General features: G+C 35.4%; 1 protein-coding gene and 1 pseudogene across 6 annotated transcripts in view; both read left to right on the top strand.

Annotated features, from left to right (window-relative positions):
* Window positions 1-6,692: 6,692 nt before the first annotated feature.
* Window positions 6,693-86,750, top strand: LOC136404185 (uncharacterized; annotated as a pseudogene).
* Window positions 86,751-99,301: 12,551 nt separating this feature from the next.
* Window positions 99,302-144,179, top strand: part of PCDH9 (protocadherin 9) — a 999,455-nt gene continuing 954,577 nt past the window's right edge. For all 6 annotated transcript variants that reach the window (XM_066380792.1, XM_066380795.1, XM_066380793.1 and 3 more), the window contains exons 1-2: window positions 99,302-99,831; window positions 101,050-104,220. In XM_066380792.1, the coding sequence (XP_066236889.1) occupies window positions 101,185-104,220 (3,036 nt within the window). In that variant the 5' untranslated portion in view covers window positions 99,302-99,831; window positions 101,050-101,184. The remainder of the gene's footprint in view (window positions 99,832-101,049; window positions 104,221-144,179) is intronic.

A 144,179-nucleotide genomic window follows, 5' to 3' on the forward strand; every position in this document is an offset into this window, starting at 1 on the left:
TTTAGTCTATGTCTATCGGCCTCTCTCCTTATAAACTCTCATGCATGCACAATAGGTCAAAGGAAAGAGTACACATGTTAACAGGGTTGTAAACTATGTAAGAGCTCAAAGACATACATTCTCTCTCACCTATAAACCTGCCAGCAGGAGGTTTGATAAACGTTTGATAAAGGGCTCTGAGCCCTTTATCCTAGCACCATTTCTCAAATTGACCTCTGGTGCCAGGTTGAATATATTGAACCCTTTCCACTCTGGAAGGTGCAGCAATTCATCCTTACTGGAATTGGCACCTACTTTAGACAGGAGTTTGTCTTCCTTGCTTGCTGCAGTGCTTCTGTTAGCATTAGCATTTTAGGGTTAAGAAATCCTGACTTATTGGCAAGAGATTTTGAACTGCATTGCCTTAAACCAACAGGCCAGCTTTATGGCAGAAGAGGTATGACAATGAGCTCCTAATCAAAGCACCCACTGCTGCTATAATGTATGGCATCACAAAGACATAACTTGCCTAATGGAATGATAGAATTCATATTAAAGTCACCCATAATAAATAGCTCAGATTATTCTATCTTGTGAGTTTGAAGTGTTATTCAACAGAATTTGCATTGAAACAGCAGGTTAGATATGGTGCTGTGTCCTCAGATGCAAGAGTAGTTTGGTATAGGAATCTCAGGTGGAAGCAGGATTTGTCCTTCTAAACATTCTGTCCAAAGACCTATTTGGGAAACAAACAGGCAAAAATAATACAGTAGATTTTGAAGAACAAAATTGTGAGGGTTTATTTCACCAGATATTAAGAATGTATCATTGGTATAGATTGACAAAATAAGTTGCAACTTCACAGCCTGTTAACTGACATTTTTGACTTTAGAAAACAATCAAGAATAAAGTATCAGATAGTGAGCTAGAATAATTGGTTGCTTTTATGGGAAATATAAATTGGAATTCTTTCCTCACATCATGTAACAAAAATGTATTAATCTTTGCTTGTGAAGACAGTCATGGCCTCAGTTTTCCCCCTTCCCCAAGGATTGCCTGCTAATATTAGGCCTCAGTTCCTCAGGCCTGATTTATAGGCTTTATCCTGAATACCAAACACACTCAGTTCCAGTGTGTGTGTGTGTGTGTGTGTGTGTGTGTGTGTGTGTGTACGTTTGAAAAGAATAGGGGAGGCATTGAAAAAGCAACAACAACCTGTCTATTCCAGGTAGATTACAATTTTAAAAAGAATGGCAAAATGTTCAAATTATTAAAATAAATTATAAGATTTGAGCCTTTTTAGATTTTTTAAAACTTTTTTTATTAATTATAATGCAGTGACATTGATAAATCAGGGTACATATGTTCAGAGAAAACATCTCCAGATTATTTTGACATTTGATTATGTTGCATACCCTTCACCCAAAGTCAAATTGTCTTCTGTCACCTTCTATCTGGTTTTCTTTGTGCCCCTCTCCTCCTCCCCCCACGCCCTCTCTCTCCTTCCTTGCCCCCTCAACCCCCCTTGTTACCATCACATTCTTGTCCATGTCTCTGAGTCTCAATTTTATGTCCCACCTATGTATGGATTCATATAGTTCTTAGTTTTTTCTAATTTATTTATTTCACTCCATATAATGTTATCAAGGCCCATCCATGTTATTGTAAATGATCCGATGTCATCATTTCTTATGGCTGAGTAGTATTCCATAGTGTATATGTACCAAAGCTTTTTAATCCACTCATCCACTGACGGACACTTGGGCTGTTTCCAGATCTTCGCTACTGTGAACAATACTGCCATAAATATAGGGGTGCATTTCTCCTTTTGGAACAGTACTATGGTGTTCTTAGGGTATATCCCTAAAAGTGGAATAGCTGGGTCAAAAGGCAGTTTGATTTTTAATCTTTTGAGGAATCTCCATACTGTTTTCCACAGTGGCTCCACCAGCAGTGCAGGAGGGTTCCCTTTTCTCCACATCCTCACCAGCAATTATTCTGTGTTGTTTTGTTGATGAGTGCCATTCTGATTAGTGTGAGGTGATATCTCATTGTGGTTTTAATTTGCATTTCTCTAATGATTAGTGATGTTGAGCATTTTTTCATATGCCTATTGGCCATCAGTATGTCCTCTTTGAAGAAGTGTCTATTCATTTCTTTTGCACATTTTTTAATTGGATTGTTTGTTTTCCTGGTGTTGAGATTTACAAGTTCTTTATAAATTTTGGTTATTAGCCCCTTATCAGATGTATTGTCAAATATGTTCTCCCATTGTGTAGCTTGTCTTTTTATTCTGTTCTCATTGTCTTCAGCTGTGCAAAAGCTTTTCATTTGATATCATAAAGCAGTGATTTTCAACCTTTGTTTCTCAAGCACTCATAAAGTAATTACTAAAGAAAAAGTGGCCCTGACCTCTTCTCCCTTAGTAACTAATTTATTTGTGACATGAGATGAAAATGGTTGTATTTAGTCAGGGGCACTGACCATAGTAATTAGTGTGTGTTTGTGCCATGGGGGAAAAAAAAGGTTGAAAATCACTGTCATAAAGCATTTGTTTTTTTATTCTCTTTTAATTTATTGATTAAAGACAGGAAGGGAGAGAGAGAGAGATAGAGAAAGAGAAATATCTGTTTGCTGTTTTACTTATCGTTGCCATTATTTGTTGATTCTTGTAGGTACGCTGACTGGGGATGGAACCCACCAATGATACTCTAACCAATTGACCTACCCAGCCAGGGCCTCACAGAGTATTTGGGCTTCACTATCTGACATATCTCACTTAGGAAAAATAAATAATTAAAAATATATATAAGGACTCAGAGTAAGAAAGGTATCTTAAAGAAGAAAGAAAGAGTAGAAAATGTACAAAAATTTAATAAATTTGTTCAAAATCAGTTTAAAATTTGCCTAAACTGAGATAACACAAACAAAATGGAGAAAAAAACCCTATATTTTGAAAGAAGTTTATTTACCAAGAATACATAAAAAACAAAAATTTAATATTTCTTGTTAGGTACTCTCCAAAAATAATAAAGCAATAATAATATGACAAATAACCCAATGGGGAAACTGACAATCACAGAAATAATTTTTACAGTAGGAAACCTGAATGAACAATGAACACACACAAAAAAACTATATCGGTAGTAACAACGGAAATAAAAATTAAAACACAATTTGATGCCATTTCTCCATATTATTATACAGGAAATAACTTTAAAATACTCGGTAATGCCTATAACTATCAAAGATGTAAAAAATAAAACTAGTAATGGTCTCAGACTCCTACTGGAAGTGTAAAATAACAGCATTTGGGGATGTAACTTGGCAGGAATCTGGAAAAGCTTGGGGCTCTGTGTCATTTAGAATAATGTTCAGGTAACTGTATAAGTAACTGTAAACCAGATTATAGTGGTTTTAATCAAGCAAGGGATTTGTCTCAGACATTAAAATAAAAATTATCTAGACAGGCATCCCAGAGCTGGAGCAGTGGCTGACAATGCCCTCAAGGAACCAGACCAATTTTGCCACTCTGCTTTCCTTAATGTGTGGCAGCTGCACCTCCAGAATCACCTCAATTCCAGGCAAGAAAAAAATGAGGGATGACTGAGTCGGCACTGGTGGTTTATGCTTATATTGCATTAGCCAGAGCTATCTTATAACTTAGCCATTTCTCACAGCAACAAGTTTGGGATTCAGAAGTTTGCTTTTCAGACTCTAAAGTTGAGAAAGCCAAGTGTAAAAGTGATTGGGTAGTTTGAATTAGCTTATTTACAATACTCATTTCATAGGTGTACTTAAAATTTCTTGTGAAGATAAGTACAGATATCAAGAAATACAGATATATAGAACATATATCCTGGTGGGACTCACTGTGTTGTGTGCTCTGTGAACAACCTGCAGAGGGATCACTAAGGAGTTTTCAAGAAATGCATAATTTCAGATTACCGTATTTTTCACTCCATAAGACACACTTTTTTCCCCAAAAAAGTGGAGGGGAAAATGCCTGTGAGTCTTATGTAATGAATGTTCATTCTTTTTAGCTGCTGCAGGGTGTTGTGCCAGTAAACGTATGTAGAATGAGTGCCAGAGGGAGAATAATCATACCCGTCATGGTAGTGTGTGGAACCCTGGCATCTGCTGAGTGATCTCCTGGTTCCAGTTTCCACAGTTGCATGCAGCACAGGAGGGAAGGCAAGCAATGTTGCGTGGGTGCATTCACCTGGCCATATTGAGGGCAGTCATGAGAGGCATGCTGCAGTGGTGGAGGGCTATGCTGGAACTGCTGGAGCTCTGTGTGAAGTGTTGATGTCACTTGCTTCCCTATCAGTGCTTGACCAGTTTAGAACACATAGCAAAACCACACACACAAAACAAATTTAAAGAAGTGAAGACTCATCTAGCTGTAATTCCTGGGGTCTTACCAGCCAGTTGCACATCTCCATGTTTCCATCAACAAACTGTTTAAAGTCTTTATGCAAGAAGAGTGAAACAAATGGATGGCTGCTGGTAATCATGATCTGACACCAACTGGACCAATGCAGAGACCCACTCTCATGGCAGTCAGTGAAAAATGAAACCATTTCAAAAAATGTGGCATTAGCAATGGCTTAGATGGCATTGAAGATGGTATCATATATGAAAATAGCAAAAAAAGTGATACCAGTGATTGTGAATAGCTGAGCTTCTTAAATTCTGACACCAGCAATGATGAGTTCCTGGGGTTCTCAGAAAACTGGAAGAGTACAGTGGTACCTTGAGATACGAGCAGACCAACATTTTTTTAACATACGAGCTGCGACTCAGTTTGTATTTTTGTCCAAGATTCAAGCAAAATTCCAAGATATAAGTTGTGATTTGGAAAGCTGCAGCTAGTTGGTGCATTGGTGCACGAGTTCAAGATCGGCAGCACAACAGCAGCATCTCATTCTTTCTCACATGTTACCTGCAGAATCAAGTCGAATCTCGTGTACTATACTCATTCTTGCATCATTTTTGCATTTTTACTAACTTTTTGTGTGTGCTATCATGGAGCTGAAGAAAGTGAGTCTAAAGAACAGTGGTGAGAAAAAGAAGAGAATGATGTCAATAGAAGTAAAGCAAGAAATAATAGGAAAACATGAGTGTGGTGTACCAGTGATTAAATTGGCAAGGCTGTACGGCTGCATTACATCTACAATTTGTACCATCCTTAAACAAAAGGATGCCATCAAAAGCACAAATCCATCAAAAGGAACTACAATTCTGTCCCAATTAAGGACAAATATCCATGAAGAAATGGAGAAGGTTCTGCTGGTGTGGGCAAAAGAGAAAGAGTTGGCAGGAGATACAGTGACGGAGACTATAATATGTGAAAAGGCACGTATTATTTAAGGCGACTTGAAGAAGAAAGAACCATCAACCTCAAAAGAGGCAGCAGAAGATATATTTAAGGCAAGTCACGGCTGGTTTGAAAATTTCAAGAAGAGATCTGGCATCCACTCAGTGGTGAGGCATGCTGAAGCTGCGAGTGCTGATGTAAAGGCTTCTGAGGAGTCCATTGCACATTTTGCTGCGCTTATCACAAAGAAACGCTACATCCCCCAACAAGTGTTCAACTGTGACAAAACAGGATTGTTTTGGAAAAAAAAATGCCCCGGAGGAATTCCATCACTGCAGAGGAGAAGAAGCTGCCAGGCCAAAAACCTATGAAGGACCGTCTGAGCCTTGCATTGTGTGCAAATGCTAGCGGTGACAGTAAAGTAAAGCCACTGCTAGTGTATCATTCCAAAAATCCTTGAGCCTTTAAGACTCACAAGATTCTTAAAGAAAAACTGCAGGTTATGTGGCATGCCAATGCTAGGGCATGGGTTATGTGGAAGTTTTTTATTGAATGGGTAAATCTGGTCTTTGGTCCTGCAGTGAAGAAATATCTTCAAGAAAATAAACTCACGATGAAAGCATTACTAATCCCAGAAAATGCTCCAGCCCACCCACCTGGTCTTGAAAATTACATTCTCAATGAGTTCAAATTCATGAAAGTCCTCTACCTCCCACCCAGCACGACTTCAATCTTGCAACCTATGGATCAGCAGGTCATTTCCAACTTTATTATATATTTATTTACAGAGACAGAGAGGGAGTCAGAGAGAGGGATAGGTAGGGACAGACAAGAACGGAGAGAGATGAGAAGCATCAATCATCAGTTTTTTGTTGTGGCACCTTAGTTGTTCATTGATTGCTTTCTCATATGTGCCTTGACTGTGGGGCTACAGCAGACTGAGTGATCCCTTGCTCAAGCCAGTGACCTTGGGTCCAAGCTGATGAGATTTTTGCTCAAACCAGATGTGCCTGCACTCAAACTGGCGACCTCGGGGTCTCAAACCTGAGTCCTCCACATCCCAGTTCGACGTTCTATCCACTGCACCACCGCCTGGTCAGGCATCATTTACAACTTTAAAAAACTTTACACAAAGCACTTATTCCACCACTGCTTTGAGATGACTGAGAATACAAATCTAACCCTTTGAGAGTTTTAGAAAGATTACTACAACATCGTGATATATTTACACATTATTGACTTGGCATGACAAGAGGTTACAAGAAGAACCTTGAACTCAGCATGGAAAAAGTTATGGCCTGATGTTGTTGCAGACAGGAATTTTGAAGGATTCTAACCAGAGACTGAGACCAAGGTAGAAGAGTTGGAGGAGATTGTGTCCCTCAGAAAGTTGATGGGTCTGGAGGTAGATGAGGGTGACATAAACGATCTCATCAAGGAACATGAGATTAAACTCTCAACTGAGGAGTTCAGGGAGTTACAGATGATGCAACATATGGAACTTCTTCAAGAGATTAGTAGTGAGGAGGAGGTAGAGTCAGAGGAAGTGATTTCTACAAGTGAAATTAAAAACATGCTGGCAATGTGGGAGAAGCTTTCAAGTTTCATTGAAAAGAAACACCCAGAAAATGTTTCAACTGGTCTTACTTCAGCACTTTTTAATGACATTTGTTTGTCACATTTCCGTAACATTTTAAAAGGCAGGCAAAAGCAAACCTCTTTGGATAAATTTTTATTCAAAAGTCCTGCAAGTAATAGTGCTGAAAGTGCAGCCAAAAAGACAAAAACAGGTGATGATTAAATAAAAAATACATACTGTTAAGCTTAGGTTAAGATTAAAGTTAAGAAAGTGCATTTTTTTTGCAATTAAGTTTTTGTGGTTTCATTTTAAGTAAAGAAAGTGCAGTTTTAGTTTTGTTGAAAGTAAAGAAAATACAGTTTTAGTTTACATTTAGTGTTAAGAAAGTGCAGTTTTAGTTTACATGTCTACAGTGCTTGCATCCCTTCCTCCCTCCCTCCTCCTCCGCCATTCACCTCTGTTAGCCGCACTTGTCTGTCTCCAAGGTAAGAATACAGTACTAAATAATACTTTATTCTTTTATTTCATATATTTTGTTATGCATTGGTAAAGTATACATATGTGTTTCTTAATTAAAAACATGTATTTTTTATAATTTAGGATGGTTTGGGATGTTTCACAGGGCTGGAACAGATTAAATCTATTTCAGTTATTTTAAATGGAAGAAATTTGATATACAAGTTGACTGACTTACAAGCTCAGTTACAGAACTAATTAAACTCGTGTCTCAAAATATCACTGTATTTGAACATTAAAGTCTCTTCACATTTATTAATAACAGTGCTAATGGTTGTTAATACTGCTGGTGAGTTTACATTGTTGAAATATTATTGTGGACCTGTGGTGGCGCAGTGGATAAAGCGTTGACCTGGAAATGCTGAGGTCACCGGTTCAAAACCCTGGGCTTGCCTGGTCAAGGCACATATGGGAGTTGATGCTTCCAGCTCCTCCTCCCTTCTCTCTCTCTGTCTCTCTCTCCTCTCTCTCCCTCTCTGTCTCTCTCTCCTCTCTAAAAATGAATAAAATAAAATTAAATAAATAAAATAATTATTTTTTAAAAAAGAAATATTATTGTGGTATGTTATTAAATATTTTAACACACCATTTGGTTCAAAATATTTTTTTTCTTATTTTCCTCCTTAAAACCCTAGGTGCATCTTATGGTCAGGTGCATCTTATGGTCAGGTGCATCTTATGGTCAGGTGCATCTTATGTAGCAAGAAATACGGTACATCCCAGATTGACAGCATCAGTAGCTTCATTTCACCAGCGGTACTGGGAGTAACCACAGGCAAATTTACATTTGAGAAGCCTTTCACAGGGAAAAATGGAAATAACTTAAATGCTCATTAGAAACAAACTATTGAATCTATCAGATTGCTGAATATTGAAATAAATATAAAACAAATATTTATTTAGTCAATAGATTATTTATAGGGCAGTTAAATGAATAACTAGAATGACTAGTGTTAATCTGGACAAATACCAAAAACATAATAGTGATTTAAACTGACAATGAAAAATTAAATCTATAGTATAGTATAATTTTTCTATATTTTAAAAATTACTGAGCAAGATTTCATATAGATATGTATATACTTATTTAAAATATTTTTAAATGAATAAAATATGTTCATCAAATTTATGATACTGATTAACTTGGGTAAAGATAGAAGAAAATATTGAAAAAGACTACAAAGCAGTTTCAATGGTATGTGTTTTATTTTATTTTTTAAAATACAAGTAAATATGGCAAAATGTTAAATGCATGTTTGCATTGTTTTCTGCAAAATTATTCTCCAAACATTTTTAAATGTTTAAAATATTTCATAGAATATTTTAAAAGATAAACTGGATGCAGCTTAATTTTTTGAAAGGATGGTAATCATGTAATTCTTTTCATGCTGGCAATTTGTTCTTAACTGATTTAGCCATAGCTGGGTAAAATGAATACATTATTTATGAAGATTAAGTAAGTCGGCATTAGAACAACATTTGTAACTGATTTTTATGATAGTGAATGCGGACTATTTCAATGAATTGGAAGCTCTCTGTTGGTAATAATACCGTTAGAATTATATCAAGAATATATCTAAATACATGCACACGTATTTAACAAGTAAGCTTCAAAACTGCTGACGATGACTGGGAAAAAGATGTGGTGAATCTGAACGTTAGGCCTGTTTCTAAAAGGAATCTGAATACTCTGGGAGCCGATATTCTACTCTCCCGGCCCCCCTGGGCTATCTTCCAATCAACTGCTTTGACTGTGACAGTGATGTCTATTATTTGTTCGCACATTTTCAAAACACGGTATCTGTTTGAAAAGTTTGCATCAGGGTTCTTGTCATTATGTTTACTTGATTTTTAGTACACAGCTTCCTCTGTGGTTTTAGTGTTTATCATTAACACTAGAAATAGCACATTGTTTTACACTGTAGGAAACAATTTTTTACATATATTAATACTCCTAAATAGAAGTAAGCCTTGTTAATAAAAAGATTGCGCACCACTTTCACATTTATTATCCATGCAATAAGTAAACTACCAGGAAGAAAATTAAGTGACATGTGAAGACACATATTAAAGAATAGAAGGAGCAGATTTTGAATCAATTCCTGGCTATTTCTACTGTGTTCTCTTTGAATCTTTCACTATCTTCACAGTATCCTGAAATTAAAACCCAGAGACTTACAGGTCCCTACTAAGATATGAAAGATTTTTAGTTTATTCTGATATTAACCTCAAGAACTATTTGTCTTCTCACATGTCCAGATACCTGATTATTATAAGAAGCTAATCGTAGCTGGCTACTTGGCCTTCTTTACCTACATACACAAATGCCTGAAGCTGGAGTATCCAGAGGGTGATTATAGAGAGAGAGCTGGCAAACTTTTTAACCAAGAAAGAAAAAAACTAAATTGTCATTAGTTGCACATAATATACTTCTATTTCTAGTAATTGCAAAAGGACCACTTAAAAACTAATAAACCTAATGAGTATTCAGTGAAATAGCAAGATACAAGGAAATATACCAAAATAACAGCTTTCCCAAATGCCAGCAATAATCTGTTAGGAATTCACACACACATGCACGCACACATGCATGCACACACAATTTAAAATAGAAAACAAAACTATTATATATTTAAAGATGAACTTCAGAAAGTAGAGAAAGGTATAAGTGAACAAAACAACAGAACAGTAAAGAAGTGTTATTTAAAAGGACTATTAAAGGACTATATTCCTGGAAAGGAAGAGTCAGCAATACAAATATGTCAATTAAGCTAAAATAAACATGTCACTTTATGTAATATCCTTCAAAACTAATAAGAAGTAAATATAAATGTGCTGACATGGAAATATGCTCAATATGTACATTATTAGTTGAGAATAAAAGATGTAGAATAAGATCAATTCCTTTATCAGTCATCTATAGTTGTAGATGCATAGACTATATAGAATGTGCATATTTCTTCCTTATTCTGTGTGTGCAGTTATGCAGGAATGGAATAATCTACATTAAACTCTTAATATTGATCTTTTCTTGGAAACAGGTGGACACAAGGGGTAGTTGGGGACAGAAGAGCTTTTTATATATTATGTACTTCCATGTTGCTTGACATTTTTCTGATGACCATATTATATTTGAAAAAATAAATGAAAAAAAATAAAGAAACAAAATGGTATTATGTCATATTGGAGGATATAAAGGTATCATTTTTGGAAACCTCTGGTTGCTTTACAAATCAGTTTCAAGAAAGGCAATGAGGTATGTTGAATAATAACCCCCCCAAAGATGTTGACCTCTGAATCCCTAGAACCTGTAATCATGTTACCTTACATTGCTAAAAGGCTATACAAGGTGATTAAAGGATTCTGAGATAGAGGGATTATCCTTGGTTATCAAGGTGGGCCCACCATAATCACTGATGTCCGTACAGGAAGGAGGCAGAGGATGATTTAACCACAGAGAGAAGAAGAGATGTAAAGATAGAAACAGATTTTAGTTGAAGCAGCCATGAGTGAAAACATGTCAGCAGCTTCTAAAAACTGGAAGAGTTAAGAAACAGGTTCTCTCCTGAAGGCTCCAGAAAGAATCACTCCTGCTGAAACCTTGATTCTCACTTCTAGCCTCCAGAACTCAAAAAAAATAAATTTGTGTTGTTTTAAGCCACTAAGCACATGGTAATTGGTTACAGCAGCAACAAGGAAATGATGCAGGCAAGAAAAGTACACTGAGGCAAATGTTATTAGAGGTACCCAGGTAGCCCAGATGGCCAAAGACATCTAAGTTCATGAAACTTCAGTGTTAAAGAAGAGGAAAAAGAAAATGAGAATCGCCATGGTATGGGCAGAGCCAGCAATTAAATCACGAGCAGAAAATTTTAATTTAAAACCTAGGATAAAACTGAAAGGTTTTATCAAAAGTTAAAGACCAAGATTATTGCCAGACCAATCAGTCAGTTGATCAACAAACAGATATTGAGTGTGTACTGTACACAATGTTTGAGATAGATCTTAATGAGAAATAACTGTGCTTTCACAGAGTTTGCAATCAGGAAAGACAAACCACTGAGAAATTTCTGACAGATGTGTGATATGATCCCTTACTTTGTAGAAGGGTTACTTTGACATCATTGATGGAGGTTGGATTGAAAAGATAATATTAACCATGAGAAGAAGAGAAGCCTATGCCTCTTGTGAAAGCCACAGAAATAAAACTTATACCAGGAGTGAGAAAAGATCAGTTCAGAACAGCCATTGGAGTTAAAAGGGCAAAGGAATAAACAATGCTCATCCATGTACTTTGGAACCCAAAAGACTCTCAAGGGACCTGGTTTTGTCCTGGGGACAGAAGTCAGGAGATAACACTTTTATTCTCCTAAATAAAAAATTAATTATTTTATTTTATTTATTGATTTCAGAAAGAAAAAAGAAGGAATAGAGAGAGCAAGAGAGACAGAAACATCGATCTGTTCCTATATGAGCCCTGACCTGGGATCAAACCGGCAACCTCTGCACACGGGGACAACGCTCCAACCAACTGAGCCATCCAGCCAGCGCAGAACATTACTCTTTATGCGAAAACAGAAACAATTATTTTGAATATATCAATGTCAAACAAGTATTCTTAGTTTAATATCAGTCTGTGAGTATTTCTATAACAGTGACATTGATCTACCTCTAAACATTATAATAGAGAGAGGAAGAAAAATGCACAGACACAAAGATATACAGATTGGTTTTATAGGACATTAGTAATTCTATTAAGGTTTTGGAAAAACAATCTACTTATTCAATGTCCACATTTGTTTTCATCCTGTAGTATTGGCTTTAAAATGTAAACTTTTGAGATGAGGCTGAGGTGGTCTTGTTAATTTGCTCCACAGCCATTTCCATGTCAGGCACACATTATACACTAATTGGATTCCTGATGCATCTTTAAAAACTAATTTCAAAACACTAAGTAATCAGAGGCTTTGTCTTCAATACAAGACATTGCATCAGCAGAAAGTGTTTATTACTCAGCCACCTGTGTTCTGCACAAAGCAATTTAAGCAGACACAGTCCCTGCCCTGAGGATCTGTCTAAACCCAGTGCCACTGTAACATTCAAAGACAGTCAGACAACTACATTAATGACAAACACAAGCCTCTAACATCATTTTAAAATAAAAGAAACCACTTCATAATGTTATTTGAATCCAAAGATGAGCTCACATTTTTATTTGGGGTAAAGTTATAGCATGGGAACTTGCTAAATACTCTAAAATTTATCAAATTAAACAAGGCATACAAAAATCCTATTTAGATTTAAGAGAGAAAAAATTAAAATGAAAATATGGTTTCTTGATTAGGGTGTATTATAATTGGCATATATTATATAAAGTGGACTTTAGATTGTTTACTTAATCGAAGAACGAAGTTCTTATATGCTTCTTTGCAGATTCCACTAGATTCTGACTACTTGAAGCAGGCCGAAGTGATACCATTATTTTTATATCAGTTTTGCTATTGTGTCTGTTATATACAATAAACCTAAAAAATTGTTGAGGATGCCTAAAAACAAACATCATAAAATAACATGGAAGCTGGTTTTCTGTAAGTACAAAAGTTCCTGTTATGCCTTTTTACTACACCTGATGTTTAATATTTGTGGGAAATTATGAATATTTTAATATCCTTCAATAGAAAGGGTATGCTAGATCACTCTGACTTTTCTTTCTTTTTTTTTTTATAATAATTTTATTTTTTTTTAATTGGGTGACATCAATAAATCAGGATACATATATTCAAAGATAACAAGTCCAGGTTATCTTGTCGTTCAATTATGTTGCATACCCACCACCCAAAGTCAGATTGTCCTCTGTCACCTTCTATCTTGTTTTCTTTGTGCCCCTCCCTACCCCCTTTCCCTCTCCCATTTCCCCCTCCCCCCTGTAACCACCACACTCTTATCAATGTCTCTTAGTTTCACTATTATGTCCCACCTACGTATGGAATAATATAGTTCCTGGTTTTTTCTGATTTACTTATTTCGCTTCGTATCATGTTATCAAGATCCCACCATTTTGCTGTAAATGTTCCGATGTCATCATTTCTTATGGCTGAGTAGTATTCCATAGTGTATATGTGCCACATCTTCTTTATCCAGTCATCTATTGATGGGCTTTTTGGTTGTTTCCATGTCCTGGCCACTGTGAACAATGCTGCAATAAACATGGGGCTGCATGTGTCTTTACATATCAATGTTTCTGAGTTTTTGGGATATATACCCAGTAGAGGGATTGCTGGGTCATAAGGTAGTTCTATTTTCAGTTTTTTGAGGAACCACCATACTTTCTTCCATAATGGTTGTACTACTTTACATTCCCACCAACAGTGGATGAGGGTTCCTTTTTCTCCACAGCCTCTCCAACATTTGCTATTACCTGTCTTGCTAATAACAGCTAATCGAACAGGTGTGAGGTGGTATCTCATTGCCGTTTTGATTTGCATTTCTCTAATAGCTAAAGAAGATGAGCATCTTTTCATATATCTGTTGGCCATTTGTATTTCTTCCTGGGAGAAGTGTCTATTCATATCCTCCTCCCATTTTTTTATTGGATTGTTTGTTTGTTTGTTGTTGAGTTTTATGAGTTCTTTGTATATTTTGGATATTAGGCCCTTATCTGAGCTGTTGTTTGAAAATATCATTTCCCATTTAGTTGGCTTTCTGTTTATTTTGTTATCAGTTTCTCTTGCTGAGCAAAAACTTCTTAGTCTGATGTAGTCCCATTCATTAATTTTTGCCTTCACTTCTCTTGCCTGTGGAGTCAAATTCATAAAATGCTCTTTAAAACCCAGGTCCATGAGTTGAGTACCTATGTCTTCTTCTATGTACTTAATTGTTTCAGGTCTTATGTTTAGATCTTTGATCCATTTTGAGTTAATTTTTGTACAGGAGGAGAAACTGTACACTCTGACTTTTCTTATAACACTTCTCCATAATAACAGATTTTCCTTGTTTACCTTGCACCCTCCTCTATTAAATGTTTCTTCAGTTACAAAATGAGAGATCGCATTAATTTCTATTTGAGTTCATTCTGCCAGCCCATCATATACAGATGTACCACACAACTCCAGGTAGCACCATTGACCAAACAGTAATATAATTGGAAATAACACCCTTGGTGTTGTGCATGGAGTTGGTCTTGAGCGAGTCAGTATAACATATATGATTTTCAGTATATACAATAAATTTTCTCACAAGCTGATGTGTGCAGACCTCATACCCAGTTAAAGCAATCTCTTCACTGTAATATTCAATCTCTCTTCTACTCTGCAAGTGTTTTCTTATAATATAATCATTTTTTCCATTTCCAGTGGGAAGAAACAAATAAACTATGAAACTAGAATATTTATGACATCCTCATACATCTGCTCAAGGAAAAAGACATTATACCCATCAAGCCATGGAACAACTTCATCCAATAAAGTTTTGATACCAGAAGTCTATAAATTAACCACGATTGTTCAAATCAATTTAAAAAGGCTGATAATCTACCTTCACATTTGTGCTGTGATACAATGTGTAGAAAATTATTCTAAGCGTATTTTCTGCCTTTAAAGAGTTTTATGGAAAAATAAGAATTACAAAGGACATAGAGTGAGATCTATTATCAAGTCTTTCACTCTGAAGATAATTAGAGAAATTCTCATGAAACATGTAAGAGAATTTTATGTAATCAATTATATTATCTTAAATTTCTTATATAATTTTCAAAGCTTACTAGAGAAGGATTGGTGGATGCAAGATGGACAGATAGAAAAACATGCTTTAAAGAATAGGAAGAAAACAGAATCAATAAAATAAATCAGAAAAAAAGGCTTACTTTCACACCAATTATAGTAGGTTGAATAATGATCCTCAATGACATCAGGTCATAATCCTTAGAACTTGTAAATGTTCCCTTATTTGGAAAAAGTGTTACACTGAGCAGCTATTTAGACATTAATGAAAAAGAAGGGAGCCAGATATCTAATTAAGCTGGATTAACTAGGAAGGGGCAGTTTTATAGTCACTCTAGGCGAGTAGGCAGAAAAGATCAGTTTTCCAATCTCCCCAAAGAACAATCAGCTCATTTTTCCAGATTAATAGAGAGAGGGATAAACAGTAGGGGAAATTTCTATGCTGGGTGTGTGCACAGCAGAAGCTAAAATGGTACAGAAGGATGTCCTTCTACTATGCACATGCGCAGTAGAAGCCAGGTGACAAGGCATGTGCAGTAACAGCAAAAATGGCAACCATAAAGGAGAGGAGAAAACCCTAGGAAAAGGATTGCAGAAGGGGGAGCACCAGCCCTAGGAAGATCCAAGAAAGAGATTAGATAGTTTGAAAGAAAGCTTACCCCTTCTGAAAGCCAAGGAAATATAATCAACGTTACACTAAGGCCCGAGGTGCTCTCTCTCTTCAGTAGCTAGACAGGCTGATGCACAGCAGAGATTGAAATTTGGGGTACCATTCAGCCTTGGTGGGGGATATGCATGTAGGGAATGAAGCACAGGGAAGTTAGTAACTTGTCCAAGTTCAGCTTTGGGTGCTGGGATGATGGAGATCTGGACCCTGTTGACCCTGTGGGCCCATGTGCGGGCCTGCTGCCTCAGAAGCTGAACTTCATCCACAGTGAAATGGAAATGAGCCACAGGGAATAGATGAGACATCGTCTAAGCCCTTCTGTTGTTTTTACTCCAATAAATCATGCTACTACACCTCAAATCCTCCTATGTGTGTGTGTCCCTGAAATGCATTTCCTGAAACACCGTGGAGGAATCTTATTTCTTCCAGCAACAAAAGTATCTTTGTAGATGGAATTAAATTAGGGATTTTATAAAAGGGAGTTTATCCTGGGTTATTAGGATGTGCTCTAAATGCAATCACATGCATCCTTATAGAAGGGAGGCAGAAAGATAGAAGGATAAGAGAAAAATGAGAGGTGATGACCAAACAGATATTTGAAGGTGCTCTAATGATGAACTGAAAGATGGAGCAAGAGGCCATGGGTCAGGGAGTGCAGCCCTAAAAACAGGAAAAGGCAGCAAGCACTTTCTCCTCTAACCTGCTCAGAGGTAGCAGAACTAGTTTGACACTTAGGTTTTAAACCAGTGAAACACACTTTGGACTTCTGACCTCCAGAATTGTAGGGAATAAATGTGTGCTGTTTTAAGCCATTAGGTTTATAGCAGTTTGTTATAGTAGCCAAAAGTAACTAACACACATACCTTCAGATATAGAACCAAAGTCTTTAAGAATTCTTCTTCAAATGCTTTCTCTCTCTTCCATCCTTAAAAGAATGAAATATTTCCAACCATACAGCTTCATGAAGGCTTGGTAAGTTAATCAAATAATATTTAGCTATGTCTTTCCACTTATTGGATTTACTTTATTTTTATTTGTTGGATCTTGTTTAACTCCAGGCTTACACTTAGGTTCTATTCCTATGTGATGTGTGCATTAAACACTTCTTAAAAAATTTTTTTGATTAATATTTCTATGCTATTCTTGTGATTTCTCCATGTGCTAAGTGAAATAAACCAAAGAAAGACAAATACTGTATGATATTACTTCTTTATGAAATCTGTAAAGCTGAACTAATAGAGCAGAGAATAGAAAGAATGGTGACTATCAGGCATTGAGAGATGGGGGAATAGGGGAATGCTGTTCCAGGAGTATGAACTTCCAGTTATAAAATAAATGAGTTCTGGGATCTAATGTACAGTATGGTATTATAATTAGTAATACTATATTATATACTTGATAGTTACTAAGAGGGTAGATCTTGGCCCTGGACAGTTGGCTTAGTGGATAGAGTATGGTCCTAGCATATGGATGTCCTGGGTTCAATTTCCAGTCACGGCACACAAGACAAGCAACCATCCACTTTTATCCCCTTCCCTCTCCCCCTTTCTTTCTCTCTTCCCCTCCTGCAACTCAGTTGATTCAAGCATTGGCCCTGGGTGCTGAGGATAGCTCAGTTGGTCTGAGTGCATCAGCCACAGGTGCTAAAAGTAGCTCAGTTAATTGAGCATTGGCCTCAGAGAGGGGTTGCCAGGTGGATACCAGTCAGGGCACATGCGGAAGTCTATTTTACTATCTCCCCTCCTTACATTAAAAAAAAAAGAGTAGGCCCTGGCCGGTTGGCTCAGTGGTAGAGCGTCGGCCTGGCGTGCAGGGGACCCGGGTTCGATTCCCGGCCAGGGCATATAGGAGAAGCGCCCATTTGCTTCTCCAGCCCCCCCTCCTTCCTCTCTGTCTCTCTCTTCCCCTCCCGCAACCAAGGCTCCATTGGAGCAAAGATGGCCCAGGCGCTGGGGATGGCTCCTTGGCCTCTGCTCCAGGCGCTAGAGTGGCTCTGGTCGCGGCCAAGCAACGTCCCCTGGTGGGCAGAGCGTAGCCCCATGGTGGGCGTGCCAGGTGGATCCCGGTCGGGCACATGCGGGAGTCTGTCTGACTGTCTCTCCCCGTTTCCAGCTTCAGAAAACTACAAAAAAAAAAAAAAAAAGAGTAGATCTCAAATGTTCTCACCACAAAAAAATGAAATGTGAGATAATGGAGATATTAACTAACCCTACTGTAGTAGTTATTTCACAATATATAAGTGCGTTAAATCATCACATTTTCACTTTATGTTCACACAATATTATATGCCAAATATATCTCAATAAATCTATAAAAAAAGAGATTCTAAACAAGTTTGAGCACAATTTCAGATGGGAAGGAAAAGATGGTCCTTGTCTTATGAAAACAAAGCTGGAGCAAATACTAGAAGTGGTGGTTCTTAACATACAGATGAATTAACTTAAATTTTGTCAAGCATAACAGCAAGTCCAAGGAGTTGCCTGAGCTTTCCTAGATTTCCCTGCTGCTTGACCTTGATCTCCATAACACCCCTCAAAACTTCCAAAAACAAAGTGTCTTATCCTTGTTATGCAAATGCATCTGCAAGATCAGTATCTTCCCTAAAAAAAGATTGGTACTTTGAACAATTTCTGTATAGATTCTCTTGAATTGCCAGTGAAGTCATACTATAATTGCATGACACTGCTAGTTTTTTTTTCTTCTTACAGCCAAAAACTGATATTAAAAGCTTTTATTCTTCTTCTTCACATTCTAAATTAGTTTCTGACATTTGTATGTCACATAATTGAGAAATGTATTAATTATAGATTTGGAGGTTATGATTTGCCAGCAACTTAGCTATATATCTTCTCAGGTGCAAATCTACAAATAGATTATATCTACTCATATATTTTTTGTCAATTTTGTTGCTTATTTGCTTGTGCAAACTAACAGAGATTTGAACTTCAACTTAAAAAATTTAGATCCCTAAACATCCCTTAAAATGTTTTTTAAATGATTGTATAACAACAGCAATGAAAAAAAATCATACACAAAAAACTGCCTGTCACACTCTAGGCAATGTAATCAAGGGTAGTAGAAATTGCCAAATTTTCCAGTATAGAATAAACCTTTTCAAAATTAGGAGTTCGCCCTGGCCAGTTGGCTCAGCAGTAGAGCGTTGGCCTGGCATGCGGGGGACCCGGGTTCGATTCCCTGCCAGGGCACATAGGAGAAGCACCCATTTGCTTCTCCACCCCCCCCCCCCTTCCTCTCTGTCTCTCTCTTCCCCTCCTGCAACCAAGGCTCCATTGGAGCAAAGATGGCCCGGGCGCTGGGGATGGCTCCTTGGCCTCTGTCCCAGGCGCTAGAGTGGCTCTGGTCGCGGCAGAGAGATGCCCCGGAGGGGCAGAGTATCGCCCCCTGGTGGGCAGAGCGTCGCCCTTGGTGGGTGTGCCGGCTGGATCCCGGTCGGGCGCATGCGGGAGTCTGTCTGACTGTCTCTCCCCGTTTCCAGCTTCAGAAAAAAAAAAAAAAATTAGGAGTTCATGGAAAATGCATTTATATATTATAAAAAACTATGATAAAGTTGCCAACAGCTATAAAAAACAAAGTGTTTTGGCAGACTTTAGAGAAGAGCTATTTAATTTTCAATGTTTAATTTAATTATGACAAAAACAAAACAAAAATTTAGCCAAATGGGCAATACAGACAGAATCATGCTATTCTTAGATATTCCTTAAAATTGTATACTGAGATTTAAGGATGCTTATATTATATAATTAGGCTCAAAGTTATCATTACATATTAGAAGGATGTCACAATGTTATAACAACTGTCAATTACCTGAGGTAATTTACAAAAATTATTGTACTTAAGAATTGAATTAGGTATAGGCTCAAATTCTAATTGTGACATATTTCTTTTATTTATGATTGATTTTAGTGAGAAAGGAAGGGGAAGAAAGAGAGAGACATCTATCCATCCTATATGTGCACTAATCAAGGATTGAGAATCAGCAACCTCTGTGCTTCAAGACGACGCTCTAACTAACCGAGCTATCCCACCAGGACTAATTGTGACATTTTAAGAGGGAACATGGTTAGAATTTAATTTTTTTAGATTTTATTAATTCATTTTTAGAGAGAGGGGGGAGAGTGAGGGAGAGTAAGAAGCATCAACTTCCAGGCAAGCCCGGCGTTTCAAACCAATGACCTCAGAATTCCAGATCTACGCTTTATCCACTGCGCCACCAGTGGCGTGGTTAGAAATTGAAAGGATAATGTTACTAAGTTTTAATACATTAAAAACTCTGTTTTTAATAGAGTACATTATCCAAAATTTTGATTTTGTGTTTTTTAACTAGATGGTGTTTGAGTTTCAAGAATATATAACCATAAATTCATGATTAAGTACTCTAACTAGAATTTAGCAATATTCCAGGAAATTAGGGAATTCAACTTGAGGCAGTCAGTATGGTGTAACCTGAAAATTAGTAAGAGTTTATCAAGAGAATAAGGGTCTCATAAAAAAGAGTCAAAAGTTTGACGTTTGTTTTTCATGTTGGAAGTCTTTACGGATTGTTTTAATTTTATTAAATAAAAAATAATAAATTTCCATTAGTGTTATCAATTGATAATTCATATGATTCTGAAACCCACTCACACAGTATTCCTGCAGTATACAGATTTTGATAGTCCTTACACTTTAACTTGTTTAGTACCACAGTTGAAGATACTCTGCTGGAAATTATAGCACATCCACTAAAATATATCCAGGCTGGTGGCTTTCAGAAAGGTACACTGAAGGTGATTTTTCCACTCTTGGCACTGAAAGATTAAACACTGCCTTTAGATGTGTACACACTATTTAGTTATTTATGTACCTGGGAAGAGCACATTTGGGGGGGGGGCAGAGACAGTCAGAGAGAGAGACAGATAGGGACAGTCAGACAGAAAGGGAAAGAGATGAGAAGCATCAATTCTTCCTTGTGGCACCTTAGTTATTCACTGATTGCCTTCTCATATGTGCCCTGATTAGGGGCTAGGGGCTACAGCAGACCAAGTGACCCCTTACTCAAGTCAGAGACCGGGGTTCAAGCTGGTGAGACTTGCCCAAACCAGATGAGCCCACGTTCAAGCTGGTGACCTTGGGGTCTTGAACCTGGGTCCTCTGCATCCCAGTCTGATGCTCTATCCACTGTGCCACCACTTGGCCAGGCTAGGCAGAACACTTAGAAGACTTTGAACTTTATAAGCACATAAAGTATTCAGTTCAGAAAAAAAGAATTCACATATTGTGTTGTGAGCTACATAGGTCCATGTAAGACTACTTCAAATAATCAACTGCTGAAGTTTTATATTAATTATCATTTCTGAAATATAGAATTGTAGAGCATTAAGCAAAACGTAAATAAGAACAGAGGTTTCAGGTAGTATTCCTTCATCATGGAGAACTGCATTGTCCTTTGTTTGCATTGTGTGTGACCTGTGTTGTTTGACTCTAGCAAAAATGTTTCTCTGAAGTGAAGTACATAATATTTAGTTTCCCAGTTCCTTGTGTCAGCAAAAATAAGTACCAAGGCATGAAGCAACTAAGATAAACATCAAGGTTCACTCTATTCCCAATCTGTAAACCCAAAGTTCAACTGAATCAAAGTATATGGATAGCTACACCAGCAGTTATCTGCTGATTAAATGTCCAGTGTTATAGTTCAAGTTGATATTTCTTGCCCATGAGGACCTTGTCAAATCTCCTGGCTGCTCCTCTCTATATCTTTTATATAATAAAAAATAAATAAATTTTTGTTTTCCTAACTAGCTTGAGAAACATCTATAATTTTCAGCAACCTAGCAATTCCATTTTTTATCCACTCTAAAGTTATGGACGCCTTTTGCTTTCCTTGATAAATGATTTCCTTACTGAAGACCACCCTGTATAGCCCTTATCTTTTTTTCCCTCTTTTTCCTTTTCTTGTAAAAATACCCTATTTTTTTCAATCAAAATTGTAAATATCCATATATTTAATATCAGAGTTCTAGGGAATTTGTTACAAAAAGTGTATTTGTTGTTTACTCTCTTTATATGTCCATGCCTGGTCCCCAGAGGCAGCAAATTCCATGTCATATTTATTTTATAATTTTATCCACATTTATATTTTTTAGTCTTAGATATTACTTCCCTCATTTCTTGCTTTTAAAAAAATTAGATATTATCATAAAAGTATATGTATGGGTGTTTGGGGTTTGTCTTTCTTACACTCAAACCCCATAATAACCCTCATCTTATCAATATTGCTATAACAAAAATTTTGGCTATATTTTTTCTGTTATTTCAATTAAAATAACTCTTTAATTATTGACTATTATCTCCAGCTGAGCTACAGGGAGAGAGAAAAAGAAAAGCATGAACTTGTTGTTGCATGTAGTTGTGCATCCATTGATTGCTTCTAATACCTGCCATGACCTAGGATCGAACCAGCAGCCTTGGGCTCAACGTGGCATTTTAGGCTTAAGAAAACAGCCTTCAGATCAAGGAGCTCATGACCCAGGGCTCAAGCTGGCTACTTCAGGCTCAAGCCAGGGACCTCAGCACTCTGAGTTGATGCTCTATCTACTACACCACCACTGGTCAAGCAATAGTGTAGTTATTTTTAACTGAGAAGAATTTTTTTTAAACTTTTCTTATTTCTAAATTCTCCCACAGAAATAATATCTCTTTTAATACAGTAAAATACATTAAAAATTCTATTAGTTTCTTTTCTTTTTTTCTTGGAGAAAGTTTTCTTTGAATCCTCCATTCTCCAGCTCCCATATGAATCATTTTCTGCTATTTTACTGTCATTCTGGGGATTTCATTGTGCTGGTCCTATTTCTCAAATTAACAATTCTCCACAAATGTTTCTCATTCTTTGCCTCTCAGTTCCTATTGAAAATTGAGGCATAAATATTCTCATGCAGTGTGGTATATTAACTGGTGACCATTATCCTATCATGTTTAAGCATGGACGACCGACCTGTGTGGATGTTTCCTCCTGAGTGTCTAAGTTTTCTTACCTCAGAGAGAAATTATTCAGTCCCAAAATGACTGGTCCCAATTTGTAAACTAATTCTATTCTAAGAAGAGGCCAGGAGTTCCCTGTTAGGTATGTAGACTTTCACTGAATCCTGTTCTTCTTGGGAGTCATCTGTTTCAGCATCTCCGGAGAGGAAATTTACAGAATAACTCATCAGTGTTGTCTGATTTTCCAAGACGGGTGAGATAATCTTTCATAAATCCGTATAGGGCAGTTTTCAAATAATCTTCCAGTTTTTAACCACAGCAATACCACTATGTTATAATCCACTTCCATCTCTGAGTCTCTCAATGAGCAAGCTACTTCTTGACTATCTTCCTGAAAGATTAGATGTTAGTTTTTCAGTTCTGAGTTCCATCCACATACCAACTTTAAAATTTTTGTTGACCTATATCTTCTATTATCTTAACTATATTTTTGATATTTATGTATTTATAACTTTAAAAATGTTTGTTATATTGACAGTTTCCAGAGAACATGGAAACAAAGCATGTGTTCTACCCACCTGCTTAACTAACACTTTGCTGCTTTTTCAATCACTTTCTCATTAGTGTAAATTTCCACCTAACTGTTGTCTTCAGTATACTGCAATTCTCTTTATTTCTCCCTTATTATAGATCCACGGGGGTTTTATCTTCTAGGAGGTGGGCAGCATCTCTGTGCAATTTTACTGTTTCTAGTACTAATCACCTGGTTGACTGTAAGGTAGTCTGGGATTAGCTGTGTTTCTATCTGCAGCCACCAAAACAGAAACTTGATTTAAGTGATGCAGCAATCATCACTGTAAGTGCAGTAACTAAAAATTCTTCCTCTCAGTCTGTAATGGCTTAAACTTGAGTCTTTAAATATATAGAATGTATGCAATATTTTTCTATAGAACTTCCATTTTATAAAAACATGCTATATTGTGTCTCTGTTGGCACTTTTTTTTCAAGATGCACAAATTTACAATCCTAGTTTTATGTAAGAGTCTTAGTGCTGCTGCTTTTTAGGTATAAGAAGATACTCATTGTACTATAATAAGCCACACAAATGCATTAGACAAACAAGAGATCAGAATCTTTGCTAGAAAAGTAATGTGTGTGTGTGTGTGTGTGTATGTGTATTAGTTCAGCAAATTATAACACTGAAACTACATGGGGGAAAGTAAACATTTCAAGCTCAGAGTTATAAAAAACTAAATAAATAAAAGAGGAAGACAATATAAGACAAATTGTTTGAGTCAAGGAGAGGACGTTTTTTGCCTTTGAGCCATTAAGGAATTGGAGTTATAGAAGATAGAGTTTGGGAAAGGGGCAGAAGTTGTGGTTATTTTATATTAATTTGAAAATAAAGAATGTAATAAACTCTAGCCATGAATTCTTTGGAAGGGGAAAAATTGAATTGAGGAAAAGTACAAATAAGGCTTTAATTCTATCATTATAGTTTTATGTCTTAAAAAAGAAATCAAAACAAAATATGACAGAATTATAGAATATATTAGATTATATGGTAAGCACATAAGTATTCATGATGTTTTTTCTCTACCTTTACATGGTAGATAAAAGAATATGAACTAGTGCCTTGGAATTGAAAAATCATATCCACATTTTACTTAGAGAACTAAGCCCATTGTTAGAAGTTTATGAATATCAGCTTGATCAAACTTTTCCCAAATCATGTGACTTAGGTCAAGGATTCATGCCAACATCAGTCCAGAGTTGACCTTGTTTGTATCTGAGAACTAAGTTTAAAGAAATAAACCAAGAAAGTAGAAAAGAGTGACAATTATCTTCCATTAGGAAAAAAAGCAGAATAATCAATATACCATGAGATATTAGAGACCTGCCCTGAAATTTAATATTCTTTTTATTCTACCATGCCATGCTAGGTAGGCAGATTCCTAGAATTTGTTGCACTCTCCCACCCCAGACTTTAGCCTTGTTTGTGTATGTATTTATTTTGTATTTTGTTTTCTATGTCCTGTCTTATTCTCTCATCTATTTATTTGCCTGTCTTACTTTCTAATTAAGCCCACAGTTACCTATATCATCTATAGTTATAAACTATAAAGTTGATAATATTATCACTTAATGTTATTTCTGATTTGTCATTGTAAAGCACAGATTTTTCTAAATTTAATTAAAGATTGGAAGAATTTTTATTTATTTTTTTAAACATGGGATCCCTGTTGTCATCTTCCAGTAGAAGTATCTCATGAAATTCACCTTGAAAATGATAGATGAGATGATTCTCTAAGGTGCATTCAAGGGCTAATATTAGATGATTCCATCATTTCCTTGAAATATTGCCCCTTCCTGTGCTGGTGGTGGATGTTCTGCGGCAGCTTATTAAACAGCAGATGCTCAGGTATCCTGCTGTCATCCAGGGAGCAGGTTTATTTTGTAGCAAGTGACACTTCCAGATGGTGAACTGAATGCAGTCTAGCAAGCTGTTGATGAAACAGCTCAGGAAATGGTGTAAGGCATTTGTGGACAGTCCAAATTTCATTGAAAATTAGATATTAACACCATGTTTTACACATTCAAATGGTTTGAAGCTTAATGGGAGCTTCAGCTTTGTCCATTAGGCTTGTAAAAGTCATGCTTCATCATTAAACTTCATACATTTCCTTGATTAGTGTGTTGTCTTGATAGCAGATTTTGTAAAGTGTTGTCAGTTCTGTCTTACAAATGAAAACTGCCATATCTAGTATGCTAATAGTGATTTACTTCTTTTAGCTTATTCATATGCAGCATTTTATCTATTCTGTACAGACAGATGTGTCTGCAACTATTTCACTTTTTATTTTCAAATTAGTGAATTATTGTTTATTGATTTTTTAAACTGATTTTTAATTTTAAAATTATTTCAAGAATTATATCAAGGGCATATTAAATTGTATCATTTAAGTGTAAGTGTTAAGGTATAGGCCTAAAATAATAGATAACATAAAATATAAAATCTCCTAAATTGGAGAAAATTTTGAATACATGAGATGATCACTACATCATACATAAGAGCACATAAAAATTATTTTAGAATCTACTTGAGTTATTTTGAAATAAATACTATGGTATTAGCATAGTTTTCTACTTTGTCACTATTTGCTTCATAGGCATAGTATTCCATAGCTGTCTCATAGTTATCACTTCCCTAAATTATTTATATCAAAATAATATCATTTAAATGCCCATACATTCACAAATGTTATTGTTCTAGTTTTCATAAATCCAGCAGGATTCAAATAAAAATAATTTGAACTAAGAATTTAGCTTAAAAACTTACTTATGTCAATATTATGATTAAAATATTACCATTGCTATAAAAAAGTGGCTTATTTCCGGATAAATAAACCTTGAAAAATTAAGCTCTGCCTATGCAAAAGTGAAAAAAAAAGTTCAAAACTTACTAGAACATATGTATTGGTTAGATCAGGGGTCTCAAACTCGCGGCCTGCCGAACAATTTTGTGCGGCCCACAGACTAATCCACGAAGTTCAAAATATTTTGGATAAAATTAAGTAAGCCTAGGGGCCTACTTGTATTTTTCATTTCTCTAGCATCCTAGCTAGATATTAGCTTAGTTAACAGCAGTTGTGATGCGAACTACAGTTTCTGGTCGTTTTGTGACACTGAGTAAACTGCATGTACGATTGTGCTTGTTGTACTGATTTTTTTTTGTTTGTTTTCAACTGCAGTGAGAAAAGTGTTGCGTAACAGTTGCCTTTTGTAGACCTAGTGCGGCCCACCGAAAGGTTGTGATCTTGCTCTGCGGCCCACATGCTGAGTTGAGTTTGAGACCCCTGGGTTAGATATTACCACACAGATTACTTCAACTATAGTAGCCTAAAGTAACAATTTATTATCTCAGTTTCTGGGAGCAGGATTCTGGCCATGGACTACCTTGATCTTTGGGTTTAGAGCCTTAACAAGATGAAATCAAACCACTGGCAGGGACTTCAACCTCAGTTTGGGCTCATGTGGTAGATTTCAGGGCTTGGTTCCCCTCCACTAATCTGTCTCAAGGCGCGGCATCTGGCTTCTCCTCTAGAGTTAATGATCAAAGAAAAGAGAGAGAGAGAGAGAGTACCCAGTAGAAAAGCCAGCGTTCTTTTATAACCTAATCTTCAAAGTAACATTAAAACACTTCTGCCATATTCTATTCCTCAGAAAAAAGTCTATAAAATCTGCAAGTCTTGCCCAATTTCAAGAATGAATTACACAAGTGCATGAATACCAAAAGGCAACGTTGTGGCGGGCCACCTTAGACAATGACTCCTCAAATACATTTCATATCTTAAGTGATTAAAGTAAATTCTCTTTTGAATGCTTTTAAGTGTTTTTTGTTTGTTTGTTCATTCGTTTGTTTTTCTGACAGAGACAGAGAGAGCGTCAGAGAGAGGGACAGATAGGGACAGACAGACAGGAACAGAGAGAGATGAGAAGCACTAATTTTTGGTTGCGGCACTTTAGTTGCTCATTGATTGCTTTATTCTATGTGCCTTGACTGGGGGGGGGGGGGAGCTACAGCAGACCGAGTAGCCCCTTGCTCAAGCCAGCAATCTTGGGCTCAAGCTGGTGAGCTTTGCTCAAACCAGATAAACCTGTGCTCAAGCTGGCGACCTCGGGGTTTTAAACCTGGGTCCTCTGCATCCCAGTCCGACACTCCATCCACTGTGCCACCGCCTGGTCAGGCTTAAGTGTTTTTAATACATAAAATCAGTGAGACATAATTGAGGCATTTAGGATTTAAGAGCATGAAATTATTACCAAAGAAATTGTAAAAAGAAGTTTTTTGAGGTAATTTTTTATTTTTTATATGCACATATCTAGCTGTAATAGAGAATTGGCTTCACATTCGTCTACACTGGGAAGAGTAGGGTGTTCAATCTGTGAAGAGACTTAACTCCAAAAGGAAACATTTATGCAAACTGGAATTATATATGCAAATATATCTTTATGGTGAGTTATAAAAACTTCATTTGACAAAGTACTTCTGAAAAATTTACTACTTTTAATGCTCTGAAGCAAAACAAACAAAACAAAGTTAATTATTATAGCACTATAAGAAGTTAGAACCTGTTAAAACAGGTGAATTATAATATTTTATTATACAATGTATCTTTCCAAAAATTTAAAGATTAATATCAGCATTAATTTATTACACTATGATATTGTTTGCTGTAGAAGAAAACATTTTTGTTTCTCTTGACAAAAAACAGCAATGAAATAAGAAATTTTCAACCTACCTCTGTGTCAACACTGAGCTGCAAATTTAAAAGATTTTTGTTTTTCTCTCCCTTTGATTATGTTTTCTCTATTAAATTTAAGATTCTAACCAAAACCATCACTTACATTTTATAACATTCAAAGGGGACTAATCTAAAGTTATTCACATGTGAGAGAAATGGCAGATAACTTATTAATTATTATATTTTTAGTTATTAAAATCTATGCTATGAAAGTATTCAAAAGATTAATTTATAAGAACTGTGTAGAAAACATTAGTGGCTTTACAAAGTCATTTTCCAAAATCAATAGTCTTCCACATTACAAATTGACATTTCGCCCTTTTTCAAGTAATTCTAATTACCATTTCATATCTAAACATTGAAAAAGTAACCTATTTCAAATCAATATTTTGCGATAGATACTTTTAATGATAGCTATCTATATTGCACAGCTTTTGTTTGTTAAGCTGACAACAGAAAATTAGCTCTGCTTTTTCTTGCTTATGATTTGCACTTGCACATGAACCAGATGGCAGAGAGAATCAGATAAAAAATAATAATAAACTTAAGCTAAAGAAATTGAGATTGTTTGAAACAATGTATCATTTCAAAGACATAAAAACCCTGATGGTTAAATCTTTTTCCTTTTGCTCCTTGCATGCACTGTTTAACGCATTTATTTCTGTCTACCTTTATTGGAGAATCTGTCCATTAAATTAAACCATGGAAACGCAGGGCTGATGAGTCTTCGTTCAGGGAACTAATAAGCCCACGAAGTCATGAACACTACATCAAATGAGCTGTAGTTTTTCACCTTCCTTACACACCGGGGAGGCATTATACAATTTTTTCTCTGAAGGGGACTTTTTTCCTTGTCCAGAGGAAATATTTTTCTTATACTGTCTCTAAATAATGAACCACTTTAGGATAACTCTGTGTAGAAGGACTTGTGTAGCAGAAGCACATCACAGGATATATGCTGTTGGAAACCCAACCTTATTACTGTACTTTGAGGTACCGAATGATGACACAACTCAATAATTCCTAAAGCTCTGGTTGGCATGCAATGAGGTAAAAGACAAATAAAGGCATTCTAATATAATCTTGCTGTCTCCATGTCAAAGCCTGCATGAAATAGAAACCTTCCTCTGATAAAAAATCCTTATGAGATACTTGCATAAAAATTGATCTTGGAAAGATTATAAGTACGTCCTATTGCATGAATGGTTAGCTTTAATAGCACATTAAGTATAGTTAATAAGAAAGTTATTTTTACAATGTATGAAAAGAACATAAGAGGGTGAACTGGTGAATGTAGAAGAGCAAGAGATAAACATTTAAGAGAACCCCAGCTATTTCAAATTAAATAATAATGAAATAAGTAGAGATATTTGAATATGTATGCTGTAACCTATATATTTGCATAAATCAAATACTAACAATAAAATGCAAGAAATATGTAGAGATTTTTTAAAACATTTTTTATTATTTTCAAATTGTTTAAATATATATTTTTTATAAATTGGCTATTTCAAATAAGAAATAACCCTACAATTTCAGGAGTCTGAGGAAATTTATGTGTGCATTAAAAAAATAAACATTTTTAGATAAGAACCAAAAAACTGGAATTGTTAAAATGACATTTGCTAATAAAACTTGCTTGTTGTGGTACTATTTGAGCTGAAGGCTTCATATAATTATGTGAAATAATTCTAGCATTTTTAAACAAATAAAGCAAGTTTAAATAACAAAGGGGGTGAGATAAGCTATTCATGAATATTTTATTAGCTATTATAGGTGTTTTTTTGTGTGTGAGAATTAAAGGTTAAATTCTGACAAGATTGGCAAAAGAAGGCCAATAAGAAATCAAACCCATACAACTTTAGATTGTATATTTCCAACTTTCAATAATATTTCTTATGATAATTGACTATATTCTTAATAGAAATAATTTTTAATAAAGCATCAATAGAACGATAATATTGAGGAGTACTATTCTAAATTGAGAGAAGAGTGTTGAATTGAATCAATGTAGATTTGGCAGAATTAAAGTTCTGGATTTTTCCAAAAATAGGTTATTTTTTTTTAAATCATATTTCACAATTCTGTAAGTGAAAATAAATTTTGAAATATGATTTTTTACCAGAGTCAAACTGAATTCAATGGGCTTTAGCACCGTAAAAGCTTAGTGTAAAGTTAATAAAAATAAAAACCTCTATTGTTTATATTTTAATGTTTTTCAATAGAATTTATATGATGAAAAATTTTAAAGTGTCATTATACCTACTGGTTTTTAAGTTAACATTAAGCACTATTTGGGTTATATTAAGAGTTGTTCAGTCTCACAGAATAATCCATTCACCTTCTGGACAATTACAAAACACTTTCTAAACCTTGCTCAATATAATCTATAGGTCTTCCAAAAAAATGGCACCAAAATGGGGAAGAAGGAACTACCCGTAGGGCATCCCAGGACTCTCAATAAATAACCACCTTTAGAGAAATAGACTGTATTGGGGAAGTTTAATCACTGGCTGCTAAGGAGTGAGTAATATATTTACTTATTCATTCCTTTTACAAAGAACATTTAGTGTATGTTCTGGAACATATATCATTTGTCAGTGTGCTCCAAACAATAGATAAAACATTGGTGAATTTATAAAATTAAATCAGAATAAAGAACACATCTAGTCAAATGCCAAAGAACACATCTGACTGAATGGTTTTTTCTTTTTATTGAATTTATTGGGGGTGACACTGGCTAACAAAGTTATACAGGTTTCAGGTGTACAACTCTACAATACAATCTGTACACTGTATTGTGTGTTCACCAAATGCTTTAATGGAGTTTTTTTCTATTTCAATAAAAATTATTTTAATTTCTTAAGGTTCACTAATTTAAGAGTTTTGTTTTTATTTGAAAAAGTGATGTAATCATATGGCCATCGTTCTAAAAGACTCACAGATGTTTTCAATAAGTACAATGAAGAAATTGATTGCAAATTTGTATGCATTAAAAGTAAAAAAAATCATTCAGAAAAAAGTTTAGCAGTTATAGGACGTTTCCTTGAATTTCAAAATGTCTACACAAGAATATTATTTTTTTCCTCTGATAATATTTATATATTTTAACCATATCCAGTGGTGGGATTCAGCCAGTTTGCACCGATTCAGCAGAACCCATAATTAATTTTTTGATGAGTTTGGTGAACTGGTTGTTAACATGGCACTTGTAATCAGGGTTCTCTCTAAGGTGGGAGCCTGGGCAGCCGCTCAATGTGGAAATCACAAATTGACATTCCTTACTCTTCTTTAATGTTCATCTGCACAACATCATACTCTAAGCGCCTGTAGTAATATTCATTTCATCCATAGCTAAAAGAATTGCAAGTGAGGATGCTGATCAAGAAGAATATAGAAAATCTTAATAGTTTTATTGTTTTTTGTCAGGTATTATTTAATATTTTCATTAATATTTTAAAAATCGTACTTATAATCTAATTTTGTGTACCTCTTTTATTGTTCTTATTTAAGCATTAAAAGCATGAAATGATAAACTACCTTTCAATATATATTTTTATACTTAAAATGATCATTAGGACATATAACCAGTTGTTAAATTATTTTAATCCCACCACTGAATCTAATGCATTTCATTGAAAATTGTAGAAAAGTATTTTTAAAATTTTTCTTCTATAATGAGAAAAAAATGATTCTTTAAAATATCAATGCTTTGAATAGTAGAAATCTGTAGTTATTTTTGTCCTAATAAAAATTATGACAAAATATGCCTAAAATGCCCTCTTAATATCTAAAAAAAAGTAAACAAAATTTAACTTCTGGTTTATATAATATCAGTTGCATATAAGCTTAGGTATTATGAAAATAAATAAATGGCAAAACTCAAAATATAATGGTTCAGTTGTTTCTCTCTCACCATATGTGGAGATGAATGTCAAGTCAGATGACTTTACTCCAGGGAATCAAATGGGTCCTATGTTCATTTCATATTTTTGCTTAACCATTGTCATAGTGTCATTCCCATCTGCATTGTTAAATGTAAGTCAGCACTTCTCTATACTGCAATCTGTAGGGGAAGAAAAAACAATTCAAATAGATTTCATTTAACAAGCAAGTTGTTTATTCATTTTACCACTTCACTGGAGAAACAATAGTCATAACTAACTGCAAGGCAGGTTGCAAAAATGTCTCAGCAGTGATGGGCCCAGCAAAAGTCTACTGAAAAATAGCCCTGGCCGGTTGGCTCAGTGGTAGAGCGTTGGCTTGGCGTGCAGGAGTCCCGGGTTCGATTCCCAGCCAGGGCACACAGGGGACGTGCCCATCTGCTTCTCCACCCCTCCCCCTCTCCTTCCTCTCTGTCTCTCTCTTCCCCTCCCTCAGCCAAAGCTCCATTGGAGCAAAGTTGGCCCAGGCACTGAGGATGGCTCTATGGCCTCTGCATCAGGCACTAGAATGGCTCTGGTTGCAACAGAGCAGTGCCCCAGATGTGCAGAGCATCGCCCCCTGGTGGGCATGCCAGGTGGATCCCGGTTGGGCACATGCGGGAGTCTGTCTGACTGCCTCCCCGTTTTCAACTTCAGAAAAATACAAAAAAAATAAAAAAGTCTACTGAAATGGAAGAATATATTTGGAGCAACAGCAAATAAATGGGCCCAAATGGCCTTCCTTATCTTCATACGTAGACTTAGTTCACAATTTGTTGCATCCGGCTCAGTATAGAATCTTTCTGAAGCATAGTCTACTTCATCAAGTCTAAATTTGATTCTTTGCAATCTGATAATCTATGCACTAGTAGACAGTTATATGATCACCTTTCACCCCAAATGCAATAGAAAAATGTATCAGTCTCCCATACACAAACGACTGTTGGGGCAGGCATTTTGTCTTGTTCTCTTGGCAATAAAATTCTCTCAAACAAAAGCACTGAAGATTTTCACCTTATTTTATTCCAGTAGGATTTTTGTTAAAATAACTAATGCCCTAAATTTTCCTCTAGACATTCACCTCCTCAAATCTGCCAGTCCTTCTATTTACTGGTTCATGGCTTGACCCATCTACTCTCAAATGATGTAAAGGCAGCTAAATTGAAGATGCCTTGAGACAATACAGTGGGATGATAAGGCAACACATTCAATCTGAGCATTATTGTGGACTGGCTCCCTATGCTGCCTAAAAAGTTTAATGAGAAGGCAATGGAAATAGGTTAAAAGTAACAAGCTCGTCTTCCTCTATTTAGGATATAAAAGCAGTTGGTATTTTAATGCTTTTAGGGCCCGAATTACTTGGTGTGCAGTCAATGATTGCTGATTGCAGGCAGAGATTGCATCTCTTAGTAGTGCTATATTTTCCTCTATATAGGACTGCAAAAATTGTCACTTCTTGCCTGATCTCAGTTCTCTTAACTAGTCACTTTACTAAAACAATTAATAGCAGCCAAACACACCCTTGTTTGAAATTTTCTAATAAGTTCCAGAAAAGCTACAAATTTGGTAACATGTGGTCTATTAAAATAATCACAGGTGATAGATTTCCAAATACTCACCATGTCCTAACATGAGTGTCCATCTTCCAGCCAGAACACTCGTGCCATCCTGCCTCACTTTTTAATAGCCATGGCACTGCCACATGGCTTGGGTTATTTTTTAGTAGCATGCCACTTGAAGGTATTATTTTTTTTTTCGTATTAATGAAAGACAAATGTAATTACAAAGAGAACACAGAACACATTAGTTTAAATAGGAGTTATTTCTCACACATACACAGTTTGGGAGTGGTGAAGTTCAAGTTCTTTCCACTTGTTGTCATTTCTTCCCCTGCAGTATTGATTTCACCTATATATCCGAAAAAAGTCAATTTTACATCATGGGACTATTTCAGCCTATGGTAATAGGGATATCTAATTGAGGATAGTCAACTTCCTTCTGAGCAAGACACTCAAATGTTACACAGATGACATCAACTATCCATATTCCATTAGAGAGAACTTTGTCACTGAGCCACATGTAACTGCAGAGACCCGCCAGACAGGTTACCCTTCCAGGAGGGACTTGATGAGCTGGCTTCTTTAGTGTTGTCAGCAGACTAGTTCAGCTGTCAGTCCTTTCAGGTATTGACTGAGTCGCAGAGTTATTTTGCCTAAGGAAAAGTCTCAGACAGGTCAATCTATATACCAGGGGTAGGGAACCTTTTTGGCTGAGAGAGCCATGAACACCACATATTTTAAAATGTATTCTGTGAAAGCCATACAAAGACCCATGTACATTATGCATTATCCAATAAAAATTTGGTGTTGTCCCGGAGGACAGCTGTGATTGGCTCCAGCCACCCACAACCATGAACATGAGTGGTAGGAAATGAATGGATTGTAATACATGAGAATGTTTTATATTTTTAATGTTATTTTTTTTTATTAAAGATTTGTCTGCGAGCCAGATGCAGCTATCAAAAGAGTCACATCTGGCCCACGAGCCATAGGTTCCCAAACCCTGCTATATGCAATGACAAATCCTTGTGGTGATACAGAGTCTGTATCTCTCATTAAAATTGAGGACAACCCCAAAAGCCTTTACCATTTCAAAGCCTACAACGGGCTCAGCCAAAGTTGAACTGGGGCATGACTTATTTCTTTGACATTATTTACTGCCCTGTCTCCACAGGTATTGTTCCCAAAGATCCTCCTTAACAAACTCTAAACTCCATCTCAGAGTCAGCTTCCTGAGGAACCCAAAAACTAAAAATGATAGTGTATTTAATTTATTTACCATGTATATGTTTATTTCTATAAATTAGCTAACAACACTGTGCGGCAGCCGGGTTAGGCTTGCTTGCTGGTTTACCCTCTGCAAGCACTTTGCCTGATCGGTGCGTGAGCACATGGTTGCGCCACGTGTGTGTGGCCTTTGTAAGGCTATGGGTGCTTGCACTCAGGCAGATTGTGGATGACGGATTGTGAATTGCCTGATTGCCACTGAGAAGAGTCATTTTTGCTATTTGCTAGAGAAGAGGTTTTCCTCTGCCTATTTGCTCCTCCACCATTGTGAGACTTTATGAAAAGGTAATGGCCGAACACTTTCTGGCTCCGCAGTTTCTCTACCATCCACCCGAATCCAATGTGGACCTGCTTAGCCTTGGCCACCGGCATTACAGACATCAAAGCAAATATAAGAAATGTCCTTGTACATGCCTTCCATCAATATAGAAAAAATTGCCCGAATAAGGATTTATCCTCTACTCTTGTCTGTATGACTACAGTATCAAATGCATAATAAGAATGAGAAAAATATGTGGCTTTAATAATTTTAGTGTATAGTCCCATGCTTTCTCGATAATATATTTATTATATTTTATCTAAAAGCTATTACCTGATAGAATTAACTATACTGTTTCTCATCACTTCATTATAAATTCATATCAATTTATTAGGCAATGGTAATACTCCAACCCTCTTCATTTCTATTTGTAAACACTAGATTTTGTTTAAATGGCTCATGACAAAGAAAATACATCATATATCACTACAAACTAAATAAGGAAGCCTTTTATCAGCCAAATAAGCAATGCTTGTAAAAATAAAAAATAAGAAAAACACATGCAGAAGGAACATGAAGTTTGGAGGCTTTCATAAAACCAGGAGGATTTAACTTAATCCTTCCCCTTCTTTAGTTCAAATGAGAAGGGGAGACCTAAAGGGGGCTTGCCAGTGGTCACAAGAGTGAGTTTCCCTCTGAACCAGGGGAGAAATATTCTCAGAGCAGGGGAACAAACATTGGCGATAAATTCCTGACAGTCAGAAGATAAGACAACGTGGAATAGCCTACGCTATTACATTATTTTGAGTCAAATGAGGGCCTAAATTTTAATACATTCTACATTACATAAATTATCATAGTGTGTTTTGACCTTTTCAGCATTCCTTCTATAATTTGATTGGGCAGCTATTATACTTGCTTTCTGTTTACAACATTTAACCTGAAAAGAAGAAAGACATTGAGCCAAACATGCAAAATACTAAAATAACACAGGACTTAATTAGAGGTATAATGTGCTGCAAGTAAGGGGGCCAAAATGCCAGTAAGTCTGAAACTGCCACGTGAATTTCTTGATTGACAGAGGCTGCTAGAGCAGTTAAAGTGATAAGTAAAGATAACTGAAACTAATTACTGGTATTATTTAAAGGTCATTTACATTAAAATATTCTCTAATGTATTAGATGCAATCACGAAAATCTTTTAAAAATAGATTCATAATTGACAAATATGAAATGTACTGAATTTGCAATGGAATAGCCTTATAAATGAGTTTTGGCAGAACAAATACTACCTGTCAGGTATCACTTCTTTAGTGCCTAGAATGCACCGCATGCTGGTTTAGGAACTGAGAGTACTAATAAACATACTGTATATTTCAAACATCTTTTATCTCCTGCTGAAACTGCAGTCAGTGAATGTGCACTGACAAGAATCCATACACTTGAGTGATTTTGCCTAAGAGTGTCAGCAGCCTGAATGAAGAAGTAGTGCACTGGATGGTTGGATTATAAAGGCTTGAACTTTTCCAGTTCAAGTAGTAGAAGGACTAGGGGGCAAAGAGTTGAGATTGTTTCTAAGATGGTAGTTTTAGTCAGTTGTAGAATGATGATGAATGAGATATAGTATGAGAAGAAGGGCAGAAAAGAGAATACATAGTGTTGAAAAATATGAAGTACAGATTATTTTGGAAATAAGTGTAATACAAATGTGAAGCTACAAATACCTACGACAATACCAAATTGTTTTAAATACTTAATGTTTACAGTACACATTAAAATAGAGCAGCATGAGTCTTTCAGCTTTTTTAAAGTCAATATTGTTTGTTTTTCTAGGCTTTTGAAACTTTTATATACATTTTAAAACCTGCTTGTCAATTTCTTCAAATAGGCTTGTTGAGATTTTAATTGAAACTGTGCAGATTTAAGAATCATTTTGGATAATATTCATATCTTGACAGTATTATCTTCTAATCCATGAATATTGGCTATTGTTCCACTTACCTAGATCTCTTTAAATTTTCTCAATGTTTTTTGTTCAGTTGGTTTTGTTTTTTAGTTTCCATTGTAGTGATCTTGAATATTTTTGTTAATTTTTTCTTAATTTTAAGGGTTATGATACTATTGTGTTTTAGTCAATAATTAATATAATTACAACATCAACTCAAGAACAACAATAATAAAGAATATATCTAATAGACAGTAAGTTTGGCATTTGCTATAGAAATATTTTTTTCAAAATGGATTATTTTATTTTAACTCTTCATGAGGATGGATTAACATTAACAAACTGAAAATAAAACAATTTTATTTGTAGACAAATTTTCTACAATAATGTTGATGTAAAAAGCAAAAATTAACAAAACTTATAGCTCCTGATCTGCTATAAGTATATATACACAGTGGATAGAATATCAATCAACCTGGAATGCTGAGGATGCTGGTTTGAAAGGCGGGCTTGCCTAGTCAAGACACATACAAGAGGCAACTACTATGAATTGACGCTTCCTGCTCCTTCTCATTCCCCTTTCTCTCTCTCTCTCCTCCCTTCTCTCTCAAATAAATAAGTAAGTAAGTAAATAAATAAATAAATAAATAAATAAAATCTTAAAAAGAACATACAGCAAAATTGTATTATGAAAAGTAACTGGTCTACTTACTGGTTAGCAGACTAGGTTTCTGACCTACTCTCTTTCACTAGTTAGTTATGTGACCATGGTCAAGTTATACAATCTCTTTTGTCTCTTGATGTCAGTTTTATTCATCTACAAAATAGAAAGGATTCCCTAAGTGGTCCCTAAATTCATCCCAGTACTAAAAGCATTCTATTTTCAAAGATTACTCAAGAATTTCTCAAGCAAATAGTGAATATTTACATTTAGAAGTTCAAAAAAAAAATTATTTGTTCCTTTGGAAAAGTGGTGTGGCAGAATGAAAATATTTATACTTTGGGAAACATGGTTTATAGTTTAAATTGTGTTTCCTCCATAAAAGATATGTTTAAATCTTAGTGCATACTGCCTCAGAATATTATCTAACTTGGAAATATGGTCATTGCACAGGCAATTTGTTTAGTTAAAATGAGGTAGTACTGGACTAGGGTATGCCCCTGATCCATATTACTGTACTCCTATAAGAAGACAGCCATATACCTACAAAGACCCACAGGGAGCATGTCATGTGATGATAGAGGCAAGATTGGAATTCTGTCACTCTAAGTCAAGTGGCACCAAAGAATTGTCAGCAAACCACCAAAATCTAGGAATAGACAAGGAATAATTCCACTACAGATTTCAAAGGGAGCCTGGCCCTTCTGACACACTGGTTTTGAACATCTAGCATTCGGAATTCTGAGAAAAAATAAATTTTGGCCTTATACCATCCAGAACTTTGAGAATGTTAAGCCACCCAGTTTGTGTTACGTTGCTTGGTAGCCCTAGAAAACTAATACTTATGGAATACATATTTTTGCCCAAATTCTGCTGTTTCCAATGTATATGACTATGATACTTAAACTGAATGAACTTTACTTTCACCTCACATAAATTTTGGATAGTAAAAATACTTCATAGTATTCTTTAGTGAGTTAAATTAGAATGCTTATAAAAGTAACACAAATACTCTCTCACCCATAGTAGGAATTCAACAATATCATTCTTTGTAATTTATAACACTGGTGCTCAAATTTAAACTGTTAGAGAAATTTTGTAAACTGTAGATTCCTTAACCTCACTCTAAATTTATGCATTAAAGTTTCTGAGAGTGTTTTATATGAATATATATTTTTAATATTTTAATAAGGTGATCATTATTTACTTCAGCTAGGTTAATAACACTCTAGACATCTCTTTTGGGGAGTCACTTACTTAAATCAGAATGGTTTCATTGTTGATCAAAAAAATTTTCTACATCTTTAATATGAAATGATTGCTTTTAAATTTGAAGTACTCATAAGAACTATACATGGTTTCTTGATTTTTTTTATAATTACCTGTTTAAACTCTTCTATGGAGAGTAATTTATATACATGTTTTGTAAATTAGGATTTTCAACCATAAATTTTAAAATTTGAATATCAAGTAATAATCTTAAAAAATGTGTTTCAAAGTCTTTTACAATCTATCAAGAGATCCAGAGTAGTTTATTTTAAAATGCTATGAAATAGTATGACCTGACCAGGCAGTGGCACAGTTGATAAAGCATCAGCCCAGGATGCTGAGGATCCAGGTTCAAAACCTCAAGGTCATCAGCTTGAGCATGAGCTCACCAGCTTGAGCATGGAATTATAAACATGACACCATGGTCCCTGTCTTGAGCCCAAATGTTCCTGGCTTGAGCCCAAAGGTTGCTGGCTGAAGCCCAAGGTCACTGGCTTTAGAAAGGGGTCACTGGCTCGACTGGAGCCCCACCAGTCAAGACACATATGAGGAAGCAACCAATGAACAACTAAGGTGCCACAACTATGAGTTGATGTTTTTCATCTCTCTCCCTTCCTGCCTGTCTGTCTGTCTCTCTCGATAAAGAAAAATAAAATTTAAAAATGCTATGATATTATTTTGGTAACATGCATTTTACACATTTGAATTTTAAACTTTATTAATATTTTCTCAGAAATATTGTTATTGTTATAATGATATTTATATTCTTAAGGGCATAAACCTCATGTTTATGAGGTTTTGTTTGCAGTGTATTATTTAATTTACATTATCAGGTTACTGAATAGTTCTAGCTGAGGTGAGGTTGGGGCAGTAGGTGTCTGTTCATGGTACATGTTATAAATTACATTTAAAATTTTTGTGGTTTTAGTGAATTATGGTAAAACATATATAAAGCATGAACTCAAAAGCATTTTTGAAAAGATGATGATAAAAACAGTATGTAAATATTACAATTTAGACTTGCCATAAATAACTAGTGAGATAGATGCCAAGACTAATTTAGATTATGATTCTGCATAAGCTGGGGAAAACAAAACTGAGTGTGATCATTTTACATCAATAGACTAATAGGACTTAAAAGTCAGGATTGGAAAGTGGATTATAGCTTGACCTGTGGTGGTGCAGTGGGTAAAGTGTTGGCCTGGAATGCTGAGGTTGCTGGTTTGAAACATGGAGTTTGCCTGGTCAAGGCATATTTGGAAGTTGATGCTTCCTAATCCTTGCCCCTTCTTTCTCTACTCTTTCTCTAAAAATGAATAAATAAAATCTAAAAGAAAAGTGGATTATATTGAACTAGAAATTCACTATCTCAAATCTTCAGCATGTTGTCCTTTATGAAAAACTTTCAAAGCAATTTTCTCTTTGGTAAATCAATAACATTATTTTCTAGAACAAGTGCTCAATTTTAATTTTGTTGTAAACTTGTCGTGATTTAAGATACAAAAATTAGGCCTGACCTGTGGTGGTGCAGTGGATAAAGCGTTGACCTGGAAATGCTGAGGTTGCCAGTTCAAAACCCTGGGCTTGCCTGGTCAAGGCACATATGGGAGTTGATGCTTCCAGCTCCTCCACCGTCTCTCTCCTCTCTCTCTCTCTCTCCCTCTCTCTCTCCTCTCTAAAATGAATAAAATAAAAATAAAAATAAAAAAAGATACAAAAATTATGAATATATCTGTTTTATTCTTTTAAGAAATCATAATCAATTATAATTAGACATTATTTCAGAGAATTATTCCCAGATATTACCGTTGGAGAGAACATAGAAAGGGGGTTAGCAAAATATTTTTAAATTTATTTATGATTTTAATTTGTGTTTATATAGACTCAACTGTCCCACCAAATATATCTCTCCCCACCCCTTATTCTCCTCGGCCCCCCATGCCCCCTACCCCCAATTCCTTTCCCCGTTCTCTCCAGGATTTGCTGTCCTGTTTTCTATAATGCTGTGTTATGTATATATAATTTTATTAATCTCTTTCCCTTCTCTGATCTCATCTTCTCTTCTACTTTCCCTCTGATCACTTTCCCTCTGGTCCTTTTGACCCCGCCTCTGCCTCTGTTCCATTGCTCATTTCACATTGTTCATTGGATTCCTCAAATGAGTGAGGTCATATGATATTTTTATTTCTCTGCCTGGCTTATTTCACTTAGCATGATAGTTTTCAGTTCCAACCATGCTGCCGCAAAAGGTAAGATTTTCTTCTTTCTAACGGCCACATAGTATTTCACTGTGTATATGTACCATACTTTTTAATCCACTCGTCCACTGATGGACATTTGAGCTGTTTCCAGATCTTGGCTATTGTAAACACTGCTGCCATAAACATGGGGGCGCATTTCTTCTTTTGAATCAGTGATTTGGTATTCATAGGATATATTCCTATAAGTGGGATAGCTGGGTCAACAGGTAGTTTCATTTTTAATTTTTTGAGGAATCTCCATACTGTTTTCCACAATGGCTTCACCAGTCTGCATTCCCACCAGCAGTGCAGGAGGGTTCCCTTTTCTCCGCACCCTCTCCAGCACTTATTATGTGTTGTCTTGTTTTGTTTTGTTTTTTGGTTTTGTTTTTTTTAATTTTTCCAAAGTTGGAAACGGGGAGGCAGTCAGACAGACAGACTCCCGCATGCGCCCAACCAGGATACACCAGCATGCCCACCAGGGGGCGATGCTCTGCCCATCTTGGGGAGTCGCTCTGCCACAATCAGAGCCATTCTAGCACCTGAGGCAGAGGCCACAGAGCCATCCTCAGCACCCGGGCAAACTTTGCTCCAATGGAGCCTTGGCTGCGGGAGGGGAAGAGAGAGACAGAGAGGAAGGAGAGGGGGAGGGGTGGAGAAGCAGATGGGCGCCTCTCCTGTGTACCCTGACCGGGAATCGAACCCGGGACTCCTGCATGCCAGGCCAACGCTCTACCACTGAGCAAACTGGCCAGGGCCTAGTGTTGTCTTGTTAATAAGTGACATTCTGACAGGTGTGAGGTGGTATCTCATTGTGGTTTTAATTTGCATTTCTCTAATGATTAGTGATGTTGAACATTTTTTCATATGCCTAAAGGTCATCTGTATGTCCTCTTTGGAGAACTGTCTATTCATTTCTTTTGCCTATTTTTTATTGGATTGTTTGTCTTCCTGGTATTGAGTTTTACAAGTTCTTTATAAATTTTGGTTATTAACCCCTTATCAGACGTATTGGCGAATATGTTCTCCCATTGTGTGGGTTGTCTTTTTATTTTGTTAATGGTGTCTTTTGCTGTGCAAAAGCTTTTTAGTTTGATATAGTTCCATTTGTTCACCCTGTCCTTTATTTCACTTGCCTATAGAGATAAATCAGCAAAAATATTGCTATGTGAAATATTAGAATTTACTGCCTATGTTTTCTTCCAAGATGTTTATAGTTTCACGACTCTTTTATCCATTTTGAGTTTACTTTTGTGAATAGTATAAGTTGGTGATCCAGTTTCATTTTTTAAAAGTACCTGTCCAATTTTCCCAACACCATTTGTTAAAGAGACTGTCTTTACTCCATTGTATGCTCTTACCTCCTTTGTCAAATATCAATTGTCCATATGGGTGTGGGTTTATTCCTGGGTTCTCTGTTCTGTTCCAGAAAAATTTCTTTATTAATAAAATATATATGATGGCAGATATGGCACTTTACATTTAATTAGACAACTGATGTGCAGAATATGAACAGCTCTAAGCATATATGTAGCTATGAGTTATTTTTCTGGTGTGTCTGTGATCAGTTGTGAACATGCTTAAAGCAGCAAAAAATAGGAGTCACATGACATCCACATCCTCAGTTGAGATTATACAAGTCACACTTCTACCTTCTTGTTTCAGCTTTCATCCAGAGATGACTGGAGTTTAGAGACAGTAAGGTGGAGTGGAGTGAAATGCAAGAAGATCCAGCTTTGAGTGGAGGACAGAATTCTGACTTTGGCACCTGTTAAGTGGGGCAGCCTCAGGCAAGTCACTTAATATTTTGGAGCCTCATTCTCTTCTGCACAAAATGAAAATAGAATCTACCAAGATAAATTGTTTTTAAGATTTAAGATTATAATCTATGTGAGTTTTGTGTATCTATTTGTACATATTTCCCCTAAGGCAATGGTTCAGTATTTGTGAATTCAGTTTTTGACAACTTTATAGAAAATAACTACTGTGCATAATCAGAATTGACTATATATTGTGTGTCACTACAAGACTTTATTAAGGGAGGAAAAAATTTACATATATACTCTTTTGTGACCAGTTATGTAGACTGTAAATGTGTCTTAGCAAGTATCTTCCAACTTAATATGGAAGGTTGAACACAAAAGTTTTTATTTGTTGCTCAAACCCACTAACATAATAGTTTAAAAAATAGCATATACACAGAAAGAAAAAGAAGAAAGAGGAGACTAGATATGCAAATAAAATTTTAGAAGACTTAATATCTCTAATGAAATGCAATGATCTAGAGAAAATAAAAGCTGAAGGTACCACCAGAAACAGTACAGGTAAAGAGTTTCCTCCTCCTTCTTTTTAGAAATAGGTCCCCACTCTTTTAGCTGGAGAGATAACTGCCTAGGTCTTACTACACTTCTCAACACTTTTGCAGCTCTATATGTTCATGAGATATAGTGATTGTGTTACCTGTCCCATGGTAATCCTTTGGGGTCTTTGGTTCTTTCCTTCTGGAAAGAAGGGTTTTGGAGGATAGAGGCAGATATTGAAGCAGGCAGCAGTTTATTGGTGAAGGGAGAGTACTCTTGGAAGGAGGACAATGGTAAGTCAAAGAGTAAAATCTACAAGGATTAATAGGTAGGTTTCTTTCCAAAAATGTGTAAGTCCACAGTTACATAAGAAACCTGTCAAAACCAAATTTTTAGTTAAACTTTTACCACCTTACTTCTGACTATACACTGGCAGTCAAGAAAAACAATATCATAACTTAGAATAACAAAACAAACAAGCGAGAGAGAAAGAGAAACTCATAAAATATAAAAACATGCAGAAAAAACATTATGATTCTTATGATGTAATAGTCAAGATGTTGTCTGAAAGTTCTGCTGTTTCTGGGGCTAGAGGATTCTTTCACAAAAGTGTTAGTTTGGGGCTAATTGATAACAAAAGAATTCAATTTCTCCCCAAGGCTACTTGAATGTCCTCATGACTCTGGTGGCTGGTGTCCCCAAGTGGTCCAAGAGAAAGCCGAACACGAAAACTACAATGTCTTTAATGGCCTAGCCTCGAAGGAAGTACAGTAACTTTCTCAGTATTCTAATGGTCATACTGGTCTACTGGTCATACTGGGTTAATGGTTCCACAGGCCAGTGACGCTCTACAACTGAGCCAACAGCCAGGGCCAATGAATTATTATTCATTGGGGGGAGGGTCTACTCAGGTAGAATAAGATATAAGGAGACAAGAATCCTCAAAGTTCATTTTGGAGAATGCTCATTGAGTCATCTATAAGAGATGAAAATAAGTTGGAGAAAAAAAATCATACTCCAATAAAGAAAGTTTCTAAAAATAAAAGTAAATTTTAAAAATTTAAGTGTTCATGTCAAATAGTAAGAACTCAATATAAATTTTTTTCAACTCCAGTTGATAGAAATTTAAAGAATGTTTAAATGTTAGAATTGAAAGACAAAGAATTAGAAATTTTGAGTTAGTGAAAATTGTCTGGAAATCTGCCTGTCAAGAATTTCTCTCATCCCTGTAATACATGCAACCCCTCCTGTCATATGTTGAGCCTATTTCTACTCTCTTTGAAGTTGGGCTGGCTCTGGGGTTTGCTTTGATGAAAATTTGGGATTAGGAAGATCCAGTATTTATCTGATTATTCCTTCCCTTCTTCTATCTTTCAGGGCTTGAAGTTCACTTCATGGATTTACTTTCCTACAGTTATGTTTGTACAGTTCTAGGATGTTATTGACATTTCCAGATAGTTACTAGAAAAGTTAGATGCCCACTCCACCACTACCACCCAGCAGCAAGCAGAGAGGTGCTTTATATAAGCCAGGAAATGGTGAGACATGAGCATATCTATGGGTTCACTAAGGCAAGACTTGGCTACTGCAGATGCTACGCACTCTCTGCAGTAGATGTAGTGGAGATCAGTTATCATTTCAAGGATCTTCATTTTGTAAGCATCCCAATTCAGAAGGCAGATGGGACCTAGCAAATTTGCTGGGAGAGCACATAAATTAGATTTCATGCAGTCCATTTTTGTACCACTCAAATCTGCTCACATTCTCAATAACAATGCGAAAATAACATTGCCATAGTTCTTCACCAAGAATAGAGGTACAAATCCAATCATTTATATCCTGTTGCAGAATTCTAAAATGTACTATAGATGGCTAGCAAACCATACTACAACCCCTATTGCTATAGCTGCTCTTAAGATATAATTGATATTTCTCTTCAGACCAATTCTGTATTACCACCTCTTTCCCAATATTTCACCTTGCTTAGTGAAATAATTAAGTGACTGAGATTTTCATATCTAAAGGTCTGAGTATGACTGTATTGCTTGCATCAGGCTGAATTTGCTGCATAGACACACCAAGGAATGTTATACTAAAATTCATTCACTTCACACATATCCTTTCTTGTACCCATTGTGCTGAAGCACTCCAACTTCTCTTGATCATTAGTTAGGATTAACTATACCAGGTAGTCCAGTAATTCATTCTTTGACTATTAATCCTCTTGAAGGAGGCCTAGTGATATGACCTAGTGATATCTGCAACTTTCATTCAAGTGAAACTCATAGTTTCTTCTCTTGGAAATTACCCTGATAGTACATAAAACTTCTACTTCAGAAGAGTTGCTGGTTGAAGAGAAATGCTCTACAAATTCTACAAGTTGGTCACTGGGAGACAAAATCAAGGAGTCAATCATATTTCTTCATCTTACCTAGATCCTTTGGAATACAGCTTCATATACCAGCCTTTGAATCAGCTCATATACCATCTCCAAGAGAACAATGCATTGAACTCACTGTATTTTCCATAACAACAACAAAAGCATCTTCCATTGCATATGCCCTTCTACAATATAACTTTGTCAGTTTCCCAACCAGAGGTACAATCTAATCCCCCACACTCCTTCTACCTACATGAATCTGAGCCAGTCTTTGAGAAAATATAGTGTAAGTGATGATAGTATAGTCTGAATCATACGAAGTTTTGTGGTTCCCACATGTGTCTTCTAGAACACTGGCATGTAATGTTCCCTTCCAGGACCTACTCAATAAACCCAAGCTGCATGGAACATCCACTTGTAGATTTTCCAGTTATCAGCCCCAGCCGAGGCCCTGCCATCAACTCTCAATCATGTGAGTGAGCTATCAACCTCAACAAACCTCTTCGGCTCCAGCTACTGTCCAGCCTCCACCTCAGCCCCAATATCTGACCTATGCCAACTGAACACCTCCAATGAGGACATCCTATCTGAACCTAGTCAACCAATAGAAGAGAAAATTAATAATTTGTTTGAGCCATTTAGTTTAACTGATAAATATCCAGAGAAGGCCTCAAACACTTTGAGGTATTGACCCCAAGTTGGCACCTTAGCAGAGATTTCAATAGGCTATTGCATTACTCTAAGAGAACAATCATTTTAGATAGTAGAAAAAAAAAAAAAGTAAGATCAGAAAGTTCCATGGCCATACACCATTACCAAAAAATCATTTCCATTATATGGTTTCCTTAGTTAGATGCAATGTTGTATAGAATACTGTTATTGGATCAGGCATTCTAAAAGTCATAATCAACAAAGGACAAATCCATATCCACCATATGTATCAATCTCAGTGAAAGTAATTTGTTTCCTCTAAAGTACCTAATGTAATCTATCTACCACTAGATCATTGCCCTGAGTAATAGTGCCATATGAGAGAGCCAACCCTGTTCTTTACTTCAATACTTGGATATTCTGTAGTAGATGATTCAGCCTTTGCAACAGTAAACTACAATTTTTGACAAATACTTATTAGCCTCCAGCCATGCTATCATACCTATTCTGTTCACAAGCCTATTTTTCTGGTAATGGGATAGGCAAGGAAAGAGACTTGTTATAATGCATAGTATAGGTCATCTGTCAACTAGATTTTTGTTTTTTTATTGATTTTAGAGAAAGAGAAAAGCAGGGAAAGTAAGAGAGAGGGGGAGAGAAATTGATTTATTGTTCCACTTTGTGCATTCATTGGTTGATTCCTATATGTGCCTGCACATAGGAATCCTGGAGGAACCCACAACATTGGCATATTAGAATGATGCTCTAACCAACTGAACTACCCAGCCAAGGCTACCACCTAGCTTTTGAGAGCCTGATTTTTGGTAAAATTACACTGGTGGGAAATAAAATGAGATAAAAATAATCTTTATGCTTTGTGCTTTCCCCAGTGAATCCATTCATATCACTCTTCTCCTGTCATCCTTATCCACATAAGTCCATAATTCTTATTTATCCCCAGTTATTATTTACTACAAAGCATTTCATGTACATCCATACATTAGACAATATTTCCACTATATAAAGAAGGGCTGTAATGGCTGGCTGAGTATTTTACTCACAGTTTTTTCCCTTAACATGAATTTATTTGTTTAATAATTTTCAGGGCCACCTATGAATGGGGGTATAATAGTTAGTTCTTTTCTAGATAGTGTCAACAAATTATGGGGTCCATCTGTGAGCCAGACTTAAGTCTCTTCTGTCAGTTGGTCAAATGTTAGCCTCCTTAAGGACAAGTTGTGAGTTGAAGGATAAACATCAGATAAACAAAAGTAAGTGACAGGGGAGTTTGGGCCATCTGTTCATTTAATTTACTTACACTTTCTGAATCTGTTTTAGCCTACACCTAAATCACTTCCATTAAATATTTAATTGCTATAGCACCTACATAACCTTAAGACTATCTAAATTCAAAATAACTTAGTTCATGGTAGAAATGTCTGGTTTTATAATCTGGTACTGTTTCTTGCTCAGCTGATCAGACAAAAGCAGTTGCTCAGATAAAAGTAGTTTCTGGCATATACATGGAAACTATGCTTTCAAATGAAGGGTAATGCTCTGCCCTGGTAGGCATGGCTTTGCTCCAGGACTCTATGTGATTATCCTATACCCGGATCTCAACTCAGCATCCTTATCTACCAGCGACTCCTTTTGTGTAAATCAGCCAATGGGTTAATGGCTACAACAGCAGGTCAACCGGCTCTGAAGACTGGGTACTTGAACCTCTTTTAATATTGACAGCATTAAGAAGTTTCTGATGAATGGTTTGGAGCTACATTCTCAAACAATATGCATGTTATAACCATAACGCAAAGAGACTTATTGAGCACAATGACTCTTTCTTATTATATAGTTCTATAAGCACCAACTTGTCTTTAATGCAAGATATCTTAGAATGACCCAGATTTCTGAATCCCTAAAAAACTTCTTTAATCTAGCAGACCTCTAGTCTATATGTATTTATTACCACCTTCTGGCACTATTGCATTCTCATGATGCTCACTTAGATGTAAAACATATGTAGCTATAACACAAAAACAGAAAACTCTTTGGCAGTTTTACCAATTCTATAATCAGATCTTTGGTCTAGTTTTCAACAAAATCTGTCCAGTGACTTAAAAAAAATTAAAACTTTTAAAATTTACCTTAGAATCTTTTTGGCTTATATGGCCTACCTTAAGTTGACAATTAGCTTATTATAAAATCTCCAAAGCCATTAAAAATTATACCACATTATAAATGTTTAATAATTTTTTACCCTATACTGATCATTTGCACTTTTCTTATACTTATACCTCAAGTAAACATGACTAACTGTAAAGTTATTGAATCCAAAAGTTTATTAACACCTCAATTACCATATGTTTTATTTCATTCAAATAGTTTCAAGGCCACTCTAAAATTAATTTTGCAGAGTGACTCTCCATGACTATTTCTGGTCAATTGTTTCAGCCCAAGTTCCCTTGAAATTGTGGCTTTCATTAAGACTTGCATGGTAATGCTTTCTAGGCAGATGAAATTCAAAATAATAAGACAAAGTTAAAAATGAAAATGCAGCAAAGGTGGAGAGATCTAGTCCCACTTTTATTAGGTATTATTTGTGGGCCTGGACTTTGAAACTATTACAACTCCCACAGCAGCAGAAATGATGGAGACTGCCTAGTCTTTAGTCCAGGAGAAGTGAGACAACCAGCAGTGTTTAGAGATTTAGTGATGAATGGCAGAAGAAGCCACTATGGTTATATTCTCTCTTGGTCAAACAACAGAGAAAAAAAGTGGGAATTAGTGAATCTAGGTTAGGTGCACAAATTTGGCCCAGTAACATAAACTATAAAGACTGAATATAAATTCTGAACATTTTGTGAAATTATATTTTTTATTATTAGATAACTCCAGCCTCTGGTTGGTTTGCTCAGTGGTAGAGCATCAGCCTGGCATGTGGAAGTCCCAGGTTCAATTCCAGGTCAGGGCACACAGGAGAAGCGAACATCTGTTTCTTCATCCTTCCCCCTCATCTCTCTCTCTCTCTCTCTCTCTCTCTCTCTCTCTTTCTCTCTCTCTCTCTTTCCCTCCTGAAGCCATAGATCAAATGGTTTGAGTAAGTTGACCCTGGGTGCTGAGGATAACTCCATGGCCTCACCTCAGGCATTGACATGTCTCAGTTGCCAAGCAACAGAGCAATGGTTTCAGATGGGCAGAGCATTGCCTGGTAGGGGCTTGCAGGATGGATCACAGTTGGGGTGCATGCAGGAGTCTGTCTCTCTGCCTCCCTGCCTGTCACTTCACTAAAAAAGAAAGAAAGAAAAAAGAAAGAAAGAAAGAAAGAAAGAAAGAAAGAAAGAAAGAAAGAAAGAAAGAAAGAAAGAAAGGAGGGAGGGAGGGAGGAAGGAAGAAAGAAAGAAATAAGAAAGGAAAGAAAGAAATAAGAAAGGAAAGAAAGAAAGAAAGAAAGAAAGAAAGAAAGAAAGAAAGAAAGAAAGAAAGAAAGAAAGAAAGAAAGAAAGAGGGAGAAAGAGGAAGAGAGGGAGAAAGAGGAAGGGAGGGAGAGAGGAAGGAAAAATGAAGGAAGGAAGGAAGGAAGGAAGGAAGGAAGGAAGGAAGGAAGGAAGGAAGGAAGGAAGGAAGGAAGGAAGGAAGGAGGAAGGAAGGAAGGAAGGAAGGGAAGGAGGGAGGGAGAGAGAGAGAGAGAGAGAAAGAAACAAAAGAAAGAAAGAAAGAAAGAAAGAAAGAAAGAAAGAAAGAAAGAAAGAAAGAAAGAAAGAAAGAAAGAAAGAAAGAAAGAAAGAAAGAGAAAAAAAGAAAGAGAAAGAAAGGAAGATAACTCTACTCATCTGTGGATTGATGGTAGTTATTGGTATCATTATTTTTACATAGTCTATCTGCTAGAAATTTACATACATTTTCTCTTATCTTTACTCCAACTGTATAATACAGTTTTGAGACACTATAACCAAAACTAAGTGAGATGAAATAACCTGCCATTATCAGATAGTTAGTGTTTGTGATTTCAAATTAGATCTGTATGAGTTTAAATTCCATGCCTTTTCTCCTACATCAAGACAACTCAGTGAAAAGAAATTGTTGCTCTCTCATTCCTTTATATTATTAGAAACAAGTCATGAATATCTATTTTGTTTCCTTTAAAACTTGTAGAGTAAGTATAGCATAAATTATTATTCTTATTTTACAGGTAAGAAAGCTGAAGCTCTGAGATCCTGAACATGGTACCCAAATTCACATTCCCCAGGAGCACAAAATTAAGTACATGCTTCTATCACCAATTTGAAAACACAATGAACCACCACAAGGACTCCAGAAACACAGAAACATTTAAAAATGTGGCTCAACTCTATATTGTGCATCACATTTACCAGAGCTCATTGCTCACTTCTGCCTGTTAATTTGTTTGTTTGTTTCAAAGAAAAGAAGACAAAACTGTGTGAAGAGTTGCCATAATATAGGCTTTACTCAGAAAGCATCCCTTCTAACAGAAAACACAAAACAAATACAGTAACTTATATTGCCTAGGAAGAGGGAGAGTCTATATATTCTTTTGCAGTGGTTACTAAATTGGTGTTCTCTTGCTGCCTGAAGAAAAAGTTCTAGATGTAACAGGATGGTCTGTGATAATAATATAGGTGATTTGGGAGATGGTAATGAGGAGCTCAAGTATGAATATGTGCTCCTGAGACAAACAGACCTGGAACCTAAGCCCTCTACAGTTATTTAATAACCGTGAGACCTAGGCAAAATTAATGAGGCTTCCCAATCTCAGTTTCCTAATATCCAAATGGAAATTTTAACAGGCACATAAAATGGAAATATTCTACTTGTATCAGTGAAAGGAAATGTCTGCAATGGGCTTAATGAATGCCTAGTTCCAGATCCCAACACCCAGCAGTACTGAGGTTTAATTTCAATGTTTTAAATTCCTATTTTATTGTTTATATATTTCAGAATAGGCAGCTGTGTATTCATTTTACTGACACTCCCCTTGTAGTCTCACAAAGTAAGATGCTAGTAAGGTTAACTCTCAGTTGCTAACTAATTAATCTGCGGATGGCAAATACCCACATAAATTAAATCCTTGTTTTCATCATAAGTATCTTACTACAAACAAAGAGCTGCTTAAGTTTATGTAAAACGTTGTCTATCAAAAACAAGATTCCAGGGATTTTAAATTCTTTGCATTTCAATAGCAGATAGTGTTTAACTCAAATCATTACACTAAGTCATTTTATGATAGAAGATCCAAAAAATGAGCTCTCAAGTGTAAGAAAAAAAGTACCACGACACAGGAGAATGACCCTATTCCCCATTTTTGTGGCAGCATGTGAAGTGTGTTGCTGTGAAGTGAACAAGCAAAGTCACATGTGGGGAGAGGCAACAGCTGTCTCCATAAAGTCTTTGGCCTCCTGCTGCCCTCATCCTAGAGGCAGACGTGGTGGTTGATGGCTGCCCACCATGCCATACTTTATTGCTTCATCGCCTGTGTTGCAAATGCTGACAACAGTTTTACCAGCCGCAAAGAAATTATTTAATTTACTCAAGTTCTTTCGCTACCATTCCAGAGACTTGCATGTCCTTGGTTAAATGGTGCCCTTGTAAAATTGCAGGGCAAAAAAAATAACTGTTTTCCCCTTAACCAAATAGATATAGTGCTGTGATGTGAAATTACTATAAAAAATGTGATTTGGGGAAATTACAGTTCCTTGTTTAGTATGTACTGTGCATGCCCTACAGCCTTCCCTAACCAGTAGCTCCCAATTTCATTTAAATTGTAATGATTTTCTTTAAGGACAATTAAGTTGCCTAAGAGCAGTGCATGCATACTAATGCTGCAGAGGCAAGGCTCAGTGTAGAAGAGAGTAATAACTGTTTATTAATATGATAATTAAGTGTTAATGCTTAGCAACCTAATGATATCTGTTAAATAACTTACACTTTGGAGCCAAATTCTGGCAAATGGAATTCTATTAAAAATAACAAAATGCAGTGAATATAAAAATAAATGATGCTAATCTGCCATTAAATCACATATATTTTCTGATTTGCATCTCATATGAGAAAAGTCAACCTATTTTCTTTTTTCTACCAAATATGTAAAACCAGTGTAATTATCTATGCTCATTTCTGACTATTATATGCTTGTGGTGTGTATATATAGTCAAAAAGAAAGATAAATAATAAAAATTGAAGATAAAGGTGAATGCCATGTTAGATTATTCTTTTTAAACTCTTCCTTTTAAAAATATGCATTTTCTGGATTTTCAAATAATTTAAAACAAGAAAATAAAACATCCAAAATATGGTACTCCAGATCTGATCACTTTCTATGGGTCCTCCTTCTCCAGCCTTCAATTATCTCTCAACTCTTTCCAGACTATCTTATAAATAAAAAATATTTTCAGTTTCCCCAGGATCATCTAAAAGTTTTCTCTTTTTAAAACTCACTTTTAAATTTTAAATTTTATTTTATTATTATTATTACATCTTTAGAAACATACAATTGAGAGTGTGATTAGCTATCTATTTTCAATTTAACAGAGGTTAAACAAAGCTAACTATGAAAAGAACAAATACAAATTGTCATTGTTCTGACAAAACGGGTAACAAGGAAGGTTTGTTCTGCAAATATGAGGTCATACTTCTATAAAAGTAATAAAGAAAACTATCATGTGTTGCTTCCTTTTGCAAGTTGTCAAACTATTTCATAGTTTTAAATGAGATATCACAGTATCTTATTCATTGAATAATTTTTAGTCTCTGATCTGTTGTCTGAACCCAATAATCAAAGGAAAAAATATATCTCATCTAAAGACACACTCCTCAAATCCTTTTCTTTCTTGTACTGTCTCAGACATCTCTTTTCACTGTTTTCCTGTCCATGTAGTATAATATGTTCTAACTGACTGAGTAGTCTCCTTTGAAAAAAGACAAAATGCCTAATGAAATTCTTTCTAGAGAGTGACATGCATGATAAAAGTAAAGGAAAAATCAAATGCTTAGTGGATCAAATAAAAATGAGGAATAGAAGTACTCATTAGATTTAATCACTAAGAACTCCTTAATGGCTTTTACAAGGGAAATATTCTCACAGTCTTAAGAGCTAGGTCAGACTGCAATAGACTGATGTATGAATTAGATTCATTAAATCTCAAAGAAATTAAAACAAAAAATAATTAATTTTTATGAGGCTTGGTTATAAATGGAGGAAGAGATTTCTGGTATTAGCTAAAGAGAGAATATAGAAGTGAGAACTATTTTAAAGATAGGGTATGTGTTTACTTAAATGTGTATAGGTGTTTAAGAAGTTGGAAATAGGAGAGACAAATTAGATCAGCTAAAACCTTTGAGGTTGAGAAGCTTAGCAGGAAAGGTATAAGAAGTGATGAAACAAAATCCCTAAGGAAGTAGGAGTTGAAAACGTAGAACAAATGGAAATATTGTCCTTGAATCCTATAGGAACATATCTGTCTCTGAAACTAAAGAAAGGGGGTAGAGATGTTATATCTGTATTGTTAAGGCAGGAATCTTTTACTAAACCACCTCAAATTTCTTAGTAAAATAAAATAAAAGCACTGGTATTGGACATTTTCTTTACCACAAATAGTTTTATGTTTGGTATATTTCTCTTCAAAATTTTAAGCAGTGAAGTTTTCAAAATGCAGACTTTCACAATATACCTGTCTTATTCTCCTTTAGTCTGTAAGACTTCTCAACCTCAAATGTTATAGCTGGTCTAGTTTGTCTTCCCTATTTCCAACCTCTTGGTCTTTATTATCTTGTGTCTCTCTTTGGGTCTTTAGGGTAATGAGGAATTCTTTTCTGTTTGGTCCTTGGTTCATCCTTTTGGCGTCTGGTAAAAATTATACTGACGTACTGTTTATCTCTTTGCAAACTTGAATGTTATCCATAATGCTAACTGGAGAAGGTTTCTGTCTTTTGGCTAACTCTTTTGTTCAGAAAGGGGGCATAAGTCCTGCCCCCTCCATTAAAGCATGGTAGATATTGTATTTTTCTACTTTTTCTGCCTGGCATTGGTTATTTATGTCTAATCTTATATAAAGTATAATAAAGATGAAACATGCCAATAGAAGATGATGATTGTTTTCTTTGTAAATGCTAGTTGGCTATTTTTGTTGTGGAGTTAGGACTTTCATTAATTTTCCAAAAGCTTGGAAGTCTTTTGTTATTCAATGCATGCACCTTGAGCAATAAATGGTACAGATAAAGATTGATAATTTGATTAATTTGGAGTTTAAGTAACTTATTTAATTTTACGATTATGTAGAAGGGCTAAGCATGTGGAAGAAGTAAAGATAATACACTCCAATCAAAATGTCTTCTAGGAAGGCTCTGGGGGGGACCAAATCCAGTCAGGAAAAGCTAGAACATTAAGAAGTTTGAATGGAGTTCCAGCACATCAAAAGTTTTGCTTGTGAGACTGATTAGTGAACACATGTGTTAATGATTCAGGGTTAGTAAACTGACATCTAACAGATGAGTTTACTAAGAGACTAAGTGCACAGAAGAAATGTATCCTTCCATGTCAGATGTTTGTTACATTAATTGTATTTTTGTTTAATAAGATTTTCTAATATAAATTTATGTCAGCATCTCATAAGATCACATGTGCTGCCTATTCCAATAAGGTAAATTACTTTAAGTGCAACACATTGTAAAGGAAATCTAAGACACCAAACCGGAAAAATTCATACTAGTGGAAATATTTTTTTTACAAGTAAACACAGACAATAAACTATTGATTTCAAGTTATCAAAAAGAGCCTATATATTTACATTTCTTCCCTTTTGCATAATAGAAATTTTCAAGTAAATATGATAAATTCTATAATGGGGTAGAAAAGAAGCACTGCTATCACTACAACAAAACTCGGATTAATCTTTGTAATACAGGAATCAAATGAGATTAGATCAAGGAAAAAGCCAATTAGTTTTAAAAGCATGATTAAACATATCACAAGAGGGACAAACAAAACAAGTGGACTTACTTCCCCTGCAATAACAACAACAAAGAAAACCACACTAATTGAATTTTGAAGGAGTCATTGTTACCTGTGCACATATCTCTATGTGTATATGACCTGTGTGTGTTTTATGGGTGGTGAGCTTGGAAGTCTAAAAACTTCACCAGGACCAAAACTGTTTATGACTTATGTTATTGGGGGGTCACTTGGTGAGTCAAGTGGCTAGTTAGTCCCAGATAGAATATCCAGTACAAAATGGTAGGAAAACAATTTGCCAATTAAACAATGAACTGGGACTACTCTCGTAAATACAAGAGAAGAAATACCTTCAGGCAAGTAGTGAAATCCCTAAGTCAGACTAGTCTCATCATTGCCTCCTTTCCTATGCTTTATTCATAACTGTATTTAGATTGAAAGGAATTCTGAATACCCTACAGGCAGAAGACCAAAGAGTATAGAGATTATTTAGCAATAGAAAGGGATTAGATAAAAGACTTAAGGGGTCCCTTTAGCCTCCTTCACTGAGAGCAGCCAGATACTGATATCATGCCCAGGGGAAGTGCAGGTGTGAACTTTGCCCACCAGTTTCTACCATCAGAGAAGGACCCACTCTAGGACTCATTTAAAGGAGAATCCTTCAAGGATAGGAGGAGAATTCAGCTGAAAAGCAGCCTACAAATTTGCTATGTTGCTGATGTCCTCAGTACCATAAATAAATAAAGACATTTTTAAAAAGACAATATTGTGCCATAGTTCAAATTCATAAATGTCTCCTTCTCTGAACCCATCACAATAAAACTAGGAAATAACAACAGAAGCCAAACAAAACTAAACAACCGACGACTCAGAAGGTTAACAGCACTTCTTAATAAAGCTGGGATTAAAAACTAATTCAAAGTTAAATGACAAATTTATACTACACAGAGCCTGCAGCAGAGTAAGAACTAATCTTCCCTTCAAAATCCCAGAGAGATGCTGAGGTGCAGACAGCACCTACACGGAAAGCCAGAGGAAGAGGCCGAGCTGAAAGCCAGAGGACTAACTGAAGGTCTGTACAAAGGGGCAACCGTGCAAAACGCCTGTCACCATCCCACCAGGACACACACACATACACACACACACAGTATAACTTCTGGCAAAAGGGCAAATGGTTCTTCTTTTAAGAAATTGAAATAGTAATAAGGTGAGAGCAAAGGTTTCTAATGGAAATTAGAGCCTCAGCAAAAACCCTCTCAGCTCTGGCTATCCTAAAGGAACCGCCTGACAGCCAGCTACCCGTCTGTCCACCTTCAAGTGAAGACTGCTAGTTAACCCCAACTTTTCCCAGTACAGCAGGGTGTCTGTACCTTTCCCAGTTAGGCAAAGGTCCTGTACATGCAGAAAGAAACACATACCACCCTCCTGGTGCTTAATGAGTAAATCAAAATGGACAACCAGAAATTACCAGACAGATATATAAAGAACACTACGAGCATAAAAGATAACAACTAAGATAAAAATAACAAAAGCTGATTCCAGAGAAATATGTAATTAAAAAGAGGATGTTAAAATTGTCTAATTAGTATATTCAGAGAGATTGGAGGTAGGAATTATATTTTTAACCCAAAAATAGAATGCCAAGGAGAAGAAAAGTTTAGAAAACAACCTGTGTAAGAATATGTGTTTTGTGTGCAAAACATGAAAGATTTACTATTTTATTCATTCCGCAATTATGGAAAGTCTACCATGTACCTGTGTGTCCTGCGACTTCTCCTCATGCTCTCTGACAGTTGAAAATTGTTTAGCTGAAGATCCATGCTGAGAATCCAGGCTTACCACAGCAATATCAATGATAAATGAAAGGAAATTTCTAAAATGCCCAACAATTTGCCAATTGTTAAAATAAATATTTCAGAACAGAGAAGCTGGGCACTACTGAGAACAGATAGAGTCAAAACATTGAGGCAAATGATATTAATGAAATAAAGAAATTAGTCTATAGCTTTTTGGCTCAGTGGAGAGTTCGGCTAGTGAGCAGACTCTCAGTAAGTTTCTCCACACCTGGACAGAGTTCTCCAAACACTGCACCAGGCCTCCCTCCCAGGTGTATGAAACCCAAATCTCCAGGGGTGGGGTGGGAGGCACTAGTAAAAACCTAGGCTCCAATCAGGAACAGAGGAAAGAAACAGAAGGGGAAGTGGGTGCATGAACTTGCGGGAGCCTGGACTTTAAGAAGAGAAACTTCAACTTCAGGAATACATGGATCTCCCAGACCTCCGTCCAAGACCTAAGGGCTCCCGTGCTTCCTCAGTGCGGTGAGTAGGTTCCTGGGTTTCTGCCTTCCACTCTCTTTCCTACTGCTAGTTTCCCCTTAAACTTGAAATACACACTCTCTGAAAGAAAACAGCTGGTTAGTGCCACCTGAGCACTCAGTGTGTTTCCCTAACCCCCAAGTCTCTTATTTGAAATGAAACAGTAATTTCTTTCACATAGTGCTGCTGTAAGTAGTTAGTAAAATTGCAATATAAAGAATACCTGGCATAGGGCAATCTGTATATTGGGAACTCACTAAAAGGGAACAATTAATACTGGTGAATTTGTAGCTACTACTGACAAATATTATAGCCATTTTTATGACTTTTCTCTACAATTATTCATTGCATTGCCTTTTCCCTTAAAATATTTTAAAAAGGCAATTATCAATACAACTACTCCTGTTGCTATTTTTATTATTACTCTTAGAACTCTTTAGCTGGTTGCCAATGTGGCTAAATTGTATAGGAAGGACATAATGCTTAAGATCATGTATAAGCACAATTAAGAAAAAAATTGTTAATCGATAGAAAAAAATGTATGAGCACAATTAAGAAAAGTTTTTATTAATCAATAGAAGAAACTATAAGGAATGACTGAAACAATTTAGAGTATACAAAAACTACCAGGAAAACCTGATAATGAACATAAGTCCTTCTTCCTGATTTTCTGATTGGGGCCTTGGGGTAATTTGTGCAGAAACCACATTTCCAGATTCTATAGTTGGGGACTCACTTCTTACATATGAACTGTTGAAAAATTAAAATATCTTGGCTGTCTCTGAGTCAGCTATTTCTGGGTTAGCCATTTATTACATCTTAAACTATTAATAGAGTTTAATATCCCCCATCTTTACTCTTACTTTAATTCAAAAGGAAGAGAGTTCTGCTGTAGGGAAGTCAATTAAACTACTCATTACTATAAATATGATGAAGGTAGAAAATTTTTATATTACCATAATCCTGTAAGGTACTTGAAGGCAGATTTAAGAGAAAGCTTTGCAGAATATTTATGGTGTGTACAACTTCCCAGGTATGGCTGTGAGTAAATCTGCCGTCGGGTGTCTTTGATTAGTGCTCGTGCAGTGGCTGTGATGGTTCAATACGCAAAAACGGGCTGAAATAAATTGAGGTGGGAAAAGGGTTGAATGTAGTCAAACTGCCATTTCAGATTCTTGTTTGGGGCTCTATAAAAAGCAAAGTAATTTGCTTTACCTTTCAATTGGTTGTTGTACTACCCAGAAACCATTGGTTCGTTTATTCATTCAGTAAATAGCTACTAAGTACCTACCGTGTGCCAAGAAATATATGAGATTAATTAATCTTATTCTTACCCAGAGGCTTTTAGTGAAAATTTACAGAGTTCAATATTGTCTTGACCTCAGAGAATAACATTGCTATTAGAAGGCAAACTCAGTATGACTACTTGCATTTGAAACCTATTTTAAATTCTCTTTGCAAGTCTGTCCCCCAGGGAAGCAGGTGACTAAACAGGTTCTAGAATTCTGCATTTATAAACCTCAGCCAGTTATATTCAAATGACCAATTCATCAGCACATAAAGCCACCCAAATAATTTCAATTTAATCTATAGTTTGATTTTATCAAATAATCTACTCTATTTTAAAACCTCTACATTCTTTTACTTTTCCACAGGTCATTTTTTAAAAAGGCTCTAGAAAAGCACTTCAAGTCTCCTTTAACATGTCCCTCATTGTTACTTACTAAAGGAAAAAAAATTCAGAACACTGTGACCTAATCATAATATTAATTTCTTCTTTTTCAAAATAAAATATGTCTAGAATTATAAAGATAAGATTCAATATGGCAAAATATAACAACTAAGTCAAAACTAAGTAATATATTAAGTGAAATTACATACGATTGGTAAACTTGTTTCCCTAAAATGTTTAAAGAGATTTAGTGTTCTAATTTTTTAAAAGTATTTATACTGGTTTAAATATAAAACATGGATTTTTCTTTTAAAAATTCAGTGTTATGTCTCTCTTTCACAAACATTTTACCATTATTTCTTTAGAAAAATCAGATTTGATTTATATCATTTTGATTTAAATTAGTGTTTATGGGTCTGTAACACACCTTATGTGTGAAGACTATTCTTGCTTCTAAAAAATTTTTTTTGGCAAATCCAGCTCAGCTCAACACTTATTCAAGGATATCAACATTGAAAGAAATACATGATCTCAGGAAAACAAAAAGAAAACTTTGAAATGATTTGAGAAGATTACCATGGCTGTGTAAATGCAATGAGGTGCAAGTAGTAACACTGGTAGAAGGAAATAAAAATGATTAGTAGTATAGATTGTAATCTGTTAATGAAAAATAAGTTCAAGGAGGATCTAGGGGAGATAATGGGAAATAGAGTGAATAAGGCAGTACAGACAGAAAGTCACTTTGATGCCAGTTTGATTCTAGTAATTAAAAATATTGATACTGAAGAAAGCAATCAAATGTAAACAAGGAAATGATAGTGATTTGAGGGTTATGACTTGCTTGCAGAATAAATGCCATACCCCCAAAGTCACCTTTTTGATAATAGAATAGTCTAAATCACTACCCTATTTCAAGTGAATCTAGGATGTAAAACATGAAAGGATTCATGGAAAGAGTCAATAGGAAGAAAGTAAAAAGTTTCAAGATCTCCAAATGGGTAAGAACTGTTCCAAGAGCCTGACCTTGAGGTACAGTGGATAAAATGTCAACCTGGAATGCTGAGGCCACTGGTTCAAAACCCTGGACTTGCCTGGTCAAGGCACAAAGCACATATGGGAGTTGATGCTTCTTGTTTCACTCCCCGTCCCCCCAGTGACTCTCTCTCTGTCTCTCTCTTTCTCTCTCTCTCTCTCTCTCTCTCACTTCTCTAAAGTGAATAAATAAAATCTAAAAAAAAAAATAAAAAAAAAAGGAACTGTTTCAAAAGAGAAATTCTCCAAACCAAGAGAATAAAAGAATATATTATGGAAGCGCATAATGAAAATACCATAGTATGTGTAGCAGATTAGAGAGCTGTACATTATTTAGTCAGTTTTATTTGATCCCTACATCCACCAAATAGAAGATAAAATCCCTTTGACAAATGAAAAGGTTTATACTCACAGAGGCTAAATTTCCAGACCATTTTTGTGTTTTTCTACAATACACCTATAACTTCCAGCATATCTTGTTTTGTTTCTTTCAATTCCTTCTGCTGTGCTTTTTTCTTTTTTCTTTTTTCTTTTTGTCAGAAAGCAGTAAGTATCATGATTGTATGATAATAACATTCTTTTGAATTTCATGCCCCTTCCGTTCAGCAGAGAAAAACTGAATGATAATAGCAGGTATTATGTTTTCTGCAGACACATGGTGGATGGAGCAGGGGGGCTTCTAAACAAGTTCTGTGTCTTGTCTGAGTTGCTTCAACTCTGTACTGCAGCCTCCCTTCTAAATTTCGAAGTAAAGTTTTTTGTTCATTTTACCATTTCTTGGAGATTGAGACCACTAACAAATTACTCCCCCTCCTTCCTACCTTCTAAACTAATAGAGAGACATAAAATAGCGGTGTTCAATTTGATCGTGTCACAAACAAAAGTGCTAAAGAAAGCTTTTCAGGTGATAGGTCTCTTTTTATTCCTTCTAGCAAAACAAAATAAGTCATTATGTACAACTTTAGGTTCACCACAAACATCGTCAAGTGCATGAGTTAGACCAGGTTGGGTCATAAGGGGACAGATGGGTACCACGGGCATAATGGGCAAGAGGGATTTGCCTGCCCATTCGCTGATAACCCTTACTGTGATAACAGTATCTTAATTTTTCCTTCCTCAAATCTTAGTTCATATTATTTAGGTTTCTCTTCCTGTCATTTCTCCCCAGACCACAAGAGTGGGCAGGTGACCCAGGATTGTTCAAGTGGAGATTTCTATTCCTGTTGGCCGTAGAGATGGGCATGGAGTACAAGACCAATAGAATCCATTCAGAAATATTTAGAGAGCAGAGTTTCATGTTGGGGGAAAAATAAAATCCTGCTAGAACTAGGATCAGAACAAACCTCAGACTGAGACTTTTTGTTCAATGAACAAATTACTTTTTTTGGCTAAGTATAAGGGTTTATTGTTTGTTTGTTTGTTTGTTTGTTTTGGATAAGTTTAAGCCACTGTGACTTGGGTTTATAAGTTTTTCTTTAAAATACTGGACAGGCCCTGGCTGGTTGCTCATTGGTAGAGGGTCAGCCTAGCGTGTGGATGTTCTGGGTTTGATTCCCATTCAGAGCACACAGGAGAAGCGACCATCTGCTTCTCCACCCTTCCCCCTCTCCCTTTTCTTTCTCTACCTCTCCCCTTCCTGCAGCCCTGTCTTGGAGCAAGTTGGCTCCAGATGCTGAGGATGGCTCTATGGCCTCACCTTAGGCACTAAAATAGCTCGGTTGCCGAGCAGTGAAACAACAGCCTCAGATAGGCAAAGCATTGCTCTATAGAGGGCTTGCCAGGTGGATCTTGGTTGAGGTATAGGTGATAGTCTATCTCTCTGCAACCCTGATTCTCAATTAAGAATAAAAAAGTGAACAATATGGAGGTGAGGTCTGTTTGTTGGAATCTTATTTCTTTTAATTTACTATAATTAAACAATAGTATTTCATATAAATGTGGTATGCAACTTTAAGGTGGTTCTGGTGATTCTGGCTTGTTAGTATTCACAATCTGGAGTAATCTCTCTTCCTGAGTGTAAGGGGACCCAATAATACTCTTCCAATAAATAGAAGATAAGAGCAATGGACTGTTCCTTCTAAGACTGACTTATAACAAGTTGTAGCTTTGGTCTTACAGGCCTTCCCATTTACCAGTACTCTCTTTGCTCACTTGCCGTGAGAGAAACCAGCTGCCAAGTTTCAGCTGCCCAGTGGAGAAGCCTAAGTGTAAAAACAACTCCAATCAGTAGCCAATGAGGAGCCAATGAGTGATCCTGAAAGGGGCTCCTCCCAGTGCAGCCTTGAGATGGTAGAGCCTTAGTACCTTGATCTCAGAAATATGAGACACAGTAAGCCTGAGGACCCAGCTAAGCTGCTCCAAGATTTCTGGACCATAGAAATTAGACCATAATATTTGGTTTTCAAAATGCTAAATTTGGGCTGCCTGACCAGGTGGTGACGCAATGGATAGAGCATCGGACTGGGATGCGGAAGGACCCAGGTTCAAGACCCCTAGTTTGCCAGCTTTACCGAGGGCTCATCTGGTTTGAGCAAACCTCACCAGCTTGGACCCAACGTCACTGGCTCCAGCAAGGGGTTACTCAGTCTGCTGAAGGCCCACGGTCAAGGCACATATGAGAAAGCAATCAATGAACAACTGAGGTGTCGCAACGAAAAACTGATGATTGATGCTTCTCGTCTCTCTTCGTTCCTGTCTGTCTGTCTCTATCTATCCCTTTCTCTGATTCTCTCTCTGTTCCTGTAAAAAAAAAAAAAATGCTAAATTTGGGGATAATTCATCATGTAGCAGTTAATAATAGAATGTAATTAACCTCAAATAGATTAACAATAAAATACTAAAGTTTTTTTAAAAAATACAAAAAAATTGTTATTTTTGATAAAAGCAATCATTCCAATTAATTAGTGGAATTCAAATGATTCATGCACGTCTTCTAGTGTAACATAAACACCTTGAATGAGACAAAATAAAAACATAAAAAAAAGAAAGAGAGGCTGGATATTGGGGATAATTAACAAAGCAATGTCTACTACCCTCACCATCAACTTCTTACAACATACTACTGGACAGGTAGAGTAACATTCACATATTTACCCATATTTTGTCTTTCTCTGGCCAATAATTTTACAACTCTCTGCTATGAATGTTTTACCCTAACTTAGTTTGATGAATACTAGTGTGTTCATTTTGTTTTTGTTTTTTGCTGCTTCTACTTTTTTTTTCTTTGCTTGTTTGCTTCATTAGGTGTAGAGATTAAGAATATATGACATTCAGTTTACTCTAACATCTTATCTCTGTCACCTTTCTTTGAGCTATATCACTGTGTTCATTCAGGGTATTTTCTAATTTTCCAGGCATGTGAAATCTTCTCTCACCCTATCACTTTAAGGGAAGAAGTATACATGTTATATATATATTCCCTAGTGTTATCATTCTAACTGAGGGGACTGTTATAAAAAGAAAATTTATTATTTCTCAATTATTCATTTGTCAATGATTGTCAATGAACTTTTAAAATACATACATTTTCTTTTCTCTCACTGGATTAAAAGCTTCTGTGGTCTGTGATCATGTGTTTCTAAAGTCCCAAATGTATGAAGCTATATAAAGATTGGGACTCAACAAATAATTGTAGAAATAATAAAGGGTAAATAACAACAAAAGAGATAGGAAAGAGGGTTCAGGTAAAAAACAGGAATGAAGGAAGGAGAAGAAAGTATGGGTGAATAATTATGCTAAATTTCATAAATAAAAGTATTTTGTGCATAAATAATAATAGGCTAGAGCACCATGGTAATCAATTGGTGAAAAAATAATTATTCAACATTATTCAAAATATATTTTGAAAACATTACTAAACATGTAAATTATAGTCAAAATAGAAAATAATAAGTTTTCTTACCTTCTATAATTGTAATCAGTTGTTATATAAAATAAAGAAATAATTACCCTTTCAGGTAATTTTTTTTAATTTTAATTAATGTAAATAAATAAAACTCTTATGCTTTCATGGAAAAAAAACCCAAATGCAATTGAAAACACTTTTCTTCCTTAATACCAAAGGCAAACCCCTGGCCATTATTACTAGACATATATTACATATTTATGACAGATAGATGTGGTTTAATTAAGTCTAAGGCTCAATGATCAATGTTGTGAGTAGTCTATTTTACCAAACTAAACATACCCAAAATAGCAAACACAGATTCATCAAAACAATTATTTTTTTAATGCTATCATGAATCCCTGGAGACTTTTTTTTTTATAAAACTGGGGATACTAGGTAACAATGAGAAAAATGAGTTCTTGCCCATTTGTACTGTATAAATCAGAAACGGTGTTAGGAAAGTCAAATGCTTGTACCTGACAATTATTTTGTAGGGTTATAACTAACTCTCTGAAATAGCATAGAGAATATAAAATAATAATTCTGTTGGAAGGTGATAACACAAAGGTGAGTTTTACTCAAAGTAGTTTTTCTATCTTCTTGTTCTAATGATTTATCTTTTCTTTTCATATAAATGCTTAATTTCCCATTGTGTATGTGCTAGGTACTTATATTGTCAATTATTAATATTATCATATCATATTTGAGTGCTATTTGACAAAGTATAGCTTAGGTGCCACCCTTTGTCACTAGAATCTTTGCTACTACAAGGAAATAATACAGTCTTTCTAGGCATAGTAAATCAAACTGTCACCATCAAACTATATGAAGTTAGTAGATATACATATATGTGTATAGAAGTATGCATGTATATACACAGATTTTATATATAGATATATATATAATAAAAAAGTAAGCAATATAGTATTTCACTTTCACTTTGTTTTTAATGCCCCCTACCATAGCTGCAATAAAGTTTCCAGAGTCAATGAAGAGAGCTACCGTATCTGGGTGCATTTTTAAAATCTACTTAGGCATCTTTGTGCCCAAAATTAAATGAGCATTTTAGCAAAGTTCTAAGGAAGATGCAAGCAAAGTTATTTTATTAGCAGGACTAATTTTTTTAAAAATGGTATAGTCATTGATATTTTAATGAAAATTCAAGCTCATGTTGCAATTGTCTACTTATAGTCAAGATCTTATATAAGACTGTCTGGTCATGAAATACACTGATTTAACTGAGATATCTGTAAAGACTAGTTTCAGATGTATATCAAGACAGACTGAAAACAGGCAAAATAATTTGGGAGATCTATATCATCTCAGACAATGGTGAACAATAGTTTTTCTATGACAGATAAGCAAGTTAAATATCCAGAGTTCAGACAACCATTAAAGGCAGAACCCCAATGCTATAGCCTTGAAGAACAGATGTAAGCTTCAACCAGGCAACCAACTTCAACTTCAGAACTGATCTCCTATCTTAGAGTTAAACTAGAATTCTGTGACAGAATCCACTCACAAAGTCACCACCATACAGGGAATAGAAAGTTGTGACTTGAGAGCAAATGGAATCCTACATGTTTATCTATGGGGTTCTACTCGAGGTCTAAGTATGAGCCAAGAAGACTAAAAAATCAGTCAGAAACACTGTCAGTCAAGACTGTGGTGTTCAAAGCATCCATAGTCCGGATGGGAGAGTTTGAGGACGACATGACCAGAGGAAGTAAGGTAACAAACTGAAAGGTGGGAGAAAATAATCAATACCCATACTTTGCATTTGCACTGAATAAGGGTGGACAACATAAAATAAAGAGCTGAAAATGAGAAATGGAAGAAGTTTCCAGATTTAATAAAAATGTAAAAGAAAGATATTAAATAGAACTATTGTAAATAAATTTCAAATAAACTACTATATATGCAATTTGACATGTATTTAAACTAAGAATAAATTTAAAATGCAATAGCCAACACTAATATTATTATATACTCTAGCTATGACAGATTTGGGAAGAAAATGCTAATTGTGATTTCGAGTCAGGGATGTGTGATATGCACAAGGACATTCTGTGACACGACAATGTCAGCACATTAAGGGCCGTCTCCAACATTTAAGTTGCAGTTAGAAGCAGGACTGATAAAGATTTAACATGAAGAAGGACAGAATAGTTTGTTTATAAGCAAGAACTATATGGCCAATAACTATTTAGCAACTAAACATTTTATTTTAATTTTATTACAAATTAACCAGCTAAATATCTTTTACTACCCCACTAAGAAGGCTAATCTTGAATCTTTATCATTAATATCCAATCTTGCTCATCCTCTTTAGCTATATTCAAGCTTTCTGAGCTGAGGAAATCTCAGCTTTGTAGTCATTAGTGATCATTATCCTTAAATGAAAATGTACTGGAAATAACTTTTATATCATTCTTAGTGGATAATTTAAAGGAGAAAATGAGAATATTAATGTTGAAAAGGACAGTGTAATAATCAAAAATCTTGTTGAAGACAATATTAAGTTACAAGGATCACCAGGAAAGAAGTATCCTTGTCTGATGTTTCACATAATGTCTCTACTATTCCTCTGATTACTAGAAAAGAATCCATCTGACTTCCAAAGCAAAGACAGGAAATGCCAGCCAATACTACTGAACACAAGAGTGGAGCTCTTAGCAACCAGTGACTTGAAGTAACAACATTCTCTAAACGCCAGAAATAATAAGTTACTAAAACCCCAATTCATGTTTAAATTCTCCTTTTTTTAATCTAATAGTTTAATGTGTTTTTTAATCTGGACAAACCGTTCATAAGCACGCAGCCCCAGTGGCCAGATGCTGTCTTTACTCTTCAGTGAAAACAGACCATTCAAAGCTTTTATCATCTTGTAGTAACCATGAGTCCTCAGCTGAAGAGCAGATGGAACTCAGCAAGTCTAGGCTAAAGCAGTGACAGAAAAATGCACTAACCAGTCCTTGAGACAAGAAGCAGAACGAGGCACTCAGCCCTCTTTCCTATATAGACTTGGGTTATGCAGCCCCTGCTGAGATTCTGCCACGTGCTAATCTAAACTACTCCCAGATCATCTCCCTAGCACCCCTCAACCATAGGCACTGATACCACGATGTCAGCCCACATTCAAGGGTGGATTTATTCCATCCATTCCTCTCATTGCTGCAAATCCCAAGGCTTTATAACCTTTTTGGTGAACCTCAGATCACAAGGCAACATTGCCAACATTGAAAAATATCTCCCAGATTGAAAGTAAGAAATTACCACCTAATTCTTGAGAGAATAGTAGGGGAAAAAACACCCACCTCATTTTATGAGGTTAACATGGGATGAGAAAGTGGCGGTTTTCTATTCAATATTCTTCCCCCTTTCTGTTTACTAACAGAAAGCTAAAGTTGTTGGAGTAGCACTGTACTGAGGAAAGGAGATATATTTCCTCATCTGGGAGGGAGTCAGAAGAATACATTCTTTACCTTACTTAGTTCACTGCATCACAGAGACATTCCAGAAGATAAAAGGGGGAGGACACTAAAAGTAAAGAGAGTAATAGCTAAATCTGTCTCGGTTAATTCAAGAATAACCAGCTCTCTTCAGACTGCTGCCAAGTATTTCCCCTTTATTGGCCAGAATTATATAACTTAGGCCACACCTAGGTGGATAACAGCCTGGAAAATCAAGACTTTAGCTGGGCACATTATTAAATCAAACCAAATTTGGTTTCTTTTACTAAAAAAAAAAGGAGATAACAATAATATCATGGGGCTGCAAGCCAGGCCAGTTGGCTCAGCAGTAGAGCATCGGCCTGGCATGCGGGGGACCCAGGTTCGATAGCCGGCCAGGGCACATAGGAGAAGCGCCCATTTGCTTCTCCACTCCCCCCTTCCTCTCTGTCTCTCTCTTCCCCTCCCGCAGCCAAGGCTCCATTGGAGCAAAGATGGCCCGGGCGCTGGGGATGGCTCCTTGGCCTCTACCCCAGGCGCTAGAGTGGCTCTGGTCGCGGCAGAGCGATGCCCCGGAGGGGCAGAGCATCGCCCCCTGGTGGGCAGAGCGTCGCCCCTGGTGGGCGTGCCGGGTGGATCCCGGTCGGGCGCATGGGGGAGTCTGTCTGACTGTCTCTCCCCGTTTCCAGCTTCAGAAAATAATAATAATAATAATATCATGGAATTTCAGTAATGATTTTAATGATTAATATACGTAAACCACTTGCCCAGTTTTTTAAAGAGGTTTTATTAATGAATGTTGTAGCATTCAGATTATATTTATTTGATATTAAATCAGCATTCTGTTCCAATTTCTTAAAAGAAAACTAGGATAACTATCTGATTTCCCAGTGAAAGTTTTGAATATTATATTCTTAACCCAAAATCTTTATTATATATTTTCCTCAGGCATTTAGCCATTTTGTTACATCTTACAACAGCAATAATTCTCTATTCCATAAAAAAACAAAATTTTACAAGCAGGGCAAAGAGTTCAATAAATTAAGAGAAGTACCTGCCTATGCTGAAACAACACATTTCCTTCTTACTCACACTTTTGTAATGTATTTGTCTTGAAATCACACTCTCATTTGTTCTTAAATTTACAACTCACTTTTATGGCTTGATTTTCCAGTGAAAAATTGGTTGACACCTAGAATATCAAGAAGCAAAGGATTTATAAATAAAATGCATAATTCAGATAAAAATGTTCAAAAACATATATCTCATCCTAAAATGTTCCTGAATGTATTTAGTAAGATTTTTCTCCCAAAGACACTTTCAGAGTTTAAGATGTGTGTGCAAACACATATAAACATACATAGGGTTTGTAGTTGAGAAATATTTTTTTCTAGACAAAATAATCTCATTGGCATATTATGTTTTTCTTTAAGAAAAAATTTACTAGTATTAACCCAAATCAATACAGGACTATTGCTAAGGAAAACTAATCTGTTGTATAGCAACCATAAATTACACTATGCTTTTCAATTAATTTATTGAATCTGATTGGTTTTTCACATGTTACAAGCGAGGCAACTGTATCAGAATAGGTAAACACTTTTAATGTTTTCATATTTGAACTATGTAGTTATTGATAGAATTAGAATGAAACCCAAGTGCTTTACACAACCACACATTTTAATAAGCAATGCAAATACTAAAGATAACATTTGTAGAAATATGACTTTCTAGCAGTTCTTCCCTCCCCCTTTATGTAACTGCCTATTAAATTTCAAGAAAAAAAATACAAGTTTCAAAAACTACTAAATTTCTTCCACATGTATAGCTTAAGAATTTTCAAGGTTCTAAAATATTTTCTTTCTGATATTCTGAGGCTCTTCACAAAAGCCAATACTAATTTATTTTACAGATGTATAATTAATATCTCCAAACTCATATAGTTTCTTTGAAAGTGGATCAGACTTCATTCATAATTATGTATTAAGCAACTACTGTACACTAGGTCTCAGGATTATTTTTCAAATGTTTAATACATAAACTGTACTTGAAAAAGAAATCTAGGTTTGCAGTGGGAAAAGTTAAAGCTAAAAGTAGTTATATGTTTTTATTTTATATGACTTTTAAAAAACAAAATGCTTCATGCTTTATTTCTATTTCTATTTCAGATTAAATATAGATCTAGGACTACAGAGAACTCTTAGAAAGCCATGTCTGTATTGGAGAATTATGAGTCCTCTTCAACCAGTATTTTTATTTATTTATTTATTTTAAAAAGAGAGAGAGAGAGATATGAAGCATGAATTTGTAGTTGAGGCACTTTAGTTGTTCATTCATTGCTTCTCATTTTGACTTGACCAGTGGGCTCCAGCCAAACCAATAAAACCTTGCTCGAACCAGTGACTTTGGGCTCTACGCAGTGACTTTGGGCTTCAAATCAGAGAACTCTGGGCTCAAGCCAGAGATGATGGGGTCATGTCAATGATCCCACGCTCAAGGTGGTGATCCATGCTCAAAATGGGAAGCCAGATGAATTTGTGCTCAATCCAGAAAACCCTGGGGTTTCAAACCTGGGACCTCAGCACCTCAGGTCAACACTCTATCCAACTCTGCCGCCTCTAGTCAGGCTTAACCAGTATTTTTAAATGTCCACTGGAAACTATGCTACATACTTAGGTGCTTACACAGATACAAGAATAAAAAAGACACATACTGTAACCTCCAACATTTAAAATCTAGCAGGCAAAATAGTAAGTATATTAGTGCAAGGCAAAATGAAAGGTGGAATATGTTTGTTACAAGAGTGTTCAGAGGAGAGGGAGAGCAGAAGAGGGAGAAGGGCTAGGGAGTGGACATTTCCTGTGGGGCATCAGAAAAGTGCTTTTATGTATTTTATCCTCGTGGCATTCTTACAAAGATAAGCATTCTAATTCAATTGTATTAATGAGAAAAGGTGAAATAACTTAGGGGTCTGCATCAATCTGTGACTCTGAGAGATGCTGAGGATCAAAGTCTTCTCCCTAACTACCTTTCCCTCTCACATACCATCTACACTAATATTGACCTAAGAACAAGAAACAAACTTCTGTTGGGTTATGTCACTTAGATTTGGAACTCTTTCTTACTGCAATGTAACCTATAATATACTCTCAATCAAAGACATTCTGGGTAGAGGAAAGAGTGAATATAACTGTTTAAAAGAGTACATCAAAAATGGAAAATAAGAAAAGTTTAGTTTAGTTGGACTAGAGTATACCACCTATGTAGGGTGGTAATGTGGAATGAGGTTGTAAAGACCTGTTGAGTCTGCATTATGAAAGCCCTTCACTGCCAGCTGCAGAGCAGCTGTCTTCAGTTCAGTAGGTATAATTCAGTACTTGGGCAGGAAGCTCAACACATCACATGGAGATTAGTTATCAGCCAGCAATGCATAGAATGTTAGGGTTTAATGGACTATTGGATCCACTAGCCTATATTTTAAAGCTGTTCCCTATATTCTCAAGTGGATACAAACAATCCCTATACCACATATAACTGCTGTCAACTCTCCATATTCTGGAATGACAGACAAAGCAGTACAAACTCTGAGAGAGTTACTAAAAACTCAGAAAATAAAGTTTGATCCAGGTCTATGAATATGCTATGGAGTTGACCAGAATAAGACATTGGAAGAAAGACAATAGCAGAACTAGTAAAAGGAAAACCTGATGCAATATCTGATTTGCATTTGCCTCAGCCCTAGTTCCCCACTTCACAAATAATTGATACATATGTGGTCTCTGCACATTTAGAGGCAGATACCTTATATACACTGCTCCCCAAAATTAGGGGATATTGCATTGCTTCATATTCATTGTGAACTATCCCTCAATTTTTGTGAGAAGTATATTATTCCAAGACCTCTGAAATAATAAATGATCAAAATGAAAGATTTTTAGATCACTTAAATTATTAAAGGTAATGCATATTTTTTAGTACATTTGATTTTTTTCTTGAAATTAGGAAGATGACCCATGACACTGATTTTTTAAAGGTTTACTAATTTGTATATTTTGTTAAATTCAATATTAAGAAACTTTAGGAACAAAAGATAATCAATTTTTCAAGAACAATAGGTCTTTTTTTAAACACTCTTTGAAATTACTGCAGAAGTCACTCCTCTCCTGTAACTCCAGAATATAATTAAGACAATAAGGTTCCCGAGATGTCCCATAGTAAGGAAACATCTTTAACTTGATTTGAGTTAAATAAACTCATTTCCTCAGAGAAAGTGTTTTGTTCACTGTTTCTTTTAAAATAAACCTAGTATCACCCCTTTAGTGCTAGACTAGAATGTTTAAATTTGATTCCTGAACCTTGGCACTATTGATGTGTTAGACCTGTATTTTCTGTTGCTACACAACAAATGACAGATCAATCTGGTGACTTAAAACAACACCTCTTTATTCCCTCACAATTCTGTAGGTCAGAAACTGAACAGTTGGCTGAGTTCTCTGCTCTGGCTTGGGTTGAGTTCTCATCTAGATGCTTAGATCCCCTTCCAAGCTCATTTCTGTTATGGAAAGAAATCAGTTCCTTGTGGTTGTGAAGGTGAATCCCTATTTTCTTGCTGTACATTGTCCAGGAACTGCTCTTGGCTCATGAAGGTTACTTGTGGAACTTTGACCCTGGGCCCCTAAATCTGGACAACAAAGACCTTCCTTTACTTCTGCTGGATCCCTCTCACAGTCCAAATCTCTTTGGTTTCCTCTTCTGTGACCATCAGGAGAAAACTCTCTGCTTTAAAAGAGCTCATAAGTTTAGCCTCCTTGATTACGTCCCTATCTTGAAGTCAACTCTGCCATTGAATCATAATCACAGTTGTGAAGTCTCATCATATTCAAGGTTCAGGGATAATACAGGGTGCATACTCTGGGAGAGGATGATAAATCTTCAGGTTCACCTTTGAACCCTGTCTACCTCTGAACTGTATAATTCTCTATGGTGGGTGCTGTTCTCTGTATAGTAAGATAATGACTGGGATCCCAAGTCTCTATGCTGTATATGACAGCCACACACTCTGCCCCAGTTATCACAATCAAAAATATCTCCAGACCTGGCCAAATGTCCCCCAGTGGAGCGGGGAAAGAATTAACCCTGGTTAAGAACCACTGGTTTAAATCCTATCCTATTATCATGAAATTCTGTAAAATTAAAAAAAAAAAAATCATCGTCCTATTTTTAAAGTCTAGCAAAATGGGGGATTTTGTTAATTTTTTGATACAATTTTATTGATAACTTGGTGCTGATTTTTAAACAGATTTTCTAGCCAACTTAAGTATAGTCAGCATTTTTACTCATATGGAAACACAGCATTGGCTCCAGCTGTATAGCAACCAGGAGTAAACCCAGTTTTAAAAACCTAAGCAGGAAGAAAACAGAGTAGTGGAAACTTCAAAGAACTTGAACTCCATTGAAAGTATTGAGAACTCATTCATAAAAGTCACGGCTCGGAGCATATTGGACTTCAATATCTAGTTTCCCTTCAATTTGTTGTGAATTTGCAACCTATGGAATTTTCTCTGCCCTATTCAGATTTATTTATATCTTCAACATAGAACATTTGGGATTTTAAGATTCACAGTTTTACAACTAACTCTGTCAAATGGAAGTAAGTGTCTTTTATTAGTTCTGGAAAGTGTCTTTCGTGAGTTTCTTGGGACAGCTTCTTCAAATATTCTCAGATTGCTAAAAACTTTCATATTCATCCTCTCATAATGTTTTTGAATTTATGGATTTTATAACATTTCTTCTTGACTTTTATTTCTCCTGGTTAAAGAATTCTAATTTTTTAAAAAATGTCTACTTACACAGAAGCATTTATTTTGGCTCCATAGTTCAGGCTACCTCAAACTTTTGTGATGAGAGGGCAGCTTGCTCTTTTGAAACTTTGCTGCCAAAAAATATGCTCACTGGTTGTGTGACTTCAGACAGCTTAAGTTTGGGTCCTCATTGTTCTTATGCTAATCAAGATATTATACCACATATTTTTTAGTATTGTTAAAATAAATAAAATCTAGAAGAGGAGGACAAAGACATTAGATGGTACTGTTCTTGCCTCACAAGTAAGAAAATTGAGATTTTGGAAGCCACTCATAGGACTAGATATTAATGACAATTCCCAATGAGTTAGTCTTTTCCAACTTGTCAGCATGAGAATAGTAGTTGATATCCTAACTATGGGTTTAATAATTAGAATATTACTTCTGTGGATGATTTTACAAAACACAGACATTTAGGCCATAACCCAAGATATTCTAATTCATTAAATTTCTAGCGGGGAATATTATGTAAATGTTTTAAAAGGGCCACAATAGTATTTGAAGCATAACGGAAATACCAGAAGGTATGGCCTTGTGGTCAAAGATTTATGTTATATAATATACAGCATTATCCATTGACAGTTGGGAATTACTACCTTAATTATTTTATTACATTGTATGAACTTTTTTCCACATGGTAATTTTTTGGCTGAAGAGTAGTTTCCAGAAATGCATATAATATTTCAGGCATGGATGTATTATTATTTTATAGAAGTATACAATAATATTTTCTATTTTGTGTTCAACACTCCTCATCAAAAATTCTCAACATTTCAGCATACTGTGATGATATATACAAAACAAAGCTCACAGTAATTATTTTATCATGGAATATGACTACTCAAATAACAAATTAAAAATGAAGTCATTTTTAATATCTAATATAGACATCTATATGCTAATTCTGTAAAGTTCATATCCTTTTCTATCCTCCATTTACCGGTATATATTTTTTTCCTGATCATCTTTAGATTTTGCTACTCATGTACCTTTTAATTCTCCAGAAATTTAATGACATCTACAAAGTTAACAGGTTTACTAACCACTTTAGAAATTGTATTAAAATAGTAAATGATTATGATCTCAACAATTTTTAGAAACCCTCCATTCACAGCTTTTCTGTTTTTATGTTTACTGAATTTAATTCAATTTTTTACATAATCTATTTTTTCTATATTTCTCATAACTGTTTAATTTTTCAATAGCATTTAAGTTTTCCAAAAAGTTTTGAATGTTGTTAATTTTTTCATTTCTAAGAAAGAAAGTGTAAATAAAAAAAAACCTTCAATAATTAAAGTAATCTTGACTTATAGAACTATTGTTCTTTCTCTAAATATATACAATTCCATAAACCTCCTCTAATACTACCTTTGATTGCATGCTATGAAGTGGAAATAAGTATGCAAATGAGACTAATTGGGCTATAATTCATAGTTATCCCAAGAGCCCCTCACAGAAATAAAATCAATAGGTATTCTTAAAGGGACTATTTGTTAATTACATGGTATTACATTTTCATAATTTTACCCTGAAATTTTCTCCAATTTTTTTTTTCAACAGAGACAGAGTAAGAGACAGATAGGGACAGACAAGTGGGTAGGAAGAGAGATGAGAAACATCAATTCTTCATTGTGGCACCTTAATTGTTCATTGATTGCTTTCTCATATGTGTCTTGACGTGGGAGAGGGGGCAGACCGAGTGACCTCTTGCTCAAGCCAGCAACCTTAGTTCAAGCTGGTGAGCTGTGCTCAAACCAGATGAGCCCGCGCTCAAGCCAGCTACCTCAGGATTTTGAACCTGGGTCCTTTGCGTCCCAGTCCAACGCTCTCTCCACTGTGCCGCCACCTGGTCAGGCTCCAAATTCTTGATAATTGCTTATTTAGTAGTCTGGAGTGTTTCCATAAAATGTTGGCTTTCAAGTGTTTTTACCACAGTTATAAGGAACTTAGGTGTAAGATATATATCAATATTTTGCTTGGCAACTAAAGATGTCCAGAGCAATGGTTTACCAGAGATACCTTCCCACCCCAACCTACACCCCCTCCAATTTTCTTAGATAATATTAGCTGCAGATTGAGGTATAACCCAATGTGCATATAGGCTTGTATTTCATTGAGCATTTTTGCTGACATTTGCAAATGGACATCCTGAACTGCTTTGATTGTTTGGCAAAAATGAAGAAATGTTACAATTCTTCCACTTTTATTGTTTTGGTGATCCAAAACAGTATAAACCCATTATAAATGCAATTCATATCGTTTCTTTGCTGTCTTCTAGTATTGTTTCATTCTGATTCTGAAATTCACCATTTGCACTAGAGATAGACATCAGGCTATATCAGGGAATAGACATAGGACGTAATCTGAGCTTTTTTTGTCTAGAAAAGATGCATGTGACACCCTTGTTATAGTGATGGACCAAATCCTAGAAAGTTCAGATTCTAATATTTTCATCAAGAAAAAATAAAGGAAAATAAGGCTGTTTGCTTGTGACTATTTGACAAAAGCACTAAAAATCGTTGTTGTTTTTTACAGAAGTTATTCAAGGCAAGAGGAGTTTGGGATTCTCTCCTTTAAATATAAAAAGCATCTTCTTTATTTTCTAGAATGATGATGAATCATTTCCAAAAATATATTCTTTTGAAGTGAAATGTTTCACACTTGAAGAAAGCCTATGGCAAGTAAAGTTTAGATATCTGAAATTACCAAGTTTTATATGCTAACATATCAACCGATATGTATGTTATGTTGAAATGTAAATATTAATGATTCTTCCTTTCTCATACAGAAGTTTCCTCTCAACTTCTAGCAATATGAAGTTTACTTTTACAATTACAAGTCAGAACTCACAGTTCTCAGAGCTGTCTGTGGTCGTGAGGGCAGCACGTGCCCCACATTGTGCTCTGAGTTGTATTTGTCCCTAACTCTACAACCCTTATTTTAAAAAAGGTAAAGAATGGCCCTGGCCAGTTGGCTCAGTGGTAGAGCATTGGCTTGGCGTGCGGAAATCCCGGGTTCGATTCCCGGCCAGGGCACACAGGAGAGGCGCCCAACTGCTTCTCCACCCCTCCCCCTCTCCTTCCTCTCTGTCTCTCTCTTCCCCTCCTGCAGCCGAGGCTCCATTGGAGCAAAAGATGGCCCAGGTGCTGGGGATGGCTCCTTGGCCTCTGCCCCAGGCGCTAGAGTGGCTCTGGTCGCAACAGAGCGACGCCCAGATGGGCAGAGCATTGCCCCCTGGTGGGCGTGCCAGGTGGATCCTGGTAGGGCGCATGTGGGAGTCTGTCTGACTGCCTCCCCATTTCCAGCTTCAGAAAAATACAAAAAAATAAATAAATAAAAAATAAAAATAAAAAAAAATAAAAAGGTAAAGAATAAAAAATGAAAACTTACCATTGTGTTTATTTTAAAATTTTAGTTAAGTAATGGCGATCAAAATATAATTAAGAATAGTTTATTCAAAATACAAAGAGTGACAATGAATTAACTATTTTCAACATACTTAAGTCCTATCACCTTTGGTTCACACGTATTTTCAAATAGACTGATGCTGACTTGATAAATTTACTAGAGATCAGGACAACTTCAACTACGGTATGTTTTAACAGCTTTTCTGAAAGTAAGCCTTGATCTTTCCAGTGAGTTGCTAAGAAGAGATTACTCAAGTTGAAAAATAGGGAAACAGAGTTCACTTTCAGGTTGAAACAGGAAAATTAAGGGATTACAGCCTTGCTACTTTTAAGACTTCCAATTCTGTCAACTCTCTTATCATGTTAGGACCTTGTTATTTTATCTTTTTCTGTAGAGTCATAGAAAGAAACATTGGGAAGCAGGAGACAGTGGTTAATTATTATGGTTGTTGAGGAGAGGTTAGAAATGGGTAAAACTATTAAGAAGGGCAGAGGTCAGAAAAATAATATATAAGCATGATTAGCACCTGATCCTTTGTTCTATTTTCTAACATGAGTAAGTATTCAAGTTTGCTATGGGAATATTTTGGAGCATTTACATTATTCACAGAATCATTTTTCAAGTACGTAATTACTAAGTGCTGATTACATGCCCGGGACAGAGCCAGGACATACCTATCATCCAAAAGGAAAAGAAGAAAATGCCTCACAGTCTCCTCTCCTTTGAGAAATTTATTTACTGGGTGCAAGGGAATGAATATTATGTATTGAAAATATGCATAAGGGACATTCAGTGAAATAGAAGATGACAGAATAAGAAAAGCACATGACTAAAAATACTGGTGGGGCTAGGGGAAAAGGAAATCTTACTCAGGGAGGGCTGAAGCCTTTCTGGATAGAGAGATGCCTCAGTTAAAAGGCCCTTGCTGTGGAGGAGCTAAGGAAATGAACATGGGAAAATGTCCTTGCAGGGAGCGGGGTGGGAAAAGCAATCTTAGGATGGGAGACACACAGCTCTGATAGAGAGTATACACACATACAAACACAAGTTTATCTAGATACAGCTATTTATAATGTATAGTATATATCTCATTAATAACATTTTATAGATATTATTGTTTTCTGAAATACCATTTCGAAATGCTGTTCTTATGTAAAAGTGTTCCATCAATAAATTTGGAAATATGAATGCTTTCTTCCTTTTTGCAAGTTATAATATATATTACCATTTGAAATATTATTTAGAGACTTGAAATATATTTCTAAATTGAACATTTCCAAGCATATTTGTCCATGGAACCAATTTCTCTAGATCTATAGTTTGCCTTCTTATAAGTGCTGAGGAACACCTTATGGGAAATGTAAGACGGTATAGAAATCAGCGTCTTGACATTCTTTCTTTCTTTCTTTCTTTCTTTCTTTCTTTCTTTCTTTCTTTCTTTCTTTCTTTCTTTTTATTTTGTGACAGAGACAAAGAGAGAGACAGTGAGAAAGACAGATAGGGGAAGACAGACAGGAAGGAAGAGAGATGAGAAATAGAAATTCTCTGTTGTGGCTCCTTAGTTGTTCATTGACTGCTTTCTCATATGTGCCTTGATGGAGGGCGGGGGGCTACAGCAGAGTGGTGACCCCTTGCTCAAGTCAGTGACCTTGGGTTTCAAGTCAGAGACCTTTGGGTTCAAGAAAGTGACCATGTGGTCATATCTATGATCCCACGCTCAAGCTGGTGACCCCGTGCTCAAGCCAGATGAGCTGTGCTCAAGCCGGCAACTTCAAGGTTTAAAACCTGGGTCCTCCATATCCCAGTCCAATGCTCTATCCACTCTGCCATCACCTGGTCAGGCTTGACTTATTTCTTATCATCTACTTCTACCTACAGCTCTGAGATGGCAGTAAAGCTACCTTATTCATCCATATTCTCAATATTAGGCATGTTATATAAACTATAGGTAGGCACAAGACCCAAATATTCTTCATATCTTTTTTTTTCTGGTAAAATGTATCAGTAACATTAATTCTTTGCTAAAACATTATACTTGTCTAAAGTTGGATTTCATTATTATCATTATATCAATATAGTTTTCAAAAAAGATGTGGAATGATTAAATAAAATATGTTTAAAAGACTGTGACTGCTTAATTAGCAGATATTTTTTATAATCTTGGAATGGGTAAGATTCTTGTAACTATAATGTGTAACTTAGAGTTAAAAACAACTGATTTGATAACATTTAGATTTAAACAGTTTTTATTAGAAAATATATCATAATTAAAGTTGAAAGGCAGTGACAACAATAGTTGTATTATCTGACCCTCTTATTTTCCATTATTAGCTTCTATATTTCAGTAAGAAATACATACATTTGTTAGAAAGCAAAGTGGCATGACCAGGCATCTCCCAAAATAAATATAAACAACAATATACATCATTTCAAAAACTCAAGAAAACTAATGATCAAATAAATGCAAAGTTAAAAATAACTGATCATTTTTGCCTATCAGATTGATAAAAGTTTAAATGATTGATCACATTTACTGTTAGAAAGGATTTGAGTATACACTACTGGTAAATCATTAACTTGGTATATCTGTCTGGAAGGCAATTTGGAAAAATATATAAAACATATCATATGCATTTCCTTTTTATCCAGCTATCTCAGTTCTAGATGTTTATCTAGAGTGACACAAAAGAAACAAAGATGTATGTATTACAATGGCCAAAAAAGCATAGATTATTAGAAAAAATGAAGCATTTGAGAATGTTTAAACTTCTAGATTGTTCCCACCAATACAGATGAAGGTGATTTCTCTGTATTTCTATACAAATTTGTCTTTAAAAATAAATATAAGCATATAATGCATATTTATTTGTATGCATTGTGAGGTGGGAATGAGGGTGGTAAGAAAGCCTAGAATTACTACACATGAATCTGTTGGCAACTCAAGTGGGATAAATTTGGAGAAGACTGTGAGAGGAAACATTCAATCTCTACACAAAGCTGGTTTTTTTTCCTTAAGATTTTTCTTTTCCCTAAGGAGTTTGTATAGCTTTATAATTTAAAAAAACTGCAAACCTGGAAAACACTTTTACGTACAAATGCCACAAATGGATGGAGAAAGAAAAGTACAAGCATGTCTGATTTTATTGCACATCGCAAATGTTGTGGGGTTTTTTGTTCTGTCTTGTTTTTTCTTTACAAATTGAAGGTTTGTGGCAACAAGTCTATCAGCACCATTTTTTCCAACAACATTTACTCACTTTATGTTTCTTTGTCACATTTTGGTATTCTCGCAATATTTCAAACTTTTTCATATTTGTTATGATGATCTGTGATTAGTCATCTTTGCCATTATTATTGTAATTGTTACTATTAGTAAAATGGATGTGTTCTGACTGCTCCACCAGCCAGCTCTTCTTTCATCCCTCTCCCTCTCCTCACACTTCCCTGGTCCCTGAGACACAACAACATTGAAATTAGGCCAGTTAATAACCTACAATAGCCTCTAAGCGTTCAAGCATAAGTATTAGAGCTCTCACTTTAAATCAAAAGCTAAAAATTAGTAAGCTTAGTGACAAAGGCATTGAAAAGCCAATAGAGGCCAAAAGATAGGTCCGCTGTGCCATTTAAACAAGTTAAGAATGCAAAGAAATAATTCATTAAAAAAAATTAGAAGTGCTACTCCAGCAAACATACAAAATGATAAAAAAACTCATTGCTGATATGAAGAAAGTTTTAATATTTTTAATTAAGTTATATACATTGTTTTTTAGACAAAATTCAATTGCACATTTAATACACTATAGTTTAGTGTAAACATAATTTTATATGCACTGGGAAACCTAAAAATTTGTGTAAGTCTTTTTATCATGGTATTCACTTTATTGCAGTGGTCTGGAACTGAACTTGCTGTGTCTCTGAGGCATTTCTATTAAAGGTACAATTAAGTTAAAAGTGGAATTTACTCACTAATAAGAATAGTAAACAATTCATTTTGTATCATACTAAATTAAATAACTGTGTTACTAACCTGGACTTGTTAAAATGTCTTTATGGGTTTATGTTTTACTTGCTTAATTTAAGTTATATGGAAAAATACTATTTGGCAGTCATTGAAAGCATTATATTAGAGGTTTGAATTTATAGGTTATATAAATTAAGATGCAAATTGGTAAAGGAAGACAGTGCAGCCTATCAGATGATCAGAATTGCAAACAGTGAGTATAAGTTATACTGAAACAATGAAAATACGGTTGAAACAAAATCAAGATGCCCGCAATTGGAAAACAGAAAAACCTGTGTAATTAAATGCTCACTGTATGTAATACTTTTCTTGAAGAATATATTATTCGATACCTGGCAATACCTCTATGAATCTCATAAAATGCAAAGTCTTGGTAATAAAGCATATTTTAAATAAAAATTACACATATTTTTCAAGTATATGTAATTTCTTATATTCTTTTTCCAAGTCTTTATAAAAGATTTTTAGAGAAAAAGAAACCGTTTTCATGCTGGGTGATTTAGACCTCATAAAAACCCGATCAGTGCATGTATTTGTTAATAGAACGCTAGAAACCTGATCAGTGCATGTATTTGTTTCACTGTAGGAAGCTAAGTTTTATTAAGTATATAATTCTATGTTTCAGGAGAAATGCACGTGGCACACAGACCTGCTGGCTGCTCTGTGGCAATATCATACCTGTCTTGATTTGGTGCTCAATCCTGAAACCTCAGAAAAACAACACAGAGGCTAATACAGCTCTTCAGAATGTGAATAAGCTATTCTTCACTGTGGTCTTTTTGGTTTCTTTGTTTAAAGTACAGAAAATTAACTTTTAAGTTATAAAATCAAAGAAAAAAAATAACTGAAGAGCAAACATTCTGAGAAGTAACCTGTGCACTTAATTTAAAAGCCAGATGAGAGCACCCTGGGATTAATTTGAAAACCGCTACAACCCCAGTAGATCTTTTCCTAGATCTTTATGAAGGGAAGGAGAGAAGAGGTGAGGAGGAAAGAGAATGGAGGGAGGTGGAGGGCGTACAGGCAAGCAGACAGCAGGCAAGAAGCTGCCAGAGGGGAGGGGTGTGGGGAGGGCTGAGTGAAAACGGTGAAGGAATCAGAGAGTACAAATTGGTAGTCTCGAAATAGTCTCGGGGACGTAAAGCACAGCGCAGGGAATATAGTCAATAATATTGTAATAACTATGTGTGGGGCCAGGCATGGGAAACATCAAAGAGAGCACTTGGTCAAGTATATGACTGCCTAACCACCATGCTGTACCCCCGGAACCAGTACAAAATTATATTGGATGTAAACTGTAATGAAAGAAGTAAAACTACATTACAATTTAAGAAAAGAAGCTGATGCTTTCAGTACCCAAGGTTTAAGGTGGTTGTGGAAATAGTCCCCAGAAAGAGTCGAACTGGGTATGGAGGATGGGGATGAAGAGGCAAACACTACAGGTGTTAAATTCCAGTCAAAGCGATGAAGTCAAGCCCAAATCAAAATACGTGGAACAGGGAATCCAGCAGTCTATGGTCGGTGATTGTCATCCCTGAACTCTCAGGAGACTCAGAATCAGGCCAGTGACAGTATTCGGCTCCTCTTTTGCTCTGTGATTTAATGCTGACTTCAAACAAGGAGGGGTAGGGACAAGAAGAGACTGCAACACATCAGAGGGCAGGAGGTTCAGGGTGCCTGTCAAGCAGGCTGGGATTGTGCCCAGGTGTCAGGCCTGGGGGAAACTGACGGGGACACCAGAAAGACGACAGGACTGGTGAGGCGAAAGTAAAAACATTAGGAGAGACAGGGGCTCCAGAGAGGCAATGCTCAGACCTCACGCCGCCATTGAGGACTGCTGGTGAATTCTTAGGTTGGTTGCAGACTTTACCTGTCGGTGGGCTGGGTTTCCAATCTACTCCAAGTATCGTTCTCCATTTGGGACTGGTGGGCTGCCTGTAGCAGGCAGGGCGGAGTTAGGGGCACCCACACCAGTCCTCCAGAAGAAAACCAGACTGTTCACTGGCGCTTCATAGCCTCGGGAAGTCTTTCTGTTTGGTTTTTGTTTTGTCTTATTTTTGTCACTCTGTTTTGTTTTTCCATATATTAGCAGTGATTATATAGTCTTTTCAATATCATATAAAAGCCATAGCAATGAAAATGGCAGAATCGACTTTCTATTTCTTCAAGTGGCTTTGAAACCTAGAAATTTGCCTAGCATTGAATTCATTTGTTCAATTACAAGGTGACCTTCTTTCTTTCAATGGTTAATTTCTGCTATATAGTAAAGCAAAAACTACATTTATACTGAAATATTGTGACTGAGGACAATTTTCCTCTTCTAAACAACAGGTAGATATCACTTTTTTTTTCCTGGGGACTGGTATTCAAGATAGCTATGGAGAGAGAGCAGGGAGTCATCACAGAGCCATAAGAGGTGACATTTTCAAAGTGTTTTTAAAGTCCTTTCTCTGAACCATGCATTCTATGTGCAAAGAGACAGAGAAAATAAGATGTTTGCTAAGTTTATTCTCTTAAAGCAAAATAAAAATAGTGAGATGACTGTAAATCATTCTATATGCAACCAACATAGGCGATGCTGTATCATATTGATATAAATTAAACAACCCCTTTCTAGGATATATTTCTAAATCTAGTATGTTCAGATAGGGTTAGGGTTAGAGTTAGGGTTAGGGTGTGTGTGTGTGTGTGTGTGTGTGTGTGTGTGTGTGTGTGTGTGTATTTCTTTTTTCAAATAGAATTACATAGTAGTTTTATTTCCTTCAAAAACCCATGGCTTTAAAGAAATGAGGGCAAAAGCCACAAGAGTGAAGAGCACAGAAGTTCATAAGCAGATGTGGAGTTTCAATAAATGTATGAAAAGCAAAGAAAATAAATAAATACAACAAAGTAATCATATGTTCAGACAAAGAGAAAGAAACTATAGTTTAAGATACAGGAAACTTAAGCCTGAATCTAGAACAGTCCCAGACTCACAACAAGTTTAGGAATAAACTTAACTGTATGTGACTTTAGGTTTTGCTAGCTGAAGTGTGAGAGAACCCTGACATTTTACTATTTAGGGCTCATTTTTTAGTGTATACTACTGCTGATCAGGGTTTGGGATTCCTCGAAGGCCTGAATCCTGGATCCTGGCTACTTACATCCTGGACCTCATCTATCTTCACATTGTATATTAAATATTAAACCAAATCAAGAACTATCTAGTACACTTAGAAGAATTTGATAAAATTTGTGTTCAAGAAACAAGAATAGGATACTATGAAAAAGGAACCCTCAGAATGAAAAGGAGCATTAGAATTTGAAAGTATGATTGTTTAAGAACCAAAAAAATAGTAAGTAAAAAAGAGAAGAAAGAAGGGAAGCTATTCTCTACTGAAAAAATAACATCTAATAAAAGGAGAAAGGATAATATGATAGTATTAGAAAATCCCTATTTTTCAGTATAGAATATAATTATTAATTCAAGTTAAAGATCATCAATGTCTATTAGAATCATTTAGTGCCATTTTATCAAGTAACTGAAGATTCAAATAGAATCAATATATCCTCCCACAGATCATTTACAAACTGAAAGGAGGAAAAGTCCTCTACAATGAAAAAAAATTACAGTGATTTCCTACATAAAATGACCATAAGTCACACGATAAAGAGTGAAATAATCGGACTTGTGGGTCTCCTGATAAAATTGAATATGAAAATCATATCTCACCTATGAAATATTATTGCCCAGAATGTTTAGCTTTAATCAAGACTCTAGTTGTATGCTTTATAATCTTAGATACTAGACACATGTGACTACTCAACATGAATTGTTGCTAGTCGAAATTAAGATGTGCTATAAGTGTGTACACCAGATTTGAGTTCATAGATATAGTACTTTAAATAAAAAAGATAAGATATATTTCGGATATATTGGGTTTAATAAAATACCTTATTAAGATAATTTTATTTTCTTTGTTTTTAAAAGTGGCTATTAGGGCAGAGCAATACCCCAAGATGGGCAGAGCATCGCCCCCTGGTGGGCATGCCGGGTGGATCCTGGTCGGGCACATGCGGGAGTCTGTCTGACTGCCTCCCCGTTTCTGGCTTCAGAAAAAAATAAAAGTGGCTATTAGAATATTTGAAGTTATGTATGTGGCCCAAATTACATTTTTGTTAACTAGCACTGTTTTAGATCCTAGTTTAAAAAAATACAAATCCCATCTGACCAGGAGGTGGCACAATGGATAGCACATTGGCCAGGTTTGAAACCTGAGATCATCGTGAGTGCAGGCTCATCAGGCTTGAGCACGGCATCACCAGCCTGAGATCAGGGATGCTGGATTGAGTGTGGGATCACAGACATAGACCCATGGTTGCTGGCTTGAGCCCAAAGCTCACTGACTTGAGCCCAAAGTCACAGGCTTGAACAAGAGGGCACTGGCTTGGCTAGACCCGACCCTCACCCACCCCAGTAAGTTATGTATGAAAAAGCAATCAATGAACAACTAAGGTGATACAACTATGAGTTCATGCTTCTCATCTCTCTCCCTTCCTCTCTGTCTGTCCCTATATATCTCTCTTTTGCTCCCTTACTAAATAAATAAATTAATTAATTAATTAAAAAAATACAAATACCAAGAATCAAGCTAATGATCTAAGAAGAAGCAATTAAACAAATCCAGATTGTGTAGTAGTCTGCCCTACAACTGTCCGAAATTAAACAAAAACAAATTGTCAAGGAAAAAAAATTAAGGGAATTGTTTTAAACTAAGAGTATAAAGAAATGTAACAGAAAAGGCAAAATGAACATAGATTAGATTGTATTCAGTTTAGAACCCACAAATGGCTAAGAACTTCTTCCTGGGAATGAGTAGAAAATGTTGAAGATGAAACAGACATTACATGATATACGGAATTATTACAAATTAAGCATAATAATATTGTAGTAATGTAGGAGATTGTTCCTAAGACATGCATACTGAATAATTTTGCAGTGAAGGGTCTGTAACTTTGAAATGGTTAAGCATAAATGTGAGAAAGAAATTAAAACATTATTAAAAATTGCTGAATCTAGACAGATTGTACTCTTTTTTTTTTTAACTCCTAAAGGTTTTCTTATATTCTTTCCCTTCTGCATGTCTCTGAGGACCCTGATGTCGCCATGTGCCATGCCCCCCCTCCCCCAGTGTTACCGGTATTGTAGGAACAAGCCATATTCAGTTTAAGTTCCGCCCAGGTGGTGTCCCTGAGGCCAAGATCTGCATCGCTGACCTGGGGCAGAGGAAAGCAGAAGTGGACGTGTTCCCAGTCTGTGGCTACATGATGTCAAATGAATATGAGCAGATCTCCTCCAAAGCCCTGCAAGCTGCTGTATTTGTGCCAACAAGTACTTGGTGAAAAGCTGTGGCAAAAATGGCTTTCACCTCCTAGTGCAGCTCTACCCCATCCACATCATCTCCATCAGCAAGATGTTGTCGTCTGCTGGGGCTGCCAGGCTCCAGACAGGTTTGCAGGTACCTTTGGAGAAAGCCCCAGGGCACAGTGGCTGGGGTCCACATTGGCCATGTCATCATGTCCATAGCACCAAGCTGCAGAACAAGCAGCATGTGATTGAGGCCCTACGGCACAGCCAAATTCAAGTTGCCTGGCCACCAGGAGATCCACATCTTCACGAAGTGGGGCTTTGCCTGACCAGGCGGTGGCACAGCGGATATAGCGTCAGACTGGGATGCAGAAGACCCAGAGGTCGCCAGCTTGAGCATGGACTTATCTGGTTTGAGCAAAAAAGCTCACCAGCTTGAGCCCAAGGTCGCTGGCTCGAGCAAGGGGTTACTTGGTCCTCTGTAGCCCCCTCCCCCATCAGGCACATAAGAGAAAGCAATCAATGAACAACTAAGGTGTCGCAATGAAAAACTGATGATTGATGCTTCTCATCTCTCTCTGTTCCTGTCTGTCTGTCCCTATCTGACTCTCTCTCTCTCTGTCCTGTAAAAAAAAACAAAACAGTGAGGCTTTACCAAGTTTAATGCAGATGAGTTTGAAGACATGGTGGCTGAATGTGGCTCATCCCAGATGGCTGTGGAGTCATATTCATCCCCTGGACAAATGTTGGGCCCTGCAGTTCTGGGAGTCTGGGCGCTGCCCCTACTTTACTCCCCATACCCCAATAAATCCTAATGCCTGTCAAAAAAAATTTTTTTTCTTGTTAAAAGGCCAAGGGTTCCAAAGTTTCAAGTGTGAAAGAAGTGGCCAAAACTTTTACACTATCTGTTCCTCTGTGCTGTACTATTTTCTTCCATATGTATTTCTTACATTGATTTTTTTTAAAAAAAAATACACAATATATAAACGTATAATGTCAATAATACAAGGATGGGCAAAAGTAGATTTATAGTTGTGAGTATGCGAAACACAGTCTGTTGTATTTTTATTAATTTCGCAAGATTTATTTGTATTACAACTGTAAACCTACTTTTGACCACCCTATCTAAAGTTGTCAGAAATTTCCTCTAGGAGTAATTAGACCTATGTACATATTGATTCAATTCCTTCCTTTCTCATCAGTGCTCATTTACAGTTGAAACACTAGATGCAAAATGGTGGTAATTACAACAGTCAGCATCCCCCAGTATTATTAACCCTGTAATTTGGCCCTGGCCGGTTGGCTCAGCGGTAGAGCTTCGGCCTGGCGTGCGGGGGACCCGGGTTCGATTCCCAGCCAGGGCACATAGGAGAAGCGCCCATTTGCTTCTCCACCCCCACCCCCTCCTTCCTCTCTGTCTCTCTCTTCCCCTCCGTGCCAAGGCTCCATTGGAGCAAAGATGGCCCGGGCACTGGGGATGGCTCCTTGGCCTCTGCCCCAGGCGCTAGAGTGGCTCTGGTCTCGGCAGAGCAACCCCCCGGAGGGGCAGAGCATCGCCCCCTGGTGGGCAGAGCGTCGCCCCTGGTGGGCGTGCCGGGTGGATCCCGGTTGGGCGCATGCGGGAGTCTGTCTGACTGTCTCTCCCTGTTTCCAGCTTCAGAAAAATACAAAAAAAAAACAAAAAAACCCTGTAATTTTTACTCATGTAAATGTAAAATAATAAACAAAATTGTGTTGAACTCAATGGAAAGTCACTGAAATTACAAGCTCGAATTACAAAAAGAAAAATTACTTGTATTCTCACTTACAGATTTTCCCTTCAGCTAGGAATCTATACAACCTTTTAGCAACTTTTCAGAACTACATTTCAATGCTATGTATCTATCTTTCTTTACTTGATTTAAAATTTATACTCTTTTGTCTTCCCAGTAATATAATTAAGTTAATAGTCTAGCAGTTTCAGTGCAGATCTAACATACAGAAGATAAAATAGAATCCTAATCACCTCAAAAAATTGAAAATATGCCTAACATAAAAAAAGACTTGTAAATTTTATTTGTAATCAAGTTGAAAATCAGTGAGCATATAAAAAGAGTTGACAGTATGCAATACTTGAACACTTTTAATAATAAATGATAATATTAGCCACTTAAAAATGGGTAGTATTGTTATGTGAAAAAAGTGTTATAAAAGAACATACATGTTTGTCTTTGTTCATATTTTGTTTATCAATATTGGATAATGGAAACTTTAAAAGTATTAAAGTGTTTGTAGCTTGTATTTCTATTTAAATAGACGACACAGTAAGCTATCTCTTATTTCACTTTCTTTAATGTTCTGAACTTTCAGTCTCAGCCACCATTGATTAATAAAGTACAGTTCAAAAAGCAGAACTTAAGCCCTGGCCAGTTGGCTCAGTGGTACAGTGGTAGACCGTCAGCCCAGTGTGTGCAAGTCCCGGGTTTGATTCCCAGCCAAGGCACACAGGAGAAGTGCCCATCTGCTTCTCCACCTTTCCCCCTCTTTTTTCTCTCTATCTCTCTCTTCCCTTCCCACAGCCAAGGCTCCGTTGGAGCAAAGTTGGCCCAGGCGCTGTGGATGGCTCCATGGCCTCTGCCTCAGGCACTATAATGGGTCCGGTTGCCGTAGAGCAACACCCCAGATAGGCAGAGCATCGCCCCCTGGTGGGCATGCTGGGTGGATCCTGGTCAGGCGCATGTGGGAGTCTATCTGCCCCGCTTCTCACTTTGGAAAAATACCGAAGGAAAAAAAAAAGAAGAACTTATACCTGAAAAATGAATAATTTCATTAACCAGTGTACCAGTGTCACCCCAATAAATTCAATAAAAATGAAAAAACAAAAGAAATTAGCACATGGAGTAAGTTAAGGAAATAGGACTGAAAATGTCCATGTTAAAACTTACAGAAAAGAGGAAAGAAAAATAGAAATAACAGGAACAATACAGGATATTTTTGCCATTTTTCTAAAATGGAACATTTGTTATAAAGTGTTTGCCTTATATAGTGTACTGCATTGCAGGTTTTTCTGGCTATACCTGCTAATATACCTTTGATTCTAGTATGCCTTTGGAAATATAATTCTGATATTACAATTAGCTTATTAAATACAAAAATTAATTTACTATGTGACAAATGTGAGAAAGCATCTTGAAAATGTAATATTATTTCATTCAAACAACTGCTTTTGACTGTACTGATACTTAAAAATCACAGAAAAAATATTGATTACTAACTAGATTTTACAATTGTTTATTTTTTGTAATATAGAGAAATTTTTTATATTTCTGCAATTTATGAAATAAAAATTACAGTATAAATCCATACATATGTTTTTAGTCATTTTAGTTTTGATATGCATTACCACAGAATTCCTCTAGATGGCAGTGTTTACCACAATTAGAAATTATTTTAGCAATACTTCAACTTTTAAAATGATTCTCTATAAGCCAAGTAGTGTATCGTTAAAAATTCATATTTTAGTATTCAATATTTCTTCAGAACTTTTTATCTAAATAAATTTTTAACCAAATTCAGAAAGTTTTTGCTTATTTATTAGGTGATGATTGCAATTTGAATTGTGAATTTCCAGAAACTGTTAAATTGACCCAAAAACTTCAGGATAACCATATGTGATTTATATCCTTTGTAAAAAATAAAATAAGTTATTGTGACTATGGTAATAAGCATGAAAAAATCTTAGCAACTAGTCAGATGAATTACATTACTTTTGTTCAAGTTTGTATATAATCATAGATTTGAAAGGAGTTGTACATGCTTTATTGATTTATACCCGGGGTAGATTTTAACCCTCTTTCAAACAATTGTAGTTTTAAAATTTTTGATCTGATGAAAAACCCTCATAAGTTAAAAATGTATAACAGAATCTAAGAAAAGCATATTTTGTCAGAGAACTTGTGGGTAGGGTACATTTTTTTATAATAATAAAATAATAGAAATAACAATAAAGTTGTATATAAAATCAACTTTGATAATTGTGTGATATATTACATATTGGTATAAAACTATTAATAATGCCTCATATATGTGTGAAAAAATCTCACAATTACTGAAAATAAGGATGGACAGAAATGACCACGGTTATGTCCCATGGTCACTTTATAGATTTGCTGTGCCTTCTATAAAAATAAAACATTTGTAACAAAGGTTTGGAGAAGAAATTTATTTCTTCAGATTTTAGCAGCATATTTGTAACATGTTCTGTTCATTTTCCTGAAAGTCATTACATAAACTTTAATGATATCTTAACATATAAATTTGCTTTAAAAAATCATCATATATACAATACAAATGCTGTTTATCTAAAGCAGGGTTTCTCAACTACGGCTCTACTCCCACTTTGGGCTAGATAATTCATGTGTGTGTGTGTTTGGGGGAACAAGGAGTGGGGGAGATGGTGCTGTTTTATACGTTATGCAATATATAGTATCATTCCTGGCCTCCACCCCACTACATGCCAGTGCAACACCAACCTCTCTACCTATCTTCAAGTTGTGACAAACAAAATGTCTGCAGACATTGCCAAATGTGCCCTAGGGGCAAAGTTACCCTGCACTGAAAACCATTGCTATAAAAATTTGATTATTTTTACTCTTTTTATTCTCTCCCACAATTACAAAATGCCAGTTGTGTTATTACATTCATATTTTAGCTTTCTAGTGCATTAATTAATCAGGAATGTATATGGTCAACCAAAATTTCCTAGTTTCTGTGATTAGCTCTTATGTTAGTTAGGACTCTTGCTTGTAAGCAGTTGCTATTATAAAGGCTCCTAGATTAGTTCTTAAGGGCCAGGAATACAACTGGACACCAACAATACACTAGACCCAGGTAATTAACTGGCATAGGGGTTCTCCGTCTCTAATTCTTTCTGTGCATCACCTTCATTTTTCTTATTCTCTCTCCCTCTACTTTTCTGTTTCTCTGGTTTGCACAATGAAAAACTACTGCTTCTAATCACTCCTGAGTATACTTCACTTCCTGTCCACAGAACAACTAAATTGATCTTATAGTACCTTGGTTACAGCTCTACTTCTTTAATAAAAGAGTTCACTGATCCATCCTGAATTCTGTATCTTCATAAACGTAATCAGATGTTGATAGAATGAGATGGATTCATTAATTTCTGGAAGGGTGGGAGAAGTCCAAACTGTATGAATATAGCTGCTTTTCTTACTTACCATGTGGATGGAAATCAGGGAGAAACATTTCCTAAAAGGGAGGAACTCATGTGAGCTTTGAAGATGACTTATAGGTATCCAGGCACAGGCTCTGTCACCTCCCTGTTGACACTTTCTGTACTCATCAGTAATCTAGTACCATCACATTACTTAGTAAACGCCCTGAGTCCTGTTCTCTTCCATGCAGTTCCACCCTCGCTGAAGGGGATCGAGCTCGACTTCTTCCTTACTTCTAGTTGAAAATAAAATTAAAATTTAGCTCAAGATATATAATCTCTGTGAGGAAGAAAACAAAACTAAATCAAGTTAATGTATGAGTGACGTGAAAACTCTTGAGTCTCAGAGCCGTGCTTACATCAAAAGAATGCTTGGTCACAGAATTAATCCAAGTATGGCAAAAAGGAGGAATAATCCTTCCTCCAATGTCCTTTTTTTCTGCATGTTGTCCTGTGTGCCATCACGCTCTGTATCTAAGATGCCTTTTAGGTCCGTGCTACTTAAAGTGTGAGCCACCGATCAACAGCATCAGGACCCCCTGAGAACCTGGGAGAAATGCAGGGCCTTAGCTCCCACCTCAGAATATATCAGAACCTGTATTTTCATTTAACAAGCAAGATACTTGGGTAATTTGTATTCTAATTAAAGTTTGAGAAACACAGAATCAGTTTAAGATAAGTGTTATTTAAATCACAAAGTCAACTTTAGTATATTATTAAATTTACAATAATAAACTTTGTAAACATTCTGGAACAATATGAAGATAAACACAACTGCATTGTTAGTATATTGATTTATGTATATTATCAAAAACCTGCTACTATTTGAAATATTAACATTAGTGTAAGAAGCAAAATATTTTAAATCTAAAATTTAGAGGAGCGATAGTATGATGAGAATTAGCAAAGTAGGAAGTACTCTCGGGATAGTACGCCTCCATGTAAAAAATAAAGGACAACAATGAGAAAAAAATATAAGAGGCCTCAACTGATTTATGCTTGAGCTCTACAGGGTGGGACAAAAGTAGGTTTACAGTTGATTATATGGAAAATAATACAACAATTAAAAATACAAGAATGAAATCTGTTTTGAGTACTCACAACTGTAAGCCTATTTTTGCTCCACCCTGTAAATGTTTAAATATTACTATGCTGAGAATATAGGAGGCTTTTAAAAACAAAGTTGGGCTTGACCAGGCGGCGCAGTGGGTAGAGCGTCAGCCCAGGCTCAATATGCTGGGACCCAGGTTCAAAACCCTGAGGTTGCTGACTTGAGTGTGGGATCACCAACTTGAGCGCAGGGTAACTAGCTTGAGCATGGGATCATAGATAGGACCCTACAGTCACTGGCTTGAGCCCAAGGTCACTGGCTTGAGCCCAAGGTCACTGGCTTAAGCAAGGGGTCACTGGCTCAGCTGAACCGCCCCCCCAAAGTCAAGGCACATATGAGAAAACAATCAATGAACAACTGAATGCTTCAACAAGTTGATGCTTCTCATCTCTCTTCCTTTGTCTCTCTCACTAAAAAATTAAACAAAAAAAGAGTTGGTATTTTTAGGTGTTTTTACATAGTATGTTTTTATTAGATTTTTGAGTAAACTAATGAATAACTTTATGGCACTCATATTTTTCCTTTTGTGTTTTATAATCATTTCCTACAATTGTCACTTTCCATTTTTTCCTACTAATTGTGGTGTGTACTTGAAGGATCACCTGATCTTTAGGATCTACTTACCTGTTCTAACATACCAAAGTGTAACTAACCTACTTCCACAGTGAGGGCCAGACATTACTGGAAAATAATTCCATTATTTCATCATAGCCTTTAAAGACACCTACATTGGTATGGTTTTTATTTCTAGAAATTAAACAGATAAGTTTGCAATTGGGCCACAGACATGCTGATACTGCCCTCAAACAGGGCTGCTTGTTTACTCTCCAAATTAATAGATTGCATGAATATTTTGGCAACAAAAAGAAATGTTAGAATCTTTTACAATTTCAAGAGGTCTTTATTGCTTCCTTTTAATTTACAAGTGATATTTTTTCCAAGGAAAGGTTCCCTAATTAAGTTTTGATATTATAAACTCAACATAAAATGTTTCTTATAACTTCCATTTTTAAAAATACATCTATCTTATGGTGAGTCCTGGCTTACTTTAAAGCAGACTGACCCCATTCCAAGTCAAAAAGTTTCTTTGAGGTTTTTTTAATCCTTTCTGAAAATGTCCTCAATCTGTGTGTGGCTAGGACAGAGTAAATTCACAGGCATAGGGCTGAAAAGATGATGTGCATTTTAGGACCTTTTAAAAAAATTGAATTACTGTATACTACAGAATAAAATTTCCACTTAAGAGAAAATTAATATTAAAGAAACGTGTACATACACAAAACTCTTGTGAGTGGTACTGACTTAAATCTCAGACAAAGAATCCCAGTATCTTTTAAAGGCTGAGCAATCCCTATCTCTATTACTTGGGTGTTATCAGTGATATGGAATTAAGCCAGAGCTGCAGGAGTCAATGGAATATGCGTAGTAGTCTCCCTGACTCACCCTAATTCAATTAGAGAGGGACTGTGGGTTGAATTTGGTTCCTGAGAGGAGACTGTAAGAGAAAAATGTGGCTTATCCATTCTGCCCTATATTAGTAAGTCTATTTATGTGCACATTATGTAACAAGTTGGGCTCCTAGAAGAATAGCATGTGAGTTTATTAAAAAGAGAAAAAGGCTGGAAGAGAAATTATAGACATGCAGAGGCGGGGGAGGGGAATAGAGAATGAAAGTAACTAGGATGATGTTTTAAATCCTGTGATGTTCTGTTTTCAGCAACATACAGCTATTAATGAGAACGCACTAAAAAAGAGTAAAGAAAAGACTTATACAATATTTATATTAAATTCAAGAAGTTCTAATAGCTAAGAAAATCATTTTCCCAATTATGTTTGGGCAATGAAATGTTTATAAAATCTGTTTTTCTCTCAATATTTCTCTCTCTATATTTTTAAGGGTAAATAGAGTTGCTACTGAATAAAGTGCAAGCTTTTTCTCCATCTTTGGACATTGGTTTTATATAAATTTGAATTGAATAGATCATACTTGATACTCTAACACTTTTTAACCACAGAAAATACCCTACAGACAAGAAATAGAAAGTTTTATATGTTACATTTACTTGAAATTACGTGACTTTAAAGTGATCAAATTATTTAAAGTTAAATATCTTCATTCTCTCTTTACTATCTTAAAATAGCTTTTTCATGTTTTGGGTGATTGCTTGAGCCCTATCTGTGATGTGGGAAACCTTTGTTATAAAAGCTGTATCTCTATATAAACTGAAGTCTTAAAAACCAATAATAAATTTTGAAAATGCTATGTTTTCTTTGTTTATATGGTAATCATAATTAAATAGTGACACTTGAAAATGTCAGTTTATATTGTAATACCCATTAGAGCTACAGACCTGACTTCTATAATAATTGTCAGTCATAAAAATATAGCAATTTGCAATAAATTTAGTTCAGTCATTCAAACAGACTATAGTGCCTTGTCACCTGCTTCCCTTTGTGACTTGATTACATTGCACTAAGTTTTCCTTAAGAAAAAAAAAAAAGAAGGAAAAAGTAAAACAAATATTCAAAGGAAAGAGCTAATAGTGAAGCAAAAGAATTACTCAATGACCTTACTACACTTTGTCAGTTTGCACAGTGTTAAAAGGTGTTAATTTTCTTTCGTGGTGTTAACATTCTGCATTGTCATTTTCTAAACAGTGATACTACAAATAACCCTTAGCATTTTTTTCACAATTTTCTACTAGACTGTACAGTACAGTAGTCTAGACTCTTTTGTGAAATTGGGACAATACCTGCTGTGACATAAGAGCCCCTGTGATTGATTAATGTCTGTTAAACACAATAAGACATCTGGATTAAAGGAATTTTGGAGGTACAGGAACAATAGTATTTATTTATTTTATTTTATTTTAAATTTTGTTTGGAATACAGAACTAGTATATTAGAGTTGAAATTTTTAGTCTTGAAATCCTTGAGGAGGCTGTTTGATCATTGCAAATACCACAGTTACGTCTTTATATAAAATGAGACTTCAAGGAAAAAGGCTTTGCAATCTCTGTGTGAAATGTAATTTTAAAATGCTGAGTGGTAACTAGAAAATCATAGATGAAAATCCAATTAACAAACCAAACTGCTTGATAATTTAGGTTATGAAATGCCATTACGTGGAAATTGTTTAAATATATAAACAGAACAACATTAAACTCTGGAAGGTAAAATAACGTTATTAACTTGACATCTGCTTCTGTATAAATCTGTAACAGTATTTTAGTTCAGGTAGCTAGTCTAGGGTGATCAGCTTCACAAGTATCTCATAACCTATATAACCAGCAGAGAACACTAAGGCAGTTTTACTATGGTCCAGGTGGCATAATTCCTAAATTATGTACTAAACAGATGCAACACAGGTGAGAATATAATAATTCCTTGCTGTAGAAAACATGCAATGACAAAGATGAATAAGAGTTAATTAATGAGATCTAATTGAAAGCTTAATACATATACTGGAAGATATGTGTACATGTATTAGAAGTCACATAATTGGAAGTCTAAAATTTTATTAAATTTACGAAATAAAAAGTGATTAAAATGCATCAAAACCAATAGATAGTCTCCTACAAAAACTAAAATCAATGAATATCATTTTCTTAATTCATAATTATGTAGGTATAACTTTTAAAAAATAAATAGGACAGGAGAGGTAGATTGTGAGCAGCTCTCATTATGGAAATGTTTCATATAGAGTTTTGGGCAGAAACCTCAAATTATAATAGCAAAGGGTTAGAAATATGGCCTTTTATATTTAATTTTCTTCCTGAATATTAATAAAATCTTTAATAATAGTTCTCATTCAGTTGGAATATAACAGGGCAAACAGTAAGCTTCAACCAGTCTAGCTTTCAGAGATAAAACTGGTATGATTAGTTAAGAATCCCAATAATTTAGATATGCCAAATAAACAATAAACCTAAACAATAGAATGCAGTTGAAGTCATTAGCTCTATTTCTATATTATATTCAACCTCCTTTGAACCTCATTGGGGGTTTTGACCTGTAGTTTCTGTTCATTGAAGTCTCATGGTCATAAATTTAATCATGAAATTTTTTCTCTATCTTAACCTTCATCTGTGTTCATTTTAAGATTTCATTTGCGAGCCTAGGAGAACAATGGGTTTTGACTACTAGTAAAGCTATCCCAAACAGAAATAATTCTGCTTAGTAATAATGTTAACTACTGATTGGTCAGTTATGTGCTGCCACTGTAACATGACTTTGAACCGACTGTAGGATAATCATACTATAAATGAAAATGTGAGATAACTGTGATGCCTATGAAGTGAACTGGAAACTGACCCTGCTGCTATGTTTATTGTAACTGTATCAAACTGATGCTTCCTTTATTATTTCAAACAAGTTCAAAGCATAAAACAGGTGACAACTGGAACAATACACTAGCTCTAATTGTAAATATTGTGAATGGCAAAATGATCGTTCACAGAGTTAAGAGAAAAGAATCTTCCTTTAATTCACCTGCATTATTGAAGAGGTCATATTTTTCTCCTTAATTTTAGATACTTAAGCAGTGCTTTTTGTTCTTAAATGTTGTACTCCAATCATACAAAATACTACTATTTAAAGTTTTTTTGGCTATTTAAAAACAATAAGAATCTATTACCTGCAAGAAACTGTTTTGTATTTTACATACACGAGATTAACCTATTTTACAGTGCACTACGGCACTTCACTTTTGCCAGGAATATTGACCTCAGAAAAGTTTGAATTAAAAATAATTTACACTGTCATCAATGTGGGGAAATTGTAATGTCGAAAGAATTGGTTAGATAGTGAAATTATTTATGCAATACCTAAGTTTGGTGGGTTTGCTTAGTGATATTTTTACTTTTAACTTAAGTAGCTAAAAATATGTTCATATTGAAAAATAAAAGTATTTTATTAAGAAATAGCGATGTCTTTGAACATGCCATCATAATGCAGAACTATGTGAGGAGCCATCAATGGTGCATCCACAGCTCAGTACAGAACGGGAACACAGAAATTTAAAATTAATTCCCTTTATTCTCCCTGTAAGTTAGAGTCAGATATTCATTACACATTAAGACCTTCTCAGAGAACCTTTATGGGTCATTCAAAAAAAATAAAATTTTTTGTTCCAAGTAAACTGTTATTATTAAAGCCTAGAACTTTACTCAAGGATCTGGCGTTGTAGGTAAGAACCCATTACGCAAATCTTAGTGGTTTCCTGATTTTAAAAGACCAGTCATATACAGATAGTGTTTTCGGGGACACTATTTAAAGAATAAGGTTAATCCTTTTGGGAGTCATTCCATCCGGTTCTTGTATGAAAACGTGAAACGTGTGAGGATACGCTACAGAACTGGAGTCGGAGAAATGAATTTCACAGGGAAAGAAGTATTACGTGTAAAGTTGGAATCAGCAGAAAATGCGAAGGGAAAGGAAATGGTCCACAGCTTGGGGAAGCAGCTGGATGGGACTCCTTCCAGCCTTTCGCAGGCAAAGTTTGCAGCTAAGTGAGCTGGAAGCGGGTCTGGGCCAGCCGGGTTCGCGGGGGCAGCAGGGCAGCCAGCCACGTCCTCCGCGCGGCTCGGGGAGCTGAAAGCCGGCGCCGCACGCCAGGCTGGCCGGGGCTGAGCGAGGGCTCCCAGAGGCTGCCACTCTCCCTTTCCCCGCCAGCTCCCGTCGCCCTGCAGGCCGGGAGCGCTCCGATTCATCTTCTTTGCGGTCTCGACTGCGATCCAAACATTCTCTGCCCGACCTCGCGTTCTCCGCCCTCTGCGCCCTTGTCGCCAGTGTCCCTGCCAGCAAAGGTTTTAGTTGCAGCTCCGGGCGTGTTGTCCTTTCAACACGCTCCGTGGAAGTGTGGACACGCGCTCCCTTCCGAGGGACAACCTCACATCTCGGGCCTCTGACCCCGGGCTGACTCTTCCATTTTTGCATCTTGGCCCATCGGTTTAGAACAGGGGAGCGCGGAACGTGAGCGCAGCGCCGAGCGCCCGCGGCGCTCCGCCTCCGCCCGCTGCGGTGCCCGAGGCTCCCCGCACTGGCGCTCGCACGCCCCGCGGCCTCCTGCAGCGCCCCTCCTCGCCGCAGCGCCGGCACCCGGCCGCTCGCTGTCCTGACCGGCACCGAGGAGCCGCCAGCACCGCCCGCGCCCGCCCGAGGAGCGCCAGCGCTTCCCTCCGGGGCCAGACCCTGGTGGGCATGCTCAGTGGGCCTCCTGGAACCCAGCTCTCTCGGGGCCGGGATCGGCTCTCCGTGTTTTCGCGGCTGCCGAGGGGGCGCTGAGGAGGGGAGGCTGGGAGACAGTCAGCGCCTTGTTCTGCGCCCCCTCCCTCGCGTCCGGCTGAGGCCGTCCGCACCGCAAGAGGCGGGCCAATCAAGTGCCGGGGGCGGGGCTTGTCCGTCACGCCCTCCCTTTGGGCTTATTGAGAGTTATATCAAGAAATTCAGTTCAGAGAGAGGAGAGAGAGGAGAGGGAGAAGGAGAGAGGGGCAGAGGAGAAGCGAGAGAGGGAGAGCAAACAAGACAGGAAGAAGCGTCCTAGAGTCTCTGAAGCCAGAGAGAGCCGATTAGGAATTTTTTCGGGCAGCTGTCACCCCGGAGAGCAGACAGAGAATCACTATCACCCCAACTCTGACGTTTCCTACAAGAAGTTAGAGACTTAAGCAGTACTGACATCGGAGGGAAATGGTATGCTTGATGCTGTGGGAAATACCCCTGAGCTGAAGAAGTGCAACTGGATGTCGTGTGTGTTAAATACCAGAAGAGCCCAGACCCCGTGGGTAATAGAGACGCAATGTGGAGAGAATAACGACAAAGCTGTGAATTTGTTCTCTGGAGTTGCTAATTTGCCAGCCCGAAGCAACACATTTCACAAGGAGGAAACGTTTTGCTGCTCCTGATTTCTCCCCAAACTGGTGCTACCAGATGCATGGCTTTCTATGTGTTGGAACAAATCGTTCCTAACTGCAGCATACCGGGAAAGGGGAAAGGTTGAGGCAACTAACGTAAGTGTAAAGTTTTGCATGCACAATTGTAAAATCTGTGTTTAGATATGTCCTCAGTGGAGACGGGGGACGTTTGTAATTGGGTAGACGGTTGGGGCAGAGCTCACCTACTAGGCTGTATCTGCATCCCTACCTGCATCACTCTGCCGGAACTAATCACGGGCATCAGCTACCGTACAGCCTAATGCAGATAAGATTAGAGCCTGGGAACTGACCAGTTCTACTCAAGTGAGTGGCTGCCGGGAACCTTGCACCCGTTTAAATTGCAGTTAGAGGAGCATCTAAGCAGAAGCCTTTTAACCAGCGTTATTGGTTTGCGGTATTTATGTGTGGCAGATGTTACTAATATTATAACCAGAGATCAGGGTTAAGAAACTGCATTTCCCCCACCTCCCCTCTTTTAGGCTCTGCATGGAAATATTACTGCGTTTCACTTACATCTCTTCCACCTCCAGGATTGGAATTTTATATTATTATTTTGCAAAGTTTTAATGTGTTTGTTAATTCTAATGGGGGTAATTTGACAATGGGGAGAAATGAGAGCAAGGTCTGTATAAGACATTTGAAGTCTTGGTGTTGTGCTTTTAGGCAATGAGGATCCGTAGTGGCCGGTGACTGTTGCTGCTGATGCTGCAGCAGCATGTCTGATGCTTGTTTCCCAGTAAGATTGTGTTAGAAGGCAGTTGAAGAACTGGGAGCAAAGAAAAAGACAGTCTTTTTCTCAGTGTGGCAGGGAAGAAAACACAGCACAGTTGACAGGTGACAAAGCAGTTAGCAAGAACTACAGCTAAATACTTACGTTTTCCACTTGCACCTAAAGAAAAAAACCAAAAAACAAAAAAAAACAACAACAACAACAAAAAAACGAAGAGAGGTGGGTTAGAAGCCAGGAGGCAGGTAAGCTGGGGGAGGGGAGGAAGACTGCAAGAATGCAAGACTGCATGTTTTGAATTAAACAGTGTCCTGATAAACAGTATGAATGAATACAGGTAAAAATAGCAGCTGTCCTGAATTCAAAAGTAGATAATTTTCTTTTCTTTGGGCAAATGCAACATGCAGGGGATATTGAGAGTATTTATCTACAGAGTTAACTTGCAAACAGTGCCAGAGTAAACTGCCTTGTTTACTAATATGTAGTGGAAAATGTGTTGTGGTATTTTGTGACTGTATATTTTTGTTTACTGAAGAATAATATTGTCTATAAAATTGTGTTGACAGTGGCTGTCTCCAAATAAGTGATGAGATGTAATGCATCCTCCAGTTCATGCACGCTTCCTCTTGCAATTCGCGTACCACTCCTCAGTGGAAACCTTTAACCTCTAAAATTCAGGAAAAGAAAATAAATACATTATCATGGACCTGAGGGATTTTTACCTGTTGGCTGCTCTGATTGCCTGTTTAAGGCTGGATTCCGCAATAGCTCAAGAACTTATTTACACTATTAGAGAGGAATTGCCTGAAAATGTGCCCATAGGAAACATACCAAAGGACCTGAACATTTCTCACATCAATGCTGCCACAGGGACCAGTGCCAGCCTTATCTACAGACTGGTTTCTAAAGCTGGGGATGCCCCTTTGGTGAAAGTATCCAGTAGCACTGGGGAAATTTTCACAACCTCCAACAGAATAGACAGAGAAAAACTCTGTGCTGGAGCCTCTTATGCTGAGGAGAATGAGTGCTTCTTTGAACTTGAGGTGGTGATCCTCCCCAATGATTTTTTCAGGCTGATCAAGATCAAAATCATTGTTAAGGATACCAATGATAATGCCCCCATGTTTCCATCTCCTGTCATCAATATTTCCATTCCAGAAAACACTTTGATCAACAGCCGCTTTCCAATCCCATCAGCAACAGATCCTGACACAGGCTTCAATGGTGTACAGCATTATGAATTGTTAAATGGGCAGAGTGTTTTTGGACTGGATATTGTGGAAACTCCAGAGGGAGAGAAGTGGCCACAATTGATTGTTCAGCAAAACTTGGACAGAGAACAGAAAGATACCTATGTGATGAAAATCAAAGTAGAGGATGGAGGCACCCCACAGAAATCCAGCACGGCCATACTGCAGGTCACAGTAAGTGATGTTAATGACAACAGGCCAGTGTTTAAGGAGGGTCAGGTGGAGGTCCATATTCCAGAGAATGCCCCTGTAGGCACCTCTGTAATTCAACTCCATGCTACTGATGCAGATATAGGCAGTAATGCTGAAATCCGGTACATTTTTGGTGCCCAGGTCGCCCCTGCTACCAAAAGACTCTTTGCTTTAAATAATACTACTGGGCTGATTACAGTTCAGAGGTCCTTAGATCGAGAGGAGACAGCCATTCACAAAGTGACAGTGCTGGCTAGTGATGGCAGCTCCACTCCTGCTCGAGCAACGGTTACCATCAATGTTACTGATGTCAATGATAACCCTCCTAACATAGACCTCAGGTACATTATAAGTCCCATCAATGGCACAGTGTATTTATCTGAGAAAGATCCTGTCAATACTAAGATCGCGCTAATTACAGTTTCAGATAAGGACACAGATGTAAATGGCAAAGTGATCTGTTTTATTGAAAGAGAGGTCCCATTTCATTTGAAGGCAGTATATGACAACCAATATTTGTTAGAGACTTCCTCTTTGTTGGACTATGAGGGCACCAAAGAATTCAGCTTTAAAATTGTTGCCTCTGATTCTGGGAAGCCCAGTTTAAATCAGACTGCCCTGGTAAGGGTTAAACTTGAGGACGAAAATGACAACCCACCAGTTTTCAACCAGCCTGTAATTGAGCTGTCAGTTTCTGAAAACAACCGACGTGGGTTATACTTAACAACTATTAGTGCCACAGATGAAGACAGTGGGAAAAATGCAGACATTGTTTATCAGCTTGGACCGAATGCCTCCTTTTTTGATCTGGATCGAAAGACAGGAGTTTTGACAGCCTCCAGAGTCTTTGACAGAGAGGAACAAGAGCGATTCATTTTTACAGTAACTGCCAGGGACAATGGGACCCCTCCCCTCCAAAGCCAAGCGGCTGTGATAGTTACTGTTCTGGATGAGAATGATAATAGCCCCAAGTTTACTCATAACCATTTTCAATTTTTTGTGTCTGAGAATCTGCCAAAGTATAGTACTGTGGGGGTAATCACAGTGACAGATGCAGATGCTGGTGAGAATAAAGCTGTGACTCTTTCCATTCTAAATGACAATGATAATTTTGTGTTGGATCCCTATTCTGGAGTCATAAAGTCAAATGTCTCATTTGATAGAGAGCAGCAGAGTTCCTACACTTTTGACGTCAAAGCCACTGATGGAGGACAGCCACCTCGGTCCTCTACTGCAAAAGTAACTATCAATGTCATGGATGTCAACGACAACAGCCCAGTTGTCATTTCTCCGCCTTCTAACACATCCTTTAAGTTGGTGCCCCTCTCAGCCATTCCTGGCTCTGTAGTTGCAGAAGTTTTTGCAGTAGATATCGACACTGGGATGAACGCTGAACTTAAGTATACAATAGTGAGTGGGAACAGCAAAGGCTTGTTTCGGATTGATCCGGTCACAGGTAACATTACTCTGGAAGAAAAACCGGCACCTACTGATGTGGGCTTGCATCGTTTGGTGGTCAACATAAGTGACCTGGGCTACCCTACGTCTTTGCACACACTTGTGCTTGTTTTTCTCTATGTTAATGACACTGCTGGAAATGCCTCCTATATCTATGACTTGATTCGCAGGACTATGGAGACACCATTGGACAGGAACATAGGGGATAGTAGCCAGCCCTATCAAAATGAGGACTATCTCACCATCATGATCGCCATTATTGCAGGTGCCATGGTGGTCATAGTTGTGATCTTCGTCACTGTTCTGGTGCGCTGTCGCCATGCATCAAGGTTCAAAGCAGCTCAGAGGAGCAAACAAGGGGCTGAATGGATGTCCCCAAACCAGGAGAACAAACAAAATAAGAAAAAGAAAAGAAAGAAAAGGAAGTCTCCCAAGAGTTCTCTTTTGAACTTTGTGACAATTGAAGAGTCCAAACCCGATGACGCAGTTCACGAACCTATCAATGGGACAATCAGCCTGCCAGCTGAGCTGGAGGAGCAAAGTATCGGAAGATTTGACTGGGGCCCCGCACCTCCAACCACCTTCAAGCCTAACAGCCCTGACCTGGCCAAGCACTACAAATCTGCTTCTCCACAGCCTGCTTTTCATCTTAAACCGGACACTCCAGTTTCCGTGAAAAAGCATCACGTGATTCAGGAACTCCCTTTGGACAACACCTTTGTCGGGGGTTGTGACACCCTTTCCAAACGCTCTTCCACTAGTTCAGATCACTTCAGTGCCTCAGAGTGCAGTTCCCAAGGAGGCTTCAAGACAAAGGGCCCCTTACACACCAGACAGGTAAACGAGCACTTTTACTGGTCTATAAGTACTGCATACAAGTGCCCAGTCAACCAGTATTAACGTGCCAGTGTGTCTGTTGTTTTTGGTCTAACTTTAGCTTAGTTATAAAGAGGGGAAAAAAAAAACTTGACCCCTTTTCCCTTCCTCTGGGGCTCAGTCAAGAATTTTTAGAACAGCTTTGAAATTTCTGAGTTCTGAGAATTATTTCACTTTCCAGTTTCTTTCAAATGGCAAGAGATGAAAAGAGAAAATTATTCCAAAATGTCCCAAGATAATGTTGGCTGAAGAAGAAAACCTGTCCTGATATGCCAAAGTCTGCTCCTGGGGTTTCCAAATTGACTGCTTCAAGTTGTTCAGATTACCTTTTGATCTAAAAAGTCACCTTCAAATCTCAAGTTTCAAATGACGTTTGAAGGTCTGCCTGTAATTTTGTTGGAACTGTGGTTGCTAAAGGGGTTAAGTTTTTTTTTTAGTCTCTAAACAAGATAGTAGAATATTAGATGTACGTCAGCTGTGAAGCACATGATTGTTGATAGATTGCAACTAAGCCACAGGAATTAATTTTGATTATAGGTGATTTTATTGTAATATAGTAAATTGGGTATTGACGAGAAAGGTTTGCAGTTTGTCCACAATGGCCAAAGTACTCTTGCAAAAGAAAAAAAAAAGGAATGCTTTCTTTCTGATCTAACTGATTTATATAGAAAAGAATGAATCCATTGTAAATATTCTTTCATCTTAGTAATGCATAAGTGATCTGTCATAACTCATTTTAAACTGTGAAACGTACCATATGAAGAGGGATTAAGAGGCTGAGAAACTCATATTTCAACCAAATCCAGAATTAGTTTTTCTTAGGTCTAATAATTCCTTGTTAATAAAGATTTAAATGCAGCGCTGTCTAATTTATTTCACTGGTGCTTGTCTGTTGCCACGAACTCTGAGTGTCAATAATAGCCTGTAGATGGCACTAGGGTATCATGTCGCTTGTGCTGGCCAGGTGCCAATCCCGCAGAAGCAAGGCAAGGGGGGAGGGAAGGATCAAGCTGGTACTACATCCAAAGATACCTTTTATTTAATGATAGTTGCTCTGGAGCAACTAGCATTTCAGTTCATTTGCTTGCTCTTTTGTGATTAGTTCTCACCACACTACCTTTCTCAGATTTTACAATCAAAGTTATATCTTTATTGGCATTAAGTCCATTTATGGTGGTGGCCCATCTGAATTTGTTAAAAATAAGAAACATATAGATTTTAGAAAATTGGGTAAAGCAAAATAAACTTGCAGGTCGTATTTATTGACAGTCATCGATCAGTGATTGAAAATTCAAGAGTTCCTCCGCCCCACTTTAATTGTGGGATGCGGGAGTGGGGAGAGGTAGAATGTCATATTGAAATGCCATTTCCTTCTCACCTTCTAGTGTTTGTTGCTTTGGAGTGGCTTTAGGATTTCATGTTAATGAGATATTTATAATAATAATTTTGACAGCGAATCACATATATGCCTCCAGATTATTAAGTAGAATGCCTGTGATTATACAGCTAAAATCTCCATTCCTTAAAGCAAAAAGTTACCTAGAGCAATTAAAAAGTATATGTAGAGCTTCAATACACAGAATAAAAGGAACTAAAGAGTCAGTATAGAAGTTCTAGAGGAGAGTGTGAAGCTATTATATATAAGCTGAAGTTGGAATGATTTATTTTCATGTTACATTCATCAGCTTTTTAAAAGAAGTGGAAGTTTCAAAATACAGAACATTTTTTAGCTTACTAAAGCCTTCTAAAAGTTGGTGAACAGTTAATCATGGTAAGAAAAGTAATTTATAAAACTAAATGGATTTAAATATGAAGTTGTTATTTTAATGAAGAAAAAGAAAACTGCTTTTTTATTATTGACTTTTAGTGTGGAGGTCACTAACGATATACTGGTGACATTATGATTTACATAATATCTTGAAAATCTAACAGGATTTAAACTTCATATAAAACCACAACTTTCTTTGATATTCTTTTCACATCATCTTGTTTATCATTTAAATATGTAGTTGTTAGCATCAATGTACACACCCACTATTTCTGACTTTGCCCCAAAAGTTGAAGCTACAGTACAGTGACATAAACGTTCAGTGCATTTTAGCAAAGTATGGCAAAGAGCTTTTGTTGAATCTTAGTCAGTCATAAGAATATTTGTTTGCATGTTGTAATCTTTGAAATAGGATGCTGAGTAATTCTCTAACTGGAACTAAAGTGCTATTTAGACATTCCTTGAGACCATGTGTCACTGTGCAATTCTCCTTGTAGGCATTTTGATGTTCATATGTAGCTATGGTTCACTATTATGAGAAGAAGCTATTGTAATGGCTTTGCTTTTACCTTTTAGAAGTTTTCATGCTGAGAAAAAAAAATTGTGATGTTGGAAAATAGGAATATTGGAAATAAGGAAAGGTGATGGTTATAGCAAGATGTACAATTTTAGTATGAAGAAGCACATTTTCTATGTATGAGAACATAAATTATATACTACCCTTTTCATTTTTCCCCCACTGAACTATACGATTATTATCTGAGGTTGTTCTAGTTAAACTAAAAAGTAAAAATTCTTTTTTTTAGCTTGTTCGCTTTAACTAGTAACTTTTATACTAAATGTGCTCCTAAAGTGACCCAATTTTGAAAAGTAAGATTACCACAAAAGCTTTCAAAGGAATTTATAAACTAACATATAATCTATGAAGATTTTTTAATTGAATAGACATAGATGGCTCTTAACAAGAACACCTTTTCACTTAATGGTGCTCATTGATGTGTGGGTAAAATTCAAAATTCAGCTATTCTTGATAGCTAAGTAAATTTAACTATCATTAATTTGTATTGTCTATACAGTGAAAACATAATGTCTGACTTTTACATCATGAGTTTCTTTGTAGTGCACTGATTCTAATTTTGCCTTCTTTCTTCCTGCTGTTTTCCTGTGTGTGACCCTGCAAAGGTGGTGTGAGACAATTGTAAACCATATTCCTCATCCGCTCTATTTACTAAGCTTTCATTTTCCTTACCTATAACAAATCTGTCATTGAATTGTCCACAGATTATTTTATATAAATTTTTGTAAGTACCCTTAGCATTCACAGATTGAGTGAAATTTCCTTTTTTTCAAAGCAAGATGGTGTCTTGATATTTATTCATAAATAAGCAAAATATATTGTTATGAGGTTAGGAAAATGACACTATAATTAACTCTAGTAAGGCTTTAAATAATGTGCATTGGTGTATTTTCTCTAAAAGAAAAAGATATTCTTAATCGACGTGGTTTCTAAATATGATATTAAGTTCTCAAAGTTTAGGCTTTCTCAGACTCCCGGGGAGAGTTTTGTGAACTGGTTTGTTGGGCCCCACTCCCAGACGTATTGATTCGGTACCACGGGAGTCTACCCTGAAAGTTTATATCGCTGACAGGACCCTAGGTGAGGCTGCTGCTGCTAGTCCAGGAGCACACTTTGAGAACCACTGCCTCAGCATGTTGGAACAAGAAATGTCAGCTCATTTCCCTTTCAGATGATCATTTCCAGAGGACCTGTTTTTCCCCAGCCCAACTCTCAGCTCACTACTGACAGCCGTTTATTGTAGCTGGAGGCTTTACAGTAAGCTGTTTATTGCTGTTTCCCAACCTAGTTGACAGCTTTAGGGAATTAATTTTCTTGGCCCCAGTGTGCTTTTTTGCAGGGGTATAAATGAAAATGTTAAAGAAAAAAAAATGACCTATTTACATTTGACAACTTCTTCCAGTAATGAAACAATCTGTGGGATAGTTGCACTAGAGTTTGATTCAGGGTAAACAGTCATGTTTAATTTTCTAAATAAAATGCTCATTGTAGAGCATAAGCATTCTTATCTTCCACAATCTAGAGTATTTGTGCATATATATATATATATATTTGTATATATTCAAGAAATTATACATTGAAAATGTGCATGCATGCTGCACTCAAGTGTATACATGTGCTTTTGCAGTATAAAGGGAATTGCTTTTATCCCCAATCATTTAGAGATGCTATATTGCATTTATGATTACTTTTCATTTTTGAGTAATTCCTCCACAACACTACTGAAATGTTGTTATGTCATGTAAACTGCACAAGATAGTCATAGAATTGCTATTTAGAACTGTGAGAAAGAAAAATGCACTTGAAAGTAAGAGAGAAAAATGTTAACTCATGTGAGACTAGCAAAAACTTTAAGATATTTTAAACAACTAAATTTTGCAGTATATTGTGGTGGTTGAACATGAATGGCATTTGGAGAAAAATTGCTCCCAGACATGCAAATCATGTTTAAAATGGTACCAGTTGCAATTTTTCTTTCTACTCTTCCCTTTTGGCTAAGTGCTCAAATATCATGTTATCTGTTGATCAGGTACCCAGACTCCTTGGATAATGATTCAGGAATTAGAAACACACATTGGCCATCCATTCAAACTGACTACTTTTCATCTTCGGTTTGTAAGACAAATGTTTAAAATTTTTGCAGCTTTATACACCTACGCTGTAAAATTTAAGGTACTTTTTAGCATTTATTGCTAATAACCTTGGGAGGGTAAAAATAAAAAAGTCACCACTATATTAAGCATAGACATGTCTTCGGATTCCTGAACATTTATTATCATAGAGAAAGTAAATTTCTGTAGTTAAAATATTCTATTATCTTGTTTTCTAAATTGTGTTGCAATTAATTCTGTATATAGAAACACTGTAAATTATGTTCCCAGAGGTTCAGATGAGTCATCCTTCCGGTGTCACAGAACAGATTTTGGTATCATTATAATTACCTTGTAAATATTGTACCTGAAATAACATGCTATATTCTTATGGTATATGCATAATCTTATTAGTTCAATATTCAGCATCTCATAATAGCACAAAGTAAAATATGTGAAATAGTAAAACAGAGAAAATTTTATATTTAATGCAAAATCTCACATGTACAATCAACTTTCCTCTTAACCGATCATAGATTATTTTGACTCTTGAAGTTTCATTTTCATATTGAAGGCATATAAATTACATTCCAAATATTACAAATGGCATCTTAATGAAGTCTTTTTACAATACATTATTTTACTTGAGAGTACTGAGGTATGAAATTGATACCTTTAGGTTATATTTTCTCATAAGCTCTGTGTCCACAATTATTTTTATGTTATTATTTACATTTTTTGACTTCTAAATACTTTTGGTTGGGGAGAGTGCAGAAATCCATTAAAGGCTAAAACCTACAGTGGTTATGTTGGTCTAGAAGTACCATACTGGGTGTTTACAGGGTTAGGGGCTGTGTCAACTGTATCATTCTTTTTTAGTAATTTCTTAGTTTGACTTTGTTGGAGTAGAACTCTCAGCTTGCATATAGTTAAAAAAAGACAAAAGCAAAACTGAGTCCTTAATTGTTTACCACTTTTCTTAAAATCTTGGAGTAAGCTTTCTCTAAATTTAGTCTGGTGTTTTCTGGAAGGGGATCCTTTATTAAAACTATAAATTACTCTCCTGAGAATATTAACAAATCAGTTAATATTTTACATTTTTAACATAGTTGGAAACCAAGTAAGAATTATTTAATGTGGACTTTTAAGTTTTGGATTTCTTGATAGCTAGTTTTATGTTCATTTTACTTTCCAGAATTTGTTACATATCGCAGACTTAAAATGTACCTGTTTGTTGAATCTAATTAATCACAGGCCAGGTATTAGTGAGAATTCGCAGATGTGAGTCAGCATGAGGCTTACTCTGAAGTTTTCGATATCTGGAGGCATATAGGAGTCAGCCACTCAATAAATACTAGTGCTAATGTGCTGTGGCCTTTTTAACAGGACCCCCGAAATCTTCATCAGATCACAGAAGCAAATACAAATGTAGAAATATCATCTCTCATTTACATAAGGAGATACACTTTGCTGTTTAAGATTTCATCAGTTGTTTCAGGAAGCTGTTAAATCTGTCAAACATTTCATTTGGAAAGGAATACATGCTTTTTGCCTTTGTTTGATACAAACGTATTGGGCTGTCAGTCATCAGAAACATAGAACAAGATATATTACCATGATTGACAATTTGGTTTTGATTTATATTCTTTTTTTCCCCCTAAACCATAAGATTCATTAAAAAAGTGAAATTCCTAAATTAGTTAAACAACTACCTTTCCTGAACAGTAAGGAGTGATGGCAGGAAGAAACTGGAAAAACAACCCATTTTTAATCTCTTTCACTCATGTCTTTGTCCCACAGACAGTTTGCCTCCTACAGATAAGAATAGTAGCAAAATCTGTAAGAATTTTCTTGAGCCATAATATGTAACTTTAGGACACTCAGAACTTGAAGCCATTCACTAGTGATACATATTTACATACTTATGATTTAAATAGCATATGAAAATATTTTTTCCCAATCTTTAACACTTTGATTAGAGTGTCATAAGCACATATATCACTTTTAAACTGATGGACTTGGCCTCATCTATACAGCTGGGAATGGTGTAAATATGAACACAGGCAAGATCTTTGAGGCATGTTTGATTGGTTCTTTCTGGTCATTTTACATGAATTATTTTGGAATTCCTTGAGAAAAATATATGAAATTAACTTACTTTTATTGAAAGGACTTGACTACAGCCTTACCACTTATTAATTTATATAGATTTTTAATTTTGTGGACTTCAGGAAAGAACAGAAATATGATCAATTTTAGCATGTTTGTATATCTTATATTTTAACATTCTTCCACAGTTTGTCTTTCTATCTGACCATCTCTACATTTTCGTATTATACTGCTTTGCTAATATCCAGTCTGTTAGCAGTTGATTAAGAAATACTCTAATCCCTTCCAGGATATTGAGAAACTAATGGATTGCACAGTATTTGGGTCTTTAAGCTCCAATTGTAAATGGTATGAAGAATTGTCATTGAGCTGATATTTGCATATATCTCTCTCTGTGCTAGTTGCTTTGTCTCTCTTTTTATTTTTTTTGTCCTCCTAATCTTCAGCTTTTCTAAGAATATTTTAGTGGGAAATAAGCATGCCTGTGATAGAAATTTGGGATTCACCTCTAAATGTATGCCATCACAGACAGGGAAGTTCTGGCACATTTTGCATAGATCTCTATGAACACAGTGAACCCTTCATAAGCTCTTAGATTGCAGGAAATCAGCACTGAAAATTAAGTGGGGTTTTAAAGATTTGCAAAGTAGAGAGCTTTGTATAAAGCTGGTATTGCAGGTGCCTATTAAATATGGAGTAAAAGCTTTGTAATACAACTAGCTAACACATTTCCCTCCACATTAGAGTGATTTATAGCCTAGGGAATTAGTCTTGCCTATTTTCTCCCAATACAGAAACGCTGGATGTGTCTGAAAGAATAAAAATCTAAGTGCACGCGTTAGAATGAACAGATTTGCTGTGATGGTTCTAGTCATTCAAGGTAGATATATAGGCCTTCCCCTGCCTACCTATGGCACCCTGGTGCCTGTGATCTATCTTCACCTTTCCTGAGAAGAAACTTTCAATCACATGTACAAATGCTTCTCTGAACGGAAATCAGGTTGAAACCTTAGGCATCTACAAAACTATAGCATTAACATAATGAAGAGGGCTGGCTACTATGTGAGTGCTTTGATCCTCATGGGAATTGGTTTGGATCATTTCTGAGCCTGTATTTTTAGAATTCATCGTTGCTCCATTTGTAAATAGTATTCATTTTAGCACAGCGTTTCATTGCAAACTTACATGGGTTTCAATATATTTACCTTTATGACATTGCTCAGTAAATGCTTTCTTAAATGCTTAATGTCTTTGGCCCTGTTAGATATAAATCAGTGGAAATAGCCAATGCATATTTTTAAATGATTTTTACAAATCGTGTGTCTTTGCCTACTAGTAAAAGTATATAATCCTTGTGAAGTCCACAGTGGGTACAGTGGACTTGCTGGGAATCATCATAGATGATTGATTTTGAAAACAAAACAGTTTTTGTGCAAGACAATACCAACCGCAATTCAGTGAATGAGATTTATTTATTTATTTTTTCTCATTAAACAAACCTCAATGAGGAGATGAATGGAAACACAGAAAGATATATAAAATGAAGCCATATCTTTTATAGGAAGAAAATGTCTTCTGCTGACAGTAGTTCCACAGTAGATCTTTTCCTAAGGAAAAAAAAAAATACTGGTGCTTTTTTGGATTCGGAGGATGCAACCAATCTGTGCCTCTGTGTGAGAGCAGCTGCATGCTGGGGACTTTCAAATACACAGCCACACAGGATTCCGCAGGAAACGTTTTGTAGAAGGTGCAAGTGACAAATGGAGACAAAATGGAGTGAGTTCTGAGTTGTGAGTTGATGCCCTCCTGTGTCATCTATTCATGTCATTGAACCAGTTTTCACACTGGAAGCCTAGGATCACAATAGCCTTTTCTGTTTGTCAGCTGTGAACACACCTGGATTGGCAACTTTTCTCAGCTCCACTTCTTGTTATTTACTAGGTGGACTAGATCCATTTATATTTCTTAAAACACAGCTGCTTTCTTAGTTTCTTGATAGATTTTTAAATGACACAAAATTATTTCTGCATGTCTTTCCTCCAAAAAAAAATCTAAACACAATATTTTGCTCAAGAATATCATAAGGTTTCAAATAAAATGCTCACCACATGTTCTTTCTTCATAGAAATAGCAAGTCTCTACTCTTTCTTTGCAATTTTTAAATTTGGTTTTATTCAGTGGGACCACTACCAAAGTTCAGAAAATGTTACATTTAGCTATATAGATAAATAGTGTTTCAATGTGTTTCCAATCCATTCAAATTTCCAAAATAAGCAAGATGTTAGAATTTTTATGAAAATAAATTCCTTTTTTTTTTTTTGCTACAAAATTGAAATGAGTATCAAAATTACATTGAACTGTCATAAAAACACAATCTTTAGGATATTTGAGTTTGACATAAACTCATTTTCATTTTTGATCCTGACAGCAAAATTTTTTGCCTAGCAGTGACGGCAAAATAGATATGTTGAATTCATTGATTGATTTTTTTAATGCTAATGATTAAGCAAAGTCATGTTGACACCTAAAGTCCCTGTTTTAGACAATGAAATGCTGCTTTAGCAAAGGGTTATTGACTTCTGGACGGTACTAGGAGCAACGCTCATCGGGGCTTACCACCACCGTCTCCAGCCCATGTATCCCCACCCCCCGTGTGTCTTCAAGGTTCTTCAAAACATGGTCCTGGTTTCTCATAATCTTTCAGTCTCAAATAGCAGCTCAGTCAAATCAAATACTGGCATATCATAACATAAAGCTTAATAATTTAAAAGAATATAAGAAAGTTCCTCAAAGTAAGAGGCTATGTCTTACTTATCTTTATATTTCTGGGACTAAACCCACAATATTGCTGAGGAGAGTAAACTTAGTAGGCATTCAATAAATTTTTACCTAATTTGAAACATAAACTGATATTGGAATTGTGCATTGTATATGTATAATATTTCCATTGATCTAATCTCTAATAACTATAGAAAGACAATCACCATTATTATTAAACTTATATAGAAATTGGGAATCAGAAAATGTTTTTTGCAGAGAGCCACATGACTAAAGCCAGTGACTTTTATTTTCATTCCGGAAGTATACCTCTACATTGTATTTCTTACTGCGATGTGGTCTATTTTTACTTGTAAGACACTCTTCTTAGGCAGATACAAGTTTGAAACATTTTCTTTATTAGGCACATTATTTGTGTTGGAAAGGACTGCAGCTTGTTTATTAAAAACTCTTTTTTTGAGAGAGAAGGGCAGGGAGAGAAATAGGAACATCAAGCTGCTCTGTGTGTGTCCTGATCGGGGAATCGAACCAGCAACATCCATGCTCCAAGATGATGCTCCAACTAACCAAGCCAGGTATTAATTTTTTTTGTAATTGATGAGACAGAGACAGGAAGAGAAAAGGAAAGCATTCATTTGTTCCGCTCAGTTGTGCATTCATTGATTGCTTCCTATGTGTTCCCTGACCAGGATTGAACCCGTAACCTTGTTGTTTCAGGAAGATGTTCTAACTGACTGGGCTAACTGGCCAAGGCCTTTTTTTTTTTCAAGATTTTATTTTATTATTTTAGAGAAAGGAGAGAGAGAAAGTGAGAGAGAAAGGGTGAGGAGGAGTGGGAAGCATCAACTCATAGTAGTTGCTTCTTGTATATACCTTGACCGGGCAAGCCCAGGGATTTGAGCTGGAGAACTTAGTGTTCTAGGTCAACACTTTATCTACTGTGCCACCACAGGTCAGGGTAAAAACTCATATTACAAAGCAACTCAGCACACTCAAAATTATTTTTCACATGTTAGCCCCTGGTAAACTAACTCTAGAGCATAAGATTACATGAGAGAGTGTTAAGCACACGACACACAAAAGCTGTTCTGGATATGTTGCTGTGACAGAAATCAAAAATGCGTAGGAGGGAGTTCTGACTGTCTGCTTACAGTTGCTCCTATTTTCCCCCACAGCAGCTGTTGACAACAGTTCTAATTAAGTTTAAAAAGTGTGTGTGTGTGTGTGTGTGTGTGTGTGTGTGTGTGTGGCTGAGGAGTCCCCATGGTCTACAATCTATCTACCTGGCACCCTTTAATTTATGTTTCTGGAGGTCCAGTGAAGACCAACTTAACATAATTTAGTCCGGTAGATGAGCAAGTTACAGGCATTCTTAGACTATGCATTTTGCCATTTTGATCTTTTTTACCCTGTGAAATAGAATTAACATTTTTATATCATTTATCAGTGTCTTGACTAATGATTTCTGCATATAGATCGGAGTGAGAGGAGCAGAGACTCAGAGAGTAGCAGAGAATCAGGAAACTGCTAATTCCAGTGCACACATGCACTCTTCTTTCCCTTCATCGGAGATATCTGTGCTGTTTATTTCCTTCCTCAGTTTTTGCACACCAGTATGTCTGCCCATTCTAACATCTTTCTTCATGTTAGGATATATGAAATAGGAAGGGAAACAAGAACCAGATAAAAGGATCAGATTATCTCTCTCTTCTAAGTTCCCTTATCCAAAAGTTTTGCTTAAACTTTTGAATATTTGGATTATTTAATGATTACTTTGAAATATAATAGTCAATATATTTACTTTGATATCTGCTTAATAGAAACAAGTGTCAGAAGAGAAAAAAGTCATCACGTTAAAGTTCCCTTAATATACTTTAAGCCATCCAGACAACACCCTAGAATCACTTAATTCTATAAAAAGAAGCAAAATATTAATTGAATAGTGACTAAAACTGTCTAGCTACTATATTAATTTAGAAAGATAAATTTGGTGTCTAATAGAACTCATAGTAATAGTTTTTCAAAACTCAAATAGACCTTTGAGATTATTTGGCCTACTTAATTCCTTTTCCAGATGAAAAAAAAAAAAAAAACCAACCCGGAGACTATAAAAAGTAGTTTGATATTTGAAATTTAAAAGAAATGAAAATAGACCGCTACTTAAAAACATTAGGCATATCATTTAAATGCACTGATTTTTAATTTTCTAGTCTGTAAAATGGAAGTAATCGTACCTAATCTATTAGGTAATTATTGGATTAAATAAACAGGTACATGGACACATGTCTGGCCCATGGTAGACAGACACTCAAAAACAACCTGTGATTCCAAGGATGCCATTGTACTGCTAACAAAAGTACCCTATTTCACTTAGTGCATGCTCTCTTAGTTTGTTGGTGTTCTGGAATCTGAGTTTTATTATATGTTTTTTAAATAAGCAAGATGGCTCTGTTAATCTGATTTTGGTTTGAAACAGTTTATTGACTATTTAGAATATCTGAAAAATGGATCTTTGTAACAACATCAATGTATAGCAGATAGGATGTTATATATATTATCTTAGTCCCTATTGTTTCACATTTGTATAATGGCCTCATCCTTTTTGAGTATTTCACCATATTCATTTGCAAGTTGTGTTTTTAAATTATTCTTATTCTTTTAGAAAATATTTATTTACTTCCTTGTCCATTACCCATAGAGACCCCACTCATCTGAGAATTTTCACCTTACGCATCACTTCTTTTATAAAACCATACACAAGAGTGAATTTGTTTTACAGTTGTAGTTATCATAGCTGGAGCCATTTGAAACCTGCTGGTTTTTTGCTTCCAATTATTTCATAGACTAGAAAGCATCTCTGTTGAAGTTATGGCATCCATGATGTAATCAAACTACTTAAAATGCTTTAGGTATTTGAATTATATTTCTGGGATTCATCAAATTTATGCCAAAAACATAATAACCAATTTTTACTAGTTTTTTTTATATTTTAAAATAGTATATTTACACAAGTTTTTAATGTCAGAATATGCAAGTTTATGTTTGAGTATGTGAATACCATAACATAAATAAGGCCCCAAAAGTAAACATATAACACAATATAATAATAACCATAAAATACTTTATGTTCTGCGGCCAAATTTCCTTATGTTGGAATAGCTAAAATCATAAAAGATAAAGGTAATTATTTGGGTTTGGTGTAGAATGTGTGGAAATTCATTATTAATTCAGTTAACTTTTAAACTCAATAAAAAACAGATTTAGTCAAAATTGAATTGATCTAATTGTAACTGAGATTTTAGAAATTTGCTACATTCTCAGTGTGTTTTTGGATTGGCCTTTATGTTTAATTCTAATTATATATATATATAGGGGCTCAATAAGAAGAAAGAACTTTAAAATAAACAATGACAAGAAAATTCTTCATGCTTGGTGAAACTTAAGTGGATAAAACATGACAAAATGGCATGATTTTCTTTAGACTACTGCTTATTTTATGCTGAGATGTGATATCCATCTTACAGCATTGGGATACTGAGCAGGGTGGCAACAGCGTGTGGGCATGACACAAGTGTCAGACCTTGTGGAGTTGTTTTAAGAAATAGCATGACACATAGTAGATGTTCAATAAATTCTACTTAATCCCACAACAGGGGAAAACATGGAAATAATCAAGCAAAACCAAGATGGTACACATTTTTTTTTTTTTCCTGAAGCTGGAAACAAGGAGGCAGTCAGACAGACTCCCGCATGCGCCCGACCGGGATCCACCCGGCACTCCCACCAGGGTGTGATGCTCTGCCCATCCAGGGCGTCGCTCTGTTGCGACCAGAGCCAGTCTAGCGCCTGAGGCAGAGGCCATCTTTGCTCCAGTGGTGCCTCGGTTGCGAGAGGGGAAGAGAGAGACAGAGAGGAAGGAGAGGGGGAGGGGTGGAGAAGCAGATGGGCGCCTCTCCTGTGTGCCCTGGCTGGGAATTGAACCCAGGACTTCCACACACCAGGCCGATGCTATATGGTACACATTTTTAATTAACTAATTTGTTTATTTATTTTTTTGAAATTATTGGGATGATATTAGTTCGCAAGCCTGACCAGGCGGTGGCACAGTGGATACAGCACCGGACTGGGATGCGGAGGACCCACGTTTGAAACCCCGTGGTCACCAGCTTGAGCGTGGGTTCATCTGGTTTGAGCAAAGCTCACCAGCTTGAGCCCAAGGTCGCTGGCTTAAACAAGGGGTCACTCAGTCTGCTGTAGCCCCCACCCCCACTCCGGGTCAAGGCACATATGAGAGAGCAATCAATGAACAACTAAAGTGCAGCAACAAAGAGTTGATGCTTCTCATCTCTCTCCCTTCCTGTCTGTCTGTCCCTATCTATCCCTCTATCTGACTCTCTCTCTGTCTCTTTCAAAATATATATATATATATATATATATATATAAATTCGCAAAACCATATAGGTTTCAAATGCCCAACTCAGCAAAGAGTCATCTGCCCACTGTCTCATGCACTCTCTGCCTCAGCAATGTCTCTTTCTGTGCCCATTTTCCTCCCCTTTGCCCACCTCCACCTAGCCCCCACCCCCTTTTCCTCCTACTATCTCTGCTCTATTGACTGTGTCTATGTATGTTTTTGGCTGATCCCTTCACCTTCTTTCATCCATTTCCCCCATGACAAGAATCAGCTTTAAGCATTTGGATTCATTGTTTTATTTGAAATACTTTGCGTTCTCATGGCATCAAGTACATATACATGTATAACATATATGTAGTTAAATGTAACTTAAAACAGCCACTATTCTGTGTTGTCCTTATCAACGATATATTCTGTTAATTCTTAGAATGCAGAGGTAATTAGGCATTTCAGGAAATTTATGTAAATTCCAGTTCACACAATGACCAAATAGTCATTATATGAGGAGAACTGTATTTCTTGTACTGTGCCTTTCACATCTTCATTTTCTCATTTATCAATATAAAGAACTTTTGTTGTCTGCTAAACTTTTATCTTACAGTATTTGGGCTCTAGCCTGGCAACTAAACAATATCCATTTAGCCTTATCACTAGACTATTGAACCATGTTATATTATCCTTAATGGATACTAAAACTTACTCCAGAATTATATCCTATAACTTTCAATATGTATTTCTTTTTAAAAATTCTCTGATATATAACTGAAATTTTTCTGCTGCCAGAGAACTGTGATATGATCCACTGATATATGTGCAAATAAATCTTTTTTATTTTTTATTCTGCTATTCAACAGACATCTATTGAGTAACTGCTATAATCTAGGAACAGTGTTAAAAAATGAAAATTTTAAAAAAAGACATCTTTGCTTTAAAAGATTCCAGTGGATTTTAAACACAATATTTTTTTCTTGGAATTCTCTATAGATATATTATAGATATATGAGTTCTCTGTTGGTTTTAAATTGATGTCATTATTTCCCTAAAATTTTTTTAAAGTCTCTCCTTCTTAAATTAGTGCTGGAGACTTGATTTTTCAAAAGGGTAATAAAATTCTATAATCTATTACTCTAATTATAAGAAAGCCAAGTTTAAATTTACCCCTTGGTTAATTTAGAGGGAAATATACCCCTCCATCCTTAAAATCACACTTCTTTTACAAGCACATGTTTTAATAAAATATAGTTGCAAGTAATTCATTTTTATAATTATATGAGATTCCCATATTTGCTATATTAAAAATCACTTTAAGAACATAGCACACACATTGATAATGTTGAGTAATAACCCAAGTTAAAAGAGAGTTTTCTCTAAAAATGAAGTTCCACTTGTATAGGGATTTACTTTAAAAGGGTATTCTGAGTCACAATATTCTGAAAAGAATCTTCAGCCTTCACCTTTTGAGAAGACATACCTTAACATAGACATGGAACATAGATGTTAAACACTCACTCTGGCTAGAATAAATGTTTGACTTAATTGGCTTTTACCTTTAGATGGTACTGATTTGAGCAAGTCTATTTTTGTATGAATATTTATCAAATTATTTCAAAGAATCAATATAATGACATAAAAATTAAAAATAGAGACTTTTGTTAAATATAATTTCTTAAGTTGAAAAATGTTTACATTCTGGAAATTTGGTTTTCTTTAACATAGCAGGAAATGTTATAAATGTGCTATACATTTCAGGCAAGACAGACAAGGTTATTGTTAATCATTTCTAAAACACTAAGAATTTACATATGGATGAATGCTTATATGAACAGGTCATTTAAAAATTTCAGCATACTATGAAGCAAAAATCTTTGTATTTTTGAAAAACAATACATTTAATGCCTCACCTGCTAACTGTGTGAAAAAAAATATTTTTAAGCCTGACCAGGAAGTGGTGTCAGACTGGGATGTGGAGGACCCAGGTTCAAGACCCCGAGGTCGCCAGATTGAGCGCAGGCTCATCTGGTTTGAGCAAAGCTCACCAGTTTGGACCCAAGGTCGCTGGCTCAAGCAAGGGGTCACTCGGTCTGCTGAAGGCCCATGGTCAGTGCACTAAAGGTGTTGCAACAAAAAACTGATAATTGATGCTTCTCATCTCTCTCCGTTCCTGTCTGTCTCTCTGTTTCTGTAAAAAAAAAAAAAAAAAAAATTTAAGATAAATTTTTAATGCCAGAAAAATCTACTATTTTAATTGCAGTTAGGTTTCAGTGATAACTATCAAGCTGGTGCCTAAAAGATCTTTCCAGCTTTTCTGTGGCTACTTATCTAACCATCTCCCAAGTAATTATTATAATGTAAATGAACTACAAAATTGAAACCTGGCAAAATATATACTTCTCACAAATAAATATATAATAGCACTTGTTGAATATATTGATTAAAATATAAACAATGTCTTAGAAATCTTAAATTTATTGATATGACCAGTCATCAACTAAATATAGTCCATTGTCAAATAATGTGAACTTATAGACAGTTTAGAAAGCTAATATAGAATCACACAACAGGTTATATTAAACTTGAAAATTTATATGCATTTAAATAAGTTGGTGTATAAATCACATGAATGTTACACTTACCAGTTTCTACATAAAATTAGAAATTTGGTACTCTCACAATTACTCACAGTGACAAATTGGTGTTTTTACATACTGTAGTTTTAATTCCTTGCTTAATATGATTTCTATAAGTGACTGCATTGCTTTACCAAAGGAGTTATTAAAATAAATACTGAGATTTTTCTCATTTTCAAAATTGTATACACATTATTTTCTAATTTTTGGCAACAATAGTATCTATTCAAAACCACTTATGCTTTGCTAAAATTTTACTTAGCATTTTGAGAATTAAATTTCCTCATCTGAAAATTGGATTATTGCATTCAGCCTTTTTAAATTTTTATTATTAGAAATAGAACTACAGTTTTTGTTAATTACTTAGGGAAACATTAGTCTTTGTCAAGCTTCCTTTTACCACACAGCATTCGTTGACCTGATTCTTTCTATCATCAATTGATATAATATATAGTTAAACAGTACCAATTAATGTTAACATTGGTTCAAGAAAAACAATTACCAAGTAAATCATAGAGTTCAGGCTCTCTCAACAATGAACAATTTGCCATATTTTCATTGTGTGGCTTATGTTATCATGATCTTGCATTAGTGTTGATAACACAGCATTGCCTTTATCTTTTTTATGGTCTCTGCCTGTTTAATTTTTCCCTTCTGAACTAGAAAATTAATTGTATTTCTTCAAAATCAGAAATCACAAAACAGAAGAATTATAAAATCTCAAGAAGATCATTGATATTTATAGTTTGATTGGAAAACTGTCAACTGGAAAATACTGTGTAGCTACCGTAATTTTATGAGTAATACCATACTAGTTATGCTTGATATTTTTTCTCTAGTAAGGCATTAAGATGAATTTAGTATTTCAACTTTTGTGAAAATTGGAGAATTCCACATAGTTTGGGGATGTTGTGTAAATATAGTTTTTCAAAAGACAAACAGTGGTGATTTTGATTGATGATTCACTTATTATCAGGGTAAGTTTTAGAAAAGCTAATTAAATCTAATAATGCTCATTGATGTTATTGGCGGCCTGTTTATTCAAAGACAAAATCGAGTTAATTTGAAGAAATAATGTAAATAATCAGAACTGTCAATCTATTGCTGAAGGAAAATCAAATTTGTGATTAAAGGGATTGGATTGAATTGAAAATTAGCTGAAGTAGCCCCCAAATATACCACCTGAATGTTGAACAAATGCTACTTGCGTTTTGTAACATGAATTATAACTATGTTTTGCCAAAGCAGAGCCTAGCACATTCTCTTCAGAACACTGCAGAGAGAGGGCTCTGCATGAAGGTTCTGAGGTGGGAGGTGGGCAGCAGCCTAGAATACTTATTCTTCTAAAATTGTAGTGATTTTTGAACCTCTAAATTTGTTTGCATTTAGTACTACTTATTGCATTGTGCTCTTTCATCTTGTAAGAAAACTATGAAAACCCAATTCTATTGTCTTTTTGGTAGAAGTATTATAAAAAGACTATTTTACACTGTAGGTGGATGGGTTTAAGAGGTACTTTGCAAGTTTGAAAAGCTGATACAGACGGAGGAGGTGTAGTTTCAAAAATGGCATATATTGGCCACAAGATATTTTTTCAAATTAAGCAAACTCATTCTATGCTCATATCCTAAATGTATAGCAACTAAGATGCTTTCCTTAACCATATGGGTATGCATACATGATACGTTTTCTAAATATTCATTCCATGGATACAAGGTCATTTAGAATTAGAATTTTATAAGAGGAGAGTATTTCAGGACTTAAACTGTAGCTATCTTGTATCAGACGCTTTATGTGTAGTTGCTTAGCAATACTGCCTTTATGATTGAATTTTCACTTAAAAATATAAAATTGTGGCACATCACCAAGAGTCAATTGTGCCAAAAATAAATTCTTTATGTAAAGGTATAAAGGATAGCTGAAGTCTAATTTAACATTTTTCTTTAGTGTACAAATAGCTCCACAGAAAGTGATGATACAGCCATTCCTGAGGCACGTGTGGTTCTCTCCCGTTTACATGCCCCTTCACAGACAGTGCACACTAAGAATAGTTATGGCATTTATATCTTTTAGGCAGTAGGATTCTGGATACTTTTTGAAAACAGTGGATTTTAGCAGTGAATTTCAAACATTCTCAAAATAGATCAAAGATTTTGTTATAGTTCTTTTTTTTAAAAAAAAGAAGAAACTACTCATATCAGATAGAAAGGAATCTAGAAGAGGGGGAAGTCAAACTATGATAGCAAAAAGACCTCTCTTATCCAATAGACTAGAATGATACTTTCCTTCCAAAATATTATTTCAGCCCCTAATTTTGAATTGGAAGATGCCAAGTACCATTTACTTCTACATTCACTTTCCATTTAATATCAGCATGGACCTTCTCCCAACCTATTTGTAATGCTCTGGGAGAGCGTATCGTCACATTTATTTAGATGCATGTATAATAAGTTATTTTATTATTTCTTATAAAATTTTAGCCCTAGGTTGTTGTTTTTTTACCTGCAACCACAAAAACTATTCAGTGATTTTATACTGTTCTATAAATAAAGCATATTTTATTACTGGCTTCTTAATGCCTCCTTGCCTAAAACTCTAGCAATAGGTAGTAAACCCTTGTCAACCTCATGCTAGACTTTCAAAATATTCCTTAAATCTGAGAACTGGGGAGAACCATTTCAGCCATAGAGTCAAATAAATTTTTTTTATCATGGATTATTTTAATGGATGTATGTTAATAAAATTTCTAGATGAGAAAGTTGCAGTTTTATTTTGAGGGACATGTGAAGGTTAAAAAATGAAATAGCTAAGAGTTATGAATGCACAGCGTTTTCTATTCCATTTGGCAAAGAAATTGATTCTCAAAACAACATAGTAACCTTTCTATCCATTGTGTGTCATGTGTGTGTATTACGAAGTCAGTCATGGATGGTATTCTTATTTAGAACATAAGTTCTATCACAGTCCTCGGGAACAAAAAATCTCTTTCGAAAAGAGTTTCTTGATATGAGACAAGTAGATTGATATAATTTCAAAAGCCTGTGGATTTCAAGCTTCCATTGCTTACATTTCTATCGTGTGGTTCAGTTATTTTAAAAAGCTTAGTTTGATTTTGAAGGAGCAGCTTTTTCTTATGACCCTTAACTAATAAGCTATAATAAGCAGAAAAATTTTAATTATTCTAATTAAAGAGCAGTATTGAACTTGTTGACCAAATGTAGATTTTACATTGTTAATTAGGCAAAAAGAATTTGGTAAGAGATTACTTTTAAATCAACCATTGATATACGAAAGCAAAATTCACCTGTTAATTTGTCAATGAACTAGGGTGGCAGGTTTGCCTTAGTTTAAATTATTAAGATACAGGAAGAGCATAATTCTTAGGTATGAACTCTAAGACATACAGGCAAGTGTACTCTTTACCCAATAACTTGCAAGGATAGAAAAACTTTGTCAGTATATTTGTTTATAGAGTCATTTTTAGAGAATAGTTTTTAATTGATACTTTGTGATTGAACTTATGTTTAATGAAATCAAATATAAAAGCAAAGACTTTTAGTAATCTCTTTTTATTAGATTCATGTAGAAGAGTGCCAAATTTTTTTTGGTTTCACGATACAATAAGTTGCAGTCTTGTGATAGAGGTCTCAGCTGCAGTTTGGAGACTAAAATTCTGGCATGCAGATGTTAGTGTCTAACATGATGTGTTGATTTAGCTTTCTCGATGACTTAAAATATAGCGGGAGTTCTCTTGTATCTAGGGAACTAAACAGACAAGGCTTTGTAAAGCACTAAATTAATTTTGCATTGACATTCTGGGTGTTGGTGATAGTGTGCAGTGACATTATGCTTACTGGTTATGATTGTGACAGATTGACTCTACCCAAATGGACATTATTACAAGAGCCAAAGTTAATAGTCTTTGCATTGGAAATTTCTGCCTTGAGGAGAGCGGAAGCTTTCCAGCATGTCCTTGTTTTCTCCCTTCATGGTTATGGATTAATACACATCAATTTTAGGCAGTTGCGGAATGGCAGGAGAGGGTTCCTCAAACTGGACAGCATTGCTCTAGTGAAGTTACAATTCTGTGATGGTTTTTCTGTTGCAATGCATAGAAAAGGCAAATGGACACACCAGATCCTAGTCTTTGCACATTCAGAATGTTAAGAAAGTGGATAAAAATGGAAGTAGAAAACAAATATATCATTCAAGCTGGTATAATTGTTTTTTTTGTCAAATACATAAATAATTTTTCAAAAATAGTAAGAATTGGTTTAATGGATTAGCCCAATATTCTATGTAATATATTATTTTGTCCATGTAATTACAATCACTTTCATCTCTTAAAAATATTCACAGAAAAGGTATGCTTACTCTGTGACCACAATAAGAAAGTTAGATACAAAAAAAGAAAATTAGGTGCAATGAAAATGCACAACAGGCCAGACCTGTCGTGGCACAGTGGATAAAGCACCGAAACCCCGGGCTTGCCTGGTCAAGACACATATAGGAGTTGATGCTTCCTGCTCCTCCCCTTCTCTCTCTCTCTCTCTCCTCTCTAAAATGAATAAATAAATATTTTAAAAACTTAAAAAAAATACCTAGCAGTGAAAAAAAGAGAAAAATCAAAGAAAATGCATAAGCAATCGAATATTCAATCATATACATATTGCTTTATGAAGTGTCTCTGAAGTGAAAAGATTTTTCTATAACTTACCAGAAGTTTTCTTTTAAACTTTTCTATTAATTTGAGAGAGAAGGAGAGGAGGAAGAGGGAGAGAGAAGCATCAACTTATTTTTCCACTTAGTTTTTCCATTTACTAGTGCTCTCATTGGTTGCTTCTCACCTGTACCCAGACCAGAGATGGAATACGCCACCTCTATACCCCAGGACAATTCTCTAGCCACCGAGCAACCCGGCCAGGGCCTACAAGCTTTAATAAAAATTTTTTATCTATAAAATAGCAAATTGTTCTCCTAACTCGAGCTTTTTGTTTTTTCTGCTTACAGAACTTATCTATCATAGCAGTAGAATTATGGCAATATTTTCTAACGGGCTGTGTATTTTTTCAAGTTATCTAAGAACTTTTTAACTATCTTTATTGCAAATTTTTTTTGAAGTGATACTTTATAATATAGTTACTGTTTTTAGATTTTAATTTCATAAACTCTTGAATGTATTTTTACATAGATTTCTGATGGGGATTCTAACTTTTAGATTTTTGATTTTTGAAAATGTAGTTTTTTGAGATTTTTATTTAGTAGAAGTGATTTTTTTTCTTAATCATATGTATTATTTTTTTATCTTTTTTCACCACAAAATGTATATAAATGCTCTTTACGTATTGACAGAAATGACCTCTAATAATATGGAAATAACTTTCTTGTAGTCACTTTTACAAATCCACTAACTTAGGTAATGGATTCTAGTAATTCACAGTATTTTTAAAGTTTTTTTTTCTTTGAGAATAGTAATATTAAAGCCAAAAAGATAAGGAATATGGCAAATTTAAGGTGATAATTTAGATTATTTGAAAAGCAGAAATTACAAACTTGTTAATCATGCTATATTTGAGGTGACAGTAAATGAGTTTTTGATTTACAGAATGGCATTAAAATAGAATTATCAAGTCTATTAACCATCTGATGGAATTCTAGATGTAGATAAAATTAGATAATTGTCTAAACTTCGAATAAATTAGTTACCAATTTAAGAGTTTTTGTAGCTTGTGAAACTTATTTTTATTCATTTAACTTAAAAAATTAAGAATGTATTAGTAAGAGAATATTTGAAGTTCTGCTGTTTAGTTTCTAACCTTCTGAGAGAGTGGTCGAGAGACTGGAGCTGTTTGAACTTGGTGTGAATGTCTACACACTTTCTAGTTAAGTTAATCATTGCTTTGCTACTGTTAAGGTCTTAGAGCACAGACTGCTGAGAAGACATAGCAATTTAGTTAATTAACCCCTGCTCCTTTTACAGGGGAAGGAATAAGATTACTCTTGGGCAATCACATGATAGTGGAAATATATTTAATCTTTCCTTACTCTGAAAACATACAGACACACACCCTAATGCAGATATGTGCAGCAGGAATACCCCAGTTGTGAGTACATTTCTAACATAAACCAAATTTTAATAGTTCTGATGGCATTTCTCTTTGATGGAAAAGAGTGCCCCAGCTAGGAAGGCAAAACTTAGGCTTTCCAGGTTTATGGCCTGCACTAAAAGTAGATTAAGGTTGATGTTGGCTGTGTTCTCTGCATAGCCTTCCTCCTATCAACTACTTGGAGAAAATGCATGTGCTTTCATTCTGACCAATAAAAGGCAACTTGATGAATTATAGAGATTGACTGGGTGCTTGACATGTGGTGCTGTTCCGTTAAAACAGTGGGCAATTGATAAAGGGGAGGTTTAGGAGAAATTAACTTGTCTTGCTTGTTTTTGGATATGCTTTTAGATATGTTGCTATCCTGATATTCTTAAAACATAAAATGCAACATCATTTCATATATTATAGGTTTTCTGATATTGCCTTTATAGCACCAATATAAAATAGAAGGGCAATGTGCTCCTAGTTGTTTTATAATGATGTTCTGATATTAACCAGGTCATCTCCGTAGACATAGATAAACACATTATTCGTTATTTAATTGCTAAATGCATCTTGTCACTCATTACTACCTAAGTAAATGTTAGAGAACGGTCATTGAGTGGTCTTCCCACACTTCACCACTACAATAGGGAGACATATTAGATTCCTTTTCTATTTTTTTTTTATCATTAAAAGAACCCTGTACATGATAAAATATTTGTTTTTGGTTTAAAAAGAACAAGTCTGATAATTTATATTCAGTTTTACTTTTGTAAAATAGCCACATTTTTATATTCTTCAAACCAATTGTCACACGTAACTATATGCTAAAATGATGAAATGTGGCAGAAAATGATCTCCCTTTTTTGTGCTACAGTGTATGAATAATTACAAATGTAAACACTTGACATCACATGTTCTTATATCATTATTCTGTACATAGTATTCACAATGCAGTATATTCTATTGATAATTTATAAAATCAATTTTTCAGAGCCATCATTAGGCACCACAGAAAATATTATTATTAAAGAATTATTGGGAGAATGTTCCTAACTGAAAACTGATAATTAAAGGTGTTATTTAAAATAAGCGTATTGCAGAATAGATAAGTTCAGTGTAGCTATATCTTTCTATTTTGATTTTAAATAATGTTTTTATACACAAAAATATTTGGCTCAAGCATTAGGTGATATATTTTAGATTTACAATAGCCAAAACAATGTTGCAATGTGTTATATTGATAATTTATCAATAAAATTTATTACTGTTAATAATTGATATAATTTTGTTCTCCCTGTGTTAGTGATTTAAGTTGAATGAGAATTTAGTAATGTGTGTAGGGATGCATCTATTAAATATCTATATTTGATGAACAGTGTTAATAACATAATTAAAACTTTTCCTCATCAAAATGGACTCTCATATGCTATAATTTGAATTAAGTCATGAAGATATAAAGTATTTATAAAGTTGTATATCAAAATGTATAACGTTCCATTTTTGGCTATATTTTGTAAAACATACTTGGTGTAATCAGTATGACTCTCACATATGTCAAATCAAGTATTCTACTATTTATTTAAACAGATATATACCTAATGTATTTGGAAGCTTATTGCACTCATATAATTGTATATATTGTGGCTTCAAAAGTCTGTACTTAATCTTTGCTTTCAAGAAGTAGTCTGTGCATTTCTTTCCAATTTATTTTAATTAATTATATTAAGGAAAACATCCTTACTAAATGTATCTTAAAATTCACAATAAAGTTTCAGAAATTGTTTTGTACAGTGTTGAGATTTTGTGTTGAATTTGTTTGTGAACATTTTTTTAAATTGTTCTCTGGTTTTCTGATAAGGATCCCCTGAACTTATTGATAAATAATGAGTTAAAACATGTGGTGTGGTGAAGAGCTAACCCCTGTGTAATTGAGAGGCTGTTCTCCTAAGTGATGAATTGCTCACACCTGAGGAAACTTGGCTAAAAGACACCAGACGGGCTTCCCCCTCAAGTCCCTAGTCACTCATTGTGTCCACTTTTCAGCATTGGAATGTCAAGCAGTTTGCACTTTACCTGAGTGTCCTAGATTGCAGTGAAGCAGTTTCATGGAGGTAATGTGTAAACAATATATCTATGTATGCCTGTTAATGGAACTTTCTAATGCTGTATTGACAGAAATTTAATGGATATTCAAGATCAATAGTTTGGCTTACATTACTTTTGACATACCCTAAAAATGTAAGGCTAGACTCTCAAATATAGTAAATGTGAATATCCACATTTGGTTCAGAATAGCTTACTGAAGGGCAGGCTCACTACTTTGGCAAAGACTATTCAGATACCTGGGCTGAGGACAAACCCTGTGTCATTGTGTGATCATCACAGTATTTAATATCACTATCAAAACCTGTTGGGACACTATCTCTAGGCTATTTCCTCAGATATTTCCAAAATGTGTACCCACCTTGCTGGGCAGGAGTAAATACACATTTTATATTTGGATTTCCTATGATAAGAAGAGGGGAGTTGAATTAAAATTTCATAGCAGATATTTTTTTTTGCAATTTAATTATTTTATTTATCCACTTGTTTAAAACAAGAATCATTAATGTCATTATATGGTCCAAATATTTTTTATATGACAGGGTTCCATTTTGTAATGATACTTATTTGAAATAGCAGAGATGAAAATCTACTAATTATAAATGTGAAATGAATGTCATAAAATTGTTGTTGGTCTTTTAAAGCCACCTTTACTTTAGCCCAGAGAGATTTAGCCAATTCTGACCTATTATTATGTTTTGTTTGGTTTTTACAGATTTTTATTTCCCCTTAAAAACAGTATGTTGGCCAGGTCCATTCACCAAATGTAGTTGAATATAAATATTTTTAGTTTGCATTGACATTTTAATGCTACACACAAAACAGAATACTTTTTCCCCCCCACATAATGCAAAGTATTCTGTATACTCAAGTCATCAAATCTGAAGACCAACAGGAGGTGGGAAGTGGCCTATTGGTATCTCAGTTAAATATTAAATAGTTAATGATAACAAGTTGCTTTTTTCCATAGGAGAAGAGAAAATTAATTTCAAATATCTATTTTCCCTTGTGATTATTTCTTTGAACTTGTTTTCTATTTTAATGTTATTCAGCAGTTTTTCTTTTCATTTTTTATATTTTTTCATAACATATAAGATTTTACAAATACTTTGCCCATATATTTATTCATAAATAGTGCATATTTTGTTACTATATTAAAACACACTTACACAAAAAGTTATCCAAGTCATTTCACCACTTAATTTCACTTCAAAAATGCATTCTGATATTAAATTAACTAAAAGGGTTAAATAAGTATTATTAGTCAAATTTTAAAAAAATCAAGTGATTTTTAACAGTACTGTAAAGTCAAGGGAACAAAGGAGTAAATATTATACCTTACAACAAGATATTCTGATAGACAAAACCAGCTAATATAGCCTATACTTTTAATTTTATTTAGTGACTAGAAATAAAGTGTTTAATCTCAGTGAGATATGTGGGTGTATGTTCATATCTGTTACAGGTAAAGTATATTTTAATCTAGATGACTATATATAAAAGAATACATTTATGTATATTATGTTTATATAGATGGAGAAAGCTTGAAACATAAATTCTGTATTATAATATTTTTTATTTATTAAATATAATCTATTACAGATAGTTGTCTATTATATAGTCAGAATTTAATACTCATTTTAATGCCAATGATTTACTTTTGATAGTATTTGAAAAATGGATCACCTTTCTATTTTAAAGTTTGAATAAGTGGAGTCGTTGAAATTATTGTCATTAATGTTTTTATTAACCTAAGTATCATAGGTTAAAGTCATTTTTTTACAATAGTTGCTTTTGCTATTTAAATATATTTTCTTAGTATAACATAACAACCACTTAGATTTTTTTAACATGTACAAGTTATCATTTACTCATGAATATATAAATAGATTTATAATTTTCCAGTTAATGGAAATGAATTACTATTTTCTTTAGGTTATTTAAAAATACTATGTCAGGGAAAAATGAATGATTCCACACTTTATTTACACATAATTTTATGTGCTTCTCAGGCTGAACTTACAACCTTCTTCTAAAGAGAAGATCTGTATGGTGACTTTTTTTTATTTTTTACATTCTGTAAATTAAAAAAATAATGTGGCAGTCTTTCTGATTTATAGTAGGTCCTCATAAATCTTTTACAAATAAATAAATGACTAAAGTTGATGGCATTGGTTTTTTTAATGTATATTAGACATTATAACCTACATTTTTAAAATAAAATTTTAGTTAATCTGGTAAAATGCAGGTTAGGGTTAATTTTATTATTTATTTTATTTTATTACTTCTTAACATACCTGCAATATAGAAAAAGTATGTTCATTATACAATGAGGAAAATAACAACTAATTTTTTGTTTTATTACACAAAATATATATTTGATATTTAAAATAAGTATATTGTCATTACAATCCAGAAACTTCATTATCCAACTATTTACCATTTTAATATAAGTATATATATAATTAAATGACATTTTGTTTTTAAAATATTGAAAACAATAAATAATGACAAACTTTTGTTTTAAGAACCATGAATCACTTTCTTTGCATTATTACCCTGTCTTATATTGAAGGGTAGCAGTGTTAAAATAATCCATTTATCAATCATATGAGTAGCATTTAAATGCTATAAACCCATTATCCAGAAAAATTCATGTACTCACATATATTTTTTAATTACAAAATATTATAATTTTTGTAGACTCTGTTAAACCCATCTGCAAAATTTTCAGGGGCCTATGGCTCTGGGTAATAATCAAATATATAGAAATTATTAAGTTCTTTATTCAACTCCTACTAAGTATTCTTTGCAAATAGTTTGAAGTATTTCAAATAAAAATAATTTATTTTTTCTCAGCATTAGCTATTTTTAGAAAATGAAATCTTTGAACCAGTTCCTCCTAAAATAATAGCTAAAAACTAGAACTGTATTTGCTTCCTTATGTTGCACAATACAAAAATGAAATACATTAGAGCATACTCTTCTTTATAGGAATGTATACATTGATCACATTAATGAAATGCTCTCCATTGAATATATAATTGATGCTGTTAGCAGACATGCATATAAGCAGCCAGACAGAGCCAGCCAAACACAATAGGATGGGTTGAAATTTAAACTCTTTGATGTATGCAGTTCTTATTGTTTGTTAAAATTGGATTTATTTTCTTATATTTTGTCCATTGTCATTTAGCTTCTGTAAGGTGCACAAACAGTTCCTTTGAAATAACAAAACACAGGTGTAATTTCCTGTTTACTCTCATATTTCCAACCTAGACTTTGCCTCACATTTTCTTCTTGCACAGAAAATAATAAAAATACTATTTATTTTGCCTATAGCCATATAAATTTATAAGTTAATTTTACATAAAATAGTGTGTTTTATTCCCTCAAAAATGTTTAAATTTGGTTTTTGTCTTCATTTCTGAGAAAATTAAAACTCAGATTTGTGCCCTTTTAAAGGTCACATGGCTCCTATGTGGCTCAGGTAGGATTTTTTTTTTTTTTTTAATCTTCCGACACTCATCCCAGGAGGAATCAGGACTAATTTGGAAAAGAGACAAAAGTACTTTAAAGACAATCAAATAAAACATTACATAGACATACATCAGAATGTATTTGCTAAGAATCCATATTAAATATGGATTCAAAACTTTAAACATTATTAATTTATTAATAGCACTTGTCATATATATATATGAGATGCTTTTCACAGTACATTTTCACTACTTGTAGTTTTCTCTAACCTACGATCTTTTTAATTATGGTGAATTAGAAAGAATGCCTCCTCCTCCTTCTCTTCCTCCTCCTCCTCCTTCTTTTTTTTTGTGTGTGTGTGTTTGTGTGTGTGTGTATGTGTGTGTGTGAATCTTCGGCCAGAATTGAAAAATGAGAGAAGTTTCTCTCATCATTGAAGAGTATGACATCCTAGATGAAAATTCTAATAAATAAGAAGTTTCACCTGTTCTGACTACTGTTTTTTTACCAGTTCTTTTTCTTAAGGATGGGTGTTTTCCTCCTCTAGCTGCAATTTCTCTCTAGCTCTGGTGATTTCATATGAGTACCCAGTGTTACTATACCTAGTAATTATGCATTAATAAATTTCACAAATTCTTGTATCTGTGGATTTTTGAACACTCAGAATAAACCTGTGAAGTAAGTGTTCTTATCCTCATTTCATTAATGGGGCAACTCGGTTTCATAGACATTAAATAATGTATCCAAAAAGTTTGCATGAACTTCACTCATACTATTGCAGATTAAGCAGTAAACCACTTTGGTTTCATTTCTCCTCACAAGTTAATAAACTATTTATATTTTTTACAACTATTGAGAACTATTTTAGATCTCATATACCTCACTCTTTTAGAGTGTACAATTCCACAGTTTTTAGCGAATTTGGCAAGTTGTGCAACCAGCGCTATAAATCAGTTTTGGAACATTTTCATCATGTTTCAAACATTTTCATCATATCCCAGGGATATTCCTTGTTCCAATTAACTGCTGATCTCCATTTCCTTCATCCTCAGGCCCCAGACAACCTCTAATTTATTCTGTCATCTTAGATTTGAGTTTTCTGGACATTTCATATATGTGGAATTATACCATGTGTAATCGCTTATATTTTACTGGTTTTTTTTACTGCAATTTTTTTATTATTAATTTTAATGGGGTGACAATCAATCAGGGTACATAGGTTCAGAGAAAACCTATGGGTATGCAATATAATCAAATGTCAAATAACCTGGAGATGTTTTTTCTATATTTTACTCTTAAGTGATCATTTTTGATACTCATTTAAAATAAATATATCGTTACATATTATTATAGTTATTAATATGTAGAAATATGATAATATATCCTATTGAATATGAATCACTTTCCCCTACAGCTTTTCTAACTGGTTAAGATCCTAATTTTTCTCAGAAAGATCTGATAAAATTAAATAACTCTTCATGAGAGTGACAAATTATTATTGCTGTCAAAAATGGTATTTGCATCCTTCATTGCTGATTAAATAATAGATTACCTATTAAATAGTAGGTTAATTAATTACTTTTAATCTCAAGATTTATAAAACCTAACAATACTCAAGACATTATTAATTTATACAGGAGACTGTATTTACTGCAATTTTCTAAACAATTTTTGGAAGTGGTTTGGATGGTGTTCTGGTGACCTCATGTTAGGGAGATTTCTCAGTTGACAAAAATGATTTAGGTTTCCACTCTCAATTAAATCAGCATTTCTTCCTTGACAAATATCACACCCATTGCTATTATTAAAATTAGCTCTCTTGGTAGACATCTCCTTCTTTATATTAATGTTGTCTCTTCATTATACTTTTAAAATATTTTATTCTTTACTATATTTCAACATGTACTCTACCCACTGAGGGCTTTCACTGCCCCACACTTGTCAAAAAGTTACAGAACCATAGAACTTATCAGAATTCCCACAGTATATTAAATAAGTAGTAAGAAAATACCATTTCCTCTCAGTTATTAATAGAGATCATCAGAGCAGAAAAACTTACAATTTTAAAATATAATCTCCCTTATAAAATAATACATTTGAATATTATTATTTTGAGAAGATATGATAATACAGTGCAAAACAGTAAATGATCCAAATTATATTTGGTTTTCCTTAAGGTGCCATTCCTGGGTTTTGGGTAGCAAATTTAATTCCTTAATTGTAGTTCTTAAGTAAATATTTAAATTTCTTTCTATGAGAAAATATCAAACCAATAATATGAGATGACTAGATATAGTCAATTACAGAAATAATTCATTGAAGATTCACCATACTTATGAAGACTGAAATACATAGAGAAAATGGAGATGAAATAGGAGTTACAAAGCTTATTTTAGTATTCAGTGGTCATCATTAAATTTTTGTCTTTGTCTCACATGTTTTAATTTGGAACCAATGATTTGTTGTCTCAACTATATATTAAATCTCTTAACATTTCTATAATGCTTATATGAGTGCAATAATCAATAAATTAACATACGAAGGAGCTTAGAATAGTACTTGGAACATAATGACCATCCATAAAATGTTTGATAAGTAACATTACTAAAATTCCCCCAAAAAAGATTCCTCTCAATTTAACTCCATTAACTAATTTTGCTTTAACAGTATTCTGTCTGATCAGTTTTTTAAAAAATAGTCTGCTTCATATATGAGAAAAATTATCATTTAAATGTACAAAATTTGGAAGTTCCATTATTTCTTGTTCATATCTAGGTATGTGTAACTTAAATATTGGTAGCACTGAAGTTAAATGTTAGACTTACTGGTGTAATTAAATCTGATTTAACAGAAATTTTTAAAACTCGTTTCACTTCCATTGAGATATGGACATAATTAGCAAAGGGCTGTTGCCATGGGGATTGCAAAAGACTATCAAAGTGACACATTAAAAGGTCCCTTTTTTTAAAAAACTTCTGTACACTTTCAACTGCAGGCTTTCTCTTTAATCATTACGTATAATTAAAGTGTTTTTCCCCCACCTATAAGAAAGTGAAAACAAAGAATGTGTATTCAAGGTAATCTACAGTAATTTAGGTTTTGCATGAGAGGTTATTTTTATAATTTATTTCTTTTGGAAAAACTCATTTCAGAGTTTAACTAATAGGTAGTATCCTGGGATTCATGTTCATTTCTTACTTCATCCAGCATCATACCAGATTTAAGATATTGTGCTTACTTCTCTGCATTGATTTTAATGAATCCTAAATATAATAGAAGGAAAACAGATGTGACTGTTCAAGACTTGTGTGAATGGAAGGGAGCAAGTTATAAGGATGTGTGCCACATGCTTTCTTTTTTCTTTTGCTTTTGTGTGGTCGTGTTTTTAATCTCCTATAACACATAACGTGATTCCTTATATGTAGTTGACTAAGAACTAAAGCCTCAAGGAGAAAGAAGATCTTACGATACTAACCAATTTGGTATGGAACTAACTTATCAGATATCTTTATTTCACTGGGCTGAAATATTTTATCCTGGATGGAGTTTGAATCTGGCATGCCTCTAGATAGTATGTTTGATTACAAATAAACGTGACTTTAGTCAGGCATATATGGGTACAGTAAAAATGCCTTCAATTATAATTGGGTTCTCATGAGCATATTTTCAGTTGATGTCTTTAGTTTCTACAAAAACACATTGCTTGTTGAAGGATTGAAAAAGGAGCATAGGAGAAAAGAAGTTGAAACAGAGTTAGGCAGAGAGGATGGTTCTTATTAAACAATCTTCTCTTTGCCTAGTTGATGAGAGATAATAGAATCTTACAAAAACATGCCTTACAAACACATGGAAGTTATGTACACTTCTGGCAAAAATTTAGCGCACAGGCTATTTAACTAGAGTGACTTTAAAAGTTGCAGTTTGTACACAAAAAGTAAAGAAAAGTGTACCCTTCTAATAGGTTATCTTTCATTTTAATGACATCTGATAAATCTACTTCATAATGGATTCTATTTTCTGAGTTTAACCACCATGCTTAGTTATTCATCTTTCTTTCATTTCAGGAGATTGTGCAGAACCCTTCTGAGATATGCGTAACTGTACCTCTCTAATTTTGAATTCATTTTCATTGTCATACTGAGTATGTTGTGATTTGGAATCTAAGGATTCTGAAATTATTTTAGTAAAGCACTTAAACACCCATCAATTTTACATTTATTATATACACACACACACACACACACACACACACACACACACACACACACTATATATGGATTTATAAAATAAGTTGTTCCTCCTATCCACATATTATTATTGACAAAATTAAGGTTGAATGATGAAATACATGGTAGAAGAAGAATATATATTGTATTCTTAATATGTGTTAAGAACTGCATTAGTCTCTCTTAAGTCTTCCAGAAATTCTGTTAATTACAGATTAATTTGCCCCACTTTTTACAGGTAAGAAATCAAAGTAGTAAAATGACTAGTGTCATATAAAAAGCAGATCTTTCCATTTAAGACTCCTTGTGTCTGATTTTTTTTTAATGGTTTCTTGAAGGAGAATTAGCAGGAAAAGAGAGGGGGATATTCTTGAAGATGCCTGAGGCAGAGCAGGTAAAAAAAAAGACAATAGCATGAGAAGAATATTAAGCAGATTCAAATAAGGACGCTGCTGGTTTGTCCAGGCCGAGATTTAGAGTACGTAGAAAACTGGTTAGAGATGTGCTTAAGGGGCAGGACAGTGTTAAATTACAGTGAACACAAAATAACTTTCTAGTTGTGCCTTCTGTTTCCAGTGATTTCTTTCTTTCTCTCTTTTTTTTTTAACTTGATTTTAGAGAGAGAGGAAGGGGGAGGAAAAAAGAGAGAAATGTCTTGACAAGGAATCAAACTCGCAACCTTGGTATATTAGACAATGTTCTTACCAACAGAGCTAAGAGCTATCCAGCCAGAGCTGTTTCTAGTGTCTTCAAACTAAAGTTTAGGTATATGTCTCTAACATTATGTAAGATTATATACTGTTTTCTTTGAACATATTGGAGGTAGTTTTGGCCATTAAGAAGCAATTCAAGATAGTAAGCAGGAAAGGGCATAAAAAAAAGTAGTAGATTGTAGAGACAAATTCTTCATATTCATTCAAATATGTGTCTGAGAGCCTGTTGTATGCTAGAATCTCTAACAACAAAGTGAGCAAGACATCTTACCTGTTTTCAAGAAATTTATATTTTTCAAGAAATGTACATTTCCCAAGGAATTTATATGCTAGGCTGAAAAATACAATAGTTAAAAAAGCATGTTGAACGTATATTTATATTATTTATGGAATTAGGATTTAGCTTTTAGTAAAGATTAAAAGCTTAAAGAATAAATTATTTTCCTAAAAGGGAGTATTTTTCAGAGTATTTACCAAAGTATTAGTGGATAATAAGGCATCAAAAACATATTTTATTGCTTTGAGAGATTCAGTCTTAAGAGATTACGTGTGAGTAAAATTGAGGCCAAGGCCTTGAGAACTTCTTGTGCAGTCATTTCTCAGGGTTTTTAGTAGGGTAAAAATAAAAATTACCAGTTTTACTGTTTCTCTCTATTTTCTACTTATCTATTAAAAGGTCAAATAAAAATTTAGCTTTTATTTGACATTTAAAAATATTACTGGCAAGGATAAAGTACTGGAAGCGCATAGAACACTAACAGAGCAATCTACATGTCAACTAGAAAGCAAAAAAAAAAAAGGTTTTGCTATATTTTAAAATATATTTAAATTACAAAAAAAGGTTGAATTACAAATAGTAAAATTATTTATATTAAGAAATATATTTGTTGACAAATCTGTTTTTAATGAATTTGAGTGTTTCTTCTATCTCTAATTTAAATACTAATTTTATATTAACATTTTTTACTGTATTCTGACAGCCCACTATGCTAGATTCAGCATTTTCAAAGTAGAAATCAAAAGTTCTATTTTGGAAACCACAATTTTTAGAGAGAGAGAGAGAGAGAGAGAGAGAGAGGGACAGACAGGCTAGAAGGGAGAGAGATGAGAAGCATCAATTCTTTATTGCAGCACCTTAGTTGTTCATTGATTTCTTTCTCATATATATGCCTTAACCGTGGGGCTCCAGCAAAGTGAGTGACCCCTTACTCAAGCCAGTGACCTTAAGCTTTAAGCCAGCTACCTTTGGGCTCAAGCCAGCAACCATGGGGTCATGTCTCTGATCCCACAGTCAAGCCAGTGACTCGGTGCTCAAGCTGGTGAGCCCATGCTCTAGTTGGCTATATGGGCTTTTGGACCTGGGCCCTTAGCATCCCAGCCTGATGCTTTATCCACTGCGCCACAGCCTGGCCAGGCTTGGAAACTACATTATTTAATTTGCTAGTGCATCCTTCATAAAAGCATTCATTAATTACTCAATTTGCTCTCTATATTGAATCTATTATGGACATAATAAAATTAAACATTTCTTAGTTTAAGGTATCAAAGTCTAAGTGAACATAACATATAAAAATCCTGGTAGTTTCAAATTTGAAAAAATAAAAATTAGTTCTACTACCATTCATTTATTAACTCATTAACTTAACAAATGCTGATATTGTGTTCACAAGTTGTGTTTTTTTTTTTGTCTAGCTACTGTTTTTTGGAGTATTATTAATGTGTTAGGAACACCAGGCACAGCACCATCATTACAGTAAGCAGCAGGACTAGATGTCAAAGGGTGTAGTGACAGAAATTGGATGATAGCTTTATGTCTCCGGATATTTATCTGTATAATCAGGAATTTTGAGTAAAATTTCCAATATTTTTTCATATTAATATCCAATGAAGACATTCTCAAAACTTTTGGAATATTGTAAGCCTTACAAAATGCAGTTGGCAAATAATCTCTTACTTGATAAATGCTAATGACAAGAATGGCATAAATGTTTGATGTGCTTTTGTGACAGTATCTGAAGTTGTATTACTTTTAATCATTTTATTTTAAGATTGTTTATTTTATTTTATTTCTAAAATATTTGTTTTAGTGGAGAAGCTGGCTACCACTATTTGTATTTATGTAAGTAAATGAGAACATCATGCTTTTCTCTTGAAGCTAAGTTCCTTTTCCACTGAAATATTAACTAGGTAACCTTTTTTCTCTTGAAGAGTTGCTTATCTTTACCCGGAACATTCTTTTTCCAGATTGTCATGTGACTCTCTCCTTCACTTCATTCACTTCTCTGGTCAATACTCTTTAATGCTGTCTGTGCTTTTTAATTATTATCTTACATTACACTTATCACTACCTGAGCCTATATTAATGTATTTATTTATTTTTAAAATATATGTATTTGTATGACAAATGAGAAATAAGCTTTTTGATATTGGTTTCTTTATTTACATCCAAGCTGTATTTCAGTTGCTTAGATTTGTTGTGCTGTCCACTATAATAGAGCCTAACCACATGTGATGATTTAAATTAATTAAAGTAATTAATATTAGAAAAATATTTCCTCAATAACACTAGTCATATTTCAGCTAACTACTGGTCATATATAACTAGTGGCCACTATATTGGACAGTGCAGACAAAGCATATCCATCATCTGAGGAAATTTTACACTAAGCACTATAGTGATTAACATATAAATGACTGATCAAATCCAAAATCTTAAACAAAAGTTAATATTTTCAATTAAGACATATCATTCTTTATATTTGTTTCTTTTTTTTTTAATTTATTTATTAAATTTAATGCAGTGACATTGATAAATCAGGGTACATATGTTGAGAGAAAACATCTCTAGATTATTTTGACATTTGATTGTGCTGTATACCCCTCCCCCAAAGTTAAATTGTCTTCTGTCACCTTCTATCTGGTTTTCTTTGTGCCCCTCCCCTCCCCCAACCCCTCTCTCCTTCTTCACCCCATCCCCCTCCCCCCCACCCCTGTTGCCATCACATTCTTGTTCATATATTTGTTTTTTAAAGATGGAATTAATTTCATGCAGTAAAAGATACTGTAAAACTTAAAAGGTAAAGCCTGTTTCCCAGATTTTTTTATTCACCAGTGAAATAAAAGATTTCCAGAGCAAAGCACTACTTTCTATTTCTTTCTGATTCTTAATATTATATTAAAATAAATGTTTCTTCATATATAAATAACTTACTTAAATTACATGAAAATTATATTAGGAAAACAGAATTAGTGTTATCATACTTACCAATTAAAAAATACCTTTTTTTAAAAACTAAGATTGCTATTAAGGTCACTTTTTCCTGAGTTCTTTTAAGTAAATCTTCCAGATTTCATTTCATTAAAATATAACCTTTGTTTCAGTTTCAATGTCCCTTTCAAATTTATTATGTCCTAAACACGGAAAGTCAGCTTTAAGTAATGTCAAACTTATCTTATACATTTTCAACATTTCCTAGCTCAAGTAAGATAAAATTCTTGAATGTATATTTAGAATAGGGTGATATCTAAAATATTTATAATTTCTTAAAATATAATTTAATAAGATAAACATAAAGTCTAGTATATAAATAATCTGCTTGTTTGTAATCATATAAGGTGATTTAGGATTAATTGTATGCCTATGTGTCAATTTTCTAATATTTCCTATGTAGCCCAAATATTCATGTAGGGTGTCTAGTATGCCTGTTTTGCATCTCATTGTATGTGGATCATAAAACTAGATTAAAATTATTTTTCTGTTTTTCTAACCAGGTCACTTATATTTAGTTTATAAATTCAACAAAATATTTTACCTAAATATGTGCAATAGAAGTATCTAATAAAACTGCTTTAATTCTTTTTTTAAAAAATTCAATAAATCTAGGTTGTAGTAATATATACCTTTCATATATATATATATATTTTTTTTTTTTTTTGTATTTTTCCGAAGCTGGAAATGGGGAGAGACAGTCAGACAGACTCCCGCATGCGCCCGCCTGGGATCCACCCAGCACACCCACCAGGGGGCGACGCTCTGCCCACCAGGGGGCGATGCTCTGCCCCTCCGGGGCGTCGCTCTGTTGCAACCAGAGCCACTCTAGCGCCTGGGGCAGAGGCCAAGGAGCCATCCCCAGCACCCGGGCCATCCTTTCATATATTTTTAATATTTCATAAAAAACAACATTGCCAAATAATGTCATAAAACCTTTATTAAAAAAACTATATTTGCTTTACGTTTGCAGGTTCAATAAAGATTTAGACAAAATTTAGAAAATAGGAATAGGAGGGCTGAGTGTTTATGACAGAAATTAATCTTTTAATAATAATATGAGTATAGTTTTGATGACAAAATACATGACTGAAGTTGATAAATTATTATCTACAAAATTATTATCAGTAAAGTCAGAAATCTGACACTGATGCATAGAATTTGGAAAAGCTATTTAAAATGCATTTCATTAGTAATTCACAACAAAGAAATTACCTTGTTAATTTTTTAAATAATTTTTTATTTTTCAGTTATAATTGCCATACAATATTATATTGGCTTCAGATGTACTACCCAGTGATTAGACATTGTATAACTTACTAAGTCATTGTACTTGTAAGTTTCACATCCATCTGAAACTTGTAAGTTTCACACCCATACATAGTTATAGTTATTAGAATATTGTTTACCATTTTCCTTTTTCTATACTTTACCTCCCCGTGACTATTCTGTAATACCTGGTTTATACTTAATTCCTTTACTTCTTTCTCACCATCTTCCCAACCGCCTTTCATCTGGCAACTGTCGAAATGTTCTCTGTATGAATCTGTTACCATTCTGCTTGTTTATTTTGGTTTTTAGATTCAATTGTTGATAGATATGTATTTATTGCCATTTTATTGTTCATTTATTTTATTTATTTATTTTTTTTGTTCTTCTTAAAGAAGACCTTTCATGTGATACTGGTTTGGTGATGATGAACTCCTTTACTTTTTGTTGTCTGGGAAACTCTTTATATGTCCTTTGATTCTACATGATATCTTTGCTGGGCTGAGTAATCCTGGTTGTAGGTCCTGCTTTTCATCACTTTGGATAATTCTTGCCACACCCTCTGGCCTTCAAAGTTTCTGCTGAGAAATTAGCTCATAGTTTTATGGGAGCTCCCTTGTAGACAACTAACTGCTTTTCTCTTGCTGCTCTTAAGAGTCTCACTTTGTCTTTAACCTTTTGCATTTTAATTATGATGTGTCTTAGTATGGGCCTTTTGGTTTCATCTCGTTTGGAACTCATTGTGCTTCCTGAACTTGTATGTTTATTTCCTTCACCATGTTAGGGAAGTTTTCTGTCATTTTTTCAAAAAAGTTTTCAACTTCTTACTTTGTCTTTTCTCCTTACAAGACCCCTATGATGCAAATGTTGGTATACTTGATGTAGTCCCAGAGGCTCCTTACATAGTCTTCATTTTTTTTTTATTCTTTTTCCTTTTTGCTGTTCTTATTGGGAGATTTTTGCTTCTGTATATTTCAAATTGCTGATTTGATTCTGGGCTTGATCTACTTTACTGTTATTCCCTGTAAATTATTCTTCATTTCTGACTTTATTTTTTTATGATTTCTATGTTCTCTTTTATGCTTATTATTGTCTCCTTGAAGTTCTCAATAAATTCCTTAAACATCCTTATAACCAGTGTTTCTATATCTTGTCGATTGCTTGCCTGCATTTTGTTTGGTTCTTTTTCTGGAGATTTCTTCTCTTCTTTCACTTGGGGCATGTTTCTTTGTCTCCTCATTTTGTCTGTGTCCCTGTGTTTGTTTCTGTGTAGAAGGTAGAGCTCCTATATCTCCCAGCCTTGATAGAGTGGCCTTGTGTAGTAGATGTCTTCTGGGGTCCAATGCTACAGCCTCCCCAATCACCTGAGCAGGGTGCTTCAGGTGAGCCCTGTATGGGCGTTGTGCACTGTCCTGGTGTAGTTGAGACTTGATTGATGTTGGTGTAACTGGGAGGAATTGATTCCCAGGCCCATGAGCTCTAAACACCGGCTGTGACTACAGTGGGGGAGCTGTAGTGTAGGGGTCACCCCTACAAAGTAGGATTGTGTCAGTCAGGCTTTGGTGCTCACTGAGTTTTCCCCTTCAGTGTGTCATTTGTGGCATTGGTAGGGTTGTAATCTGGCATAGTCTGAAGCTAGGTGCTCTTGCTCTGAGACTTCCTTGGAGATACAAGGTCAACCATTGCCGATGCCCTGCCTGGGCCCCCTGGCAGAGCTACAGAGTGATGTTCAGGTGCTTGCTACTTATGCTGTAGTTGGAGGTACCCAGGGAGGCCAAGTTGTGATCCAAGACCAGCTGCCATTAGTACCAGGCCTGGGTCCACTTAGCAAAGGGTATAGGATACAGAGAGTCCAGATTCTGCTTGCTTGAGAGATTTTAGCAATGTCCTAAGCATGAGGCACAAAAGGCAAGTTTTATGTACAAGCCACTGAAAACTGCTTGGGTGAGCCCACAAATTGAGTTCGACGGGGTCTCAGAGATCACCAGGGTAAAGTGAACAGTGTAAGCCAGGTTAATGAAGACTCAGATGTAGCACCCATCTGCTGGTTTTAAGGGATGTCAGATCTCAGAAAAAGACCAATGGCCTCTATACCAGCACTCTTGTCTGACAGAAAGCTTCCTGCCTAGCTCTTGCCCTGATGCCCAACAATCTAGTTCCTTTCAGTATGTCCTTGGTTCCTCTCAAGCTGCTGACCCCATGCTGGAGCTCAGAGGGAGGGAGTCTGAATAAGTCTGTTCACAAGCCTTTTAAGAGGAGCTGCCTGGGGCTCCTGCAGCCCTTCCATCTCCCTCAGCCACAATCCCCACTGGTTTTTATAGCCAAAAATTGTGGAAGTATCTCTTCCTGGCTCTGGAACCCTGAGCTGGGAGGCCTTGATTCTCAAGGGGAATCTCCACAGCT

This window comes from Saccopteryx leptura, chromosome 4, assembly GCF_036850995.1.
Source record: "Saccopteryx leptura isolate mSacLep1 chromosome 4, mSacLep1_pri_phased_curated, whole genome shotgun sequence".
In the NCBI taxonomy this organism is placed as follows: domain Eukaryota; kingdom Metazoa; phylum Chordata; class Mammalia; order Chiroptera; family Emballonuridae; genus Saccopteryx; species Saccopteryx leptura.